At 38.4% G+C, this 109,972-nt stretch overlaps 1 long non-coding RNA gene across 7 annotated transcripts; it reads right to left on the minus strand.

The window, feature by feature from the left end:
* Positions 1-17,610: 17,610 nt before the first annotated feature.
* On the minus strand, positions 17,611-77,357 carry LOC142050261 (uncharacterized). Of its 7 annotated transcripts, XR_012657978.1 has the most exons (10): positions 77,113-77,357; positions 54,272-54,389; positions 48,849-48,977; positions 46,312-46,360; positions 43,889-44,039; positions 31,584-31,667; positions 30,392-30,516; positions 29,305-29,540; positions 27,109-27,288; positions 17,611-26,189 (listed from the first exon to the last, which is right to left on the minus strand). It is a non-coding gene; the product is annotated as an uncharacterized LOC142050261 (long non-coding RNA). The 7 variants fall into 7 exon arrangements; XR_012657973.1 differs by lacking the exon at positions 27,109-27,288; XR_012657975.1 differs by lacking the exons at positions 27,109-27,288; positions 54,272-54,389.
* Positions 77,358-109,972: the final 32,615 nt, after the last annotated feature.

Here is a 109,972-nt window from a genome sequence, read left to right on the forward strand (position 1 = left end):
TAATTTTCAAGATTTAACCATTTTTTGCCCCCATCCTGAGGGGGATTTCAAGAGAACAGAGGTAAGGCAAATGTTCCTGGGCTCCAGGCTGGGGACTTGGTACAGGGACACCAAGCTCATGGTGCCGTATCATTGAAAACTATCACTGTTGTAATTTTCAAGTCAGCAATAGCATCAGTCTCATGACTGGACCATAGTAATCTTTCCTGACTAAAAAGAGGTAGCAGAACTTATTTATTTCTGATCATAAGATCAAGATGGGACAAACAGATACTTTGTGGCAGTTGTCAGATTCTAGGCATTTTCTTTTGCAAATACCATCCGTCAAAAGTACAGCAGTACAGTAACATTTCCCTTTTATTGGTGCCCATGTTAGACACTGCTACTCAGATGAACAGTAAAGTTCAGAGCACAAGATACAACTACCTTTAATTCAATAAATTCAGTGAGGAAGCCTGTAAGATCTCATCTGGAAGAGACAGTTTTATGCAAGAGAAAGCACTTGACTGACTGTTGCAATGTTTGGCATTTGGGTTTTTACTGAAATGGCACATACATGAAAAGTCTTTAATAGTGGTTAAAAATATTACAGAGATTGTTTAGCTAATTTTAAGACATCAATCCCAAGGGCCTTTGACAGGAAAAAAACCACCAAACAACCAAACAACAAAATAAAATTAAAAAAAAAAAACAACAAACAAACAAACAAAAAACCACACCACACTCTGGAGAAGTTAAAAGTTCATTCCAAGTCAGACTCAGATGTCACGTATATTGAAACTGCAGGGAAAAAAATCGTAGATGGATCCTGTGACTTGAAGCTTCTGTAGTTTTGAATGCTTAGTCTTGCAAGTCAGTAAAACTCATTTTCAGTAATCAACTACTGGGTTAATATAGCAATAATCTCATAACTTTCCGATAAGTGACCTTCAAATGGTGGGGGTGAGAAAAAAGTCTGTTAAGTAGTATACTTGCAATCAGTTGCTAGAGAGATTCTATTTGAAGGTGATCCTTAATACAAATTTTCAAGGTTCCAATTTTTTTGCAGAGGAAGGGCAGCAGGCACATCAGCTTTGCTATCTTGTTAATGAGAGGAAAAAAAAAATTCTCCTGGTCAAAGAAAAGCCTTATTCTTGTGTCATTGTTTCATGATTTCATCCTAGCCTCAATCTGTCTGTGCACCCTTCCACTTTTTGGTGTTCAAAATACACACGCTCCAGTTTGCCTAAAACTTATATTACCAATGTGACTCTTCATCTCAGTTCTTGGTGCTTTTATCCATCCATGTGTTTTCCCCCTTCAATACCATTACCTCCAGACTTCTCATCTTCTTTCAGTCTGGTTCCCACTACCTCCAACTCCCTCCCCTATTCAGGAAGCCTCGTCATTCCATGAAATCCCTACATCTACAGCTCAAACTATATTCTCAGGCTCTGGGTTCCTGGTTCTCCCAGATTCAATTTTAGAATATGCCTCCTGATTCCCAAGACAAAGACAGCGTTACAAGAACAGAAACGTCTCCTGCCTTAGGGACAACAGGCAATGTACCTTTGCTTTTGCTCTTACATACAAATCTAGATCTAGCTGCTTCTGAAACTGGAAAAGCAATGCAAAAATGTAATGATAAAGTATATGCAGGAGATTTGAAATGCTTTTACAGATGTCCCCATTCAATGACTTACCTCCCCTTATACGGATGCTTCTGGGGATACTTGAGTGGAAATCAGATGCTACAAGAGCATGTACGGACAAAAGTATTCATTACCACCAGATTAACATGCTGTAAGGCAAGAATTCCTCTCCATGATCTTGAGCTAAAGCAGATTTTATCCTGTGGGAATTTCCAGAGCCCCTGTCAACACTGTTGGGAGGAGAGGGATAAGCTACACCTTGTAACAAGGATGTTAATAGCAAGGATTTAATCACAAATAAAGTTGAACAATTATTTCTGATGCCGCCTTTTGGCATCTTCACAAACACACTCTAAAAAGTGCTCACTAAACACGCTGTTAATTTTAATCCCTTTCAATCTAGACCAACGTTACTACTGTCCCTATACTGTTTCTTTATTTCAGAATTTCATTCCCTCCTGTACCATTGCCCCTGCCACTGCTAGCTGTCTGGTTGGGTGTCCAAGCGTGGCACATTTGCCATTAATCATATCCCTAGTTCTCTGCTTTGAAGATCAGTTTGTATAAATAATGATTGAATGAACCAGAAAAACTTGTGTAGGGGAGATACAAAACATCCCCATAAAAAGCAATGAAGTAGTATTGCAAAAGGATTACTTAACTCTTTCATCAGAAAAGGAACTGTCTCCCTGTCAGATTAATTCAGTTTAATTTAGTAGGCATCATGCAGTTACTTCAAAACACCTCAGAATTTTTCATGTATATTTGACTAACTGGTTTCCAGGCTGCAAGATAAGATCCAACTCCCACCAGCCATAAAACCTTTACACTGATTTCATGGGGTTGGATCCAGCCACAAAAACCATGCAGCCAGGAAAGCACTTACAAATGCAGGGGAAAGTACTACAGTGTCAAATACAGCTCAGACTAATGCTACATCATGCAACCACACAGATCTTCTCTGAGAAGAAATGCAAGTTGTATAAAATAAGGATATCTAAAAATACAGAGCGATGCATTTTTAGAAAATTAAGCATGGAGGGTGTTGAACTCAGCTTTAGATCTTGTTATGAAAGACAAGGATGAGTTGGAGGTTTATGGCTGCCTAAGCAGTAGCAATTATAACCTGATTATATTCATTAACACTTACAAGAAGCCAGTAGAAGTCTATCAGTGCCTTCTGGAAGCTTAAGGAACTGTGCTTTAAGTCTCCCTCTCAGAAACCTGAGAAACAAGGCACGAAGCAGTGAGGGGTACCTCTCCAGGTCAAAGTGGTTTAAACGAGCAAAACTTTAATAAGAGGACAAAGCGACACAATAAAACTATGAATCAGCACTAAATAAAAAATAGATCTATATAGTAAGTTAACAGCAGGCAAGATTATTAACCTTCACACAGGTCCAGGGCAGCAGTCCACATTTAGGGTAACCTCCTTATCCTAGCTAAGAAGTATCCAAAATAACCCCTGAAGTATATGACATTCCAGAGAATATATTGCTGGGTAAAAGGCAGCTTTTGTTATTTGTACCACTGCTCTTCAGCTCCAGTACCACTCTATGCCTTCTACCCATATCTGTCATCACTACCACAGCTCTTCCCCAGCTGTTTCTTTATCTTCCATACACAAGTTTTCTAAGCCCTCCAGGAGATCACTTCACTGCTTCACTCTTATAAAGAATACAAACTTGCTCATTACTTCAAAAAGGGACAGTATTGACCATGATTTTTTCTTGCTTCAAGCTCTCTCACCCTACCATTGCTGGATGCAGCTGCAGTTAGGGTAACATTTGCCTATGGGAATATTTATCAACAACTTTGTTTCTGTAAATTTCCAGACATGAGTTGCAGTCCAACAGTCACTTCAACATCATAATTTATTCTTTCTCTAATAAAAGTATCCTAAATTATTGCACATCTGGCATGTAACTGATCTCTAGTGCAGCCATTCACTTCCCTCTTTGTTAACAGATACTGAGAGAGGAGACTTCTGTCCAACAGGTCCCTGCTCACATTGAGTGCTTTGGTAGCTATGAAGTATTTCTACATCAGTTTGCTTTGAACTGAAGAACAGCTTCTAGAAAGGAGAACAGTGAGTTGAAGTTTTCTTTCATCATTCTATGTTTTTCTAACATTAACTTTCAGATAATTATGTCTGAAGTTATTTTCTGGGTAATACAATACAAGGTCACAGTGTGATTTAAACCCCCTTTTCCTAGACATATATACCTTCTACTTTCAGCTACTTCAATTGCTTGATATACAACACCTACATTCACCTAAATTCTCTATAACAGACTCCTGAGGAATGTAGACATCTTTGGATGGTGATTCTTAGCACCTAAATTAGACACCTAAGTTCAGATTCTGTAGCTACACGCTCTATAGAACAATCTACAGATCAAAGAGAAAGGGGTGCAGGAGTGCCCTGCGCAAAGGGTGTATAGCTACTCAGAGAGAATGTGGTGCAAAGCACCACAGCCCTTATTAGCTCTAGTTCAGTGAGAATTCACCTTGATCTTGGCTGCCGGACACAGAGCAACTACAATGCACTTCTGTATTGTCCCTGGTGCTCTGGGTGGGCTTGTTACCCCAGCATAGCATGACACAGTGCAAATGTAAGAGCTACCATGGGCGCAGATATGGCATTTAAGGAAGCATTTCCTCCTAGAAACCTGAAGTCTTCAGAGGAAAAAGGTCATGGAATCTGATGTTCTCTACAGGATGCAGTCCTGTCCCTTGGGATCAGGTTCAGCATCAGCTGTGGCATACCCGAGCTGCTATTCAATGAAATGCACTTGAATTGCTTGCCTAGCTTCCTAGATTTGCTGGACTCAACGCAGTACTAAGCCCAGCCAGGTACAGGTATTCATACAGGGTTGCACTGAACCTAACAAGCTTCTGGGACTCAGGAGTGCTGGGCAGGGAGGGGTGAGGGGGGGTGTATTTTCGCACTATGCTCCCCAGCAGTCCTGGTTTCAAAATGAGATTGGGGGGCACCTGAATGGGCTTGCTGGAAACCAGATTGCAACTCCCAGGATTTTTTAGTTCTACTATTTTGCTGCATGACAGTGATGGCACCGGTCCTTGAAGTGAACTGGTCTGAGAGAGAATGGAACTGTGCTCATGCCACATCTGAACAGTCTTTCCATATGTCACTTAAATAATCTGCAATCCATATAACTAATAGTTGACTTGCACTTGGGTCACAAGTGACTGCACTTGGGTCACAACAACCCCATGCAACGCTACAGGCTTGGGGAGGAGTGGCTGGAGAGCTGCCTGGAGGAAAAGGACCTGGGGGTGTTGGCTGGCAGCTGGCTGAACACGAGCCAGCAGTGTGCTCAGGCGGCCAAGAAGGCCAATGGCACCCTGGCTTGTATCAGGAACAGTGTGGCCAGCAGGAGCAGGGAGGTGATGGTGCCCCTGTACTCGGCACCGGTGAGGCCGCACCACGAATGCTGTGTTCAGTTTTGGGCCCCTCACTACAAGAAGGACATTGAGGTGCTGGAGCGTGTCCAGAGGAGGGCAACAAAGTTGGTGAAGGATCTAGAGAACAAGTCCTATAAGGAGCGGCTGAGGGAGCTGGTGTTGTTTAGCCTGGAGAAGAGGCGGCTGAGGGGAGACCTTATCGCTCTCTACAACTACCTGAAAGGAGGTTGTAGCGAGGTGGGGGTCGGTCTCTTCTCTCTAGTAACAAGCGATAGGACGAGAGGAAATGGCCTCAAGCTGCGCCAGGGGAAGTTTAGGTTGGATATTAGGAAAAACTTCTCTACTGAAAGTGTTGTCAGGCATTGGAACGGGCTGCCCAGGGAGGTGGTGGAGTCTCCAGCCCTGGAGGTATTTAAAAGAAGGGTAGATGTGGTGCTTGAGGATATGGTTTAGTGGTGGACTTGGCAGTGATAGGTTAGTGGTTGGACTCAATGATCTTGAGGGTCTTTTCCAACCTTAATGATTCTATGATTCTATGACTGTTGTCAGAAACACAGATTATAGAAGAGTGTTCCAGCTAACAGAAAAAAACCCCAGAACCACGAGAATAGAGAACTAATCAAAAATCACTCAAGTAAATAAAACCCCCAAATACTATCATTGTCAAAAGCAAAAAATGAAAAGAATAATTTAATGAATCTTCAAATGGAAAAGGATGTGAAAAGTAAAGTTCTCTACCTGTCAGACCTGTCCCATGAGAAAAGAGTTTCATTTATAATCAAACATTTATAATCTTTTTATAATCAAGTGCATTCTTTGTGGAAGTGATATCTTCCACAGCCTAGATGCAATCTAATTATTCCTGTAATAGAAAACGCAAAGTTTCTGAATCTTTATGTTGGTTTAGTGCAGAAAAAAACCTTATTAAAATATTTGTTGACTTTTGTTCACATAATAAGAGGTGTTAATCACAGCCACTCTCTTTTTCTGGGCATCTTCTTGGTATTACACATGAGGAGACTGCATACTGACATTTACTGAGGCACATATGTAAAGAATTCAACTTGACCGGCACACCCTGTCCCTTGGAAAGGATTGCACTACTATTTTCACTGTGAAGCTCATGTATATATAAAGGAAGGAACCACGTGTATTATTTCAAAGGATGAGGTTAACAATAAGAATTTAAACAGATAGCTCTAAACTTAGTAAAGTGAGGATTAGTTCAGACTGTGGTAGAAGTTGATTCCAGACTGCAGCTTTGTGGATTTTCATTTTATACTAAGAAAATAACCACACCAGAATGCTAATGATATGTTCCCTGTTTTCTGGGTCTGTGGCCCAAGACAGCCAGAGTCTGATTTCATAGATGCTGATGAGTCAGTACAGCTGAGGCCAGCAGAAGCCGTGAGTGACTCGTAGCTATACAACCTCAGGTAAAGTATACAGATAATAAAGCACTGAGTTTAGAGGTTGCTTCTGTAAATGCTGGGATAAATATTTATGAAGTTTGCAAGATACCATGCCAGGGAGCTAAGAAGGCCAACTCATCTGCGTTTGTAGGCTATTCAGATCCTATGGTAACAAGCATCAGAGAGAAATCTAAGGTAAAAGAACTAATTTCATTGCGGATATAAGGTTCAGATTGCATGCAGTAAGCAAGGCAAGTTCAAACGATGAGTGAGTGGAACAAAACTTTCCATTCACAGCGCAGAAGTACCTTTTCTGAGGGAGTGGGTAGCTTGCTTTCTATCCCGGAAGGAGAAGGTTCAGGTGGCTTCCTCTGAGCATTGAAGTGACTTGTTCAGCTGAATAACAATGGTGCTTCTGTTTTGCCAAATCCCATTCTGTATCATTATACTGCAAGCACTGGGCATACAGACAGGCTTCATTTTGGTATTTGGGCTGGTTCCTAACTTTTAAAATCCAGAGTAGTAAAATCAGAGAAAATAATTAATATTAACAAGACGTAAGAGAGCTGGACCCTTACATTGAATCTCTTACCCAAAAATGCTGTAGAGATAACACTAATTGCCTAATCACATATTAAGAGCTCACTAATATAACTATTTCAATTAATTTTAATTATATTTCTGTCATTTATATAGATGTATTATATCTAATATAATGTAATATATCTAATACGCACTATATCATAAATTAAACATTTAATATTTGGATTTTTATAGAATGCATAATTATTAATTATATTTATAATTGAATATAAAATATTACTTCATATGTTCCTATTTCCTTAATAACATTTTCCTCCTAGAATACACACTTTACAGCACTGGAGACATTTATGTTTGATTCGCATTACTGTTCTGCTTATACCATTTACTTGTGGGCATTAAGTAGACCTTCGTTTAAACACACACAAAAAAATCCATATGGTTATTAGTGATAAAGAAGAAATTTTGACAAAGAGAAAAGTTCATCCTGTGAGAGCTGAAAGATGCACAGCATTGGATACAACTAGCCAGGAAAAAGTAATAAAGTTACAGAGACCAAAGAGTACAGACACCAAGGCTATCAGTCTATTTCTAGGCTGTTCAGATATAAAATGGATACGCTATAAACCTTGTCTACATGGCTGTAGTCCTTCAGTGAGAGTACATTTTACTGGGGTGGGGGACAAAACAACTTTTTGTGCTACACACAACTAGATGAAAATGCTAAAAAAGTGATTTACCGCTGAAGCCTCTTTGGAAAATGTTGCCTATAAACATTCACAGCATGGGCATGCTAATTTACTGCCATTTGATCTAGAATCTTCTTAGACTTGTTAGGACCCAGAGGCTGCCTGTCCAGGTCCTTTCTTGCTCTCTAACCTCCTCTTTGAACTCAATCCACATTATTTACCATTACAACTCATACAGGATTCAGCTGTCAAGACTGTCAGAAGGTGGTCTGTTCACAGGAGTAGCTCTTATCAGATACATAGTGGTTTCACACTCAGTAATTCTGTTAAGCTGGGCAATTACTGCCCATTTACATCGAACACTCAAATCTTGTCCAAACTTTGCAATCTTTATTACAAAGCTGAATTCTGTCCTTGTGGTGTCCAAACAAGTTCATTTCTGAATATACAGCAACTATGTGCCTGTAGCTGTGGAAAGTATTAGTCCCAGATCTAATCCTGACTGTTGAATATTTCTGAAGAAAATACGATGAGAATGTGAAACCAGGAGAGGGAATTTCAAGAAAGAGGCGAATTTAAAAAATGTACTTCAACTTCAAAGACTAAATTTAAAGCTTTTTTCCCAGCTATCCAGAATTTAGAAGGAAATTCCACCTATGTATACCAGTTATACTACTGTTACTGTTATCAAAGTAACATTATTGATTATGGTATACGACGAAAATTTTTCATTGATTATATTTTGATTTTGTTTTCCTTTTTTTTTTTTTTTTTTTTTTTAGCATGCCTAACAGAAAGGACTTGTGCCTTTTTTCCAAAAAACATTTTGAGACAACTTCAAAGACGATATGCTGTCATATCAGTGGCACCAAATTGCACCCTCCAGATGACTGGGATTTTTGACACAGGAGCACATTTTTCTCATAAGAGTTTGCAGATGCTTGAGTGGTACTTACATTCATGTAATAAAAGTAGTGCAAAATCAGCTGTGGCATGTGTGTATTACTCCACTACGGATGCTTTCTATTCTATTGCAACCATAGAAATTGCCATAATGGTTCTCAGTGTGGTGGAACAACTGCAGTGCTGATTAAAAGAGGGATCATGAATCAATAGAAATGACTACCACAGTCTTCTATTTAAACTGACACTTGTCAGTCCTTTGACTTTACTCCTGCTACATGGCAAAATGTTTTAATTTTGACAAATTAATATTTTGACATGTTTTTGGAAGAAGGAAATTTTCAAAATGACAGTAAGGCAAAGGACTTGGTGTACTGCTAAGCAATGGCATCAGTAGGATTTTATGAATATATTACAAAGCACAGCTTGGCATGTCTCCTTCTATCATATTGATGACAACAGCATTGCAGAATAGTCTTCTTGTCTAGTAGTTTAAATGACCACAAACAATAAAACAAGCCCTGGAGAAAAGGATGATAGTCTCTATGACTATCTTCTCTGCATAACATACACTGTCCATAGCATAGATTTGTGCAGTAAACAGTTGACGTGTTTCAGAAGTAAGAAATACGGCGGAGATCAACATAGTAATTTTTTGCACAGAGAAGTATTTTATAAGCACAGGTTACTACAAAATCTTTCTTCTCTGTGCTAACGTAAGTGGGAATTGGATATAATATTGGAAGACAATCTCTTGTAATATGTGGTGTGGTAACTTGGTGATTATTTTGGAGGTACACTATTTGACTCACTGTCATGTGTGATATGGTCACTGGTGTCCAACACTTACAAGGGTCTGTCTTATTGCAGGATCAACAGGAGAGCTGCCCGTAGGACAATTACCACTGTGAGTGAGATTAAGCGCAAGATCTTGTTTTCCTTCTGGCTGGAAATTTTGTATCCTCTAAAATGTCAGTAGAGAAAATATAAAAGTCAAGCTGTGGTTAGCATTGTAATAGTACTCAGTAGAAAGAGATTAAAGAAATAAGGCAGAATAAAACCTAGGACTTAGCCCTGCATATCAGTTCATGCCTGTGGTCTCCCCCATCCTACAGGAAGCATTTTGGCTGTCAGCAAAGGGTGAAAGAATTAAACTTCCCAGCGAGGTGAAGGCTTCATAAAGAGTTTATCAGAATCTGTGTGAAACTTCACTGCTGTGAAACACTAACATAGCTAACGGACTGATGAAGTATATTTGTGCTATTTTGATAGATGCCCTTTGCTCTGGTGTATGGACCTCCCTCTTGAAGGCAGAGAGTAGCTATCTCGTGGCTGTGTAGGTGGAACAGTACTGATTCAAGTTCTTAGGTATGGGGACCATAAAGTCTTTCATAGACTCTGAAAAAGGTGCCTTATCAATCGTGTAGTCAGCACTATAAAATTCTTAACAACTCTTTTAGGAAAATAAATGCCGACGAAACACAATTCTCTATTATTGTGCTATTTTAAAAATTATTCTCAAGGTCCTTCACAGATGCTAAAAATCCACACCACACATCAGAAAACGGTGGGTTTTTTAAAAATACTTAAGATAATGTATCATCTGGACATATTTTGAAGCTGTCTTGAATGCTCTCAGAACACAAGGAACTTCAGGTTGTAGAATTTATCTTTCCAAAAGTTTGAAATATTAATGTCACTTTGTGTTTTTATAATATGTATGTTCATATCTGTATATGTTAAGAATAAAGTTCAAATAAATTTTCAAAGTTATTCCAAGGGGCATAATTTTCTTTTACTGTGGATACTGCTTGGATCATTCATGTTATTTTGTGCTATATCTTACTTAAGAATAGGCATGCTTTATCATTGTATAATTTTTTTCTTGTATATCCTTTCTCAGCTACCAGCTGCACAGCAACACTGGAACCAATTACTCCAGCTATCTGAAATAACAACTTTAAGTTTTACATATTCATAGTCTTGGGAAGAAGGGGAGGTCAGAAGGGTGACAAGTGTCGCTTGTTAAGAGAACAGGTAATGATGACAATGTTGTGCACAAATACAAATGAACTAAGCCACTGTTCTGAATGAAAGGTTCAGCTGCAGCTGGAGAGACTTTTGCATTAGAAAAAATAAGCGATAAAACATTCATTTATATTGCTGACATACTTCTCTCATGTTTAAAATTGTAGAAGGTATGTAGATATGAGATAAACTGTGTTCTTTGGGGTTTGTTTTTTTTTTTTTAATATATATTTAAAGAATTACCATGGAACACTTTACATTTCATATATAAAAATCCAAAAGAGTATTTGCCCTGGAACACAACATGTTCGTTCCAGCAATGTGACCACCAGAGCAAGCCAGCAACTTCTGTTGTGAAACATAGCTATGTGATAATCTGATTTTCCTTCTCTGAACTCTGAGATAGTCCTAAACCTTTCTCAGCATAACAATTCACATTACTGCTTCATCACATTCTGACCATGTGCCCAAGCACGTACTTAAGTTGAAGCCCCCAAATATTGAACGCTCTAACCCATTTGGGACTGGGGAACATTTTTCAAGGGTAGTGAAATTAACTAGCAAGGTCATGCTGAAACACTGTGACCACTACAGTTGATCCTGCATGACCGTGTAAGCATAGGCAAGTATCACAGGGAAACCTCAGGCATCCCCTTGTGTATCCTCATGGGATGAGAGGAAAGCTGGAGCAAGCCCCAAGAGTGCTGGAGAGGAGAAGCCATGACCAAACAGCACCTTAAACTCTTTGGCCATACAAATCGGCTATCCTTGAACAAGAATAAGAAAGGAGCCAGGTGAGGGAGGCATAACTGAAGAAAACACCTCCAGGTCTGTTTTATAGGCATTTGCCTCCAAGCAACAGAGATGGCCATATAAACTGTAATCAATTTATTGGTGTAGAACCTCAAAGCCAGAAAGTGCCTGGCTTGACGACTAGCAGAGCAGTAGAAAAATACCTTAGGAGAAGAAAAAATGCTAGGCTAGCATAAAAATTATTCGGTAGAGCCCAGGACCATGGATGTGTTTGCCTTGCTACTCATACAAGTCAGTGTAAAGTGGAAACGGGAATGTTCCCTGTTGAGGCACACACAGGGATAACAGATGTTTGCTTATTTCAGTTTTGTGTGTTCAGGAGGGGTGCACGACAGTCAAATAAGAAATGCTTTGGTGCCAGTAATGCAGTGATTTTTAAGTGTACTTCTTGTAGCCTGTCAATCAGCTACATCCACATGTGGGACATTATATAGATAATCATAAGCAAAGGGGAATTAGTCATAAAGAATATGAGACTGCAGGTTTCAAGTCATGTGTGAGTCACTTCTGGAGAGCTTTTTGACCCCTAAGAATGTGTCTCACATTGCGGTTTTGCAAATAATGATAGCAAGCTCCTCAGCTGTTGATATCCATGTCCAGGCAGGGGTACAAGGGGGGAGGCACTATGCTTGGCTTACATGCGCATAGAACACCAAACTGGGTTAAATAGACAGATTATCTTTTTGACCTAACACAGCTGTTCTGCTTTTTTTTTCTGGAAGATTTAGGAAGGCTCCCACAAAGAAACTCCATGAAGCTCGTAAGATGCCAGGTTCCTTGAAGTTTTGAACCCAAGTTGGTGTTACTGCATAGGAACAGGTCAAGTCACCAGGTGGAGGGCAGGGGACAGGTACTGCTCTCTATGCAGCCACTGTTTGGCTTGTCAACCCTATGGGCCAGGGTATTGAGTTGGCACTATCTTGTCTCATGGGCTGGAAACCTGATGAGAAACTGGCATTGTAAAGGACCTGGAGGGTGATGCTTGCCGTGGCCATAGCATGGCCAATCCCCACAAGACCAGCCTTGGAGGGTGTGCTGAGAGGGAGCATGGTCCCAAGGTGGCTCCCACATGTTCTGGTGGCTCAGCTGTCACTCTGGGGGTCATACAGCCCTCACACATTGTCTTCTGAACTATACTCTCTGCAGCACCTTCAGGAAACAAGTTTTGGGGGATACTCAGCATTGCACACTCTGCCATTCTGGCTGTAGCGATTCATTAATAACCCATTGGTCGATGAATGCATGCTAAGCCACAATCACAAGTTCAAAATTTCAGGAAAAAAAGATACATTTCCATGCAGATTTCTGCAAAAGAGAATAAACAATCTCAAGTATTTTAAAGTGATAATTTTCACTACACCAAGACTGTACATGATAAAATTAAGCAAAGTTTCAGGTCTTATCGGACTTGCTCCATTAGTATGAATTAAGAGGACAAATTTAGCCACTTTTCACATTAGTTCAATAAAACTATTTTTTTCATAAGGAAGGAAATCAAAGTCTGTCCCTCAGAAGACTCAGATACCTGCAAACTTACAGACACTGTCAAATTTATATACACCTACATTTGAATGAATCACATAGGAAAGTGTCATGAAGATTCTGCTCACTGTTTCCGCTGAACCCCTCCGTTAGCAGGTAGCTGAAAATGTATCTTCAGGCCAGAGTGACTGATTTGCTGGTGGAGCACGCATGCTGTCCAGACTAGCATACCTTTTTTGAGAGTCATAAGCACTGCAAATCAATTAATTATGTAGATAAATATATTCCTACCATTTATTTTATTTCAAAGATTAAGCATGAACACTATAATACTATTTCCTGAAATTAAGGCAAATTTAAAAGGTGATTTTTTTCTTCTAAAATTAGGAAATGGTGATATATTTAAATTAGGTTGAGTAATACATATGAAACATAATAGAACTGTTATTTCTATGAAAAGCTAGCCAAGAATACTGTGGGTCCTTTTGTCTGACATGCATCAGCTGCAGATTAGTGCAACATAAAACATGAAACTTGTGATAAAAACCTTTCGTTTATGCATGACTAGTACTATACCTTTGAAACACCCTGTCACAGTTACAGTATTTTCCTGAACACTGCAAGCAGTTAGAAATGTTCTTGTCCAGAAATTACATAAACATCTATTTCTCTATTCAATCTATAACACTCTTTTCTCTAATTATCCCATTTATTGTTCCTGGATTCATTCTTATCTCTTGATTCATTGCAACTGGAGTCACAGACTTGCAGTTCCTTGGGGTCCACATTATCAGCTTTCATTCCCAATATTTTGTTCTTAGCAATAGAATAAATGGCTAGTTTTTACTAGCAGAAAAGATAACTACACAGACACCAACAGCTACATGGTGCAGAGAAAAGAAAGAGCATGCATTTGTTCTGGCATTGCATATTTTGACAGAGAGAAGAGAATGGCATCAGATGCTGAAATACCAAGTCCCAGGTTTAGGCAGAAAAAAGGTTTAGTAATCAGTGACATGAAAATACTGTTTCTTCCTTGTTGAAAGGTGATATATCATGTTTCTATACTATCTTCCTACCCAGAAATGCAAGCAAATGTTCAATTTTATTTTAGAATCAAGAGTCCATACATTGCTGATGTTGCTGATGCCAGTATGTCTGTATTCCATTGCATATATTCATACTTTGATGATAACTCAATTTTACTATTAAGCCGGTCAAATATGGCTAAAAATCTTAACAATGCACTTAAAAGAAGGCTAAGAACTATGCCCTTTCCATTTGTCTGGTAGTCCTGTATCAGAAGTAACTATTTTTAATAGCCATAATAAAGATTATTCAGTTTAAAAATATTTAATAGGGCAAATAGCAAACTAGAAATCTACCCCTGACTTTTCCAGTAGTTGCCTACATGACATTGGATTAATCACTGACTCACTGTGCTTCCCTTCCTCTGCTTATAATATGCACTCTTTAGGGCAGGGACCACCTTTTACTCTGGGTTCTTGTAATTGCAGTGCTGCTTTGTCATATTGGATGCCAGTGAGCACTAAGGATGGACCTTACAGTTTGGGATGTCAGAGCTTTCTGAAACCAAGCACTACAGAACAGTCAGACCTGATGATTTACTAGAGACCACTTTTTCTACCTTGTTAACAACAACTGAAGAAGTACCAACAGGGACATCTGATGATTTAGCAATTTTAATTAGAAATGCAATAATGTCACCACTTAATGACAAATGTGATATCAACTTGCTGAACACCACAAGCGGTCTTCTAACAGCATAGCATTATTTAGGCTTGTAGTTCAGATTCTTATTTTATTGCAAATCATTTTGCTATGGAAAAATTAACCTATTTATTATTTCTGTTTCATGAGGCTACAAACAAATCAAACATAGGTGTTTGAGCTCTCACTCTAGTCACTCAATAACCTGATTATTGCTTCACAAAATAAATTGAATATCATAATCTGATATAGCCATCTTGTTGCTCAAGTAGTTAGTAAGTTCTGAGTGGATTCTCAATATCCTTTCCAAACCTCAGCTAAAGAAAACTATGTGGTAATGTGAGAATTCATAGCTGAGTGCCTCTCAGATGCTGGCGTACTGAAAGCATATTCCAATTGCTAAGATTTGTAACAAAATTTTAAGGCCAAATTCCTAAAGACCAGTAAAATGCAGACTAGAAGTTTTCAGGAATTGCTTTAGGAGTCATACAAACTGTACTGTTGGGACAACACAATCTATACAGACTCTTTTCACCAGTTTAGCCTCATTGTAGACAAGAGTATAAATAATGACTATATATATTGCTGAAGTCAGAATTAATTAGGGTTGACTTTATAACATTTTTAAAGGCTTTGATTACTACAAAGGTGTGAAAAGGATCCTGCATAATTATTAGTATATGTTTATAAACTGATCCACATCATTGTTTTTAAATGGAAAAAAACATGGAATGTTTTATAAAAAGAGCTAAGCAGACAGGAGAGTAAATGAATCACTAAGCTTGTAGATATGGATTTTGAAGCATTTGATGTTGATTCAAAATGAGAAATTTATTTTATTTTGTAAGAGATCAGGAAATTTTTTTTTCAGATTCACCTAAATAAAATCTCCCTTCTCACTTTCTACCTCTGCACATTTTCTTTCTGACATGTAAAGAAACCCCAGCAGATTAAATAAGTCACATCCTTAATGTCAAAGAAACCAGTATTCAAAATGGGAAATTGATGTCTGAAAAGACCTGAAATATATACTTGAAATATTAGATTGAACAAATGCACCATACCATACATCATGAAATCCAGGCAATCCTGCTTTAATTATGTAGAGAGACTACAGCTTCTGTATGCTTCAGATGAACTGTAAATGCACTATGAGTGATAGTTTAAAAACATCTGGATATACACTAGTGCAGCCAGAGTTTTTACAGAGAGTAGTAGGTTTGACAGTCAACTACTGGGATAGCTCAAGATTAGTTGAGTCTTGGAACTAGCACTGATAGGATCTCCAGAAACTGATTTAGAGAAAAATCATTTTAACATTATGCGATTCGCAGGTAGAATGCTAAATTTATTCCCTAAAATTCAACATCATCACACCATCTATTAAACCACGGCTGGCTCTGTGTAAAGCGGAATGCAGTTATGAGATAACTAAGAGGTTGCCTGTGCTATTTACCTAGCAAGCTAATGCTATTTTAAATGTTATACATTGTTTAGTTTTCTTTTCCAAGTAATACTACACATACCACATCACATTTACATTTGCATTTTTTTTGCTGCTGGTCCTAGGGTAAACTGTTATGCACAAACATAAATCTAAAATTATTTCACCAAAAAGAAACTTTCAGTGAAGAAAGGGAAAAAATAAGATTCTAAAAATTAAACGTCAGATTTCTAGGCATGTCACAGAATTGCCATGGAAAAGAACTCAGAATCCTCATTTTCAGCTTCCTTTACGCTTTTGGATGGCTTTTGAAAGCAGTATATTTTGATCTGTGGAGGTGCTTTGTAGATTTGTTAATGCTCCCTCCCCCTGACCCCTCTCTCTCATCTCAGTATCTATCTGCAATGCAGAAGAGAAGGAAAAAGAGCACGTAAGAATGGGAGAAGGGAAAGAAAGATAAAGTCTGTCTCCACATGTGTGTCAACCTCAGCCTAAACAGCGAGTCAGATTGGATGTGGTAGTTTAGTTGGCTAAACTGCAGGGAATGCAGTCCCTCCTATCTCACTGGCCAAACCTGTAAAATGGGGAGGAAAGTTTTCTGAATGGTCCATTGCGCTAGAAATGACAGTTTCAGATTTCTCATGCTTTCTTCTGCAGCTTCCAGTGCTGACCACTATTAGGTTCAGGATTTGTAGCCTGAGCTTATATAGAAATTTCCATCCTCCTACCTTAACTGTGCTGCACTGGGCAAGACTGATGGTGTATCTCCAGCAGAGGCTGCAGAGCCGTGTGTCCATCCTGGGCTCACTCAGGGCTGGACAGATGGTAGCTTGCTTTCATTCAGAAGCTAAATGACAATGCTAAGAGCATTGTTGGACCTAGACTAAAAGTCTTGAAAGGGGTAAAGTGTATCACCTTGGGTTCAGTGTCATGTTTGCAGGAGTTCAAGGGTTCCTGACCAAAGCTTGTCTGTGTCCATCTGGCTGGAATGGGGGTGAGAAAGATGTGCCCTATCTGCAGTCACCTATATCAGCATGACCTCCACATGGTCTTGGAGGGGGGATCAGTTACACGGTGTGACGTGAGGTGATTATTTCATCTAAAGGGGCACTTTCTTTGGTTGCTTCTATTTTGTTTTGAGCAGTCAGAAGAATAAGTGATTCCTCTCCCAGGATTTATGAATCCCATCAGCTTTGCAATCAGTGTTTGAATGGTCTCTGAATGACATCAGGATTTTATCTCTTGTGAGCAGAGGTGTTGTCAATGCAAAGAGACAGACCCAGAAGCCTAGTTGGAAAATATGGTATTTGGGAAGGGCTCTCAATAGAGGGAAACTGTTTGTTTTGGTAAGCTTTCCTTTCCAGATAAAGCCTTCAGTGGTCTGTTGAGAGAAAAATATTGCTCTGCCAAGTTTAACAGTTCCACACCCTTGAGAGATTCAAGACGCTGAGTTGGGTAGTGAGGTAAATGACTTGTTTGAACTGACACAGACACAGATCACCAGTTCCAAGGAGAGGGCCTTATAGCTAATGCATGTCAGCTGTCCTCTAAGTTGTCTTTTATTTTCACCTGTCAACTGCTTTGTCACTTTAAGACAAAATGTGCCTCTTTCAGAGGTTAAGCTCTTCTGCTGGACTTTAAATGCTTGTTAATGCACTGGAAAAATCCTTTTGAAGTAAATGATATACACATACATCAAGCATTTATTCTTACAAGGGAAGGTTCATTCTTTGATCAAACCCCAATCATTTTATACTTATGCATGTTCCCTATCAGGAAAGGTTAATAGTTTGTAAGTAGTAAGAGTATGTAACACCCTAGTGCTAGGATCAGGAAGGAAAAGGGAAACCTGAAGAGATCTCCTTCAAAAGCAAAGTACATCAGGCAGAAAAATTTCTGGAAGATGGGTTTTCTCAAAAGTTCTGACCGTACAGGGTTGAGAGGTTCAGGAAATGCAAACCTCCATGAAGCCACATCTGTGAATGGCAGAGGAGAATTTGATCCCAATCCAAGCTGCTGTTAGAATAGTGTTAATTCACACACAGTTTTTGTCTTTTGGGTAATGAATAAAGAATCATAAGTTTGTAAAAATGCTAATATTTACTATCAGGGTATTAGTAATAATCTCTGATATTCCCTGTTCCTTGGCTTTTACAGTTTTTGTTATTTAACTTAATTGCCCTCTGGATGCTGAAGTGTTAAAAGTTTACCTGGTTTCAGAAAGGGGTTGCACTTTAAGAGAGAAGTATTTTGAGTGTATCTCAGGTAATGTATCTTGAACATGGTAAAAAACCATTTTTCTTCCTTCAAGTGGTGGTTTATACATCTACACATTCAACACTGACTCCATAACAAACCTATTATTTTGGAGAAACCTCAGGGGCTGAAAAACAGCCTTTCTGACAGGACAGACAATCTACTTTTATAACAAAGATAACAGAATTATTTTGAAGCGAGTTTTGGTTTTGATTTAATGAACACTGTCACAGCCGAATTATATGCAGATTGTTAAAAATAAAACAAAAACCCCCAGTGATCCATATTTTCAATGTAGAGCAGCAAGATTTTTTAATATATACATCTTTTCAAAATGGGAAAGACCTGAAGCGTAACCATTCATTGAAAATATTCTCCACTGATATTTATTACTTAATTTGAGCACGGCCTTCACTGAACATTAGTGGGTTGTTGCTAAGAAACACTGATATATGATACACGATTATATTACTGACATTGAATTTTTACTCATCATGTTATAGCTTGCTTGAAAACAGCTGTAATTACACTATGAAAGGAAGGAAAGCCAGCAGTGTCTATTCAGTACCTTTTGGATTTTAGTCACAGACTGAATTCCATATCTTTTTACTACATGCTTGTAACAGTTCTATAGTATTTCAGTTAAAACATACAGAACTGAGATTATTGATGATCTGCACTTGCACCTCCTACACAGCCGTCTCAGCAGTAAAATAAATGTTCTCATTGATTTTAACCCAACATATGCCAAATTGCAGGAAGATCCATCTTAGGGTTTCTCTATTTTCCATCTTAATGTGACAGCCCATTTTGACCTGCAGGTAATAAAATAAGAAGCACTCAAGCCCATAGGTAATGTTTTCAAGGCTCTTCATATTTCACATGGTTTGGTCTGTGCAGTTGACCGGTGGAAAGTTGAAAATGAAATTATGTTCTTTAATATGTATTTTTAGGTCCCCTGGTGTTTTCTATGGCTTAAGAATATTTTTCTTCTAAAATAATCATTCAGCCAATAGTTGATATATGTCAAATACACACAGCTTCTGCTAGAGAAATTGCCATTCATTTACACATCTATATTTATTGCAAAAGGACTTATGATCTAAAACATCTTTGCAGGTATGACCTTTAAGCAACTTGCCCATAATTTCTGTACCTGCCCATTTGCAGAAATGGAGATAAAACTTTTGGATAGAAATTCTGGTAAAATGTCATACAATGTCAATCAGAATAACTAAAAAACGCCACCACACCCATGTTCCCAAAACCTCCCCCCAAACCCTCAGAGAGAACCTATTGAGATATCAAGATTCAGTATCTATAAGGCTTTTAGACTTTGCAAAGCAGTCTACATCATACATTACATACTGAAATACATGGAGAGTGAACAGTTATCACATCGCTGTAATGAAAAAAATAAAATTACTTCGCAGGAGAGAAAAAACCCCCTGAGATACATGTACATATACACACATAAAGATCAAAATAAGAAATTAATGCACCAAATGGAACTACATGTTAAGTGGAAAAAAAAACCCAAACCAAACAAACCAGAAGATGGCTGGCATCTGAGAAAAGATGCAAGAAATGCAGAGGACTATCTCACAGTGCAAGAATCTTGTCAGCACTTAGCATGGACTACAAAGACCAAGAGGAGGATGCAGCTCCACCCACTCAGTGAATCTGTGGGAGGAAAATGGACCATCTTGCATTGAAAGGCAAATGGATGATCAGGATGAAAACAGTAGAGTAATACAACACAGTATCTTGCTATAAGCATACATGAAGAAAGGTCATGGAAACTGGGACAGAAACAAGTAAAACTTGCTTTACAGTGATGACCTTCCTTAAAAACATAGCTAAACAAGTAGGAAAAGATGAGTAATAACAAAGGCTAAAAAAATACATTTGTTCAGCCCCATGAAGAGGAGCAATACCAAGCAGAAGGGTTCCAGGATATCTTCTGGGGACTAGGGAACACCCAGCAAAGTACAGAATAAAGCTAAAGGAATTTAACTCTTCCACCATGACTTCTGGAAAATCCCCCAGAAGTTGACAGTAGGAGCAGGTAAACTCATCGTGTTTGCAATCATAGTACAAACAAAACCAAAATACTCTAATGAAACAAGAGGGTGGGCCACTATAAATCCCAACTACCAGCATTATCAGATCACATACCACACCATGTGGTACATCCACCCACTTTTTAGACAGCAGCATATTTCTACTCCCAAATCAGCCACAACATCCCTTGTCTCATCCTTCTTGAAATCTTTTTCTCTTCTTTTTTCTGTTTACAATGTAAACAACCCTTCATACCACCATGTTCCCTGTCTACCTCCCATATCTTTAGCCTGAGTGCTGAAAGGCAACACCAACTATTTAGCCTTTGTCCCAGGCTAAAATATACCCTCTATTTGCCTCAGCTGCCTGACTCGCTAATGAGAATACACACACCTTCTGGTTTGCAACATCATCGGCAAATCCATGTGTGCCTTTTGGCAGGTAATTGCTTGTATTGTGATTGGCAGCTACCCAGTGGGTATGTAAAAGCCTTCTGAGGTTTACTGTATTTGTTTTGCATAGAAAGTTACAGAAGAAAGATATTAAGACAATCTGGAATGATATACTCTAGTTGCTTTTTTGTCTTGTTTTGTAATTACCCCCCTGACTTTGATTATTCCTTCTTAAAATTTTTTTCTGAAATGTAATATAAAGTCAATCTTACAGGTATGTATTGTTTTTCTTCTTCCTTAGACATAAACACTACATGTTTTGAACCTCCAATAAATCTTCATTTTAATATATTTGTTAAGACTCATTATACTGGAGCTTGGGGTTTCACTTGATGTGAAAACAAGTTCTAGTAGTAGGCTAAGTCTAAGTTTTGAAATACGTATGTTAAAAAGAAAATGTATTGAACAGCTTTCCTGAACAGGTCTGTGAGAGGCACTGGGGAAGCTGCGTTCCTTCGTGCATAAATTTGGTGTTGCTAAAACTTTACTGAATAACTAATTTTGCAGTGATTAATGAACACTGTTTCTTCCTGTAGTGTTTACTGTTGAAATTGGAGTAGTATTTAAGCATCGTTTATAATCACCTGGATTTTCTATTTTAAAGATGTTTCCATGTAAAAATGTAGCGATGTTTCAGATGTTTACAGAAAAAAACCCCATAACCTATCTGTAAAGGCATCTCTGCAACTGTAACTTGAAGTCTCATGTTTTATTTCCATGCTTATTCTTATTAATGTGTGTGGGTTTTTTTAAAGAACCTATCTTATGTTTCTTTGTTCTTCATTAAACCTGTGATGTTGTAAATCTCACCTAGGCCATTGCTATCTGTCCAGTCACATTCTAACAAAGCCCTATGAAAACACACATAACAAAACCAGAGATACCATTTTTAAAGTCCAGCTGAGTTTTATGAAAAAGCCAGTCAGCTGCTCTATCCTTTCAAAGTGTTTGGTTTTTGCACTTATTTTCAGCTTGCTTGCAGTTATGTCAGTGTGTGCTTTGCATTCTGCTAGATAGTACAGTGTTTTTACTAGCAAGCAAGCTGTCTTTTTTTTTCTAGATAAGTTGGTTGGTTGTTCCTTCTTTTTTTTTGTTTTTAAAAAGGCCTTTTCAGACCCTTCTTCACAGGCACCTAAGTGGGTAATAGAGCTACAGAAGGACTTTAACACTCTTCCAAGTAAGTAAGGAATCACATATTAGCAACCATAAAACAGATCTGCAATTGCTCGAGAGCAAGGACAGGAAGATTCCCATTCCATTCACACCTATCCTGAGAAGTCCTGAATTGGAGATACCCTTGATCCAATTTAATTGTTAAACTTTTCAGCGGATTTGCTTTTAATAATCATTAAACAATATTTATTTTGAAAGCTTCCTTCTAAGAAATATAGGAGTTGTGGTTTTGGTCAAAAATATAATCTTAGTCATTTGTATCATCGTGTACTACTTAATTGCAATTCCTCCTATAATCCTTGTATTTTCTGTTGAAATAGAAACAGGGTATATGTGTAGATTACCACTGAATAATCCACCAAAGATACTTTGTAAATGAAAAGACTTGTTATTACTTATGCAACTGTAATGAAATGCTCTACTACAGTTCCAAGGATACTACAATAATCAATCAAAGCGGGGCAGGAACTATCTAATTTATATTCTACTATTTAGTTTTTCTGTTTTGAGACAACTGAAATTACAGCCCTTGAAATCTCTGCAAGATAGTACAGCATTTCGTCAGCAAGAATTAGCTCATTAAATGCATTTCTCAAACAATATTCTTTGGTTTCCCCTTTGCCTGAAAAGAACATTTACTGGTCATTTCTCTCTCAGCAATGGGAGTATTATGATTTGTTTTAACAATCATTATCACAACAGACCTTAGAGGTTCTGAATGTTTTTCTTGATGGTCTACTTGGTTTTTTACTTCACTAATTTATTCTTGTTAAAACATGTATATGGCTTTAACTGTTAATCTTCCTTGGGATGAAATCCAGAAACCCTTTAAGTAAATGGAAAAATTGTGATTAACTTCAATAAATTTTAGCCTTGTTCTTCAACGCTTTGAAACATGTATAGGCAGCTGTTATGGTGCCAGATTTTCCTGATTATAAGAAGAGAGAAAAAAAAAGGCTCAGACTGGCCAGATTCTGCTGCGTATTCTGGATTTGCCTCGAAGAATCTATGGATAGCCAGTATTTTAGAATGTTGGGCTACTTACAGATAGGCTTCATTATTGTTTTGGGATTCTATGTTTTGAGACTACTGAATGTTTATATATGGAATTACATTCTTAGTGCTTAGTGTAGCACTTAGTGCTCAGTGTAAAAAAACAAGCGTAGTGTGCTTAGTGTAAAAAACAAGCAAACACAACAAAAACCAAGCAAAAAAGGAAACACACATCCCTGAAACCCTTATCCACAAACCAGTATTTGTATTTTACTAGTCTCAGATTTCTTGAATCTCCACAAACTACTAAACAGCAGAATATAGACATGAAGAAATTAGGAATCCTTGGCCTTGAACACTAAGTATTTCTCAACCTAATAAAAATATGAACATTAAAAGATGAAGAAAAAATCAGTTGGAAGTAAATTATATATATCTTAAACAAGTGAAAACAAAGTGTAGATAAAAATACCAGCAAGGTGCTTGGTATTCTCAGCATGGAACAGATGTCATGAGACCACTGAATGAGCTCCAAAAAATTTTGATTCTAAAAGCAATTTTATTTTTATTATCTTGGTCCTGATATTAGATATTTAATATTGGTGTGAATTAGTATCATCTTGCAAGTTTGTAAGGACGCCTCAGTAATAAATCCAAGGGGGTCAGGAACTATCCCATTTACCTCCCACTATTCAGTTTTTCTGTTTGGAGGCAACTGAAGTTACAGTCCTCACAATCTCTGCACAGCACAACTCAGGAGGCAGCACAATCAGAAGAGACTGCTTGTCTTAGTCAACGTCCCAGCAGAATATTAAGCTTCCTAGAGTTTTATTCAGAACATGCCTGGAAGTGCCTCATTTTCTGTTCTTTGGCTTAAAACTGTCCCAGAATTAATCCTAGCTATGACTCTTGAGAAAGAGGTTTCTGCACCTTGGTTTTCCCAAGGTGCAATAATGTGTGCCTGTCAGACTAGGTTTCAAGGCAAAAAGGGGCCAAAGAAACCCTTGTTAGCCCTTTTCACTTGGCTTAAAGATTGGACCAACATCCAAAAGGCAGTATATTTGGATCGCCTTCCAGGACGGAACATGTCCTACCTTCTGAAAGAAAAACCCAGGTTGTAGGTGCTGAAATGGAAGTCAGTTCTCTCCTCCCAGAGCTATTTCACATTGTCTGGCATTATTAAATATTCATTGGGAATGATAAGGCTTTTCATGCCTTCATGATCTAGTGGCTAGAGCACTTTCCTGAAAGAAGGCAGAGCTGCAGTTCTATTCTTGTTCTAATTAAAATTTCATTATCTCTATTAAATGCTCTGTGGCACAGGGACAGGAAAGACATACTCCAGCTTCAAGAAAGAAGCCAAAACTCCCTCACTCATAATCCATTTAACTCTAGTATAGCTGAAAGTCCAGAAGCAGAGATGTCAATGTGGTTTGCTTGCAATCTGGATCAAGAAAGCATCATCATACCCATTTCTGGAAGAAAGGACTGTTTCTTCCACTCTTAACAAAAGGCTGGACACAGGAACAGTGGAGGAAGGCTCAGGGCACAAGTTCTTGGTGGACAGAAGCTCTTCCACGAAGATCAGAGTAAAGTGCTTATGACCCAGGAGGTACAAAACTTAATGAACACTGGTGGTGGTTTTTTTTTTGTTGGTTTGGTTTATTTTACTTCATCCAGTGACTACTCACCCAGTGTGCTGGTTCTTTTGGATGCCTTTTGTAAGCATCTTAATCTTTTTACTTGTTATTTATAGAGACTAAAAGCCAAACAGAGAGGCATGGAGTGCATGTCTAATACCACTATCTGCTGTGTTCTGCGCTGTGATGACTGAATCCCTTTTGAATAGACCTTAAGTAAGTCACAGGTAATTGAAAAGTGAGCAGTAAGGTAAAAAAGCCTGAACATAGTATCTCAAAAATTTTGTTTTACTCATCAATAGTGGGTTACAGTTGGGAAGGGAAAAAATAATTTTAGGAGAATGAAAAGGTTTTGAGGAGGAAATGAAAACCAGAGATCTTGGAGACAGAATGAGAAAGGAAGGCATCTTTGGGGAAATGCTGTTTCTCTAAAATTTGGAATTAGGAAGGAGAAGTTAAAAAAAAAAAAAGCTAAAATTCTTTTATTACTTTTAGTGTTAATTTAGTATCATGTTGAAGTAGCATCCCTGGCCTGATAAAATCCCAGGTATCAGCCATGTAAGCGTTACTTTTCTCTTTATTTATTTCACCTTTTCTAAGCCATCTTCTATGCTAAGGAAGGCTATGCTAAATCATGAAGAATACCTTAGAAAGTATCCTTCATCCTAAGTTCTGCCTATAGAGTATCAAAGGTGGTCTGTCACACAAGGTGGAAATTTAAATCAAAGACCCCAAATATTTACAGAGAGAAGCAAGCAAACAAAAGAGGCTAAGTAAAGTATAAACAAACAATCAAAATTTTGCCTAGGATATATTTGGTTATAGAAATAAAAGCATGATAGGAACCCTGCACAAAATGGTGTGTGGATGTTTTTGCAAAAGAAAGAGGCTGAAATACTGCATATGCATATGATTTGCATATGAAAACAACATCCGGCATAGCAGGTGCCAGACCTGCTGAGATACTACAATACACCCAGAAAGTTACTTAGGGTTGCTAGGATAAGGTGGAACATTTTGTTGATTTTGTAGAAACGTTAACCTTATCATTCATTCTGTGTATGCCTAATTTGAAACAACATGAATTAATCATCCCCAGTTAATACCTTGAGCTCATCCATTTATTTGTATGAATGGTTTCAGTGCCTTCTTATTATTTTAATTTCTTTATCCTAGTCACCTACTCTAAAGGGTTTTTTTCCTGTCTTTCAGCAAAGGTAGCAAATTATTATTTCCAAATCAGAAGCTGACGTGCAAACTTCTAGTAGTGATGATCCCATCTTCACAGGTGTAGTTTAACAGTTACAGGGCAAGTGGAACACCAGACCTTTGTTTTTCTCTCTTGGATCACTGGGAACAGATTTTACATTTTTGACCCTCTCTAGATTGCATCATGCCATCCAACAAATCTTTGACCAAATTTCTGGGTGTCCCCTCCATTTCTCAACAGTGTTGTGCACTAGGCCCCAGGAAGTGTTGTGGTTCCAAACACTTTTCTTCTGTATCCTGTGACAATAGATGGTAAAGAAAAGAACAAGGATACACACTTTATTTTTCTACAGATATCAGAAAAAAGCAGTGACTGACTGTGCTGCATCTCAGGCATAAACACACTTTTTACTAGCTGCCTGCAGTGAGGGCAGGTGGTGGAATTTCCCCATGAACTCCAAGCTCCTATGGCTCCTGTGCCATGTACTCAAGCACAAAGCAATCTCTTCAATCTGCCTTCTCCAGCATAAGCACACAACAATTTATGAGAAGCCCTTGTAAAACATTGTATCAACGCTATATTCAATTCTCTTCACAGGAACAGATAAAGAGAACATGGCACTGGTAAAAGTCATTGTTTATATTGCTTATAAGTCAGTAAAACGTGTAGAGACAATTGTGGTCAAAATGGCATACAAACAGCAATAAAACTAGGAGGGTTTTTTTGTTGGTGGTGTTAAGTTGGATAAATTGAAAAATTTCTAAAATGGGTTAGAGCAGAGTAGTACAGAAGACCAGTCCAAAGGTCTGGTGTGTTCCTAATTGAGCTGGGGCTGTCAGATACCTGTGTGTCGTATGCAGCTGAAAATGCAGGTGCCCTTGGCTTTGAGGTGAGCAGTATGAAGCCATGGTTTCTGGAAGCTGTGACTCCTCAGGAATCTCCAGCTCCTTGACTACCCACTGGCAAGTCCCAAATCCGACAGATGAGTTTCCCTGTGAGCCCAGGTCATACTTCACAACAGTTATTAAAAGGGGAACATACCTGTAGAGCATTTAGTTCTAAATGGAGTCTTAAACACACATGTGGCTGTCAGCAAAAATCCAGTGCAAGTAAACCGCAAGAAGTTCTCATTAGGACCAAAAAAGAAAAAAAAAAAAAAAAAAAAAGAAAAAAAAAAGAAAAAAAGAGAGAGAGAGAGAACAGAAACCCACTCACCCTTTAAGCTGGTTTAGTCCCAAAGGCACCTGTTGGCATCTCCTGGAAGTCTGTATATTCCTGTTTTTTCATCCCAGTCTAGGAAAATGAATTCCAGAAAGGCAATTCCAGATAGGCAATATCTGGCTGGGACATTTGTTGCTTTCCTCTCAAGTAGCCTGCTACCTTTCAGTGCCTTAGCTGATACCAAATTAAAGAATGGCTCAGAGAATGTACAAGGTATGGGAGCCAGGCATTACAATGTCCTGAAGCGCACATTTTCAAGAATTTGTTATTTAAAACAAGGCCTGAATACTAAAGAAGCTCAATTTATATTCAGACAACTCCATGAAGTGGAAGGAGCAAGAGAATTCAGCACCATGAATGTCATGGGGGAAATAAAATTTTCCTGTGTTTGTGGGTGTTGAACTCTTGTGCAAATTTGTGCCATAAAGCCAAAATCAGCATTTTTTGAAGTGTAAAACAATAGTAACATTGAAGTAGTCTGATCGTAATCTTTCAAAACATCATAGCCTTTTTGGCTGCGTATACTGGAAACACTCATTATTCTGGTTAGAAAGACATAGAAGAATGAGTTCACTTCTTATTCCAGCCTGAGACATTTGGAGCAGTCAGCAAAATGTATCATGATTAATATGATGTTTCCAACATTTTACAACAGGTTAAAATGTTTTTAAATGTTTTGGAATGTTAAGACACCACATGAAAACATAGCAGTGCTCAGTGCCTGTCATAGAAAGGTACACATCGCAGCAGTCATACAGAATTGCAAATAATGAAAACTGAAGTAGGAAGATTGTTGATTTTGACTTCCCATTATGTTTCCATCAGGTGGAATAGAGTAATGCCACTGCAGAATGAATTCTACAATCTGAGAGCCATTTCCCTTTTTTAGAGGTGAAAATTTATCTTGAATATTTAGGATCCAAACATCTGAGACACATAAAATGTCTTCACTTACTTTCCTGGTACTGAATCATAAAAGTGCCTAAAATCTTTAGCTGCACAGCTTTGACATTGAAATGTCACTTGTCTAAAGTATACTTGCAGGCATCCCCCAATGCTTTCTTAATTGGAGATGCACAAATAGCTATTACCTATTGAGCCCTGCTGGGAGCTGGTCCTAGGCCAGTCTCTGTGCAGGGATTCAGCCCAGATTCAAACCCAGTACTTCAAGCTCTGGTTATGCGTTTTATTCAACTGCTCTTCATATAAACTATGCATGTTTCAGTGGGAAATGGAGACCCATCCATGTCCCTGCCGGCTGAAATATGTACCATGGAGAGGGCAAGGCATGTTGATATCCTATCTACCTTTTTCTTTCATCTATCAATTGTTTTAGATCTTTTCATGCAGAGAGAACAGCTTTATCAGGAAGAATGTGCAAATCTCTCGTGTTCAGGGGCTAGAGTAATTTCTAAAGCTCTGAGTTTGGGTTTCCACAGGTTGAAGTGATCATGGAGAATAGATATATTTTCAGTGAGCAGTGTTTGCCTGTGCTCAGTGTATTATGCTTCAGTTTTGCCTGTGGCAAGAGTTTGTGTGCCATACAGCTTAGGTTACCTCAGGCTACTTCTTTCAAAGGTAAGAAAAGATTAGTTAAATGTATTTGTTTATGGCCCGATTTGTCTCCTTTGAGATTTTCAGGTCTCATTAACTACTTTCCAATGAACTACTGTCCACTCGTCAGTTCCCTTTCCATTTTGATCTTTCTCATTACAAAGCTGGATGATCTCATTATTGCATGTTTTAAAAAGAAAAACCTATACAGGTATATTCAGGATCTTACTTAAAGTATTCCACTGAAAGATGATGTTCCTAGTTTGAGAGACTTGCATTAAATCTCACATCATTGTTTTAATGAAAGTCTAAATGCCAAATGCCTGGTTTATGTCTATCAGACTTTAAAATGTATTTCAAGAAAGGAAGGAATTAAAGATTTACACTGTTGCCCATATTGCAGGTATACAGAACAGAAGTCTAATTATCCTTACCATAACAGCCTGTTCATATTTTCCTTTGACAAATTACAATTCTATACCTTACTGAAAAGCAAAATCCAGTTTTTCAAAAACCTTATGTACAAAAACATCAGGTTTGTTTGTTTGTTTTGTTTTGTTTTGGGTTTTTGTGCTTTTTTTTTTAAGAATAGACAAACTACTAACTGTTGTTGATGTTATAAGGCTGAAAACTTACAGTAGAGTCTGTAAGAGAAATGGTGGGGTCTGGCAACCCATGCCTCCTTCTGTACACAAAAGAGTGCTGGGCTTTGTTCTTGATTCAAACACTGATTTCAACAATTCTTTGATTGTGTCTTCCTTCTCTAATTTGACTGAGGATCTTGGGACCAGGAACCCTCTCAATGTATGTTTGAAGAGCAGCCACCAAAATGAAGCCCACAGCTCAACCAAGATGCTTGGAAATATCTAGAGCTACTACAATTAGAGAAGAAGCATTAATTTTCTTGTACTAAACCAAATATTATCCTATTCACTTGTTCAGCAAAGTGTTCTGTGGGACAGAGTTCTATTATTTGGTCATGTCTTAAAACAGAAATTTTTTTTAGGTAAACCATTACTAAGTTTCATGATCTATAAGCTCAGTGTCACCCACACGAGTGAGTAGGAGCCAGCAAGAGAAAGCAGCTGTAACCTTATGGAGGTTGTGCAGAATGCAGGTAGCATAGAAAATCCTAGCTGTGCAAACTTAAAGTTTAGGGTTGGACTGTGTCTGCAAGTATACTCAAGTGTTCCCAATTAAATCACTCCCTTAGATGGCAGAATATTTTACTAATTTATGTAACTGTTGCTTTCTGGTATAATCTGCTTGCCATTAACTCACGATTCAGGGAGAGAATCCTACTATCCTTTGCCACTCTATGGTGTTTACAGCCTCACATTAAAGACGTATTCTTCAGAAGCAAAACTCTAAACATCTCCAACTACCTAAAAATCTGTTTAAAATGTAGAGAGATATGTTTATTTCTCTACTTCTATCATTCTCTAAACAATCTCCACAGTAATGGCAATATTCTTCCATGACAAATATAGTCAGTCAATAGAACAAGATGATCTCTATATCACAGGTAGAAGACAGAAACTCTCAGGTGGCATACTGAATCTGCTCCATTTTATTTTTCCTTTAAAATGATTAGTATAGTCAGGACTTTACCTTGGCAAACATATTTGGATATCCTTATACAATCATCACTTGCTCACAGGACAGGTATTTTAAAAGCAATTGTAGAACATTAGTCACACTTGGGAGATAAAGAATTTATTACCATGTTTATCTGATGTATAACATAAGCACAAGATGCTGTACTGCCGACTCCCTAATTTAAAAATCACAGGTCAAATAAAATATAACAAAACAAATCACACAATCCTTTTCAGAAGCGTAAGACATCTGGAAAACATAAGGTTTGGAGATTACATTTAGTATTTGTGTTTGTTTTTCAAATTTAAACTTCCCTGGGGTATATTTTTTTTCTCTCCATTTTTCTCTGTCTCAAACAAATTAGTAACTCCACCAAAATTTGCAATATTATTCTTAGATATTACTCATATGAATATTAGCAAAATTAATAGAGGTGATTCTAGCCATTTGGAGAATGCTCCCTTTCTTCCTTCAAGCCTTTCCTCTTCAGTCCTGCTTATAATGAATTGTCCCCACCAAGCTCCAAATCAGCCGTATCCTGGGGTCTTCTCACCAGTTCAACTCCTATACACACGGTGGTCTTCTGCATCTGTTTACCCCATGAACCTTCCATTGATTTTACTCCTGGACTAGGTCTGACCTCCAGGACTCTTCTGGTTTACCTGCAGCCCTGGAGCCCTGCTCCTCACTGTCCTGTCCCCAGGATAAGCACAGAACACCACCAGAGAATGGTGGAGAGCAGTTTGCTTGATTGCTAAGCTGAGTATGAGCATTACCAGGACATTATCCAGATGTTATCACAAGACCTGTAATATTATACTTCATAAGGTGAGAATCTCAGGATTTGCTTTGGTGTTTTTAAGTTCATAATCCTTACGGATTCCCTAACGGAGGGAAGCGTAACAATCTGCCCACATGCACCAGAAAGAAAATGAAACGAATCCCAGATGTACTAAACTTCTAAAGATTTTCTGAGTTTTGACAGATGACTTTTTAAGTGCTTAGTATTGGCAGTGCTGGATACATATGGCTGGTTGGAAATTTTTTTTTTTTGTGAAACATGTTTTCATTGGAAATGTTGATTCATCTAAACCAAAGTATTCTGTGGGTAAAGGTCATCTTCAAAAAGCTCCTTGAACATTTTTAAACATTTTCTGTTAACACTTTCAAACTCAACCATTTCATGTTCTAAACCAACACACTCTGCTAGAAATTGAAACTAGTACACAGAGTAAGTTGATGCACAGTCACACTGACAAGCATTCATTTCATATGGGGGAGACCATAACTGATTAATTGACCCAGCTGTAGCTTACCAGAAATATTTTTTCCAATGGCACTTCATTAGACAAGACAACCTTCCAGGTCTTCTTTATGAAGTACCGCATCACTTTGGAGAGCTGGGCGGAGGGGTGGGGAAGAAAAAAAGAAAAACCCATCAGTTTACCCGTGGCTTTATAATGTGCATATAATGCTGATATGTGGAGAAAACAAGCAAGTCCCTGAGCTTCTAACACTACAGTCAGAAGAAAAGGATTTCCAATATTTTCTAACAGCCAAGTCAAACCTATGATTTTTCCTTCCCGCTCCCCGCCCCCTTAACATAAAACATGCTTAAAGAAGTACAAAGAGGTAAAAGTAAAAAGTAAAAGGTGAAAGTAAAAGGTAAAAGTAAAACAGGTGCAGCCTGGTGAGGTGGATGAAGAAAGTTTCATGCCCTCCTGTTACTGAAGTTTGGAGCACATCTTTTCTGTCATTGAGTTTCTTATTGAGTCAAATATTTAGCAGCTTATGATATTATTTTTTATGAAATTCTGCAAACACGGGGACTGGAAATGTCCTGTTTTGAGTACAGTAATGAACTAGATCTGCAGTTTGGATTGAGAAAATAGAAAATCTAGAAGAAAATCAGAACAGTATAGGTGATTTGGAGTCTCCTTTTTAGTAGATTGCTTTCAACTTGAGAAATTTTATCTGTTTAAAATTCTCCTCGTGTTCTAAACATAGGTTTCTTTGTTCTCATTTGAAGGTGTGAAGAGCTAAAGCAAAAAGAACCTTATTGCCCTCTACAACTACCTGAAAGGAGGTTGTAGTGAGGCGGGGGTCGGACTCTTCTCCCAGGTCACTAGTGATAGACTGAGAGGAAGTGGCTTCAAGCTGCACCAGGGGAGGTTTAGATTGGATATTAGGAAAAATTTCTTTACTGAAAGAGCGGTCAGGCATTGGAACGGGCTGCTCACAGAGGTGGTGGAGTCACTATCCCTGGAGGTGTTTAAAAGACATGTAGATTGGCTGCTTCAGGGCATGGTTAAGGAGGCATGGTGGTGTTGGTTTGATGGTTGGACTCAACGATCCTAGAGGTCTTTTTCAACCTTAATGATTCTATGAGAAAGGTTGGATATGCTTATCTGTAAACTACAAAGGGTATGAAAGCCTTTTTTTGTGGGGTGGGGGAGATAAGATGGAGGTTATGTTGTATAACTGCGTATTTAAAACTCTAGAAATAACTTTTTTGAAAGAAGGCATAATCAGTTACATTACACATAGGAAAGATGGGGACAAACTTTTTATCAGGGCTGTTGCAATAGGACAAGGGGTAACAGTTTTAAAGTAAAAAAGGATAGATTTAGACTAGATATCAGGAAGAAATTTTTTACAGTGAAAGTGGTGAAACACTGGAAGCGTTGCCCAGAGAGGTGGTAGATGCTCCATCCCTGGAAACATTCCAGGTCAGGCAGGATGGGCCTCTGAGCAGCCTGATCTAGTTGAAGATGTCCCTGCTCACTGCAGGGGGGTTGGACCAGATGACTTTTAAAGGTTTCTTCCAACCCAAACCATTCCATGATTCCGTGATTCTACGATTCTAGTTCTCTGCTGTCATTTCTGGTTCTTGCCTCTTGACTGCTGTTCCTTTGACCTTTTGAAAACATCAGTAGGTATAAGTCCTGATATTACTCTTACTCAGGTTATGCTAAAGCTCCAAGTGACATCAAGAAGAAAAATCTGTATTTTCTAGTGAAGTATCAGAATGTAGAACATCATTCTTTAAAATGCCCTTGTCTATTTATAGAAGCATATGGAATCAAAATAAAAAACATAAATTAACTGAGATTTATGTTGGCAGATATTGCTTATTTAAACATCTGGTGTTTTCCACAACAGAAATCTGTTAACTGTGCCATTCTCTTAAGTGTAGCAGTGAGTGAGAGCTAAGAATGTGTGGAAATGAAGGGCAACCAACCTTTTCCAAAAGGCTGGCCCTTGAATGTTAGCAACAGCAGTGGAACCAAATTTCCACTTCTGAACTTTCCTTCTTGTTAGGTAGAATGATGGAACTGGCAACCCAGCCAATGACAAAAAAAAGACCATGAAAAAATCTGAGAGGCAGTACAAATTTAGCAAGTTTTTCTTTCTACATGCAGACATACACAGCAGCACCTGGATAAAAAAGAAATCCTAGTGAAAGGAAGAAAGATGACATTTGAACCATGAGCAGCCATGGTGGTTTTTCACAGGGCACTCTTCAAACCACTGCAGTTTTAACCCCAGCCCCCATTCCTGGTAGCATTTACACAGGATCATATTGGAGTAATGAAAACTACCTAAGATGGCTTTCTCTGCCATCCAGATTGGGGTGTTTCCTAGTTGTTAGAAGTCACATTTTTCAGAGATAGTTTTTGCGGTAAAAGTATAAGCACAGTGGAAGTGGAGCCCTAAAGATCTTTAGGGCTGAAGAAGGGCAATGAAAAAGCACTATCTTAAATGAATGCACAGGTACAGAGTGAGATGTGATGTTCCACTGCCAGCTCACCTCAGCATTCATAAGTTTTATGGAAATATCAAGTAAGAGATTTGGGCAGGAGAAAAGACTTCACAGCTGTGACCGAACATAGCCAGTCTAATTGTGGATGAGAAGTCTGCTACTCCAGCAGTGAAGCCATGGCAGGGTGAAGTTTAGCACACTCCAAATACAAGCATTTGCTTGCATTATTTGGCAAATGTTCAGTTACTGCACCTTTCCAACTGTGCTGCCTCAGCTGCAGTGCTGACAGTGCCTCAGCTGGGAATTTTAAAGGTAGTTCAAATATGCTCACACAAAACATAAACAAATAAAAACAATATACTAAAAGGTCATATGAAAACTGAGGGAAAAATACCACAATTTTCTTGTCTCCACTTTGGCTGCTTCTAAAGATTCATGGCCAACATTAGCCTCTGACTAGCTTCTTGAAATTATTTCTTAAGGCCACATCCCAGATGGCAAGGGTTAGTATGTGAGGGGTAGGAAGCACTCAAGTAGTGCTTTCGTAACACAGTCTTCCTTTTATGCTCTGAGCTTAAAGTCTCACAGGTGATACTAACTGATACCCTTCTGCTCCCTCCTATCCAAACATTAATCTTCACACAGCACAACAGTCTCTGTCCAGATTTTCCTGTGTTCCTCTGCTGTCTTCAGTCATAATCCTGTGAAGGTATTCAGAGACAAATAAGATTTTTAGACTTTTTCTTGTGCTAGGTGTTTCCCAACTATACGTGTCAGACATAATTTTTTTTTTTTGCAATAATGTGACCTTACATTTTTTCCTACTTTTTTCTATGTTAATGGTTTTGCCTTGGGCTTATATACTATATTTCAAAGGCTAGCTTTAATATACTAGAACATCTTGTTACCTTGCGTTACTATCAGGGTCTTTCATCTCAAAAGCAGATTGCGACATCAAAGCTACTTATCAGTAAAATTTCAAAGACGCTCAAATGAAATCAGGGGTGGCAACTTAGATTTCCTTCAGCTCCACAGAAAGCATAATAATGATGCTCTCTTTTCTAGTTTTGTCTTCAAAACTTTTTGTATTTCTTATCAGAACAGCTGAAGAGAAGTAATCAGAAAAACATCTTTCGTATAACAAAGTCAAAAAATATGTAATAAACTGTTCTTAGTCTGAAAACAGTTGTTACAACCAGGGAGGACTTTCAGAACACGTAAGACGGTGCTTGTAAGGAAAGAGAATATTTCACTAAACTAGTTGTTAAAGGAGATAAAGAAAAATTGATAGGTCTAGATCAATATGAAGGTTGTTTACATGTTAAGCTGAGGCTGATATCTGTAAGGAAAGATTGGTAACCCAAAATTATGGTAAAGATAATCTCTTTAAAAGGCCAGAGCTTCTGGAATAAAGACTACAACACACACCTCTAAACAACAAAATCAGCTGATGCTTAACTGTTGTACAGTGAGAGCATAATAAATACAAAACACATCTTCACAGTAGGTGGGACTGAAGGAGTGATTACCTAGATACTAGTAGCAAAATCTTCCAGCATCTTAAGTGTCACATTTCTATTTGTATAATGCATATACTTTACTCCATGTGTGTTCTCCTTTATTTGATATATTCTCATTTTCAAGGGGTTAATTAAAACATGAACAGAGACACAATATGACAGGTTTGTTGTACAGTTTGACAGCTTTGGAGAAGAGCAAATGGAACTTTAAGTTCTGGTATCTATGTTAAGTGTCTGGACAAATGAGATGAATGTTTTGTTTACCACATTTGTTATGTGTGTGCACTGATTTTGGCAGGGATAGAGTTAGTTTTCTTCCTAGTAGCTGGTAAGGGGCAATGTTTTGAATTTGTGCTGGAAATAGCGTTGATAATGCAGGGATGTTTTAGTTACTGCTGAGAAGTGTTTATAAAGAGTCAAGGCCTTTTTTGCCCCTCACCCCACACCACCAGTGAGTAGCTGGGAGTGCACAAGAAGCTGGGAGGGGACACAGCTGGGACAGCTGACCCCAACTGACCCAAGGGATATTCCATACCATATGGTGTCATGCTCAGGAATAAGACTAAAGGGGGGAGGTTGGCTGGGGGACCACTGCTCAGGAACTGGCTGGGCATCGGTCGTTTCTTGGTGAGCAATTGTTTTCATTTGCATTGCTTGTCTTTTTTGGGTTTTATTTTGCTCTTTGTTATTTTCCTTTTCTATACATCTGTTGTTGTTGTTGTTGTTATTATTATTATTATTTAAATTATTAGGCTGTTTTTATCTCAACCCATGAGGTTTCTAGCTTTTACCCTTCCTTTTCTTTCCTCCCATCCCACTACAGGGGAGTGAGAGAGCATCTGTGTGGTGCTTAGTTGCTGGCTGGGGTTAAACCACATCAGTGTACAAACTGCATGTGACTTATTTACACATTATGTTTTAGGAGACGGGAAAATCCTTACATTAATTCAGCATGTTAAGAGGTAAAATTTATATACTTATGCTAAGGTTCCTAGTAATTTTCTTGTAGTTTAAAGATTATTTTTGAATTCTATGATATGACTTTGTAGTACTATTTTTACCAGCTTCCCTGAATCTCTTGCATCTAGTTTTAAGGGTTTTTTTTTCTGCAACTGATATCTAATTTAATTCAGAAATCAAATGACAATCTACAATTCCAACTGTACACTCACATTTACAATCTATACCTAATGGAGTTTCAGTGTCAACTTTTCATGAGTCTTGAGGTGTGCATAAGAAGTGCTCTGCATCTTATCTAGGAGGCAATAAAGTAGAAACTATATGTCATGATATGCCATGGTTGCATTACCACTTTAAAAAAGGTGTTAAGAAATAGCTTTAGGTAAATAACCTCTTAAGTTTATGAAACAAAAGTTAAGAATAAATTAAAAAGGGGGAGCCCATCTTTCTTCTGAGTCTTCCGTATACTGCATGTAAAGTAATTTTGAATTTGCTAGGTACTTAAGATCTGTCTCTCCATTCCCTGAATAGATTTGAATTCATTCACAAGAGACACTTTTTCATAAAGGATCACTCCTTATCTCTCAGTGTGATATAGAAAGGAATGTTGCTAAGATGTTACACATAAGGTTTCAACATACAGGCAAATTATGTGATAAATTGCTTTATTGCAGGTGATACTTTTATTTCATGAAAAAAATTGAGTACCTTGAACCTGCTTACCCCTCCTTGAAATAAGTAGACAAGAAACTGGCAAACACACCTGCCTGTGCTTTGCAACAGATGTCACATGATAATTTATCAGGCAGCTACATGTTCATTAGTCCAAACTGTGACACCTGAGGAGTGGATGATGGGGGTTTGTATCCTTTGGACTGTGTCAGAAGAAACAGGGCTGGGTGAGATGTCATAATAGAGTGTTCCAACACCTTTCTACAGCTGTTGTCACACCACCACCCCTTCATCTGAATGCTGTTCAAATGAAACAAGGCTTCTGTCCTGGTTTCAGCTGGGATAGAGTCAATTTTCTTCCTAGTAGCTGGTACAGTGCTGTGTTTTGGATTCAGGATGAGAATTATGTTCACAACACACTGATGTTTTAGTTGTTACTAAGCAGTGCTTACACTAAGTCAAGGACTTTTCAGCTTCTCATACTGCCCTGCTGGCAAGCATACTGGAGGTGCACAAGGAGCTGGGAGACGACACAGCCATGACAGCTGACCCAAACTGGCCAAAGGGATATTCCATACCATAGGACATCATGCTGAATAAAAAAACTGAGGGGAGTTGGCTGAGGAGACACAGCTGCTGCATGCGAGCTGCCTGGGCATCAGTTAGTGGGTGGTGAGCAATTGCATTGTGCATCACTTGTTTCATATATTCTTTTATCATTATTATTATTTTTCTTTCCTTTTTTTGTTCTATTAAATTATCTTTATCTCAACCCATGAGTTTTACTTTTTTTTTTTTTTGTTATTATTCCCCATCCCACTGTGGGGGAGTGACCAACTGGCTGTGTGGTGGTCAGCTGCCTGCTGGGTTAAACCATGATGGCTCCCTATAAATAATTCACTGCTGTTGATACAGCAGCCTCTCTTAATGCTATAAGGCAAAGAAAATGAAATGGAAATGCACAGACCTAAACTACTTCAGAGAGCAGAGGTGACTTTATGAAGCTGAGGACTGCTGTCTAACAGCATAACTTCCCATTATCACCAGCAACTAACAGCAATAATTTCTGTGAAAGTTGCCTCAGGTATAGAAGTCATTGTTTGGTGCATTATTGAAATAACTTTTATTTGTGCCTAGAAACTCTCTCATGTTTATTTCCCCTGAAATTCAGCTCCTTTCGTTACTACAGAAACAAGCTTAAGCTTGACTCTATTTTCTATAGCCAAAAGCTTGACATACAGCCATGTATGGTAAGCTTTGCAAGTGAAAAATAGTATCTATTAAGTCCTACCTGAAACTACAAAGAAGATTTTTTGTGTCTGTACATTTTGTTTTCTCCTCAAACATTATGGCTCTGTCTGCAACTCAGACATTACTATTTATTAGTACAGTACGTTCCTCTGCTTCAGCGACCATGGCAGAGGTATATGGCATTGGCTTGGTGTCTTAGCAAACAAAAGAGTAACAAATAATTAGATAGTTGCTAAAAAGATTGCCAGTTAGAGTACACTCTGACCTTTATAATAATTTGCAAATACCAGTTCATTTAAGGTTACCTTTTTCATGCAAAGTGAGAACTTCTTGTGATGAGGCTCCAGATCCAGCTGTGTATTGACAGGATGGATCTCACTAGCAAGTTCATATAATTGAAATTATTAAAAATCTGTAATGTTACAAAAGAATGCTGTTTAATCTTAAGCTTCTTCACCAACTTATCCCTTGGCATTCAAAGGAGTACGAAGTGGGTGTAGACTAAAAGAATCACTTTTATCATGGCCACTATTTCTTTACATGAAAGTTACTACAGTAACTTGTCCCTGTTAAAATCAATATGAAAATAAACTCATGGAGATCTGCAGCTGCAAAGCCATCCTTTTAATAACAGCTGACCTTTATGATCTGCAGATGTGATCCAAATTAACCCTAATCAGTGCCAAATCCTGCTTTTAGTACAGAATTACTACTTGTCTAAGATAGCTTGACCCTGAAACATGATGAGAGGACTTTGGGTCTCCTCTCTCAGGTAATCAATACCACTTGACTACAGGCCTGACAAAAGCAATTTGCTTGGTAAAATATCAACTTAATCAAGGCTGTGTGCTCCATGTGGAGTCACATAAGAAACCTAAACTAAAATATCTTTCTCCTGTGAAATACTGAGAGAAATACTAATTAATCTGAACATAAGCAAAAAAGCAGTGATAAAAATATCCTTGGGAGGGTTCCTCAGTCTCACCAGTGGAGACAGGAAACAGGTATTTTCATCAGGCAATAGAGAGATCAGAAAAGCTCTGTGGGATGCTTTAGACAAACACATGGCTAGCCAGACCAAGATCAAGAGGAAGACATATTGGAAGATAAATATCTGGACAGATATGAGGGCTACTAGGGTATCCAACAGGATTATGAAGCAAATAGATTTTTGCAAACAGATTACATGAACAGAGCAAACAACCAAGTACCACAGCAGCAAGGAGACAGGGTCAGACACTAGAAATTAGGGAACTAAGGCAGCAACAGGGTCAGGACTGAAGCAGGGTGATCAAAGGAGCAACAGAGACAGAGGAGCAGAAATCAGGTGGTCAGAAACATGAGGCTTGCCTACATCCAAAGACATGCTGAGTAGGAAAAAGTAAGCTGTACAATCCCATCGCACGCCTTGTATTTGCAGCAAACCATTGGTCAGTCTCCTGGGCCAACCTGCAGCTGCAGCAATATTATGCAATTGTTGCAATAATAGGTTGCAGGTAAGTACAGGGCTCACACCCTGGGCAAACGTAGGCAGAGGCTTACAGTAATCAGATGACTGGTTACAAATCACATCATAATCTTACACACAGAGGTTCAGTTTGTTCCTCTCCACTTCCCCAAGGCCACCAGTGGGGAAGGAGACCCGCGTACCCTCATGTAGCATGTAAAACATGTGCTATGAAGAACCTGCATTTCCATGGATGGATTTAACCCTGAGGTCAGGAGAAAGGCTGAATGGTCAGAACTGCATGGAAATACTGTTTTCTGATTAAAAAAAATGTGTAAGTCAAACTGGAAATAAAAGCTGTTATATAGTGTAGCCAGAACAGCATAGGATTTGGGAAGGATGCCACTCTAATTTTATTAAATTCTCTATCACAAGAGATACTCGCTATTGATATACTGAAATATTAGTGAATTTTTCCTTCAAAATTGCTGTTTCCATAATCCCTGATGGTTCAGAGTTGCAGATATTTACATAATAGAAAACTAAGGAAAACAGAAAATGTGAGGTACAACAGAGAAATTCCAGATGATGTCCCTAGCATTTTGAGTTTCTGATAGACTTAATTAGGAGTAGGGGGATGAAATGCTTCATTCTCTGAAGAAATATCTGGACTTACTAATTTCTAGATACTAGCCAAAATCTTGACTGTCAGCCATTTATACTATCATCTAAAATAAAATTTTAAATGGATTGGAAGAAAGAAATATCAGGGGGTTGTTTAGCCTACTGAGGAGTGGGCTCATGTTGAAACATATTGACGTTTATGGAAATATGTAGATTACCCAACACCCAAACTGGTGCTTAATATTGAACTGAATGTAGACTAATGTATAGACATACATTTTTAAGATGTAAATTCTATGTTTAATTAAATTTTGAAAATTAATCTAAAATACTTAATCCAACTTTCTTAATGATATTATCTAATAACTGAAGAGTTTACAGTATTTCAGAAGTTCACATAATGCTGCATGTGTTCATCTGACAATCCAAACTATTTCTGAAGTTTCTCAGCAAGTATTTCTACATTCCACCTCTTTGTACAACCATCATCTGATCCTGTCAAAGTCGTGGCCTACACATGCTTATTTCATTCTTCATCAGTTCATCTCAATTCATGTAAGTGATACCATGCCTGCTGTTACCGCCAGACACAATAGCATTTTGGGATATGAGAGCTGGGATAAAAAGTAAACACAAATAAAAGTACAAATCAGTTTCCAAACTCTTTTGCTTATATTTTGGGAACATAACACAGAAATAATAAGCTCTATTCATAAACAGCTGTTGGGGTTTTATACTTTTTCTTCTTTTCTCCATCACCCTTCTCTCCCAATGAACGAAGTGTTGTTGGTTTCCCAGAGCTACTTCCATTTTGTCTGACAAATGGTAGAGTTTTTTATAAACAATTCATCCATTGTTTCATTAACTACACTGTTTATTAGAAAATAGAGCTTAAAACAAGATCGTTGCACAACATGGAGATACTTGAGCTAGTGCTGAATGAGCTGAAAACAGCATGAGAACATAAATAGCACTTTCTGCCTAAGCATATTGCCTGATCCACATGGCACTGCACTGTGAGATGAAGATATACCTGAACGTTTGAGTTAGTTTTAGATTCAGGCCTGTTAGTTAACTGTATGAGGAAATCCTAATATTCTGCCAAAGATTTACCCATGGAAGTATGAAATACTAAAGTAAACAAAGCTACAGAAACTTTTGTACATAAAGAAGAGGTGACAGGCAGAAGTAATTCTTGCCTATGAAAAGTCAATTAAGCTTTGTTGCAGGATGAATAAATTCCAGCATTCATGCGGTGAGGAGCTGAACTGACCAGAAGTCATTAACCTGGTCTGTAGAACACCTGATCTCTGACAAGTCCCTGTATACAGTAGATGAACAGCTAATAGAAAGCTAGGAAGGTCCACAATTTATTAAGTGTTCCTCAAAAAACTTACCTAATTTTGCATGTAATGTATAGTGAGACACAAGGCTGGAGAACAAAATGCAAAATGATCAGGGAAATTAAAGAAACAGCAGGAAAACTTGGAAAAGAAGACAATATAAAATATGAGCAACCCCTTTTTAAAACAGCTTGACAGAATCTCTCAAATAAAGTAGCCTCTTTAGGTAGTATTACTGAAGGACATTGTTAACACAGGCTGTATTCCATGCAGGCTCCAAAAAAAAAGTTAAAATTGCCAGCTACAGAATTTAACAGATTTTTTCCTTCCTGTTTGAAGGCATGGCTATCATCTGTGCAGTATTTCAGATGTTTATGAGGCCAAGACTGAGGCCTTTTCTGTAGGAAAAAAACATATTTGAAAATAAAAATCTTTTCATAACTTTGAGTCAGCAAAGTTCATAAAGACAGTGGAAAAACAGAAACAATCCTTCCCCCAGGGGTTACATAGGTATAAACCTGCATTTTAAAAGACTAAGCTCTCAATCCCGATGTGCAAGAAGTTGGGCAGAGGAGACAGGAGGTCAGCTTGTCTAAATGAAGACCTCTTAGCCAAAATAAAACACAAAACTAAAATACACAGGCAGTGGAGGCAGGGATATACATCCAGGGGAGATTACAGTGATATGGCCCAAAAGTGCAGGGAAGGGATCAGGAAAGCCAAGGCACAGCTGGAGCTGAACTTGGCTCAGGATGTGAAAATAACAAGAAGGGTTTCTTCAGGTACATCGGACAGCAAAGGAAGATGAAAGAAACTGTATTCCCCCAATGAGTGAAAGAGCAGACCTGGCTACAACTGACATGGAGAAGGCTGAGATACTCGATTTTTTTACCTCTGTCTTCACCAGCAAGTGCTCTAGCCATGCCACCCAACTCACAGAATCCAAAGGCTGGTAGAATGAAGTACTGCCCACCACAGGAGAAGGTCAGGTTCAAGGCCATCTAAGGAACGTAAATGTGCACAGGTCCATGGGATCTGATGAGATGCATCTGAGGGTCCTGAGGGTACTGGCATATGAAGTTGCTAAGCCACTACCCACCATATTTGAAAAGTCGTGGCAGACTGGTGAAGTTCCCAGTGACCGGAAGAGGGGAAGCATAACCCCCATTTTTAAAAAGGGAAAAAAAGAAAGACCTGGGGAACTACAGGTTGGTCAGTCTCACTTCTGTGCCCTGAAAGATCGTGGGGCAGATCTTCCCGGAAAATAAGCTAAGTCACATGGAGAACAGAGAAGTGACTGGTGACAGCCAACATGCCTTCAGCAAGGGCAAATTGTGCCTGATGAATGTGATAGCCTTCTATGACAGGGTTGCAGAGTTGGTGGATAGAAGAGCAACTGACATCACATACCTGGATTTCTGCAAAGCATTTGATACTGTCCTGCACGACATCCTTGGCTTTAAATTGGAGAGACATGGATTTGACAGGTGGACTACTTGGTGGGTAAGGAATTAGCTGGATGGTTGCACTCAAAGAGTTGTGGTCAATGGCTCAGTATCTGGGTGGAGACCAGGGATAAGCGTGGTCCCCCAGGGGTCAGTACTGGGACCAGTACTATGTAACATTTTTGTCGTGGACACAGACAGTGGGATCAAGTGCACCCTCAGCAAGTTTGCAGATGACACCAAGTTGAGTGGTGCAGTTTATACTCTAAAGGGAAGGAATGCCATCCAGAGGGACCATGAAAGGCTAGAGAGGTGGTCCTATGTGAAAATCATGCAGTTCAACAAGGCCAAGTGTAAGGTCCTGCACCTGGGTTGGGGCAATCCCAAACATGGGGATACAGGCTGGGCAGGTGGATTGAGAGCAGCCTGCTGGAGAAGGACTTGGGATATTGGTAGATAAAAAACTGAATATGAGCTAGTAATGAACGCTTGCAGCCCAGAAAGCCAATTGCACCCTGGGCTGCATAAAAAAAAGTGTGGCCAGCAGGTTGAGGGAGGTGATTCTGCCCCTCTATTCCACCCCTGTGAGACCCCACCTGCTGTGCTGCATCCAGCTCTGGAGTCCTCAGTGCAGGAAAGACATGGACTTCTTGGAGCAGGTCCAGAGGAGGCCACAAAAATGATCCAAGGGCTGGAACACCTCTCCTGTGTACTTCTCTCAGGCTGAGAGAGTTGGGGTTGTTTAGGCTGAAAAAGAGAAGGCCTTATAGTTGCCTTCTGTAACGAACTAGAAACTTATCTCAACATTGTTGGCAGGCAAATTTAACTAGCAAAGCCTGATCACTATGGCAACTGATCGGGACAGTTTAGTCACCAAGGCAAACCCAACAGGAATGTGTGTCCTATTATCTCGGAGTACACATCCTCTGCACATGTACCTGGGCCCAGGGTCGACTGACAACATACTGGGGGGGCTTGGACCCTTTAGAACTTTCAAACACCCTCTAGTGATGGTACAGGGCGTGTGCCCCACCACCGAGTGGGAGGCGTTGGTATGCAAAACAGTTATTGACTATGCAAGAGAGCAACCTTATAAAAAGGGGAAACCAGCGGAGACCACGAGGAGTGTTCTGGAACATCCCTCCTCCACCAGCTTCAAAGATACATCAGACAGACCGGACAATCACTACAGATCCAGGGTGGTAGCTATCGCGACACTCTCTCTCTCTCTCTCCCGTTCTCTTTTTCACCTTTTCTCTCTTTCTCTGCTTTTATCTCAGCATTTGTTATTGGCCAAATTAAGTGACTTGGCACTTGACTCCATTTTGAATCTTAATTGTGTTTCCCAGAATGTAAAAGGAACCTAGTCACAATAAAACATCAGAGTTGATCAGAAGTGAAGCCCAGCTGCCCTCAACCTCCCAGGATCACCTGAGGTCAGTTGGAAAGCAAGGGGGTTTAACCTCCGCCAAATTCTTCAACAGTGGATCATGGCACCTTCCAGAACCTAAAGGGGGCCTACAGGAAAGACAGGGAGGGACTCTTTATCAGGAAGCATAGTGACAGGACAAGGTGTAACTGTTTTAAACTGAAAGAAGATAGATTTAGGTTAGATAGTAGGATGAAATTCTTTACTGTGAGGGTGGTGAAACATGGGAACTGTTTGCCCAGAGAAGTTGTGGATAGCCCCTCCCTGGTGTTGTTCAAGGCCAGGCTGGATGGGACTTTGAGCAATGTGATCTAGTGGAAAGTGTCCCTGCCCATGGCAGGGGGGTTGGAACTAGATGATGTTTAAAGGTCCCTTCCAACCCAAACTCATTCTATGATTCTATGATTCCAAGTCTAATGTCCCTCTCAGCTTCTGAGAGTTGATCTGGGCACGCCCTGAAGATGACTAATCTTCAAAGAGCACTAAAGCATACATTTAGAAATGCTTAAGAAGGTCCAGGTTTGGCATTTAAAGGATGATGGCCTCAAAAATCAATTCTGTGCATCTTGTGCCATGAACCCCACGGCACTGAGTTCTGTACAGCTGAAGTAATAAACAATAGGGTATTTCAAGAGCATAGAGCTAAAGAAGCAAAAAGGAAATCTTGAATCCCTCTGAAAAAATAACTGTATGATGTCCTGTTGAATTTTCACAGTAAGAGCGTTACTCTGAGTGCTGGGCCTGCAATAGAAAGAAATCTCGAATTGACGTGAAAATGAAAAAAAAAATCTGTATGATGTGTATACCACTGTTCATTAGTTACTGTGATGAAAATATATGACAGGACCTTTGTCAGTCCCTTGCTCAAGAACCTCAGATATTATATTAATATATTAATTCTGTCTCCCTTTTAGAAGTGTATTTCTCAATGACTTTTGGAAAGATGGACTGTAGCATGGAGATTCTTCTTAGATTTCTCCTGAGCGACAGTAATTGGTGAAACAGTAATAGTGCATTGAGTTTACATAAAGCAAGACCCATCACATTAATTCATTTGATATACACTCCAGAGGGCTGGAGCACCTCTCCTGTGAGGACAGGCTGAGAGAGTTGGGGTTGTTCACTCTGGAGAAGAGAAGGCTGCAGGAGGACCTTATAGTGGCCTTTCAGTACTTAGAGAGGGCTTATATGAAAGACAGGAATAAAAGTTTTAGCAGGACCTTTTGCAATAGGACAAGGGGTAACAGTTTTAAAGTAAAAAAGGATAGATTTAGACTAGATATCAGGAAGAATTAGTTTACAGTGAAAGTGGTGAAACACTGGAAGCGTTGCCCAGAGAGGTGGTCAATGCCCCATCCCTGGAAACATTCAAGGTCAGGCTGGATGGGGCCCTGAGCAGCCTGATCTAGTTGAAGATGTCCCTGCTCATTGCTGGGGAGTTGGATGAGATGACCTTTAAAGGCCCCATTCCATGATTATATAATTCAGTCAGGGAACAAAACAAACTGCTACTGGCTTGCATGGAGGCAATTAAACAGGAACACTATTTTTCTCAGTTTCCCCAGCAAAAACAACCTGACATTTTCCTACCTGTTTTGTAAAGAAATATTCTTACCATCTTCTCATTCCTCCTGCTAGCCTGCGTGAAATACAAGGTTGGATACTGTTAGTAGGTACTTCTTAGTGGCTGCGTCTTACGCTCCTTTAAACCTGCACTACTAGTCTACAGCTTTTTATTTTGAAAAACACATGCTCTAAAACTGGGATTGTAAAGATCAAGCTTTTCACATGTATCTACTACAAGCAAAACTGAACTATCAGTCACCAAAACTCAGCTTTATCATGAAGTGACTCCTTTATACAAAGCACTACTTTACCAAGGGTCCTGACAATGAAGTCTGGGGATCCTGTTGCCCTTTGAGAGCAAATATTTATTTGAAAAGTGAGTAAGAAATCCTATGAAAACAAGCACCTTGCCAAGATTTTTGCAGCACCTATGCTGCTATACAGCAAATCCATAAATCTTTTTAAAGTTCAAGATGCCTTAGTTTTCCACAGCATGACCTGGTTAAATTGCATAAAAATAAAATAAAATTCTGAAAAGTCCTCTTAAAACACAAATGAATTTTTTCAGTGATATCTCTAATCTTAGTTTATATGTCTCATTTCTCCAGTGATGCCTTTGACTAAGCATCCTGTTAGCACTAAATATAATCCTTCCAGAACTGATTTTGGCTAAGGTTCGGAATACATTTTAGCAGAGTAGATTTAATGCAAACTCCTTGATCTACTGTTGCACCAGCAGTCTCCTGAGTAGACAAACCTTGATCTTAACATATTGCTATGGCCTTATCAGATGAAAAGTCAGCTTTCCTTTTTCAGTATTTGGCATAACAGATCATAATGCAGTCATTCTATTTAACTGTTAAGCCTTAGCTGTTAGTTCAGACTGTGAATAGAGTGGGCATCCATCAGTCTGCACTGGACTGCATGGATATGGTATTACCCAAGCCATGACAGGAAAGTACAGAATACTCGATTTCATCAGCTTGTCTTCCCAAATGCTTGGGAATGCTTGTATGCTTGTCTTCTGAAAAACTACTATCAAAATGCATAAAATTGTATTTTTCTTATGGAACATAACTCCAGACTAGAAAAAGTGCCCTTTTTAATACTTTTCTGTTAAAGTATAGGTGAGGTGAGGGTTGCTGATATCCACACATTGAATTATAGCTGAGGTTTTTTCCAATCAAGTGGTTTATCTGTGCTAATGACACCTGTTGACTAGCTATTTCGTGACAGAGAAAAACAACTCTGATTTTTATCTCATCACTGAGTAGACAAAAGCACGTCCTAAATCTGTGTGCACTGCAAAGCAGTCACTGCCAGTTTTTGCAGCTTGGCTGTGAAGCAAAAACATAGTTTTCTCAGTGTACTTCTTTCCATTTGGAAATATCTTCAGAAGCAGTGGTCACATTGTGAAAAGTTAAGAGAAGAAAAAAGAAAAGAAGGAGGATTTTTCTATTTTGAAACCTTGATAGTTCAATAACCTAACTTTTACATCTGGGGAAACTATATTATTCCCGACCAGTAAAAACAAATCTCTGCTTAGTCAGTTAAGACCATGGTATTGACAATCACATTATTATTTCCCTGTCTTTTAAAGTCTTGCGCAGTGAAATCCTAAAAAATAATAGAAACATGCTTCACAGAAATCTGACTAAATTTCTTTGTCCTAGGAAACTATCTAGGAAGATATTAGGATCTTCTTTTCAACTAATGCCAAATTATACAAATTTGGAAAAAAAATTTCAAATTAACTTCTCATAAAACAGATATGATTTAAGCAATCCAGATAGAGACCATGGAAAGGAAAATAATCAGTAGAACTATTTAATCATCTGTAAGTAAGGCAACAATTCCTAGAACTGAACTAATGAAAAAAAAAAGGTAGAGGAGGAAATGCATTATTAAAGCATTGATGAACTGAAACTCAGAGGCTGCACAATGTCATCATTCTGGATTTGGAGTGTTTGTGATGTAACAAACCCTGGGCAGCTCCTCAAATGCTGGTCAACATATATTGGAATATTAATAAACATATCAAGCTAAATTTCTAAATTGTCTGTTGAAGTACTAACTAAGTGTGTTCTCAGAGCTTAAAACTAGAGGATCACAAAAATATGCCTAGAGGTAAATAACTGAATTCTTTTCAGTTCCCTGAATCTTGCTCGACTAACCAAAATGACCCTTTCTTGCTCAGCAGAGCCTTTTCATATATAACTTATTCTTAGATAGAAGGAAATATCTTATCCTAAAAGGGAAAGAATGGTTCATTGACTTCATCATGCTTTGGATCAGGCTAAATAAAAACAACAAATCCCTGAAGGCAAATCTGTTTTATTTTCCTGGTCTGGAAATAGCAGTAGCTAGGAAGCTTGACATCCTGTATCAGCAAGGGACACTGGGGGAAAGTGCTGGTGATAAGACTTCACTGTCAGATGTGGGCAAGGGAAAAATAACTTTAAAATCGGCATTCCAGAAATGAAGGTGAAATCTTGTCCCCAGGAAAGTGGGCAGAGTTTTTTCCCATGATATTCAAGAAGATAGCAGCATTATGTCCTCACCTTATTTCAATTTCTTGTCACAGATCTATTATTGTCTTTATGGTATGAACCACTTCTTCTGTTGTTTTGTTGATGGCACTGTTAGAAATCTCAATTATCCATGCTGTGGCTGTATAAATTTCATCCATACTACAAATTGGTCTGTTTTAATCAGCAACAGAAGGAAGGAAAAAGGATTCTTAAAACAGAGAACAGTGACCTTACAAAGAACTATATTACTTCCATTCTATGCAGTGTTTTCTTTATTTCTGTACCCACTGCCCCCCCCGCCCAAAAGAAAACTTACAAGAAAAATATGTAGGCAGACCTAATATCCCAGTACCAAGAAGGCCTCCTCCATTTTGATTTTTTGCACAGTCTTCTAGGACATTACTCCCAGATGGGAAGGTTTCAGCTTTTGTGTCTCAGCAAACGCTAAAGTGTCTCTGTGACTGTATGAGCTCCACCCGTGAACAGAACCCATGATGATGCTGATCTCTCTGATGAGCTGAAACTAGCAAACAAGATAGACTTTCCAGGTCTTTTAGTTTCTTCCTCATTAAGCCTGAGAATTTGTTTTGTTCCAGATATATACCCTATGGCAGAAAACCAGGCAAATAAAATTTCAGTAGAAGAAAGCACACTGCGTAACTGTGACAATTTACAATTGAGTCGGTTAGGAATTGTGCTAGCATATGGCTTAATTAAATAAAAGCCTATTTTAAAAGGTTACTCTGTGTGCAGCTGTTAATATGTAAGCATTCAGTACTGAACATAGAGAAAAGCTCCAAGGCAATTTTGTTCATTTAAACATCAAAAAATAAGCATCAAAAGAGAAAACTGGACTTAATATTTTGATTTTTTTTTTTAAATTCTAGTTTTATTAGTTAAAGGCAGCTCCTTAGGCAGCAGATTTAAAATCTGTAGGCAGGAAAGTCCACTGTGAAGTCTACAAACTCTTAGACCCATATTCAACAGCAGAGGGAAGCAGAATAGGACAGAAAATATTTCTACACAGCAAGAAAAATCTGAGTCTGCCAAAGATGACTAGAGTTGCTGCTATATTACTGCCAGCAGTGCATATGTTTCTTATGGGCAACTGAATGCTTTCCATTCAGTGCGTAAGAATCCTGTTCTCTTGACCTATATTAACTGGAAATGCTCTAAAATTGTCTGAAATGGAGCCATACAGCAACCTCCCAGATATAATTATTCCCTGCTCCGTCAAATGTCTGAATAATTTTTTTACACATGTATATACAGGCTATTGCTCTTAGTGTCCCAGTGAGGAGATAGATGCATTCACTTAAAATTCAGACAAAACAACAACAAAAAATTAATTCAAAATATGTTTAGATTGCATCTTAAGTGGGCTTTCTGGCAAGCCCAGACAATCCAGTTTAGGCATACTGTGGGACAACACTAGGTTTGCTCGCTGGCCTATGTGCCTATATTTTCTCCTTAGAAAGAGAGTGTACATATGCGTGCATGTGTGGATGGAAAACTGCACAGACAGATTTTGTTCTACGAGGAGTGAGTCAATGTGCTCAGGGCAAGTGTCCAGGTCTGGAAACTGGGAAGGTTTCCCAGATCCCAAAGTACAGACATAGCCACAGAGAGCCAGGGTCTGGCTCCCCACTTCTCTGGTTTTCATGCTTTGATTGTCCAAAAGGGTCTGAAAACAGGTCTAAAAGTCTTCACTGTTGTTTACTTTTTCATAAAAGCTGTCTTCAGAGAAGAAAGAAGAAATGTGAATACTGACATGAAAAACTTGAGACCCCAGCTCTCAGATCGTCATGGATCAGTTTGATCAGAAACCAAAAATAAGGACCCGAATAAGGAGCTGGACTGAGACAGAAAGGAAAATCTCCAGCAGTAAAACATAGCACATGAGAGCACATGTTTCAGAGGGAATGGTATAGCACAGCTCTTCAACAACAGAACAAACAATAAAATCGGCCAATCATTCCTTCTGTAGGCTTAGGAGAGAGCATTCAAAAATAAAAAAAAACATTGAAGAGAGAGAGCTGCATCCAAACAAGCCACCAAGACTGTGGAATATCCACATCTTTGCTGGAAACCTATAGGCACAGTGTTTCCTCCTGTCCAATGGATTTATGACCTACACAGTCAGTGAAAAGTTTCCTATTCTTGTATATCACCATTTTTGAGTTTCATAGGACTTCCAAGCACTTTCCACAACAAAGATTAAACCACGCCAAAACTCAAATGCAGCAGCTTTATATCAAATACCTAACAGAGTGTAGAAATAATGCATAAAAATAAAGACTATCACATCTCACTGAAACTCTGAGAAGGTTTTTTTCTTAGAGGTTTTTCACACAGGACACTGACTAAGCTTCACTTTGCTTACTTTCTGGATCAGACCAACAAAACTATAAATGAAAATGGTGCAGTAGTACAACACAGTATTCTCCCATTTTCTTGACAGCAAATGATTCAAATACTTCAAAAAATAATTAGATCAGGGTAACTACATTTAAAGTGATAGCAATCCAATCCCTCTACTAGGGTTACACTTTTCTCTCCATATTTCTGACAATCAGAAGTTGCTAAATGTGGCTGATAGAAATAGAAATCTTACGTGTTGGGCTCCTTCAGGCTACCAGTAACTTAATCTACTTCAATGTCAGTTACCAAGGGAACCAACAAATTGAGTCAGCGATAAACAGGGTAATCAATTTTAGTTATTTTCCTCTGCCTTTCTGTACAAAGGCAAAATGTCCTTTTATCTCAGTAAGCTGATCAAGCACAGGTTTGGCCACTTGTTCAATTAATACAGCTCATATAAAAAACAATAATTCTGCTACACCACAGCAGTAGATCTTGACAGCTGGGTGAACTGAAAACTAACCATCTTCACAAATGCTAAAATAAAGCTTGCAAAAATGTCACAGCTCTTACTAACTGACTGTTTAGAAATGCCTTGTCCTTGAAAGTCAAATGGGCAGTGCGGACATAAATGCTGAGATTAATTTGATCTTCTTTTTTCACCCACTTCCAGCTAGCCCTGAACTGAGTAACATCAAAGATTCAAAATAGAAGGAAACAAATTTTGGGCTCAGACTTCAGATACACCTGAAAAACACTAAGGCAGATCTCAGAGAGTAGAATGACAATAAGATGTGTGTCCAGAAAAACATTTTGGAGTAAATTTTTTAGTGGAAGAACTTTTGCAGAAACAGCAATGTGGTTACCATTTGGAGTCCCTAAAAGAAGCAAAAAGAGATTGTGGCAGTCATGGCAGAAAGTAGTCAAAAACCCAGATATTCCTTGGTTTGTGAGCAGTGGAATGTGGATCAGATGCATTTTTAGAAGTCAGGTTCCCAGGTCACAACCTGTCTTTGAATTGATATATCCCAGGCCTGACGAAGTCAGTGGAAGTTTTTACCATGAGAGTTTTGCATTGGGTGTCGTCATTCAAATATGAGAAAGAATACACTGACAATAAACATAAATAATTAATTTAAGATTAAAGGTAGAAAAAAGTTACAATATAAAATTTATAGAAAGAGCTTCACATATAAAACCATAATACTTAATATAAAATTCAGCCCCAAATCACTGATAACTACTTTTTAAAAGAATAAAAGTGTGCCTTAATTTAAATTAGGTGAGAAAAGGGATGAAATAATAGAGGAAAATATATTCCTAACACTGAAAAATGGAATTCCAGTACTACAGAGACATTCGTCTACAGGTTTTTTATTTAATGACACTGAGTTTCTACCAGTCCTCTATCCCAACTATAATTCAATATCCTTAGAAATAACAGAAAATTTATCTGTCCATTCACACTAGAATAGTTTTGAAGCAGCAGCTATGAAGGAATTTGAAATCAAAGCAATCTCTACTGACTCCAAAGAGCAATTTATATTATTTCTATTTATGGGAAAGAGATTCATTACACTATGTGTAAATGTGAAAGCGAATACCCTTTAGCAAAAGCATTCTTTTCTGTGAAGGCTTATTTAGTAGTTTTGTAGTCAAACTTTTGTTAGATCCTAGGAGTTTTCAAGCAAGTATGCTGCAAACAAGATGACAATTGATCTCTGCAGGGGTGCACTGAGGTCATGTTTGGTAATACTTTGTTACAGATGAACTATATTTCCATTGAGAGTTGCTAATTGGGCCAGAAATCTGCTCACTCATCTGCTGGCAAAGACTGTTAACTGTGCCATGCTGGAGAGAGAGAACCTCTTCTTACCTTTGCTATATTGGTAAGTGCAGAGATCACCTGGAGGCAAATAAAGGAATGGCAAAACTAGAAACTAGGAACAGCAAGGTTATCTTTCAGATGTAATGAAGAAGAAGACATCAACTTCTCAAACAGGTGATTCTTCCACTTCTTCAGTAGGAGCTCTGCTTCTTTTCGTGCCTCTCCTACTGATAGTATAAGCACATGATAAGATGCAGATTCTTGAATTTGGTCCCTGACAGCAAGTCTTCAACTCTGCCATTTTTGCAAGCTCTTCTGTTTCTTTTAAAGTAGACTTGCGTTTACTTGCCAGGCAGCCAAGCAAATTCCTTTTTCACTTCTAATAAATATTTGATAAGGAACTGCAACGTTAGAAACCCAATTGTTTTGGAAGACTGTTCTTTACTAATTTTCAAACAGGAAGCTAGATTCAATGTTTTGCCTAATATATTTGGATTTCCTTGCTTTGCTAAAATACGGCTATAGATTTAAATTTACTCTTCAGCAAAGCACTTCAAAAATCAAGCTGTTCTGAAATATTTTCTTTTAAAAACATAAATATATATTAATAAATACTAAAATATGTGAATGCAAACACTATGTACCCATAAAGATTCTAACTTTCGTGGTACACATGATCCCATCACCTGAATTTCCTTGGATGTTTCCATCCCCCTCTCCGGCTGGTGCTGTCAGTCTGGAAGGAGTGTTGAGAAACTGTTGCTAATGAGAAAGGCTGGTTCTGTTGTGTCATTCGTAACAGCTAGACTTAAAGGCAGCACTGAACAAGTACCTATATCCCTTCCTTTGTTTCTATGTCTCCCCACAATGTTTAGGTGATGAATCAGACTTCAACTAAATTAAAGAATGCTTGGATTCCTTTTGATAGGCACAATTAGTGTTTAGAAACTATATTGATTAATTCAGGAAAGAATAGGAATACTTCCAAAACTATCTAGTCAAACCTGTGTCTGAACACTGATATTCATTAATTTTATTTTTATAAAGAATATTAGATATTCAGTGCATTTGTATTACATACACAAAAATATCCCAGATAAAGAGATAATAAACCTTTGGAAAGGTTGATTTAAAAGTTGTCGTAGGTGAATATGTGGTGGAAAGATTTATAATTGGAAAAGCACAACCTACTAGTTCTGGCTTGTTAAACTCTTATTCTTGCCAAGATGTTGCTATAGGGAATGGCTTTGAACAATCCTCATACCTCATCTCTCCAAGCTACCTCTGCCAACCTTCACCAGGCTGGGATATCACATCATTAAGACCAAAGAGCTGGAAAGCATTTGGCAATTTGCTTAGAGCCCAAAGCACTCTGTCATGTCCTAGAAGAAAAAAATCTTTTTAGTGTTCAGAATCAAAACAATTTAGAGATCTGTTTCATATTACTATCCTCATATTCAAAGATCAAAAGATCTGTTTAGATGCTGCATTACCAGATTATGTTTTGTAACATTTCATCTGGCTTTTACCCAAGAAAACCAAATATTACCATAAGTCTCGCACCCTTCCTGTAGACTGCAGTTCTACAAGTTCTGTAAATTTTCTAGCCAATAATAAGAAAGTATCTTGTAATTTGTTGTAATAATATATATATAGCTTTTATTCTGTTTTGTGATGAGCCATGAAACATGAGATTACCTTCCATAAAAACTGTAGGACTTTTTTACTCTGTTTATGCTAAGATTTTTGTGCAGTTTGTTTCTGATCTCTATTTTTTAAGAGAGAGGAAAATAATTCATAAAGTTAGGGTCTGCTTACAGGACTGTTATTAAAGCATCATAACTTGTATAAAGCATGCTTAACATTTAACACTGCTCTCGATTGCTTTCTTAATGTTTCATAAATGTGGTTTCTTAAATACCTAATAATACAAAGTAAAACCATTAAAAAGTTACAGATATGTAAATACAAACCACAGCTTTAGCACTCCATTTAATCTGTTCTTGTGTTGATAACAGAAAAGGAGGTAAGATAGTTTATGTATATAATTTCTCTCACTGCAAGTGTTAAGAAAAAAAAAAGTTCCAGCACACACATTAGCTACACAGTCAACATTTACATATCAAAACTTAGTTTCTTGCACAGTGGTACATTTCAGTCACCAGTCTGTATTCAGTGAGTCTTATGAGTCATGGCCCCTTAGAAATTCTTTGATTTAACAATTAAGGTTGTACAGATAAAGGAGAGACCTAAAGGACAAAAAATTAAATTTAGAAGTTGCAGTAATTGGTGGGCCTGGATGACAGGTTCAGTAGACGGCCCAGCTTCTTAGTACTCAGCAAGTTTGGTTAAACTTTAGCAGTAGGAGGAATATGCAAAATAAATTTAAATATATGATCGATGTGTTGTCAGGATCTTCAAATACTTTAGCCTCCTAGATTTATTTTATACTGATTCTCTGCTAGCAATGACAGCCCATTGCTACTTTTTTTTTTAACCTACATGGCAAATTGTATGAAACAGCAGCATTGCAGAGCAGTCAACTATGATTCTAAACATTGAAAGGATTTTTTTTTTAAGATGTGTCCTCTGAGGAGGTCTATCTGCTGGGAGCCCTGGTAATGCAATTTGGAGTGACAGAAATTCAAGTCTCTCCAGTAGTTTCTCTATCATGCAAGATGTTGACCACAAACATCACATGGCCATCAGAAGTATTTTTCTTTGGTTCAGGAGTGCACATTTAGTGGTCACCACTTACTGTGCCTTGGCTCAAGAAGTGGGGAGAACTAAGAGCATCCAGCTTTGTTTCTTTCAGACAATGCCAATCTGGAAGAGCTATTCCAGCCACTAATATGTGTTCTGGACAACTGGGAAGACTAGAGGTTGTCTGAAGTAAAACTCCTGAAACATGTGCGTGGCAGACACTGTGTCCCCCTCATCAGCAGTTCTACCGTAGGGATCCGCTGCTCTCCTCTCCTCCAGTGCTTTTTGCTCTCACAGACATTGGCAATAACAGTATCTTTGTGAAACTTGTGCTTCCTACCTAAGGAGAACTGGTTCCAGAATTGGTGGCCTGCCAAAAAAATGCAGAGAACTTCAGATTCAAGACAAGACTTTTATATGCTTCTGGGTTATAACCTGTCTTTGTGTAGGCGCTGCTTCACAGCTAAGAGGAGATGGGAGGACTGTGAAAGACAATCTGCTGAGCATACGGGAGAGCCAGATCTTCTGCAAAAGAGGTGGCAGTGACAATCATAGGAATGGGAAGAACTGTGACTCTGAATCATGATTCTTTTTTGTTTCAGGCCACTGCCATTTCATTTCACCCTTTCTTCCAGGCATAATCCTCCTCCTTATGCCTCTCCCTACATGCCTTTTTCTCTCTTTTCATTTGTATTTTCGTATTCATGAGAAAGAATTGGTCCTTGAAGAAACTGTTATCTCATCTGGTTTGTAGTCCAGCTAAGGCATAGCTGTCTGAAGAAGGATGCAACAAAGAAGACCCTAGTTATGTGCAAAGTCCAGTCCATTGTGGGAAAATAAGTAGTAGCCTCAGCAATGCTTTAACAAAGATTTGACCGAACTAAATCTGGATCCAGACCTGAGTCTTCTTTTAAAAGCATTTCAAGGCTGACAAGTCAGATTTATCTGTTGCACCTCCTATGCAGTCAAAACTGAATTGGTGTGATTGTTTTTTTGAAGGGACTTACACCTTCATCATTACTTTCCTTCCTTACCCCTGATTTCCCCTCTTAAATGACCATTGGTATGTAGTTAGGCTGGAATCAAACAGTAAAATATTTTTCTGCAAATAATGGCAAACTTCTTAAAAGCACCAGATGTAGTTGTCCCTTCTTTACTGTGGATTAGATTGAAAATACATTTGTAAGAATTAACATCATCTTATGAATTCTGGTTAGACGATAAATTAATATTTTATCTTCCCATAATAAGTAAGCATTTTAAGATATTCAGCTTAACCATTTGTGCTGCTGTTAGTGACTTTAATGTTTCCCAAACTGATACAAATGAAAGTACAGCCCACATCATCAATTTAATACACTCAAGGTTTTAGAGTACTCTATTTCTTAAATCTACACAATCTTTCAGAATCATTATCTATATTGTCTGAAACAGAAATAGCAAGTGCCAAAACACAAAAAGATCACCATAATAACTTTATAACTGAAGAAAAAACTGAACATTTATTTTCTACCTGCTTCTAGAGTTCATAAACTCCAGTCTGCTTTTTGCTAAACAAGCTGTGCTGCCTTTAAAGAAGTCCATGTAATTATAAATGAAACCATGATATCATAAACTAACAACAGATCCAGTATAATTTTTAAACAGAAAACCTAAAACAATACTACCAGAAAATCAGGGCTGCCATACTTATTTCAAATTACTATTGGTCCTTGAATTTACATGTTGCAAACATGACTTTTCTGATATGTTCACTAATTTTGCTTTGAGCTCCATATTTTCTTTTACTGTTTGGTTTTTTTCAGGGTGTTTTTTTTCCTTCCTTTTTTTTCTTTATTTTTAATATATATATGTTTATAAGATGCAATTGGAAATCCGCCTTAGGTAAAGGAACATGTCTATCTGGAGTGGATTATTATTTGCACTCTGATTTGCACGTGTGGTAAATAACAGCTACAGAAAACCCAAGAAACAATGTTTTTATATATCACCCTAAACCTGCAGAACTTAAGATATCAAGTACTTAAAAATCACATGGTCTGTGAGAACATTATTCATGTGCTAAAATGTTTGTCAGGATAAGGCCTGATAACAGCACAGATAATTCTCACAAGTCATCCATAACATCAAAAAAGTTATTCACGAAGTGATAATACCTATCATATGCAAAGACTGTGGAATCTAGCCCTATCTAACCTATTGCACTTAGATTTGAAAATACTGAAAACTATTAAATACCCATCTATTCCATAATCCATTTTGTGCCAGTGTACACTATGAGACATTCTACTATGTGATCTGAATGGCTACTTTCCTAGAGAAATTAACGATACCTTACAGCATTCAATGGGAGGGTAAAAGGGTAAACGGGTAAAGGGAAAACAAAAAGAAGGTAATTACTATTTTTGTAGCTTGGACAACCATTTAGTCTCAAATATTCAGTGTAATATGTCACAGTAAAATGGTGAAGAAATTTTATCTCCCTTTCAGGATTAGTTGGTATACACTGTTGTCAGCTGCCTGTTTTGGGATTCAAGTTAATCTTTTAAAATAACTCCTCCAGGCAAATAGTTTTCACTATTCATTTGCATGGTGAGGTTTAGCTGAAGCTTGCAGCAGTTTTACAGCACTGTGCCTGACATCTTGCAAAATAGAGCAGCCTCTGCAGCTTTTTGAGAATAATTACATAGCTTCATTTCATTTATTTAGGGAGCACAGACACAGTTATCTTTAAATGGTTGAAATTGCCTGACACTTAAAAATAATCCCACCCTACTTTATTTGTAATTCATCTAGCTGGAATAATTCTGTATTTGATAGTGCAGTGTCACCCTTTCCTGTAAGTAACTGTTTTGACTGACACTAAATAATATAACCCAAATGAGAAACAAACTTCAAATGTTGAGGTTTCCACCACAGGAAAGATTGTTCTTCACATTCAGTATTGACAGACCTCACTCATTAGGTCACAATCAAAAATAGCAAACAGAAATCGCTGCTAATGGGTAACTGTCAAAATACACAGCATGAAGGCTGACAGTTTCCCTACAAGACAGTCAGGGATAAACCTTCCTCCCCTCTGCACAGTGATACCCAAATCTCATCTGAAGAGCACAACCAAACCTAAGCAAACTTCCACTAGCAGCCACTTTCCTTAAGGAAGGTGTTGTGAAGGCATCCACTTTCATTCTTTAATTTTCAGTCAATGACGTGAATGATCCTGTGATGAATTTTGCCTGGGCTATTCTGAAAGACAAAGGCTCAGTGCCAGCACTGCTTCACAGAGCAGTGAGCTGGAGAACCACAGGAGCCAAGGAAATTCAACTTGGTCTGAACCGATATTCCTGCAAGAGCAATAGAAGCCAGAACACCTGCTATTGCTAAATTAAAAAAATAAAACCCCAAAAAAGGATTCAGAAAGCATATAATTCAGACTATTTAAGGACAATGGGGCCTTCACTATGTGCTTCTTTCTCCAGGACATTGACAAAAATGTTGAAAAAACCCTCTCCCTCACCAGTCCTGTCAACCTCCACTGCTGATTTGTTTCCACCCTGAAAAGTGATCATTAAGTGAGCCCTACCCTTTACTTCCTATATCTTAATCAGTTTTCTGTTCTCAAGAGGACCTGTCCTCCAAACCTGTGGCAATTTACAAAAGAAAAAAATACCCAGAAATTCAACCCAATCCTAATTATGATAAAGAAATAGACCCTTTCAAATTCTTTTCATGAGTTGCATACACACGTTTGCAGACTGACAACCAGATGTTAATAGGATATGCAAGGGGGAAGGAGGGAGGAAGGGAGAGGGAACAACTTCTGTGCCTTATTTGTTGCCTCTCTTTTTGGCAGTGAGTGTGCCACAGGAACCTTCTTGGAGATCGGAAATATTACACAGTCCAGGAGCACTACAGGTGGTCTAGTGCTTACAAGAAAACAGTCCAGTGTTTAGAGGAACTCTTGAGCTAATAAGCCATGCTGTGTAGCGACTTACGTAAGTAGCCTAAGAATAATTTGTTTGCAGCATTCCTGATCATAACAGATGCCAGAAAGATAGCTGTAGAGAAGGAGCTCGCAAACACAAATAGGTAAGATGCTACAGAAACTGTGATGTGAGAAAAAATAAATGGCTAAGACAAACTAGTGGTACCTAGAAAACCCTTCAAAATGTAAGACTATAGCTTGAACAGCTAAAACCACTATTTTCTCCAGCTGTAATGACAGAATGGGGAAGCTGCTGGTAAATACAAGTAAGTCCTACTGAACTGCAAAAGATGATTGAGAAAACCCACAGTTATACCAGAGGAAAACATTTTCCTAGTAGAGATACCCCAGATGACAGGCATAAGTTTGTTTCCCCAAAGGCTCTTCCAAAACTGCTAGTGGTCATGACACTCATAAAATATCTGCATATATCTTCATAATATAATGAGAAAGCACACAGGAAAGATCCCTAAGAGAACAATCATCCCTCTCTGGTCAATGGTATTTTTTAAGCATGCCCACAAAATGGTGGATTATTATAACAGTTAATATGTTATTTGGCTTCCAAAAAAGAACATAATGGTTGCACAGTCAAAGGAAATAGCAACATATATTAGAATCTAGTTAGCAGAGAAAACAAAAGCAAAATGCTAAAGAACAAGAGAAAGGGGCTATCAGACTGGGAATTGTTGTTGAAGAATGGCATTTGATGGGCCATGGACATACAGGACATGATGAACCCTATATTTCTTTGTCAGAAACATGACAAAAATTCTATTGTCACTTTGAAGGTGTTTTCTTCTTTTGTGCCATCTTAAAATGCTGCACGTGTGTTGCCTATACAAGTTTTATTTCTTATGCAAGACTGGCTGAGACTAAGTATTTCTTCATATTGAGCGTAGCACTCAGTATAAAAGTATAAAACTACCACACTTGGAGACTTCCATGATCCTTTAGGTATATTCATACTTAAAACAGGAATCTTTGACAGAAATGTATTGTAAGAGGACTTGAAAGCTGGTATTTTAAATAAAGCCTATTTGCTTTTAGCCTTTTGAACTCCTATCATGTTCTATTCCTGTTTAAACTACCCAAAGCCTGCAGATCAAATACAATTCTTCCAATGAAACTTGTTTGAAAAGAAGTTAAGAATGCAATGTGGCACTGCAGAGATTAATTGAACTACCATGTTCCAAGGTAGTGTGTAATGAAATTGCTAAAAGCGGCCCTGGAGTTTTCATTAACACTAATACATTTGTGCTTGAGACAGAAATGATTGGTTTTCTTCATACAGTATAATTTGGTTAGGAAACAAATTTGATTATTCTTATAATCTTTCCGCATACTAATGATTTGAAATATATTCAACATATTTATCTCACTGAGCAGTGCAGCATGGTTGGCATGGAACTGGTTGGGAGAAATAAGGGTATATTTTGCGCAGTGAGCTCTCAGGACTCACCCTTCCTTATATCTCTCTCCTTAGCATGGAGGTTCCTGTGGACCATGCACACTGCTTGGTGACACTGCTTATACTTGCCAATAGACGCATTTGCCAGTTACCCCACTGCTTGTAGAAGTCATGAAACCATAACGCAGTAGTCATACCTGTGCAAGTCTGTTAGCTAGGTATGAATAGCTGTGGAATGATTACTGGGGGTAAGATTATTGAGGTCGAAATTACTGAGGCTAAAGTTATACCCACATTTCATAGAAGTTAACTTCCAGGGAGGAATGCAGTTGGCATGCTGGAAATTGGTTCAGTCATTGTCCCCTAAGCAACACCACCTGCACTCTTAGATGTTGGGAACACTGAAGGAGCTCAGTGTCCTAATCTAAGGGAGATAACTGGAGGAGGCAGTGAAGCGAAGGCTTCATGGCTAAACTCGTCCATGAATCACTGCAGATATGGGGGCTGGATGGAACCATGGAACCATGCCCGGACATCACGCCCTGTGGGTGAACTTTGCTTGTTATAAACTCATTATAATACTAAAATACACACATCCATCCCAAAGTTACCCACCTCCAAGGTACGACCACCCCTCACTGAGCATGCACTCTGAATTTCTCTTAGTCTATACCTTCAAATCAAAGCGAGGAATTTCTACACCAATCAGTAACAGAAGTATGTATGACTAGAGTCACTCAAGCTCCACCTAAAACATAAAGTAGTATAAAAATGACCCCAAGAGAGGGGGACGTTAGGGAAGATACCATCACGGACTACTGGGATCAGTCGACAGGCTGAACCTCTCTTCTCCCATAGGGATGCCTATTGGGTAAGGCTCGAATACTTGATTATACCAAGTGATCCCCCTGGGAAATTTAGAGAACAAGCTTGTTATTTTGCGTTTTGTATTTGTCCTGGTTTCAGTTGGGATAGAGTTAAAGTTCTTTGTAGTAGTTGGTATGAGACTATGTTTTGGATTTTTGCTGGGAACGGTGGTGATAATGTGGAGATGTTTTAGTTGTTGCTAAGTCGCTTACACTGGTCAAGGACTTTTTCAGCTCCCCGTGCCCTGCCGGGTGCACAAGGGGCTGGGAGGGGACACAGCCAGGACAGCTGACCCAAACCGACCAACGGGATATTCCATACCATATGACATCATGCTTAGTATATAAAGCTGGGGGAAGAAGAAGGAAGGGGGGACATTGGGAGTGATGGTGTTTGTCTTCCCAAGTAACCGTTACGCGTGATGGAGCCCTGCTTTCCTGGAGACGGCTGAACCCCTGCCTGCCCATGGGAAGTAGTGAATGAATTCCTTGGTTTGCTTTGCTTCTGTGTGCAGCTTTTGCTTTACTTATTAAACTGTCTTTATCTCAAACCATGAGTTACCTCACTTTTACTCTTCCGATTCTCTCCCCCGTCCCACCAGGGGGGAGTGCGTGGTGCTTGATTGCTGACTGGGGCTAAACCACAACAGTATTTTAGTACTTTATACTCGCACATGCTTTGCAGACAGCGTATTTATCACTGGCAATCCAATAATAACCTGTGTTTCTGTTGCTTCAATAAACCATTATTAGTGAATCTGGCTGTGAAGCGCTATTGGGCATGACTAGACTAACAGTGATTGTCCTGTCAGTGAATCCCTTGTGGACTAACAAGAACCTGTATTTAACTGTTAGTGAATCGGGCCGTGAAGAGTTATTGGGCACAACTAGACTAATAGTGATTGTACTGTTAGTGAATCCCTCACGGACTAACAGTGCTGAATTGGTATCACTCAGAATCTAAGTTCAGCCGCCCCCAGACCCTCTGACATCTGAGAACCAGCTGGATTGCAAGGGGGTTTATTTTCTGCCAAATTTATTTACCTATTACCTATAGCTTCAATGATAGGTCTTTTCCTGGAAGACTCTATGCAGTTTTTGTTCCACAACTGAAAAAGAGATGCTGAACTAGAAATTATACAGAAAAGATGTCTAAGCATGATCCTGAGTTCCATTCCTTAATCACATGTGGACAAGATGAAATAGTCTATAACTAATACTTGAGGAGATTTCTAATACCAGACAGTTCCTTCACCAAGCACAAAAGGCATAATAGAATTGAACACTTAGAAGCTGACACTAAAAGACATTACTATTTTCAAGTGATGTAACAATCACTGTGTGTACACAGTGGATTCTGTTAGTTGAACAATTTAGTTCAATCAAATAATTTTTTGGATATTTATCATGGCACAGAACCTGTTGGCTTATAAACATTTGTTTTGCGGCAGGTGAGGCTGATGTATTATAAGATTCGCCTTCTGCTCTTTATGACTATGCTCTTTTTATGGAAGATCATAATTTACTACAAATGCCACCATCTGGCATTCCAGATGACTTTGAATATACCTTTTCCCCCCTGGTCATTCTTACTAAACAAATTTGGCACTATAAGCAGATTCCCAGTGACAGTGATGTCAGAAAGTGAGTAAACAAGATGAATGAGAAGAAAAAATGAATGAGACAGTACCTTGAAGAACCTAAGCACCATTAGTATAGTGCTTTTGCCTTGAAGTACTTTGCAAAGATTTATGACATAGTTATCATCATCATTTGAAGGCTAGAGAGATTTGGAAGCAAACATTTAAATAACTTGTCAAAAGTTGTGTAGGAAAAACTTAAAAGGAGGTTGAGTTGTCTTTCCAGTCCCCAGCTCTGGGCAGAGGACCACAGTCCCTCCTTTAGAAATATTACAGGTATGTTTGAACCATTGGCAAAGATCCTGATCTGACAGAGGAATTGATAGATTGTTTACTCAAAAGCATAATTGTGAACTTCATGAACGCTCAGCTGTAAATGGATAAGCACAGGACTAACACAGACTGGAAAAATAAATATTATACAGGGAAGTAAAAACAGGTATTAAAGGGAGGTAGCACCCTTAACATCAGAATTTGTCTCCATACTATTCATACTAGACAAACAAGAAGGAGACTACCAGTTTTGCTCGAAAACTTCATCACAATAAAATTTAGCACAGCTGAACTGCAAAATTCGGTCTTCAAAAAAGTTCCAAATTTTTATGATCAAAACATGTCTACTTTAAGGCTAGAATGAATAAATGCTACCCAGGCAGTAATATAACACAAGGAAGACAGACAAAGCTCAGCCATTATCCACAGTTTAGTGAGCCATTTCAAATGGGGAATAGGATTACCATATCACAGCCCGCTAAGTGACAAGAAAGACAAGGCAAAGGGTTAGTGACATGGGTTTTAGTATCCCAGTTCCATATCCAGTCCAAAGAGGCAGTAGAAATACAAGTCTAAGCAGCACAGCTGGAGCAGAAGCACATCTGCCATGTGCAGATCCTACAAGAGCAATCACTGGCAAACCCTATACATCCAGCAATGCAAGGCTGAGTATTGCTGTTGAGGATGTGCACTAAATACTGGGGATGTTTCTATTCTAAAAACAGAAGTTGTGACCTGAAATGCTTTATTCCATTCTTGAACCATGACTTCACTACTGAAATAAGTGTAATAAGCAATATATTTGCTGAATTAAGCCAAATGACTAGGTACACAATAGAAAGGAAACAGCACCCAGTGTCTTTGTCATCATTGGAATGGATGGCTGCAGTGACTGGAAATAGCAAATATTACATTTAAACTGGCATAAATTAGGAACAAAGAAACTAGCCAAATAACTAATGGCTGGATTAACAAAAATATTAAAAGGCTTTGCCATCACTGTAGGTATCAAAATTTAAAAAAAAATAAAAGTTCTGTGCTACTGCAATCAACACATGAGGATGTCTAGCAATCCTTGGTGCTAAAATTTCCAAGATTAATGTTAATTAGGATATAGAGGATATTACCGTGATACAATTTTTTGGCAGTTTTGACAATACTAGACAGATTAATGCCTTCCTCATACTTTGAAAGTACTGAGCAGGTACTTTGTTTTCCCCCCCTGCTGAGGACTATATTTGTACATTGGAAAATGTCATTCTCGTTTGTCTAGGAGCTGTGTGTAGTGGAATTCATTTAAATGGAATAGTGCCTGATACGACCTCAGCACCCACCTTTGTCTCCCAGAGCATGAACTAGATGGTCAAGAGTTCTCTGAACTCTTCCTGTGAAATGATGTGGTAGTTAGTATGATATCGCATTTCACCTATGTGGACAAAATTACTTTTGCTTCCTGCTATTAGCACTTCCTTTAAGTACTTTAACCTAATTCTTCAGTAGTTGCTCACCTTTTATAGTTTTTACCTGAGGTTTTTAGACTTCAACTTAAGTATAAAACACATTTGTGTAGATTTGTACATGGTTCACTGAAAACACTCTCCACTGAGAAGACCAGACCTGACACTGAACAAACTGTTTGCATGAGGTTTAGATTATTAAACTTAAGTGTTGAACTGTGATATGAGAAGTATTTTCTTCATGACATCTTAAGGTAAGTAATTACATCTCCACAGTTTAACTCCAGAACTTAGCAACGGAAGTGTATGCTGAGACACTTACTTCCACTCCCTCTTCCCTTCCGGAGAAGAACCAGAAAAAAAAACCCAAAAGGGAACTGAACATACATCAAATCCAAAGGAATAAGCTCTTGAGTCTTTATCCAGAAAGGATTACAACCATTCCCTTGGACTGCGGAACATTTTCACCCTTTGCTTCTGCGTTTGTTAGTGTGCAGCATGTTGCAGAAATACATACTGCAGGTTGCCCCTAATGCCAATAGGAAACTTTCCATTCATCCTTCATCAGTGCTAGGACAAGGTCTTCAGCCATTTTGTCTAAATCTTTTACCTGCTATGGTACAAAAATACCATGCAACATGGTTACTACTTTCGAACTTAGCTCAGTTGCAATATTCAGTGTTACTACTACTAGTAGGCAAAACTGGTAACAATCACCTCTGTCAAAGTCCTGTTTCCTAAAAAGAGAAAATCAGCTATCATCAGCATGGGTAAAGGCTCTCAGATATTCTTCACTTAACTAACATTTCAAGCACAGCTCCTTCTCTTTTTCTCTTTCTTCAGAGCAAAGCCAGCAATGCTTGTATGTCTGGTGTCTCCTTAAGCTTTTTCTTGCCTGTCTGCTCATTCCTCTAAAGAAAAATAAACTTCCAGCAAATAGTAAAATCACTGTTTTCAACAGTGATGTGATCCCATGTTATGGACACTTCCTGTTTTGATTTGTTGGTTATGTAAAGGAGGTTTACATTCTTCAAGGATGTTAGATATGATTTACTGATGCTGAATTCCCAATGAGTGTATTGCAGCTTTTTCAGAGAAGGTGCTCTGCATGCCTAATAACTGGCACACAGTCCAAAGACCTTAAATGCACACAAGAGTTTACTAGGTGTGAAGGTGTAAGTCATTCTTTACCCAGTATTAATCAGGCACTACTAATTAACTTTGAAAGAATATATTAAAATTTACTGAATATTTTAAAAATTATTTTCTCTCTTAATTGCATCCCCTCATGTTGTATTTTCAGTTATTATTTAGCATCTTTCCACTAAGAAGAACAGGAATAATATTCTTGACTTTTCATTTAGTCAAAGCTTGTCAGTGGAGGTACATTAATACCTAGTTGGATGCAAAGAACAAAAAAAGTTAATAAATTTTCTGAAAAATATGGCCAGTATTCATCAAATAACCTACTTTTCAAATTGTTTTCCAAGTGTTCTTTCAATTAAGGCTAAAAAGTAACTCACTAAAAATAAGTATGTCTGATTCCAATTCAGAAAGATGCTGTCATCTACCCAGAACTGCAATGCAAACTGAATACAAGATCACACTCCTGTGAACAGAGGTGCAGGATAAGGCCCATGGTAGCATATCATAATTTCTTTAATACCTGTATAAGCCAAATACAAAACATGAGAAAATTTTACTCTTTTTAATGGAACAATTACATTAACTCTTACCTGTGAAAGCAAAATTAGACACAAAACCTAAACCAAGACCAATCTCCCTTTTTCACATATTATTTCAGTTAACAGCATGAGAACATTTCAGCTTACAGGTTTAAGGGAAAAATGCAGGGGAATTTGCTGTTCAAAATTAAGTAACTCAACTTCCAGGATTTTTGTGCTTTCTGTCTGCCCAGACATATTATGCTCATCTTTCTGTATTGAAACAGGTTTATTTGTGCTAGTCACACATGACAAACAAATAGTAGTTATGTGCAGCAAGTAATTTGGAAGTAAACAGACAAAAGTAAAGCACTGAAGATGGTAGTTTAACACATAATAGAGAATTTTACAGAGTGTGAAGTTCAAAAGGAAAATTCTCAATGACTTTTGGTTAATTCAGTTCATTTCTTTAGGGACTCACCCCCCCCACCTTCTCCAATGCACTACACTAGAAAGGCAAGAGGTTCTTGCCTTCCTATCATTAGCTCAAGTCACTCGTAAGAAACAAAAACTGTTGCCATGAAAGTGCAGGATTGTGATCAAATAAACTGACATACAAGTTCATGTATATTGCTATTTATACACCAATGACATAATTGGTTCAGATTTGAATTTCAATTGAATTTCAGTTACTGACAAATACAAAGGGATTTCCTATAAATAAAAAGGTTTCTTATGATTTATGCATATAAATGAGAAAAATATCTGGCCCAACATAGAACTATAGATAAGTAAAGCATGCAGATAAACATTTAAAGACAAAAGCAACGTAAGAACTTAGAAAAAGGAAACAAAAAGGCACTAAACCACCTCAGACTCATTTCAGGCATGGTTAAGAAAGTATCAGAACAGGACTTGTGTCCTAATTATAGTGTAATCAATACTCTAGTGCTCATTCACTCTTCTGACAACCTTGCAAACAAAAATGAAGAACAGCAACATGGTATATCAACATTTGCTCAAAAGCTGGCAAGACAAGAACTGCCTCAGTTAATGAAACTGAACAATAATTTAAGGAGTTTTGGAAAGCGAATTATGAATGCTACTGAGCAGGAAATATCATAAATAGTTTTTTAAAAGTTATTTTTTTAATTTAGCTCAGATGCTGACAGCAGCTGCTCAGCAATTCTTCCACAGTGGGGAAAAAAAGTATCTTCCATCTGTAAACACCCTTTGTTACTGTACTGTTTTAGGTAATGACAAAAAGGACATAAACATCGTAACAACAGGGGGAAGAGTTAAACTTCAAATCAGAAGAAAGAAGAAAATCTATTCCAGTTGTTTTTCTGTGTTGCCTTTTCCACAGTTCTGAAAAAAACAGACTGAAAGAAGCATCTTCCTGCCTGATGTAAATGCAGATTTCTTCAGCAATCTTGACTTTGGCAACAACAGGTCATTCTTCAGATGGGGTTTTCTACAGAACAGATATTAGCAATAACATCTGCTGCCTGCCTGTGCTAGCTGGAAATTCAATTCATGCACCCGATTCTATTCCCATTAGAAATTTTTTTAAAATGGCATATTTGTGGCACATTCATATAAGTGTTTGAAAAAGCTAAATCTCATATGACTCATACCTCTTCCTGTCAAAATAGATTAATAGTCCTGTTTATCCACACAACACATGCAGCACCATCAGTAGAAGATGGGCTTTCCCACACAACTCGGGCAGTGAACAGCAACACCAGGACCTAAGTGCAGAACATTAGACTGCCATCAACCTTTTAAGTTTATTTCTTCACAAGAAAAACATGTGAATGTCTGGGCTGGAAGAGGTTGGTCTACCACTTCAGTAGTTGTGTAGCCTTAAAGTAGCCCAGTCTGTGCTCCTCTCAAAACCAGATGATAAAGCCAGATCATTCAGATAAAGGGTTAGCAGCCCCCTAAAAGATAAGTAGCAAAGTTTGATTTATGCAACAGATCCTGGACATCTGTAGAGATACAACAGAAAAGCCTTGCAGTTCCTGTAGCTTGTTTTGGTCTTTGGGAAAAGGGATTTGAATCTGGGCACTTCTCCAGAAGGCTTTGGAGGGTCTTTAATCCTTCAGTAGAAGGGAAAAGAACACTCTCAACATTTGAAAAAAGTGATCCCTGTCCCACTAGGAGAAGACAGGACTTCTGCTTTCAAGAGAAGAATCTGAATTATAGATCCTACATGGAGATGGTGAAGTGATATCTGTCTAACTATAGCAAATGAGAAAGGCTGAGCAGAGATGTATGCAGAAAGTTTGCATGGTTGTTCATTATACTGGACTTCTGCATCCAAGTTAACTGTAGAAAAGCCAAGTATTGCAACACTTAAGCTTCTTTTTTGGATCTAGCCCAGATTTATACATATAGTCATTGCTAATCTGTTTTACTCTGTTTGCAAAATGAACTGCCCCACAGAAAGTTCTGCAACACATTTTAGATGTGGTGGCTAGTGCTCTTGGGACAGAAGTGGCCAGCAGCTAAAGCACTTTTTGTCATTGTCCTTATTAAGCACAAAGACTTTGCATTTAAACACACACAACATTAAAATATTGCATAACTGTGACATAGCTACAAGCAGAGCCTGCTGTTTGCAGTATTTTCTATTTCCAGCATCATGGATCGTGGAACCTTATTCCCAAGGTGGAAAGAACCCAAAACTCTCCTCTGCAGGCAGAATCCACCTTCTCCCTTAATAGGAGCTGCCACACAGGCACAGCATATACATTAGAAACTAGATAGACAACAGCAGCCTAACACAGGCTGAGGATGGGACACAAATGCCCCCACTCACTATTATTAAAAGCCATTGGAACCTAGGCAAAGGATTTATCCCATGTCTCAGACTGCAATCCAAACCCCAGGGCTGTCACAACTGAGACCTGGAAGAGCCTCATTACAGGCTCAGTGGTGCTCAGCATGTGCACGTTCCCCAGTTCTGCAGAAAGTACTCTTATTTTATGTAAAATACAGACACTGTTTATCAAGATAATGGGGCTACCTGTTAATTTCTCAATATGTTGTAGGCACTACCCTGGAAAGAGGCTGCTGAAGCAGCTCAGGCAACTATATAGAAAGAGATGGAATTTAACACAAGGCACAACAAAATTTGCTGGTTATTATCTGCTACATTATCTTTGAGATGTGATGCAACCATTTTCTATTTGATTCTGGAGTTTATAGTAGTTGTGCCTGCCGAAGTGGTACATTTCATAGCTACAGCCTACTCACTGCCTTCACAGAAAAAGCTCTGGATGTGTGAATGCTCAAAGTTTCTTTGCTATTAACAAAAACAGGAGAAGGTACCACATTACTGAGTGCATAAATTCTATAGATAAGTTTTGAACATTCTTTATATCACTATTACTTTATCAGTGCCCTATATTTTACCTTTTTTCCTCTCCTGCATGGTACAAGTTGGCCTATATTCACATCTTTAACTGCAACGTTTTATTATGCTTAGCATTTTCTTTATTCATCCCATATTTCTGAATGCATGCAAGTTAATAGGAACCACGCACTCAACTTTCAGAAATATTCTGGAGTATGGGCCTACTTCTTTTCCTTGCCTATGCAACATGCAAAACCAGTCTCCAAACACATGCCAAAAAACCAAAAAAGAAAACAAATTCACCCACATAAAAATAAATAAAAATAGAGAGGTCATCATTAGCCACAAACCAGTTTGTTTTTTAAGCAAGTTTTTCCAATACCACGATACCACAAAAGAGAATATAAGACAACAAAGGAAAAAGAACTTCATGTTCTCAAAGAACTTTTTCAACATATTTGTGAAATGGAGAATTTTACAGCACAGAGTGCAAGAAAATCAATGAAGTGAACACATCAGATGAGAGCCACCCAACTGAGAAAAGCTAAAGGAAGAAGAACTAGAGAAACTGGTGAATGGTCTGCTCTGTAGACATACAAAGAGAATGGGATTTGTGTAGACTCTTGAAGACAGTAGGACCACCAGGGCTAGGAGTGGCAGAACACAGGAGTACAGGACACAGTGGACTTGAAACAGTCAGTTGGCCTGGGAAATCCAAAACAATACCTGAGACACAGAAACAGAGTGGCTATTGATAATCTGGAGGGAAAGTATCAAGAATTTGCTTTGAAAATTACATGCTGTTCTAAATAAATTGTCTATTAAATTCAGTGTCAAAAGGTATTCTTTAATTATTTTTGGAATAAAAAATTACCCAAATAGTCTTGAATCGAGATGTATTTATTGTATGTGGTTTCACTATAGAAACATTTGGGAAGTTTTCTTCCAAAGGTAAAAGCTGGAAAAATGCAATACTTTACATGCTTTCAAAAACAGAGTAGACTAACAGCTCGGCAAAGAGTAGAGTACAGAGATGTCAAGCAATTAGTAAAAATTTTGCTACGCTCCAAGTAAGCTATATCTCTGTTCATCGTATTGAATACCATGCTCATTTTCAAGCTACACGTTACAATGCAAACATAGCATCATTTTTCTTGTCCTCAGCTTTTTGTTTGTTCAAAAGACAAAAACAGAGCAACCAGATAATCTGAACTGTAGGTAATATGAAAGAAAAGGGCAGTTACCATGATGCTCTTGCCTTTGCTCCCATCAGCTTGTTTAAGACACCCTAGTCTGATGAGAAAAATCGGACATTTAAATTCTAAACTGCAAAGAGACCCTTAAAAATGAACATAGCTTTCACATTGCAAATCTGGTTTTTTTTATTTCCTCTTCATGCCTTACTCATGTTTACTCAGTTTAAGACTGCTCATTTCAATATGGGGTATGCTTTTCAAAAAAATTAATAACTTAATTCAAGGTTGTTTAATATTACAAGCAGAAAGCTTTGGGAAAGCTTAAATATTTGGGCTACACACTTCCCATACTTCATATGGAGAATCATAACTGGAATGTCTGAAAAAAATATGACTAAAAGTGTCTGAGAAGGTGATGCAGAACATCTGAGGCTAGGTGAGGAAGCCCACAGAAATACATGTGTAATTCTAATATAGTTATGAACTTTACTCTGCTCTGCACTGAATTCCAAAAGTCAAATTCAGAAATTTGATTAACAAAATATGAATTATATTTGCTCAGTACATCAGTAAACACAATTACAAAAGCTACAATAAATACAGCAGAAATTAATATTTATGATGTGGGGCAAACCTTGTTTAATTGGATCTGAGTGTGCTCCCACCAAAAAGGGAAGTCTCTACATTCCCTTGGGTTGGCAGCAATGCTCAGGTGGCCCCACAGTCAGCTGCTAAAAAATCTTCAGCTTAACCTAATTCTGAAACTGTACCCTTAAAAGCATTTAATCAAGATCATATTCAAGATTTTGGCTTTTTCCATGGATAAAAAAATGACATAATTTTACTTTTGAAAGCATAATATGAAAATGATTCCTGATTCACATAATACAGATTACTGGAAACAAGCACATACACAAAGTGATACGTGTGACTACTTTAGGAAGGTACCTTTGAAGAACTGTACTTAAGAAGTAGTTATTCCTCTCCATGATTATAAAGGTAACCCAACTCTAGCTCCAATGCATGCTGTATACCTCTAGAGTTTTTTGAGTTTGCATGATCCTAGCAATGTCTGTGTAGTTTCTACAGCAGTTTTAACCTTTTCAAAAAACCTTGAAAATCCTTCTTTAGCTCTTTCAGTTTGATGACGATAGCCTACGACGGAATTTCTACGTCTGAAGTTCTGGCCCAGTCCATTTCAATCTTGCTTTCTCTTTTCCTTGTAAGAGATGGGAAACAACTGCCTGATAGGAAAACACTGCCCAAGCACCTGAACACTTAATCTGTCTCCACCCCCTGGCAGTGACAGTGCCTCCCAGAAAGGTGGGTTGATGCTGCTCTTGAACCAAGGGCTGAGAGGCAAGGCACTGATGAGAAAGTCCTGTCCCAGCAGCTCCTGCTGCTGTTGCATCCTCCTCCTCTGGCCATCTCTGCCTGTCCCTACCCCTTGGTGTGAAAAGCAACAGCTCACCTCTAGATCTAGTAACAACACTCTTGATGCCAGCTTCTCCCTAGGACTCTCTGAGGCAGTTAATTGCCCAAGGAAGAAAGTGCAGTAGCTATTGTGTGTGGAGGAAAGCTTGTCTTAGGCTGCTGCTAGGCAGATGATGAAGGAAGTAAAGTCAAGAGTGCTCTTGAGACACAAACTGAAAATCTATCCTTTAACCATCCAGAGCTTTTTCAATTTGCACTGTGTTGCTTTACATCTCCACACCTTGCTTCCTTAGGTGTTATGATATAAATGTGCAATTTTTAAATACATAATTTAGAGCTTTAAACTCTGTTAGAGGTGATGGCACAACAAGAATTTTGTTTCAGCTAAAGAACTCCAATGTCATTATGAAGCCACTTTCCATCATCTTTGAAAAGCCCTGAAGACTGGAGTGGAGAGATCACAATGACTGACTGGAAAAAGGCAAAAATTATATTCGTCTTCAAAAAAGGCCAGAAAGGACACTGAAGTTGACAGCTTCACCATAGGCCCTTAGAAAATTATGGAGTAAATCTTCATGGAAGTCATTTACAGGTACATAGAGGACGAGAAGGTGATTAGTAACAGCTAGTATAGATTTACCATAGCCAAATCATGTATATTCCTACCTTTAGCAAGGCAACACTGAACAGCAGGGCTGCCACTCAGATGGGGCTTGGCAGGCTGGAAGAGTGGGGCTAGCAGAAGCCTCATAAAGTTCAATAAAGAGAAATGAAATATTCTGGACCTGGAGCAAAATAACCAAGTGTGGAGCTGCTCTGCAGGAAAAGACCTAGCAGTCTCAGTGCACAAGCTGAACACGGCTCATCAAGGCACCCTTGAGACAAAGATAGCTAGTCAAGGAGTGGGCTGCATTACCAAGTGTATCAAGGACACCGAGGAAAAAAATTAACCTCCTCTCTGGACTCACTGGAGACTCACTGGAGTTGCACCCAGTTTTCATAGAATCATGGAATCATTTAGGTTGGAAAAGACATTAAGATCATTGAGTCCAACCATTAACATACACTACCAAGTCCACCACTAAACCATGTCCCACGCACCACACCTACGAGTCTTTTAAATACCTCCAGGGATGGTGACTCAACCACTTCTTTGGGCAGCCTGTTCCAGTGCCTGACCACTCTTTCAGTAAAGAAATTTATCCTAATATCCAATCTAAAACTCTACTGATGCAACTTGAGGCCATTTTCTCTCATCCTATCACTTCCTACTTGGAAGAAGAGACCAACACCCACCTTGCTACAACCTCCTTTCAGGTCGTTGTAGAGAGTGATAAGGTCTCCTCTCAGCCTCCTTTTCTCAAAAGGAGAAACAAACCCAGTTGCATCAGCTCCTCCTCATAGCACCTGTGCTCTAGACCCTCCACCAGCTTCATTGCTCTTCTTTGGGTGCGCTCCAGCACCTCGATGTCTTTCTTGTACTGAGAGACACAAATCTGAACACAGTATTCGAGGGGTGGCCTCACCAGTGCCGAGTACAGGGGCACAATCCCTGCCCTGCTCCTGCTGGACACACTATACCTGATACAAGCCAGGATGCTGTTGGCCTCCTTGGCCACCTGGGCACACTGATAGCTGATGTTCAGGCGGCTGTCAACCAACACACCCAGGTCTCTTTCTGCCAGGCAGTTTTCCAGCAACTCTTCCCCAGGCCTGTAACGTTGCATGTGGGTGTTGTGACCCAAGTGAAGGACTCTGCACTTGGCCTTGTTAAACTTCATACAATTGTCCTCAGCCCATTGACCCAGCCTGTCCAGATCCCTCTGCAGAGCCTTCCTATCCTCAAGCAGGTTGATACTTCCACTCACCTTGGTGTTGCCTGCAAAGTGACTGAGGGTGCACTCAATCCCCTCATGCAGATCATTGATGAAGATATTAAATAAGTTTGGGCCCAATACTGAGCCCTGGGGAACACCGCTCGTGACTGGCCACCATCTCGAGTTGACTCCATTCACCTCCATTCTTTGGGTCTGTCTATCCAGCCAGTTTTTGACGCAGCGTACACCTGTCCAAGCCATGAGCAGCCAGTTTCTCCAGGAGAATGCTGTGGGAAATAGTGTCAGGAAGTTGTCTTCCACACACTTCAGGAACCTCCCCGACTGTTTCCACTCCATTGTATTTCCAGCAGACATCTGGTAAGTTGAAGTCCCCCACAAGAACACATCTAGAGATTGTGAGACTTATCCCAGCTGCTTATAGAATATTTTGTCTGCCTCTTCTGTAGTGGACTCCCTCCATGATATCTGCCTTGCTGTCCTTTCCCCTGATTCTTGCCCAAAACACTCAACCCCATCATCACCATCATTAAGCTCTAGACGATGAAAACACTCCCTAATATACAGGGCTCTCCCACCACCTCTCCTTCCTTGCCTATCCCTTCTGAAGAGTTTATTGCCATCCATTGCAGCCTTCCCGTTGTGTGAGTCATCCCACCATGTTCCCATGATTGCAACTATATCATAGTTTTCCAGATGCACAATAGCTTCCAGCTCCTCTTGTTTGTTGGCTGTGCTGTGTGCATTGGTTTAGATGCACTTCAGTTGGGCTATTGATCAACCACCTTTTCTGGGGTAAAGCCGTAATTCCTACGTGAATGTTCTCAGATGCTTCAATGGTTTCTAACACATCATCAACCCTTGCATCTTTGCTGCCTCATGGATCTCCATCGCCTACCTCCACTGAGATGGCAGAATGAAGGACCTCGCTGGCACACTGTCCCTCAAATATTGGCCCTGCTACACCCAGGCTTATCTCTAGAGAGCCTGGTTTTATAATTTTCCCCCTTCAAATCTAGTGTAAAGCTCTATCAATTATCTCCGCTAACTCCTACATAAAGATCTTTTTCCTGCTTCGAGACAGGTGTTCCCCTTCCATCACCAGTAGGCCTGGTGTCATGTAGACCGACCCATGATCAAAAACCACAAAACTCTGCTGGTGGCACCAGGCTTGGAGTCATGTTTTTGTCTGCCAATACAAGATAGGCATTGACAAATTAGGTTCAGTGCAGAAAAGACCACAAAATGGTTAATATAATGAAGCATGTGATGTATGAGGACAGGCTGCAGGACCCAAGCTTGTTCATGTTGGAGAAAGAAGTTTTGAGATGATCTAACTGCTGTTTTCAGCTTCAGTCATAGGTCTTAGTGAAGACCAAGCCAGACTTTTCTCTGAGGTACACAGCAGTAGGCAAGAGGCAATGTGTAGAAATTGCTGCAAAGGAAATTCTGACTAGATATCAGGAAAAAAAGCCCCTAACCTTTCACTATAAGGGTGGTTAAGCACTGAATAGGAGACTGCAATCTCCATCATTCCAGATTTCCAGAACACTCCAGGGTGAGGTCCTGACCAGCTTGATACAATTTCAGCATGAGCAGGGGGCTAAATTAGATGGTTCCTTCCAACCTAAATTTTCCCTTAATTCCATGGTTATGTCTGATAGGGACATATTCTTCTAAGCTCTTTTGCACAGACCAGCTGCTCATTAGCCATGTTTTCGTAACAGCCCTGACCTGACTTCAGCAACTCCTGCAAGTAAGAACTGTGTTAATTTAGATTATACAGCTGGAGTTGAAAATTTTCTTTGGCTACAGGATGCTCACAGGAGTTGCTCTGTCTTCTGAAGATTTCAAAATTGTTGCTCATCTCAAATATGTGTAAGAGTAAGAGATAAATGATCTTCAACATGAAGAGATTACTGTATCTGGTATGGCAATCTTCGAAGAAACAGAGCAGTTTACAACATTGCTGTTTGCAGAACTAAATTCCAAAGAGTTTTAATAGATCAAATAACTGGTAAAATTACTATTAAAATGCAATAGAATTTGACTCATAGCAATCCTGCAATGATATTCTCTTGGAAACAATATTCTTGTTGCCATATAAGATCATCTGCAGTTTACAATCTGCTGGGAACCTTTGCAGAGCAAAAGAAAAACAGTGTATTCTTCAGTACTTCACTAGCAAAAATGTCAGTGGGTACATAACCTAGCAGGAATCTTTTAAAACACTATCAGGTGAATTGCAATAATGTCCTTGATCAATAAGAAGGTACTTACCTTAGGAAGTGCCTCAGGTTTCAACAGTGGTGTGTTAATTGCCTGAACATAAAACTAGATCCAATAAAGGAATTATACGCCTGTGTGATGTATTACCACTTCCCTTCTAGTTCAGTGACTCAGTGCACTCCCACACTCAAACAAGAAATTAAAATGGATATTCAGAGAGTCCCTTCCTTCTGATCTTTGTGTCATCACTGCAGTTCACTCATTTTCTAGCTTGCCTTTCAGCTCCACCTTTTGTTTACTATCTTCAGCCATATTTCACGGGAATAGTTATACTGTAACCTACATATGTGCAACGGACTTGTATCACCTGAGTCTTGCTTTTGGCAGCATGTTAAATATGTAAGTCTTATCAGTGTAAGGCTTCTCCCTATAGCTTCCTGAGGACAAAAATAAATACTTCTAAAATTTTTATAGCTTTAGAAATTAAATATCCATGAAAGTCTGGCCCTTTGGCACTTCTGAAAATTTTAACAAACATATTGAATCACTTAAAAAGGTAATTCATCCTACATTTATTAATTTTGTAAATATATTACAACAGGGCACTTGGGTAGTGTTCTGCTTTATGAGCCCACATTGCTCATCCTTCTTGCTAAAGCAGTCTGATATTGTGCCCTTTATAAATGCTATTGTAACAAAATGGTTGCAGAATTTTTGTTTCTTTCCAGGTATCTTATTTCATCCTTCACAATTGTTTTCCAGTTGCTAGACTATGCATATATTTAAAGATTCTTTAATTAAAAACTTAGAGACTGAAATTACAAAAAGCACTAAAAATGCCTAAACAGAATATAACAAATATTTTTTACCAGTTTGTATTGGGTCTTGTGCTAGCCTTGAAATTTCTCACAGTGCAGACTTGCTGATATATTACCCCCTTCTCAAATTCATCTCCTTTGGAAAGAGTTTTCCATAGGAATACAAATAATTTTGGCAATTCTACTTGTAGAGAAGTAGTTGTAAAACTATAGTCCCATGCCCACACAACACATGATAATGCATGGAGAACAAGGAGCCAGACAGCCAAGTGTAGAAGAAAAGAGGACTAAGTGAACTCCTGGGAAAGATGTCTGTATAACTTTGAATTGTCCACAGGATAAAATAAGAATCTTTCCTCATAGGTATTCCATTCTATACCATCTGGATTCTTGGAACCATCATCATCATCATATGTGCCTTTAGATTTAGAGACCCATATAGCAATGAGAAAAAATGTGCCATAAGAAGTGCAGGGCAGGCCTTGGAAAGCGGGATACACTTAGGTTGCCAGGAGGATTAAATTCCATATGATAACCAACAGAATACAGCTGACAAGATCAGACACATCCCTAACTGAATTCTACTTATGAATCTATGATAATAACTACTAAGAAAATGAGAAGTACATAAGCTCTTTACAATAAATGTCTGTCACCATTTTTGACTTAAAATCATAGATTCATTAAGGTTGGAAGAGACCTCTAGGATCATTGAGTCCAACCATCAACCCAACACCACTATGCCTCCTTAACCATGCCCTGAAGCGCCACTTCTAGATATTTTTTTGAACACCTTCAGGGATGGTGACTCAACCACTTCTTTGCGCAGCCTGTTCCAGGCCTGACCACTCTGTCAGTAAAGAAATTGATCCTAATATCCAATCTAAAACTCTACTGATGCAACTTGAGGCTACTGAGGGTGCACTCAATCCCCTCATGCAGATCATTGATAAAGATATTAAATAAGTTTGGGCCCAATACTGAGCCCTGGGGAACACCGCTCATGACCGGCCACCAATGGGACTTCTAGGTAAAGAATTTAATTTCAGTTTTAGCAAACAAGCTTGCAAATATGTTTTTCACTGCTTGCAACATGTAAACAATAGCTGGAAGCTAAATGCTCTTAAATTTAACTTTTTACACATGTTATCCAGATTGCTTTATAGAAGTTCATCTCTCCATTGGTAATATGTAGGAAACAAAAGTTACTAAGGTCAGGTGACACAAATTGTGCTGAAGTTAGATACTTAAAGCAGCCAGTATGAATACTTTTAATAGTCCAGTATTTTTATTTACTTACTTCTGTGCATTGAACACTCTTGACTACTGAAATGCTTACCAGAGGCCTGGGCAGGGGCAGTCAATAGTAGTGACTCCAGCAAAGCAGTACAATGCCCTGTGGCAGAAGTCACCTCTCAACACTTCTCTGCACAAATGCATGCGTTACAGAAGTCAGCAACTGCCAAACTTACAAAGATCTGACTGTATATGATCAGGATATGGCCAAAAGGACCAGGACCATATCCTGACCCTGCTACAGGAGGCACATTCCAGTCCATGTAGTTCTTTGAAGCCATATATGGTATCCTGGGATATTATTGCTATTATTTTCAGTTCAAAGTGCTTGAAGGAATGAGGGTTGTTTTGCAACTCATCAGAGTGGTGTTTTCCTAACAGGAAGCTGGAAGCCAAGGGTATGTGCTGAATGCCTAAGGGTATGGCACTAACGCACATGAATATCTGAAGATGCAGGGACAGTGTTGGAGGGCAATGTAGTGTATCTATTTCTGTACTGCCTGCTGAGCACGGTCTTGGTGCATGCTGTCCCTTTCACTGTGCCTAGACTAGTTGGCATAAGTTAGTGGGCAGACAAGACAGTCAAAGATTGGTTGCACAGCCATAACTGTACTGGGTTGGTTGCTAACAACTAAGCAATGGGGACTATTGGCTGTCCAATGTTCAGTTTTGCACCCTAAGAGTTTTATTTAGCAATATAAATACGGAAAGTATCCATGCCTGAAGCACCAATTTTAGCAGAAAACTCCCTTTATCCGTCAGGGAAGTGATTGTTTCTGTAGTTATTATTTACTGCCATGGATGCATGCTGCTTCTGTAAAAAGGCCAATGTCCCAGTTATTCTTTTGCCAAACTGCAACTCCAAGGCTGGGAAACAGCAGCAACCATGTGCAAAGTTCAGTATCTCAGCTTCTTTAAACCTTTGACTCACACATTGGCAATTGCACAAAGTTACACCCCTCACTACTTATCAGAAGACAAATATCACAGCTTTTAATCTCTAAACATCAAAGACAGAACAGAGAGCTATGCAGTGTTAGTAATATGCCAGACTGCACACATGCACCCTAAACAGATTTATCTGTAGGACAGTTTTATCATTTATGAGACTGATGGATTGAAATTCAGTTACTCACCTCAGGTTACCTTGGTTGGATCAGCTGCATACCTATCAGCTCTTACTCTTTTGGAATGTGTTTCTTTAATTATATGCTCATATTATGTGAACTGGCTCATGCTAAATGGCTCACCTAAAAAAAAAAACAGGTACCTTTTGAATTCTCCTTTTTGTATGGACAATCCTAGTTAATTTTCATTCTATGATTGATTTAACTTTTAAAAATATGTTATTTCTGTGTTAATTTTCAACTTATGTTACTCAAAAACATTTCAAAAATGTATTTTTTTTTCTAGGTGAAGGACTGTAAAAGATGGCATAATGCATGAAAATGCTGATTCATCAAGGCATTAAATCATGCATAATAGGAAGTGCACATGCAAAACGACTCATCAAAAGAAAAGATTAGCATTTTCTGAACAAGCCAACAGTTTAAAGGATCTGAATAGGTTACTCACAGTATAAGACATACGTATTTCCTTCCTACCAATCTGCAGAAATATTTCAGTATTTTTTCAATATACATGACATCGAAGAAATGTATCTGGTTTAATTATAACTGAACACTTAGTCAAGGTTTCCTGGAAGTTCTAACAAAGCATCTCTAGAAACTGTGAAGTGTTTATATACCTCCTAATAGATGGCTCCAAGTCATGGAATTCATGTTTCACTTACAAAATTGGCAGCGGTACTAAAATCACCAAACTTGATAGCTGTGAAGATTTCTTCTTATGTTTGTAATTTTTCTCCGGGGGGCGCTGGGGGAGTGGAGGGGAGCAGTGTGGAGGAGAAACATCAGGCAGGACTACCCAAGAAACATGTACCCAAAACCACAAACATTTTTCAAAAATCCACCTTTGGAAATGAACATATTCTAGTCATAATTCTTGCTCCTCCAGTGTTAGCTTGCTAATATTTGGGAAGAAGATGACAAAACCAAAGCTTTAATTATCCTTTTCATTGTCAAGTGTAAAGCTTAAATTTAACTATATCTTTATCAGAAAGCCCACAGGATATGCTCTGCTGCTAACGGGGATAAGATAACAGGGACTGAATACCTTGAATTTTTGGCTCTCTCAAATATTTTCAGCACTTGGTATTCTGCTCTTACCATTCTTAAAAGAATATATTATTGTGACTGTTAGAATAATATTTCAATTTATTTAGCCCTTTTAAATAAGTTATTTCATGTTATAGATCATTATTTTAGAAGTTGAAGTGAGGCATATCTAATAACAGCAACTTCCTTCTGGTGCGAAATGCAAGGGGGATTGGAAATTTGCAGCAATTTGGGAGGACAAAACAAGCCAAGGGCCCCTATAAGGAAAAATAATTAGAAAATGGTAATATTTTAAAGGCTTCTGGATAAGGCTTTTTTGTACAGAAATAGGTGATTTTTCTTTTACAAAAAATTAAGCAAGCCCTTGCCTCCTCATCCTGCTAGTAGCCCTGCACACTCTGACCAAGGCCAGAAATGCTAAAGACAACTCAGACAGTTTGTTCCTAGCTGAAAGCTTGATAGAGGATGCAGACTTAAATAATAAAACACAGTTTTAAGGGTATGAACAGTTAACACATAAATGACTGGGTACTCAATTTTTTTTTTTTTTTACAATGTAGCTGATCATTCAGTCAGAGGAATATTGTTGTAAGAAGTAGATTTCACAAATATTGAGTGAGTGGAAGATTTATAAATACTGTTTTTCAATGGAAAGTGCTAACAAGCAATGAAAGAACAGAAATGCTGGTTGTGAAATCATGTAGAATATCAGGGAATAAAAGTCACCAGTATAAGGTTCATTCACCCATGGGCAGAAAACTGAAATTCTAGAGAACTGAGGTTGTGTATTTGTGGACAACCCAATTACAGGCTCATAAAAGTCAGTGAGGCAGATCAATCAGAACTCCAATCACATCTCTTTTATGAGATACGTCAGAAGATGAGGATAGAGGTAGCTTCTAGCAGAAACTGAAGCCTTGACTGTGCTGGACTCTTCAGTAAGCCACAGCAGAGACAGACCCAAGACTCATGATGTAGCCCAAAGTTACCACAAACCCTTCAGTCTGCCAGTGACCATCTTTGGCTCCATGGAGAAAAGACCCAATGGTGTCCCATGCAAATATCAACCTACACTAAAACAGCCCTGCCTCTGCAGCCACTGATGTGTAAAAACAAGCTCCACTTGTGAGTGGTCCCCAACAGTCCCACACCAGTGCATTGCTCCACAGCCACTGCTAGTACAAATGAGCATGTTTAAAAGGTTTGAATGTTTCTATAAATATAAGCCCTGGGAAAGTTCCTTGGCATACAAGGTAGGCAAGTAACAGCTCTGCTCGTTGATACATGCTGTGCCTTTCTTAGTTGTACCTGCTCATTTGTCAGCCTTTATTGTACTGAGAAATTCCACTTCTTGATTTCTTGCTGTATGAAGGCTTTTAGCACAAAGCTACAGCCACATGCTACAGTGTTACATCCAGTAAGCATGGTGGAAAACCCTTGGATTCTAGTTAAATATTGAACCAAGGGATGACTCATAAAAATTTTCCCATGAATGCCTGTAAAATAATCCTGGAACAAGGTCTGTTAACTACAAATATATTTTATCAGCAGCTATCACACTTCCTTTATCTGGAAGGAACTGATTTGTACTACCAGTTGTTAGTACATCATTGATGTGATCAATAGGATACAATGTCTTTTGATGGAAAAGACATGTAAATCATAGCAAAGCATGCCCATCACACTGGCATTTCCATGGGAATAGAAAGTTGTCACTGAAGTTTGATACATAAGGAACCATTGCCATCTCAAGGTGCTGCCAAACATTCTCCAGCAGCCTAGAAAAAGGGGTCTGAGATTGTTCAGAGTACATCTGTATCGTGTGGTTGGAAGGTACGACGGCTATGTGTCAACGCAGCCTGGATGAACCAAAGGTTGGTTCCAGACTACAATGTTATTTATAAACACTAAGGGTTAAAGACTAGCCTTTATTGTTCAGTGCTTTCTCCTCTGTCTCATTATATTTTATTTTCATGCTATCATTCCTTGCTTCATAAAATTTACTTCATCCATACTCTCCTCATGTTTTTTGTCAGGAATAGCATTCCTTCAGTTCTAGCCACCATTGTCAATTAAATCACTAACTGATGCCCAGCATGGCTGTGTCTGAATATTAAGTTCCCTACGCATTGTATGGAACAGTGGCAACTAGAGTATTCAACCAGATGTAAACCCACCTGCTAACAGCATGACAAGAAGTAGATATTATTTCTGTTTATATGTAGACAATAGAATGAAAGTGAAAGGTTATGGTTTTATAATCAGAATTCCTTATATTACAAGATAAAATGCAAGTACATTCATAATTTATTAATATATATTACAATGAATTGAACACTGATGAGTTGGAAAAACAGAGCAAAGGTTTATTTGCTCCATCTAAGTGATACATTAAATAAACTAACACAGACAAAACAAACAGTCTGGCAAAATGCTGACAGTGGGTCTAGAATTAACTACAACTTCAAATGTGGACAATCTTTGTTTGTGGTGAATCACTAATAAAAATAACATTTAGTTAATGATAAAAGGAAGATCAGCTTTGAGATCAGTGACAACTGATCTGACATTAACTGTTGTGCAAAATATCAGCTAATGAGGGTCTCCCGTCTCTCTCTTTAAAAGCGGTTGAGGCAGCATTAATCTTTTGGCAAAAAAGCACACAAAAATGAAATTGTCAAGAAAATTCTCTGGAATCTTAACAAAGACATTTTAATACAGCCAGATTAAAGTAAATTAAGAAATCACATTCCTGAGTGCAGGGTATAGTGAGGGATGTAATACAAGCCTTCCCAGTATCAGCTTCTGAATCCAGACTATTCTTTAAAATTCTGCCCAGTCATCCAGAAGACTACATTTCCCAGAAAAAATACAAAATAAATCTAGATGAGGTGCCAGAAACTGGGTCCAGAGGCTGAGTTTCTCAGTTTGCTGAGAGAAGGAATTCTTTTTAGAAACAAGGACTGTAAGATACGTTAACCTGATAAGCGACGGGGGAAGAGGGGAAAGACGAGGGCATTAAATAAAGGAGATGGAAAAGGAATCAGTGAGCTAATTTTTTAATTAAGAAGAGGACATTTGTTGTGCACAACACCAACAGTATGCCAGCTACTAGTCACAGGAAGATCAGATTAGGTATGGGCAGAAAAAGACATCTGTAATCTGGTAAATCACATTTGAAAGGGCTCTCCCAAAAACTATTTATAACCTGGCAGATTATGGATGACTTGGTGTAACAGAGGTGCTCATGAAGTACAAGGCTACCTCAAATCCTCTACTTGATCAGACTAAACTGATCTATGATGATCAGCCAGTAAGTCCGTTCAAAGTGCCATGCCTTGGGCTACTAATGTACGTAACACTTTACTCAGGGAAAAACCCAGTAGCTTGGCAGTATTCTGAAATATACAACTGGTTTACAGATCCTTCTCAAGACTTCAACACTCAGAAAAAGTAGTGGTTGCTTAACATTTTACTATCATCTGTGGATTAACTCTCACATATTTGTTGTTCTGGAAGAAAGATTCCCTAAGTAGCAGTCATGGAAATTTTCCAAATGGCACTAGCTGCCAAAGACTACCAGTTCCCAAGTACTCCTCCTGGCTGCCTGAGCCTGCTATTCCCTTCTAACCAAGCTGAGCTTCATGCTGTGAATGAGGGAAATTGTAAAGTGAATTTAAATCTGATTTCTCTATGCTTAGCTCTCCAAAGTATTTCACTGATCCAATTTAAGGGAAGCCCCAACACTGCAATAATTTATGCTCTGTGCAAAGTTCCCCAAGTGGGAGATGAACCACAGCAGAACAAGCAAGAGTGCTGCAGAATTAGAAACAGAATCACACTCTTCCCAGATAATTTTTCAGAATATCCCTTACATGCTCTGCTTAATAGTACTGTCTCAGCTTTGTCCTTTATAACAACTCCTATAGAGAATTTTTTCAGAGGCAAATAATTATGCTTTTTGGTGGGTACTTTTTTTCATTGTAGCAAAGAAGCTGGACACAGGACGGTTGTTGTCTAATGATCACTTCCCAGGACAACAACCTGAGAGAAATATTTATGAATAATACAGCAAAACCAATTTAAGATCATGAGGGATACATGTAACTAGGGCTGAGAGCACTGCAGTATGCTTATTTGATGAAGGACAATGGGAGCTCCAGCTCTGCCAGTTTCTAGCCCTCAGCTGGTTTGGAGGTCATTTCTCTTGCCCTCTCCTCCCACATTTTCAGTTTGGGTATAACAAGTCCTAGGGTAGGGTAGGTTCAAAGAAAAAAAAAAACCCAAACCACAAAACCAAATAAAATGTGGAAACAACAGGCTGAGTTTGTTCAATCCAAAACGTACAAAGAGGTGATACCTCTTTCAGGTAAAATACAGTGTCATCTAGCAGTGCCATACCAAATGCCCTATCAAGCAGCTGACAAAATATTTGAGGAAAGGGTGTCCTCAGCCATTTTTTTAACTGCTTAGAACTCTTCAGTATCACAAGTGCATAAAACATTAAATGATGTAAAATCCAGCCCTACACTGTATGTATCATTGGCTCTCCAGAAGATCTTGACCTAAGTCAAAATATTCTTGCATTTTCCCAGTCCAGACCTTCACTTGGATTATCATACCAAAAACCTGGGGAGTGCCTTTCCAAAGCCAGGGAAGAGCTGTGAAATGCAGCAAACTGACAAAGACATCACTGCTGCATGTGTTGCATAATACAGCAGTGTCTCATCTTCCAGATTGTACCACCAGAGAAATATAGACGAGCACAGTGACATCCTTGGAGGATGCATTATACATGATGAATTTTTCACACCAACTTTTTATATAGAAACAGCTGTCATGAGCAGCAACAACAACAAAACTAAAACCTAACCGGGGCAGTACTTTCCAAGAACTAAGAGCCATCTATAATGTACCCAGACAAACTGGTAAAAACACCTAGAAAACAGATAGTTGATGAAGAACTGGCCTTCTCCTTACCAAAGCCACAGACGAAACGTTCCTTAGTATCCAAGTTCACTCACTCTGTGATCTGCATGTTACTGTAAATGTTGGCACAGCCACACTAACTCAATACTGCAGTAGCCAACATCATTAGCCGAATGCAACTAAACCAGCCTCATACATAGTACACTTCTGTGGTGCTTTTACTGCCTACAAACTACCTGCCCTGCTGACCAGTGGGGAGTAAAATGAGAGTTCCTTCTCTTTGTGACACTAGATTCAATCTGTCTTCACCTGTTCACAAGAGGTCAAAAAGCTGCCAAAATGAAAATCTGTAATAGCCTCCACAGTGAACTACCACATACCAATGACATTTTGGTAAGTTCTTATTCTTAAAATATCCTGTGAAATATACATCCTTCAATGCTTTCCATGGGTTGTGGATGTGCAGTAGCATACAACTGTGACAGTGTATGAGCAATGCTACGTCTTACAAGGATTGTTAACATGACCATTGTGGCCTCCAATCCATCTTAAAGAGATTAGTCTCAAAATGTTAGAGAATACCCTTGTTAATAGTGATCTTCTATTCAACGTGGATGTCTGCACACATTAACAGTTAATTATGATTGATATAGCCTCCCTGATCCACAAGAACTACAGTCATGTTCTTAAATGAATTTTTATCAGTGATGGCAAACTAAATCCTCATCATTGACCTTATCACCTGCTTTACTAAATTTTTTTAAAATTTTTATTTTAATTTTATTTTTTATGTTGCACCATTACAGCCTGTTTAGGGATGTCACAGAATCGGCTGCATGATGACAATGGCCAGTCTCTCCAGATGGGGTGTGTGTAATGAGGCTATGGATAAATCCAAATGACAGTGTACCCTGTAGAGCAGTGCCCTCTAGTTAGATTTGATGTCAAATGCTGTTGACAATCAACATTTGCACTTTATTGCTTTGCCAAGACAGATGCATTAGATAATCTCTCCTCTTGATACTGTGGTGTAAAATATAAACTCTTATTGGCACATGATATATAACTCAGATATACCATGTCCTTGATGATTTTTCTAACCAGCAGCTTGATTCTCTTCCACATTTTTGAGCAACAAATATTTCAGAATTTTACTAAAACTATATCAGCTTCATCAGGGCATACAGACACCCGCATTTAATAACCTGACGGTTGAAACACATATCCAGGAAAAAAGTAAAATAACCAGGAGCTCTTATTACATGGATGACTTTATACTATATTTATGCTATTGCTTAGGGGGTATAATACCATTAAATTTATCATTAATGCAAGAAAAAGATGTTCCAAATTGAAACAGTTTGGTAAAAAAACCCATGAAGAATTTGACAAATCTGACAAATAATACTAACAGAATATTAATTCCAAATCTATGATACATTAGAGCCACAAGAGGGATGAATACATCATTATGAATATTCTACCAAAGTAATAAAATCATATATTCATTGAATCATTTAGGTTAGAAAAGACCTTATAGATCATTGAGTCCAACCATTAACATACACTACCAAGTCCACCACTAAACCATGTCCCCACGCACCACACTTACGAGTCTTTTAAATATTACATTTAAACTGGCATAAATTAGGAACAAAGAAACTAGCCAAATAACTAATGGCTGGGTTAACAAAATATTAAAAGGCTTTGCCATCACTGTAGGTACCTAAATTTAAAAAAAAATAAAAGTTGATTTATTGATCAACCACGTTTCTGGGGGCAAGAACTACTACATTTTACAATTACATGTCAATGTTGTGGGAATTTGTTTTTCTGACTCATACCGTCTGTGTGACAGGGTCCTGACAGCACCACTGCCAGCCAGGGTCTCCCCCATCTGTGACCATAGCCCAGGAGCCTTTTTCAGTCAGCCAGATCCACTAGTCTATGCTTCTGCCTGGCTGTGAACCTCACTGAATGTGACCCATACCCACGGGCCAACATCTCGTCCCAGCCTCAGCCCTTCCCTTTACTCAGGGAAGTGCCCAGTGCCCAGGGCTGGGGCTGCCCAGCTCCTGGCTGGCTGCTGGGATGGGGCCTGGCTGCCAGACTGTCCCCTGCTGTTTCAGGGAGTCTTCACACCCCTGTGGAGCTGCTGATCTGTGCGGTGCCATGACAATTCAAATGCTAAAACATAATTTGCTTTTTGGATGAAGGGTTTCTGTAAGTGATTTGAAATTCAATAGCACACAATGAAAACTGAAAAAAACCTACAGCTGAATTTGGTTTTCACAGTACTGTAAGAACCATAGCACTTATGAACCTCAGCTTATAAATGCATGACTAAGGAGGTGCCAGAAATATAGATGAAGATAATGAGTGGTGAAATATCAAAGCCCCAAAATAAAACCAATATGACACAGAACAGAATTATACGGCACAGTCTTTTTCATCCCTTCCTCTAATAGTATCTCTAATGTGTGAGAATTTACTTCATGTTTTTCTGTTCAGTGGCACATTGTCATCTGATGGGTAGTTCATATTTATCACTTCAGGCTTGCTCAGTGTTATCTGTCCATTTACCACTGTTCAAATGGAAAGAATGCTATAAAGACCAAGCCCAAGTGTCACTAAAAAGGTGAAAACTGGCATTTAAAGCAGCAAACTACTTATGCATGTGTGAAAAAACAAATTTTACTAGCTCAGGCATGATACAATTAGGTGATAACTGATAGATAGCTTGGAAAGCATATATGTTACCTGAAGAGAGGGTAAGTGCCTATAGGGACAGCTGCTTAAAGCTGATTGATAAAGTGTTTTTGAATAAGTGAATTAGGCTGTACAGCCTTGGTTAATCAGGACACCTTTGATCTGACTTATATCAGCTATGGAAATGGAATTGCTCAACAAGGACAGAGACCAGAAAAGATCTTAATGCAACATTTACCACACACTGGATGAGTGACACTAATGGCCATGCGCGCTTAGCATGTGAACAGAGTAATTAGGTGATGTATTATACAGATGCAAGAGATGAGGCTCATAAAGAAACCTTAGTGACTAGGAAACAATAAACTTGGAGTTAAAATTCCTTCTCCATGGTCACTGAACTAAGGCTGCTACAGAGAGGCTTGCATAGGGTGCACCACCAGACTTCTGATTGTTCCATGCCACATTAGATCATAAAAAAGTCTGAAGATTCATCTGAAATCAAGTATTATCAATGGGCAAGGTAGGATAAAGTGGTTTCTGGAAGAGGTGCAACTGGAAGCAGCCAGCTGTAAACTGTAGGAAGAATGACTGAACATAGCTATGTTGGGTCAGGTTGTCAAGTCCAAAACTCAGTTTTGATCAGGAGCCCAAGCAGATGCCTAAATGTGAATATACAAGTAGTGTAAGCAGGTAGTGATGATTTCAAAAAGTGTTCACCCAGACTCCAACAACTTGCAGCTCAGGGACCCTTGAACCAAATATATTTAATAATTTTCAGAGAATTTCTCTCTGATAATCATGTCTTGTCTGCCCTAAGCCTTCTGGCACTCACAACAACCTCCTGAAATAAAGGGTTCCTCAGGTCACTAATATGGCATATGAGGAGCCTCATCATCATCATATCTCTTGAACCTGGCTTCTATTAACTTAATTTGAGGACACTCTTCTATATGAAAAGATCCTAGCAAGCAATTATTTTGCATTATCTCAATGCTACTTTCCTCTAACACACCTTTATTGTATCTCCTGTCAGCACTTTCTGTTGCGGGCTGGAGGGTTTTTAGTTTAAAAAGTAATTCCTGGAATGGAAGCCATCTCATATTTCTCTTCAACCTTGTCACATTCTTCATTGTACTTTTTCTAGTTCTACTGGATAATTTCTTTTTTTAGATGGGGAGAGGGATACGGTCACCTATAAAACTGTTACTCATTATTCTCATCTAGAATTTTTCTTGTCTCTTTATCTCTGAAAAGGACTTTGTTTTTATTCAATGGCAGTTTCTTTAGGACCCTGTGGTAAGGAAGCACCAAGAACACCTCTTCAAGGTGCAGGTAGACTAGACTGACCAGATCGTGCTCTCTGTGGCTCAAGATTCCTAATGCCTACACACAATTACTCCTTTCCACACATTTATCCTAGTATCCAGGAATCATTATGACAGTTTTATACCAGTTTGCCTGTTACAGACACCAGGATCAGTAGATTTTAGTTCCCCTAGGTCTCCCATACAGCCCTTTCTAAAATTATCACCACATCTGAGACCTTTGAGTCCTGAAGTGCAAGGAATTTTTAAACATGTGGCTATCCGCTCCAGTTAACTAGTTCAGATATTTCATCCTTGAGCTGAACTTTTGTAAGTCCTCGTTAAGTACTGTCTGCTCCTGGCAATCTGCTGTAGTTCAGTTTCTGTTTGTTCCACAATTTCTTCCACTAACATTTCACTTTGAGTGAAATACTGATGAATTCACCATACAGAAGAATTCCAGCATACAAACTTCTTGAAGCTCATGTGCATTGAACAAAAGCTTCATTCAGTTTTTCTGATATTTACCATCTCTGAGTGCTCCTTTCACATGGTGGTATCTATTGACCCAGCATACCATCTAGAAGGCTACCTCCTCCTGGTGCATTTAAAAAAAAAGATTTTTACTTTGGACTTGGGTTTTGGCTTCTGCTTTTTGCTAATTGTTCCTCCAGATTTCTTGCCTATTTTATTATGGTTTATATTTAACTAGCAAATAGTTCTAATGCTGTTTGAGCTTTCTGAAGGATATGTTTTTGCTTTTAATAATACTTTTCCTCTTATGTTGACACTTAGTCACACCAGCATCTTTTTGCCTTTTCTCAGGGGTTTATACTCCTTTATTGGGTAAGTGGTATGCATTTGCTGTGTACCTCTGCTATGGTGTCCTTAAATATCAGCCAGAAACATCCAAAACTACACAGCCGGCCATCCAAGAGGTACAAACCTGGTTCTGCATTCTGTCACTCTGCTCATTTGCTTAGCTTAGTGAAGACAGAAAGATTTCAAATGTCATTTTAATTCCCTCCTAAATACTCCAAAATTTTCCCTAAGATATAATGTCAAAAGTTTTGTACCTTGAAGGTACTTCTCCCCTTTCATTGCCCAGGTCTCAAATCTGTAAACAGGCTTGCATATCTGCACCTTAGTCACCATTGTAGGTGCCTAAGGATTGCAGAATAATGCAAAAGAAGGGCTGTGCTCTCCAATCTTACATTAGCAAAGAAAAGAGGTCAAATGTAAGGAACAGCCTCCACTCATCCTTCATGTCCCAGTTGCATGTAAAGCAAAAGCAAGAGATTTGATTCTTCTGTTATGAAGAAGTGTGTAAGATGATAAGACTTCACAAAACATAGTATGAAAACTGAACTTTCTTGATTTGGGTACCTAACTATTAAGGAAAGAAACAAGGGACTGGGCTGTAATTTGTGTCTTTGCTCTTCTGTAGAGAAATATCTGGTATTCAGACTCGCAAATGTTGTTTACCTATTGAAGACTAGTAATCTCACTATTTTTTTTTACACGAAAGTGCTGTCTCTATTATATTCTGTCCCTATCTTTGCCTTCTCTCATCCTGAGTTACACTGACAGCTAGACAGTTTTTTTAAAAAATGCTAGAGAGAAATGGAGAAAAACTACAGCACTTTTCCTATTTCTATTGTCAGAAGGTAAAACTGAACAAAAAGAGTCAGTGAAATTGTTAGGTTTCAGTGAGATCACCATCATTTTTGCAAAACTTCTCATTCTTGCCATGAAATTATATGGTCATGGTTTATAAATAATACCAGCCAGAATCTGATCTCATTTGCATCAAATTAAACCAAGGCCAGCTGCTCTGGTGTAATGAAAAAGAAATCAGAACTGGCCTCTTTGCAAATCTCAGGTCTATTCTTTCTACAGAGTCCCAAGGGCCTTGGCAAACACAAACAGTATTTATCATGCCCTCTTGCTAGTACTACTGCAATTACAATCCCTGAGACGTGGAAAATCAGTGACTGCTGCTTAATGTCCATGTCTTAGAGAACCTGCCCTGCACTGCTGTGGTGCCTTAAAAATGGGGCATTCCATAAAAGTTAGGAAGGTAGCATAGGACAAGTACTGAAGACCTGTAATCAGGCACAGTCCTCAGTCCCTGGCCCACCCTACATTCTATATCTATGTATGTAACTTCTGTTATGTACTAAATGCCCTGACAGAAATCTAGAATATGTGCCATACATAACAGCCACATGCATAAAATGACAAAAAAAAGACAGATGTGTGAGCTAGGGAAGGGTGCAGAACGGAGAAGTAGAAATACAGCCATTACATTTGAATGAGGGTAGTTCTTTAGTCTCAAAACTTTCTGCACATGCAACCAGTTTGCTCTCCTTAAAATTAAATTATTGTATGGATACTGATTTCTAGCACATCTACAATGATTCTGTCTTTTTTGTCTTTCTTTCTTAATAATGGCAGTAAAGTTATATATATTTTTTTTAAATTAATTGTACAAAATAACATTAGATAATAAAGTTGTGCTGTTTCCCCCAAGATAACATAAGGCAGATTTGAATAAGATCTCAGACTGCAAGTTGTAAGAGACACATGACACCTTTTACCTAAGAAACCATAAACCAAAAATTTTCAGAGGAAATCTGAAACCCAACATTAATATTTCACAATAAACCAAAACTTGTCAAAATACATTATTATAAAATTACTTATGCATAAATTTATATGTCACAATTTAAATAGTTTTTAGGGTTGTAATAATCAAATAACATACACCTCTGTGATTCTGCTCAGACAGTGCATAACCTGCTATTAATAACTCACAGTAAAAGAAAAGATTAGTACATGCTATCACATTTCCATACCAAATCCTTGAAGCATTATTGCAGCTTCAACCACAACAAAATATATTAACATCTTTTCTCTTTTTGATATCCTTACTAATGAGAGTAAAATGATACCTACAATCATTTAAAACCTAGAGAAGTACTTTGATTTTATTCTTTCATTCTGGAGGGGTTTGGTTTTTTTGCCTTGCAAAATTTGAAAATCTAAAGAAAACAACATGCAATGGCAATCTAGTTTTCATCTGACCGCAACAAAACCTAGTTCATTTCATTACTTACCTTCTCAAAAATTTTTTAAGATTGCCAAAGGCTATGGAGTCAAAGGCATAGATTTGGGTACTATAGGAACCCTTCTGAAGACTCAGGCTCCTGAGTAAACCTGCAATAAAATTAAGCTTGGGAAGTTCGTGCGATATTTTAAAGTTTTTTCTATGTCTGAAATAACTCTGCAATTCCTTTGATTTGCGTCGAGCTTGTATCACTCTGGATCTTCAGTCTTGCATCAGAAAACCCCATACAATTTCAATTCTGAAAGCATACATGTACTTTATTCCTCTGCTTCCCCAACTGAGATTGAAAATGTCCCACTGAGTAGTACTTACACATTAATACATCAAAAATTTGAGGTGCAAGCTGATATAGATATGGGAGGACAGAAGCATGCTGTAGCAAGTATCTTAGGATTAATTCATTTTTTCTTAGCAATCCAAAATGAAATTAATATTTTGTATGGCTTTCTGAGAAGAAAATGAAGTATAGCTAGAAGGTATTACAAATGATCATAAGCTGATTTTTTTTTCATAAAAGCATTCTACCCATCTAAATGAAACTACCATTCTCTTCCTAAAATTTTTGAGGAAGAGAAACATGTCACAGAGTCTAGTCTGTCATGATATTGCTATTGAATTGTGCATCTCTTCACAGTACTTGCTGTAATACCACATCCCTACAAACCTCAGTTCTTCAGAACAGATTAACTGCAACATATTTAATGGACTAACTACTACCAAAACAGAAGCATTTCTAGATTCTAGCAGCAGGGATGTTACACCCCCTGAAGATTTTAGCTGCCAAAATGACAACTTGTCCTGAGATAAGATGTTTAGATGTCCTGGCACTTGCACAATAATAAAAGTTCTCCACTGTTTGAATCTCTCCTGGGGGATCTCCCAGTGATTATTCCTCAAGTTCCTTCCTGCTGACAAAGAAGTGGAAGAATCAGGCTTTCAGACTCCAGAGAACAGCTTAAGGGACTTATTTCTAGGCTGAACTCCTAATGTGGTTCCAGGAGTAAAGAGTAGCTTAGCTTTTGTTGCAACTTGTTTGAAATACTAAGGTTAAAAAGCAGGTTGGTTGTCATATCTGTGCCATGCCTAAACCCTTGGGTGTAGATGCAGGGGCCTCCTGCCGTTTTACAGGAATTTAGTGAAAAGCAGCAAATAGCATCAGTCAGCTGGTAAGAAATAAGATGCAAAAAACAGTTTAAAAGGGGGCTGGTTTCTTGTGGTCTTTATCTCAAGGTCCAGCATTACAAATTAAGTCTCAGTGCTCGTGAACTGGCAGTAGCTATATAAAAATTTATATTTTAAATCTTTCATCTCAAAGAGCCTGCTAAGGGATAAATAACACTTGACCTGGCTAGTTTTCTATTCCCACGGATTTTCTATTTTCCTAGGAGGAAACTCTGCTTCCATCAATAACAGAAAACACTGCTATTGATTTGAAGCCAAAACATAAGTAATCTTTAGATTATTTTAAGGCTCAGTTCTAAAAATGAGAGAGAATAGTACCCAATTTGGTCAAGATGCGAAAGCGGAACACTAAGGCTTAGTGGCTCGCCTGAAAATTTTGCAGTCATTCAGTGGCAGAACAATGATTAGGATGTTTTAGTTCCCTTCTAAATCTATTTGAACATGCTGTTCTTGTGTGAGAAATTTGGGGTCTAAATATCCCAGTTTTCACCTGCCACTTTGAGAAAGTTATTTGCTTCAGTTGCTGGGTTTCCAGCACAGCCACAAAATGGCACAATGGAGGCATTACTTTAGGTATAACACAGTTATGTCTGCAGTCTAAGAAAGCCTTTTCTCATACACTTTTCTGCTGAATTTCTTCCTGAACCACTTCTCAGAAATCCAGATTAAAAAAAAAAAAAAAGGAATTCTGAATTCCAATGTTTCCCCATTTTTAAGTATTATTGTCCTCTTTTTTTCATATTTTCATCATAACACTATGTTCAAACAACAGTAGCAAAGAGGTGGGGAAAGGAAGTTGATTGCAAAGGTGGAACCCTTAGGGTAAGCAGGCAACTAAATATATCAGTCATTACAAAAATGATCCTATGGGAAAAAAAAACCACTAATTTTTCTTCTACATTTCTCCTGTACCCAAATAACAGAACAAAAATTGAAAAGAAAGCAAGAGCAGAATGTTTTAGCCAAAAAAATTGTGTAATATTTCTTTTTTTCTTTATAGAAGAAAGCAATCTGAGGTCTTTGTTCAGCCATGCTCAGGTTTCCTATGGTTTTTGATTAAAAGATACACAGAGAACAACTTTGACTCAAATTGAGTGTGATATGTAGTTTCCATGCTGAAATCATCATATTCAAACTGATGCTTAAGGTCTTTTCTTAGATAGGTTTCATGTCAATTTTACAACTGTGAATGGAACCATTTGTTCTACTTCTACAACTGTTTTTTTGTTATTTCCTCTAACACAGTGTCTGTTGTTGGCCATAGGGGCATTTAAATTCTCCTGGAAGAATCATGTTCTCTGTGACATCTGCAAAGAATGACCAAGGAGATACTTAGGTGTTATACAATTCAGCTACCTGGTAATATCAGTGAAAATATCAAATGATAAAAAAGAAAAACCTATCATGCTGTTTAGATTTTCCTCAAAAAAAACCCACTCTTAAAATTCAGAAAAATTATGTCTTTAAAAATATGTTGACTGGACTGAGGATGTCCTCTATTCAACCTCTGTCCCAAGCTGGTTTTGTTGTTTCCTTTAAAATGTCACTCAGGTCATTGTGTGTTCTGATGTTGCTAACATTCATTATTGAAACTAAGTGTTTTCTATTGAAAACCACGCTTCCTGTCCCTACAGACTTTCTCCTTAGTAAGGAGAAGAGGCTTAACAAGGTTTTCTTGTAAGCTAATTCCAGTAATAAATGCATGAACTGGGAACAAGAAAGAAATTATGATAGACTGCTGATTCCCTGTTTTCAGGGTCTTCCTTTCAAAACAGCATGTTCTCTTTAGTCCTCAAATGCTGTGGCCGCATGAAAGGCCACGGACTTCAGAAACATAAAGGTTTAACAAACTCTCAAATAGGTAACATCTACTTTGGTTCTAGTCTGTAGGCAGTAACAGAACCACAGTGTTGTTTCTGGTTCTGGCACAGACCAGTCTTTATTCTGAGATTCAGGCTGGAAAATGAAATGAGACATTCAGCTGTTGCTTGTGATAAAGGTGTGAAGGAAACAAGCAGCAGTCAATTGCCTACTGCATGGATGACTAAAAGAAAGCAAAGTTCTGCAGAAGAAAGCAAACATCACAAGAGGAAAAATCTCTTCTAAACAAGCCCGGTGCTTGCCTGTGTGAGTTAACAGCATGTTTGAACACAGTTAGTCTGCTTCATTGTGTATTTGCTACTGGAAGTGAAGCGAGTTACTATGTATGCTAAACACAGTAATATTTCCCATCTCACCACTTTATGAGATATATAGAATTATCAAACAGCATCAGACAAAGCAAGTCCAAATGACCTATAATATTCTGTGATATATTTTAACCCCATAAAAGATGCAACTGCTTCTGTATATATTGTTTGGATTGTATGTGACTAAAATAACCCCCAAAGGTGCCTTCCAATCTCACCATTGTGCAGTTCTGTGAGAATTAATAGAAAATAGGATCTTCCCTGCATATTTCTTTCTGTGATGCCTTATTATAACAGACTTCTCAGCATTATCAGACAGCAAACAAAGGGCTGACATTTCCAGGGGAAAAGGGACCCGATTTTGTAATGCCAGATCTATTTAAATATTGAAGACAGGGAGGTTACATTGACTAGAAAGTTTTTGGGTTCATATTGTATCCTGGTAATAACTTTAAGTTATTTTGATGTAAACTAAGTTATCTGAAAGGGTTGCTTACTTTGGCTCTTTATCCCTGCAATGAACTGTTTTATTCTTGACTTAGGTGCCAGATTTCTACTGATTTGGGAAAATCACCTAAAAGACAGGTTTAGGGCTACAGACAAGCTGTAAAGAAACAGAAATTCATTTCTGATTCCTGGCTGCTGGAATATGGGTTTTCTCAAGAACTGGTTCCACCAAACCATGGAACATAAGAATTACTATAAGACATACCTCTGATTTTTCATAATATTATCACTAATGCCACAAAAATACTACTTTCTCCAGCATGACTGAAAGTCAAAACACAGAGGTTTACCTCAGGTTAATTAAATATTTACACACACTTTTCCCATGTTACTTTAGGATTACACTTTAGAAAAAGGACAAATCTTTCAGTTGCTTAGATGAGCATGAAGGCTGTGAATGGTCACCTACCACCCTGATTACTGCTATAAACTCTTTTCTCACCATGATAGACAATTCTTGTCCTGCTAGTATCTATCCACAATGCTTCTACTAAAGCAAAAAATCAAGAGGTTAGGAAAATAGCTTTAGAGCCTGCAGAAATTGCTATAAACTTTTTGTACGGATTTAGCACAATAAGAAAGACAAGCTGCTTATCTTCTATCTTCATTTTCAAGACCTTTCAGTCTTTGTCCCAGCATTAATGCACTTTATTGATTATGGGAAGTTTGAGTATCCTCCAAACAGTCTGAAGAGGCAGCCAGCATTGCTTCCTACTTATTTCCAGACAATGCTTGTACTTTCTCAGACATCACATTTTGAGATAAGTGCTTGCACATATCCATGCAACTAACCTTGTTCTAATCCAGCCCTAGCTTAGCTCAAAATGATGCACTGATCTTTTTCATGCAAGAAAAGGCATAAGTTGCTCCCTTACAAAACCACACTTAGGATTACATTTAAAATACCCAGGTGTCACCAGCACTGAGGAAGTGTAACCTCTGCTATCTGGTCCTCATCTGGTTAGGCCTTTCCTCCTAAGAGATCAGAAAACCCCCTTTTTCCACCAGATTGTCTCCTGTTAGCAAACAAATGGTAGAGGCCGCTCTAACCCACTAAACAGACTCTCCCTGGAAGTCCCGCTACTCTGCTTCAGGCAGTCTTATCTCACTGCATGTTAGACTGAAGACTGCCCGCACTGCTTTTTCCCTTCCTCCTTTGCAGAAAGATTATCGTGGGCTTCTGCAGTTAGGGGCCAGGAAGGTGCTCCGGTGTTTTACTCAAGCCCTGTGCTCTGTAGGTGTATTAATTGGTTGTAGGACTCCAACACTGGTAAAAAGTGCATTTGCCTAAAAGCTAACATTTCTCTAGGTGTTTACCAGCAAAGAACTAAAGCTTTCAAATACCCTTTTCAGATTGGACATGCACTTTCTCCTCATCAAAGTCATATTTTTTCTTTTCCTTGAATAAACAAACCACTTCATATATTGTTTTTCTGGTTAAATTAAATACTTGCTTGCACAGGGCTAAATGTAAGTTAAAGCCAAACATATAAATTCAGGAACATTTTGTTCTTCATGACAATGCAATATTGGCACAGCATTCAAAACAGGAGTAACAAAGTAAATCAGTACATTATTTCCCCAATTAGGGTCATTTTGCTATAAAAGTTGATTCTGCTGGCACCATACCAGATTTTCAGTCTTATGTGTGCTTTCTTTTTTATCCTTAGTAGCAAAATGTTTTTCATTAAATAATTTTAGTGAAGGTACAATTTCTGTATTTATTCTCTGATAAAACTGGAGTCAGAGCAGTGCTGATTTACAATCTGAGCCTTTTCTAGTCTCTGTGACATATTTCAAATTGCAACTCTGGGTCCCAGACCAATCATAAGGTCATACAGTACTGTTAGTAATTCAGCCATTTTAAATCCTGAATGCTTTTAAAAGTAGGAGGAATTATTTGTGGGTTTCTACTTACCGCTTGTTTTGTCCCTGTGCCTATTGCCTTTTTCCCAGTCCTTCGGTTTCAGACAGGTTCTCTGGTGAGTCCCTCTAGAGAGGATTCTGTCATAAACTTTCCTACTACTTCTAACACAGTCAATACAGAAAGGAAGACATGTTGGGTGGAGGGGGTTTTTTTTGGCATAGTCTTACTTTCTCTGAGTGTCCCATTTTTCTGAATAAACAGTAACACAAGCTTTAAGTTACAAGCATGTTAGAAGGGTCATGAATATGCACTATTCGCTAAAAAAAAAACCAGACTTGAAGAATAGATAGGATATAGAGTTAGTGTTTCATGTGTCAGGAAAAAAATTAAACTGATGCACATACAATGCAGACATACAATATTCTTGTTAAGGTACTAATGAATTTGGGCAAATAATTTTAACTTCTTATTTAAGTTTTTCAAAGTTTTGTTTTTGTTCATGTGCAACACCATTTAATGAATTACCAATCAGCAAAATACACTGTAAAAAGCTTGACAGATTTTTATGAGTAAGGAGCACTTGGAAATTACTGAGGTTAATCCTTTAATTTTCCTACTCTTTGAAAGTTTTTCTGATGGTAAATTATTTGAGATAGGAAATCCACAAGAGCCACTTCGGCTGAACTCTGACTTCATCTGGGGCCTTTGGGTTACACATGTAAAGTTGGTACAAGTAAAAGTAAAAACAGAACTCTCCCAGACATTCACTTTACTGCCTTTTTTCATACTCATAGTTGTGTAGCTATAATTTCTAATGTAACATATGGAAACAAACAGCTTGGAATATCTAACTAAATATAACTGAAATTATTCTCAATATGAAATAAAAGTTGCACTTTACATTACAATAATAGCTTTTCTAATAAGATAACCTATAATTTCTTAGTATGTAAGAATAACAGTTGTGACATTGTCCTGTCTTTGGCTGGGATAGAGTTAATTTTCCTCTTAGTAGCTGGTACAGTGCTGTGTTTTGGGTTTAGCATGAGAATAATGTTGACAACACACTGATGTTTTAGTTGTTGCTCAGCAGTGCGTACACTAGTCAAGGACCTTTCAGCCTTTCATGTTCTGGTGGGTGCACAAGAAGCCAGGAGGGGAGGGAACAAGATCAGCCAAGACAGCTGATCCAAACTGGCCAAAGGGATATTCCATACCATATAACACCATGTTCAACATATAAACTCGGGGGAGAAGACCCAGGGGGACAGCAATCACGGCTCAGGGACTGGGAGGGCAGTTTCTCAGGGTGGTCAGCAGTTGCATCACCTGTTTTTTCCTTTCTTTTGCTTCTCTCTCCTTATTTCTTCTTCTTCTTCCTGTTCTTCTTCTTTTTCTTCTTCTTACTACTATGCCTCCTCTTTTATTAAAATTATTAAACTGTTTTTATCTCAATCCACAAGTTTTCTTCCTTTTGCCCTTCTGATTCTCATCCCCATCCACTGGGGTGGGAGGAGTGAGCGAGCAGTTGTGTGGTGCTTAATTGCTGGCTGGGGTTAAACCATGACAGACATGAGCATCCTAACTTTTAATTACCTTCTGAAAATTTAAGTTTCTGCAAATTTTTCTGAAGTTTCTGCATTGATCAAAAAATTATAAGGAAGACAACCTGGTCCTGAAAAAACAAAGTGAAGAGTTTTCATAATAGTGACTGGGACTGTCTGGATGTAGAAACAAGACTTCATTAACTCATCTGAAAGCAAAATATGAGATTTTGTCCCTAAGAAATGCAATGGTGAAAACCTCTAACATGACTAAGGTCAGACTTTCACCCACACTGAAGAGATGGCTAGTAGCATACATCAATAATCAAACCCAGCAAAAGCATTTGGAGAAACCTGCTGTGAATATTTATAAAACAATTAAGCATCTGCAGGTTTCTAAATGAAATTCCTATTTTAGCCACAAAAATAAATTTAAGTATTTTAGTAGGTTTGTTACAGCGCTGCAAAGCGTTTGAACTACGGAGTGCTAGTCGGAAGAGTTCCTGGTTTAAAGAGAAAGTGAGTGATGATAGTTTTCTTCATTTTAGCCGGTGTGGTGTGCTTTGGTTTAGATTTAGTGTGGGAACGGTGTCAATGGCACACTGATGTTTTAGCTGTTGCAAAGTAGGTGCTAACTGTTGCTAGGTGGTGCTGCTCCAGGCTGGGGGGATATTCCATACCATATGACATCATGCCTGGTATATTAAGTGGGGAAGTTGGCTTGGGGAGTGGTGTCTGTCAGTCATTGATGAGTACTTGCATCACTTGTTGTTTGCTTGGGTTTTTATTTCCTACCCCTCCACCCCTGGGTTTTGCTTCTCTCTCATTATTTTCCTTTTCATTATATTATTTTCTTCTTATTATTATTACTATTATGGTTTTATTTTAATTATTAAACCGCTTTATCTCAACCTATGACTTTTCTTACTTTTGCTCTTCTGATTTTCTTACTTTTGCTCTTCCAGTTCTCTCCCCCATCCCACTGGGTTGGGGGCAGTGAGTGCGCAGCTGTGTGGAGCTTAGTTCATGACTGGGGCTAAACCACGACAGTGCTCTTAACCTCTAGTAAAGTGTATTACGTAGGTAAGGATGCTCACTCAGTGAATATGACTGTGGAAAGGAAAAGAGCTATCACAGTCTATACTGCACCTGTGAAGTGATGATGGTTTTTCACCATGTTTATCACTTCACCTCTACAATTAATGTGTTTCATTGGCTGTTTTATTACCTAGTCATTATTACAAACCTTTTCTGCAAGTCTTTACTTTTATTTTGTTTTGAATAGCCTAATATTAACAGCAATCTAACCTCAATGTTTTTCAGTAGAAATGACTTGTTGTATCACAAACCCCTGTGACATTTAACTACCAAGAACAGTTGGGGTAATATATAATAATACAATTATTATTGTATTATAATACTATATATATTGTAGTATACATATGCATACATATACATTGTATGATATACAATGATACCATTAATAATATACAATAATACAATTAATTATGAAGAATACAGTATATCTGGAGATGCACAGATGCATATAATTTTATAAAATCAGAATAAATATAATCTATTTATACACAGAGAGTTTTCTACACTTAAAAACCAGAGCCAAAAATCTCTGAAAAGCCCAACAGGCAACTTTTGTGTAACAGCAACACATATTTAGTGGAAGTCATGGATCCAAACTCTTCCCTTTCACACCTAGACCATGGCTGTTTGCTGCTCCCTTCCGCACCCACTCTAGGGACTTTTGCCATGGGGGTTCTCAAATTTTCCACCTTGAAGTAGGAGTCATGGGAGAGGGATCATCGGAATAATTATCATGTACCTGTATTCTGACCAAAAGTAGACTATGCAGTGACTTGTAAGCACCAAGATAATTTTTGTTCCAGTAAGGAATAAGCCATATTTACAGTATTTACAAGCTATCCCCACTGAGTTCCATTATTTTGGCTAGATTAGATGTAGATGGCATGGATGTTGCTGAAAGTGACACCAGTGCCAGTTTTGGTCTGTTTCTCCAATGCTCAGCTGGGGAATCTAACTAGCTTCAATAGCCTCCCTATCAGGAGAAGTTTAGGCTATTTGGAGCCTTTGAAACACTCTCCTTCTAAGGACAGATTGATCTCTGGAGGAAGAGTGTAAGACTGAGAAATGGTCTGAAAGCCCACATGAAAATGAATGAGAGATGTTCCTCCAGCTTTACCACCTTGGCAATACAGAAGAAATCATTGAGAACAAAAAGGGGAAAACTACTGACACTGCACTGTTGTAGAGGCAATTTGGGGTTACAGCTGCCCTGTCTTTCATGCCCTTGGGTGGACAGGAGCTGAGTATGCACACTGCAAGCTGTCCTAACAGACCTGCAGCTAAAGGGATTCTGCAACTGGTGGGAGGAGGGAAAGGGGTATGAAAGTATTCTAACTCACAGGACTTAGAGATAACCAGATAATTTCAATGAGTAGTCTCCAGGGAAAACTGAAAATGAGGTGGAAACCATTCATATTTTTAAGCTGTGTGTATGGTGACATGTCTAGAAGATTTTATACAGTTTTAGCAAAATGAAAAAATAGTAGCACTCAAATTAGCATGAATTAACTTAGGAACTCAATAGGAATATAAACTCTGAAAATTGTATGGTAAGGTTAACCTCAGATAGGAACTCTGAGAATCTAGCCTTGAGGAAGGGGAAAGACAGTCTGCAGTAGTTTCCATAAAATTAGGAAAAGACCATAAATGCCTGGGCTCATAAACATACGAGCTGCTCCGCAAACTTGCACTGGGAGACATGGACTCTTCTGCAGGGCAGAAAAGAAAGAACACATGTTGTGTGAATTCTTCTTACTTGCTATAAGTTATGTTATTTTATTAAAAAGCCTTCTACATGAGGATCTCTAGGACCTAGGATGTGAGGATTCAAGGCTTTAAGAAACAAGCCTGAGCTATCCTGAAAGGCATTTCAGGTTATAACCAGAGTTGAATTATTCTTGAAGTGGAAGGTATATTGAGCAAAATGCCAAATAAATAAGCAGTAGCCTTGCTTCATATTCAGCCCGCTGAACATGAGCCAGCAGAGTGCCCAGGTGGCCAAGGAGGCCAACAACATCCTGGCTTGTATCAGGAATAGTGTGGCCAGCAGGAGCAGGGAGGTGATCGTGCCCCTGTACTCGGCACTGGTGAGGCCACCCCTCGAGTACTGTGTTCAGTTTTGGGCCCCTCACTACAAGAAGGATATTGAGGTGCTGGAGCGTGTCCATAGAAGGACAATGAAGCTGGTGGAGGGTCTAGAGCACAGGTGCTATGAGAAGGAGCGGCTGAGGGAGCTGAGGTTTGTTTAGCCCAGAGAAAAGAAGGCTGAGGGAAGACCTTATCACTCTCTATAGCGACCTGAAAGGAGGTTGTAGCAAGGTGGGTGTTGGTCTCTTCTTCCAAGTAAGAAGTGATAGGATGAGAGAAAATGGCCTCAAGTTGCAACAGTAGAGTTTTAGATTGGATATTAGGATCAATTTCTTCACCAAAAAGGTTGTCAAGCATTGGAACAGGCTGCCCAAAGAAGTGGTTGAGTCACCATCCCTGGAGGTATTTAAAAGACACATAGATGTGGTGCTTGACTCGGCAGTGTAGGTTAATGATTGGACCCAGTGATCTTAAGGTCTTTTCCAACCTAAACGATTCTACAATTCTATGACTCCTGAAAATGTAGATTTTTATTCTTGAATTATGTAAATAACCTGGATGCATCTGCATAGGCAAAACTCTTCCTTTAACTTTGAAGTTTTAAGGGAAAGACATTGAAGGAAATTCATAGGAACATTTTGTGAAGTCACCATGGCAGGTGGAATTAATGTGAACATCTTGGCCTGAAGAGTCATACCACTTCATAAAAGGATAGAAAAAGGAACTGCAGGGCAAGTCCTAGGGCTCTACTCAAAGTTTTTTAACTATGACATCTCTTTGTTAGCTGGAAAATATGAGTACCTGGAGAGCAAGCTGATTTTAACAGTCTCACCTGCTAGTACTTCACATTGTTAGTTTCTTAGTGAATAACAAGCATTAAAAAGAAAGTGTAACTAAATGAAAATTCTGGCATGCTCTTCTATAAGACTAGGTACAGACAAATGTATATAAAAACCCTGTGACTTCTATGTCATGGAATACATATGCCATATCAGAACAGCTTATTTTCTGTGAAGGCCTTCAAGGCTGCATTCAGGTAACAGGAATGAAAAGATTCCTCTGAGCTGAAGTGCAAGCTAAATGGCATCTCTCTACAGGGGGCTGCTGCTTAGTGTGGCTGGGTTAGGTAACAGCTTTCTGTAGCTGAAGAAGATCTGAAAATCATTGCAGCTCACTGTACTGATCTGAAAACAACAAATAAAAATTCTACTGCCTAATTGGGCAGTGATCTGGATAGCATCACAATGCTAGGCATGAATGAAGGCTTCGGCTCCTTACCGCTATATTCAGAGCACCGCAAGCTAACCTACTGTTTGAAAACATGACTAAAGTTTTGGCCTTCAGAGCGGCTGTCTTCAGCAGAGAGTCCGGTTGAAGACAAGGCACTCAGCCTCAAGCATTTTGCAAGATTACCGGATTCCTCAGCGTCTTGCAGAACTGAAGTGTTTTGAAGAGGTGAAGCCCTGAAGCCATAGTAAGTGAGAGATTAGGAGAAGATAACAAGAAGAGAGCATTGAATAGGATTTTCCAAAATAGGTCACCCAAGAATCTCAGACTCAAGTCAGACATGCTGTTCTGCCTGTTGTCATGCTGGGTGAACAGATTGTTGCTCCTATCCAGTACTGACTGCAGCCGTCTTGCCAGAAGTTACCACTGAATTCAATCTCCCACTTTTGCTGGCTGCGTAGAACATTGTGTAGTGTTCCTTGGTGTAGGTTAGGAAGCAAAGGCATTAGCCAACCTAGATTGTTTTAACAGAGCCAGGTGAGGGAGCAAAAGCATACCAGATATCGAAAAGGAACTCAGAACCTGCTGTATTCATAATCTCCAAAGAGCAAATTGAAATGCCATTAAAATTAAAAAAATAGACAACATGTAATCTCATTTGAATTATAGCATCTACCTGCAGCTGAAATGCTTTTAATTAATCAAAGAGATTTAAAGCAAAAATAAGTACCTAGCCTTTTAACATGACAGCAGGGCACTCTTTCTGTTCCAGTAAGTGCCTTTAATTGCAGTCCAAGACTGCACAGGCTTCTTCATCAATTTATACTTTGTTATTCAAAGCATTCTGAAGAGTCTGAGAATGAGTCAAAGAAGAGCAAAAGACATGCTGATTGATCCTCAAATCAGTATTTTTTAATGTTCACTGAGAAGAGGGGAGTTTGAAGGCAGATGCTGCATAGTAAAACTTCCTTGTTTGTTTATTTTTCTAGAGAATTACCTGATCTTGCTCAGAGAAACGCCAATAAAGATATAGGGGTGCCTGTAAGCTGAAACAAAAAAGGAGCTGTTTAAAGTATTCTCTACACTGTTTGGAAACATTTAATTTCTGAAAATGAACAAAAGAATCCTTCATCTCCCAGAGGAACAGAAAGATGGTACAGTTCCAGACTCCAACCAGGAGAAAAGTAAAAATAGTAAGAAGAAAGGGTAAGAAAAAGTTAATGATAATAATCACAGGATTATTCTTTCCTTTAATGACATTAATTCAAAGCATAAGCCATCTAAGTTCATTCTCACCTTCAAGTATCTGCTTTATTGGAGAATTTGCTGCTTCAACTGTTTTATTAGAGACAGTTTGAAGGAAACTTCCCTTAAAATTATTCACTTATTCTCTGGTTATGAATCTGGGTCCAGAAACCTGAGTATGTCTAGACTGCAATTAAAGCAGTGGCCATGGAAGAGTGGAGGAATTCCTGATCTAAGTTAGATATCTTGAATACTGGCCTCATGATAAATACATAGAAGGATTTAGATCTAGACAAAATTGTCTGCCTCAGACAAGTCTACACTAAACTTCAAGATAATTTCACATTATCTTAAAGGAAGAAAGATGATTTTGTACTTTGAACTTGCCTTTCAGGAACCGAGACAAACATCTAGTTTGTTTCCCTGCCTATATCAGCAGAAAACAGCTAACATGCCAAAAGACTGCAAGAATCTCAAACTAAGAAAGCAATACAACCTCCATGAATCTCATTATAATCTCTCAGACTAGTTTAAGCACAGAAATGTGGAGTTTCATATATCTGATATTTGTCTCCAGTTATGATTACCCTAGGTAAATTATTCCTTCTATATATATTGAATTATTTGAAGCAAGAATATACTGGTTAATATATTAATATATCGTATTAAATTATTGTGGCAGCATTATATTAACTATTACATTAATTTCTTGTGGGAGCAAGCTCCATGGTTTATATGGATTTAACATGGCTAGCAGAAGTTTTGCAGAGATTCAAAATCTCCGAGAATACTTAGGCAAAATACTTATTACATAGAATATACAGGATCTCATTTTCATTAGATGTTGCATTATGTAAAGCATGGTACGTCCACACAGAGGTTGCTGTATATTGTGAGCTAGACTTCTAACATAAGAATAAATGTACTGGCTTAAATGTGGTTAGTAGTAAACCTCTCATGAAAGAGGTAAAATGAGCATCTGAGTATAAAATTTCTTACAGCTTTGTGAAAGGGCTTCTAAATTTGAAATATAGAGAGGGTTCTGAAATACTGAAGTGATGAAATCTTGGTTTATTAAATATGTGTATGCCCATTCCCAAAACTGAGGCCAAGGACTGCATAGGTTAGTGAGATAAATTTCTATTTTGTTTCCAACTCTTTGCTTCTGCTTACATTTCTATTAAATTCATCCTATGAAAACAATCAAACAGAAATTATTTTCTCTTTACACATGCAAACAGAAAGTACAGAATAAACTTTTATGTAACATTGTGATATTATCAAGCTTTATAAAACTGGAATCTCCTTCTTGCCCAGCAGCAATTAAACTAAAGATCTTACTGCGTTAAGTCTTTTATTGATGTGTTCTTATAATCTGTAGATACATAATTAAATACTATCTTGCTTTTGTCTTCTAAATACATTTATCATAGAATATCCATTCTAGTAATACTTTCTCTTCTTATTTTACATGTACTTCTGCCAGTTTTGGATTTTTTTTTTTACTAATCCTTTTACTGTTTATCCAATCTTTCAAAAAAAAAAAAAACCACCTGACATATTTGCTCAATAAATTTCACTGAATATTTTTTATTGTATTCAAATATTTCCGTCCAGATCTTCTCTGCTTTTCTTTTTTTTTTTTGAGTTGTAACTTTGAGTTATTTCTGAGGGTGCGCTATGTATACTTAATCCTAACATCAGCAATTTAGTTTGTGTCCTAGATATGCCTACAGTCGCATGCTCACTTAATAATATTTAAAGAATTTAAATCGTTCTGACATGAATATTTAGGTTACTGGATAGACCCTGGAGATGAAACTGTCTTTCATTTGCAAGATTTCCATTGGATCAGAAGTTAGGTCCAATAGCAGATCTGTGAGCAAAAGCTCTCTCTTCTTCTGGTTGTGAAAGACAACAAATGTGTGAAGACATCCAAGAATTTACTACCTGTATTGTAAATATTTTTTTCAAAAAATACTGAAAAGTAATAAGCACAACCCCCTCACCACCACTAATTATAGCAATCTCTAGCAGGCTTTGAAGTAATTTACTTATATCAATGCAATGCAGTCCCAATATTTTTCAGCAATTTGTAATTTTAAAAGCACTAGAAAAAAAGCTATTTCATAGAGATAGCCCATTTTGTATGAATTTGCTAAAATGAGCCTGAAATTTTCCAAAGGTGTTAGCCAGCTACCTTGTGCTCTCACTGATAATGAGAGATACAGTGTAGGGTGGATAACTTTTAGATTTCAGTGCTGAAGGTGAGGGTACAAAGAATGTGGGGTTATAATACAGGCCGAACATCCATCTGGTGCTAGAATATAAAATAAATATATCCAGAGGGAATAGATTCCTTGGACTAGAGGGGGAGGAACAAAAACCAAACCCAGCTTTCCTATCTCGTGGAAAATGTCACAAGTCCTTCAGTACTAATTAAATGTTGTCACAGATGAAGTTCTGAAGTAATTAATCTTTTGGAGCCAAGAATACAGATGAAAAGTCTGCCCATGAAGGTGCTATTACGTTGATCCCTTCACAACTTCATAAGCTTTCCCCCCTGCACTCCCACCCAGAAGATAATATTGAATCTTAAAGGTCAAAGTTTCCTAGTAATGCCAGTTACAGATGTAGGTTTCTGAGGCAACCCACAAATTATGCCTTCAACATTCTGTTACGTTATCAGTAAATGCAGGTATTGCAGCATTAAAGATCTTGTCTTCCCTGAAAAAATATTAGGCAACTGAAAAAAAAACCTACGAAAATTATGCAAGTAACTAAAATAATAAGCAGTCACACTGACATATGTACATCTGTCCAAATAGAAATGTTAAGCATTAACAGTAAGTGCCTTACTGAATATATTAGTATATGCATACAGTTTATTTAAATGAATGGTTTATATCACCTCCTATTTCACTTCAGAAAATTAAAACCACATTTCTCTGTGAAGAATAGAAAGAATTAGAAGAATAACTCCATCTGCAGTGACACAAATACCAAATGAAATGGGCCAGCCAGTTTCTGTGAAAGACGCGCTACCACTAATTTTTCTGTTATAACAATGATTGTACTAGATTGCACCCTAAGACACTACAGCCTGCTTTGGTTGAGGAAGCACTTTCCTATTAATTTATTGACAAGTACAGAGATACTTTTAAACCTATGTAATCCCACAAGGCATCCTGATTAGTACATACAACAAAGATAGCCCAGTATTTGATCCCCATCACATATTTCAGACACAGTGCTATGCTAAAGCTAAATGTTATGAAGGATCTAGTGAACTAATAAACTATTTGACAGTACACCCAACAAAACTTCATCCCTCCTACTCCAACACTAGATAACACTACCCACCCAACCTCCTCCAAACCCTGAATATATTTACTTTAGTCAGAAAGCAGCACACCTGGGGCCAAACTGCTCCCACACTGATTGCCAGCTGATTTCTTTTGCCTAATCTCACATACTTGTGTTAGATGTAAATTAGAGCTCCATGGGAGCCCTCTGGCTTTCTGATACCTATATGGTCTGACAGGTACTCTGGCAGAGAAAGAGCAGAAGTGGCACTGCTCTTCCCCTTTAAGTTCTC

Source organism: Phalacrocorax aristotelis, chromosome Z, assembly GCF_949628215.1.
Source record: "Phalacrocorax aristotelis chromosome Z, bGulAri2.1, whole genome shotgun sequence".
Lineage (NCBI taxonomy): Eukaryota > Metazoa > Chordata > Aves > Suliformes > Phalacrocoracidae > Phalacrocorax > Phalacrocorax aristotelis.